General features: G+C 49.8%; 1 protein-coding gene and 1 pseudogene across 1 annotated transcript; one reads left to right on the top strand and one right to left on the bottom strand.

Annotated features, from left to right (window-relative positions):
• The first annotated feature begins 31,879 nt into the window (after positions 1–31,879).
• On the top strand, positions 31,880–134,603 carry GNMT (glycine N-methyltransferase). The gene is made up of 6 exons (XM_063918745.1): positions 31,880–32,167; positions 105,764–105,891; positions 106,529–106,642; positions 117,778–117,920; positions 117,990–118,108; positions 134,009–134,603. The coding sequence occupies exons 1-6, from the start codon at positions 31,962–31,964 to the stop codon at positions 134,178–134,180; spliced, it is 882 nt and encodes a 293-aa protein (XP_063774815.1). The 5' UTR covers positions 31,880–31,961; the 3' UTR covers positions 134,181–134,603.
• On the bottom strand, positions 111,636–111,756 carry LOC134912067 (5S ribosomal RNA; annotated as a pseudogene).
• Positions 134,604–144,179: the final 9,576 nt, after the last annotated feature.

Raw genomic sequence — 144,179 nt, 5'->3', positions numbered from 1 at the left:
GTGGAGACCAGGTCCGAGAGACCTTCCCCAAACAACTCCTCACCCTTGTAAGGTAAAACCTCCATGTGCCTTTTTGAGTCGGCATCGCCTGTCCATTGCCGAGTCCACAGGACCCTTCTGGCAGAAATCGACATTGCATTTATTCTAGAGCCCAGAAGGCTAATGTCTCTTGGAGCATCTCTCATATATAGGACAGCGTCTTTTATATGCCCCAGGGTAATTAATATAGTATCCTTGTCCAAGGTATCAAGTTCCTCAGATAAGGTATCCGTCCATGCTGCTACAGCACTACACACCCAGGTTGACGCAATTGCCGGCCTTAGTAAGGTACCTGAATGTATATAAATGGACTTCAGGGTACCCTCTTGCTTTCTATCCGCAGCATCTTTTAGGGTGGCCGTATCCTGTGACGGCAGGGTTACCCTTTTGGATAAGCGTGTGAGAGCTTTGTCCACCCTAGGGGAGGATTCTCAGCGTAACCTGTCCGTAGGCGGGAAAGGATACGCCATAAGCATCCGTTTGGAAATCTGCAGTTTTTTATCTGGAGATTCCCAAGCCTTTTCACATAACTCATTTAGCTCATGTGAAGGGGGAAAGGTCACCACCTGCCTTTTTTCCCCATACATATGAACCCTCTTGTCAGGGACTGGGGTTTCCTCTGTGATGTGCAACACATCCTTTATTGCTATAATCATATAACGGACGGCTTTAGCCAATTTAGGCTGTAACTTTGCATCATCGCCATCGACACTGGAGTCAGAATCCGTGTCGATATCTGTGTCAACAATTTGGGATAGTGGGCGCTTCTGAGACCCTGACGGCCTCTGCGACATAGGATCAGGCATGGGCTGAGACCCCGACTGTCCTAAGGTTTCAGCTTTATCCAACCTTTTATGCAAGGAATTAACATTATCATTTAAAACCTTCCACATATCCATTCAATCAGGTGTCGGCACCGTCGGCGGCGACCCCACATTCATTTGCTCCCGCTCTGCTTCCACATAGCCTTCCTCGTCAAACATGTCGACACAAGCGTACCGACACACCACACACACACAGGGGATGCTCTTTTTGAAGACAGTTCCCCCACAAGGCCTTTTGGAGAGACAGAGGGGTAAATTTACTAACATTCGTAATTTTCCGTTTGAGGTCAAAGTTCAATCACGAATGACATCGAAAGTGTAAATATGCAACTTTTTGAATTTATTACGACTAATTTACTAAGCTGCCGTATTCTGCATTTTCGGTTTTTCCGATGTCGATGTCATTCGTTTTTTTAGGCAGTGTTTTACGTGAGTGACTTGTAAAACACTGCCGACTTTAATACAATGAATCTCGGCCGGATCTGAGAGATCCGTGCTGGGCTTCATTGTGCACCTTGTAAAAAAAAAAAAAAAATGTTTAAACTTAAAAAAAAAATTGCGTGGGGTCCCCCCTCCTAAGCCAAACCAGCCTCGGGCGCTTTGAGACGGTCCTGGTTGCAAAAATATGGGAAAAAAATTGACAGGGGTTCCCCCATATTTAAACAACCAGCACCGGGCTCTGCGCCTGGTCCTGGTTCCAAAAATACGGGGACAAAAAGCGTAGGGGTCCCCCGTACTTTTGAAACCAGCACGGGCTCCACTAGCTGGACAGATAATGCCACAGTCGGGGGTCACTTTTATACAGTGCCCTGCGGCCGTGGCATTAAATACCCAACTAGTCACCCCTGGCCGGGGTACCCTGGAGGAGTGGAAACCCCTTCAATCAAGGGGTCCCCCCCCTCCAGCCACCCAAGGGCCAGGGGTGAAGCCCGAGGCTGTCCCCCCCATCCATGGGCTGCGGATGGGAGGCTGATAGCCTTTGTTGAAAGTGTTGAATATTGTTTTTAATAGCAGTACTACAAGTCCCAGCAAGCCTCCCCCGCAAGCTGGTACTTGGAGAACCACAAGTACCAGCATGCGGCGGAAAACCGGGCCCGCTGGTACCTGTAGTACTACTACTAAAAAAATACCCCAATAAAAACATAAGACACACACCTTGAAAGTATAACTTTAATACATACATCCACACCACCATATACACATACTTACCTTATGTTCACACGAGGGTCGGTCCTCTTCTCCATGTAGAATCCATGGTGTACCTGTTGAAAAAATTCAACTCACCAAATCCAGTGTAGAGGGCTCCTCGGGTAATCCATTTGTAATCCACGTACTTGTAAAAATAAAAAAACGGACACCCGACCACGAACTGAAAGGGGCCCCATGTTTTCACATGGGACTCCTTTCCCCGAATGCCAGAAACCCCTCTGACTTATGTCTAAGAGGGTTTCCTCAGCCAATCAGGGAGCGCCACGTTGTGGCACCCTCCTGATCGGCTGTGTGCTCCTGTACTGTATGACAGGCGGCACACGGCAGTGTTACAATGTAGCGCCTATGCGCTCCATTGTAACCAATGGTGGGAACTTTGTGGTCAGCGGGTGACCGGAAGTAACCTCACCGCTGACCACAAAGTTCCCACCATTGGTTACAATGGAGCGCATAGGCGCTACATTGTAACACTGCCGTGTGCCGCCTGTCAGACAGTACAGGAGCACACAGCCGATCAGGAGGGTGCCACAACGTGGCGCTCCCTGATTGGCTGAAGAAATCCACTTAGACATAAGTCAGAGAGGGTTTCTGGCATTCGGGGAAAGGGGTCCCATGTGAAAACATGGGACCCCTTTCAGTTCGTGGTCGGGTGTCCGTTTTTTTATTTTTACAAGTACGTGGATTACAAATGGATTACCCGAGGAGCCCTCTACACTGGATTTGGTGAGTTGAATTTTTTCAACAGGTACACCATGGATTCTACATGGAGAAGAGGACCGACCCTCGTGTGAACATAAGGTAAGTATGTGTATATGGTGGTGTGGATGTATGTATTAAAGTTATACTTTCAAGATGTGTGTCTTATGTTTTTATTGGGGTATTTTTTTAGTAGTAGTACTACAGGTACCAGTGGGCCCGGTTTTCCGCCGCATGCTGGTACTTGTGGTTCTCCAAGTACCAGCTTGCGGGGGAGGCTTGCTGGGACTTGTAGTACTGCTACTAAAAACAATATTCAACACTTTCAACAAAGGCTATCAGCCTCCCATCCGCAGCCCATGGATGGGGGGGACAGCCTCGGGCTTCACCCCTGGCCCTTGGGTGGCTGGAGGGGGAGGACCCCTTGATTGAAGGGGTTCCCACTCCTCCAGGGTACCCCGGCCAGGGGTGACTAGTTGGGTATTTAATGCCACGGCCGCAGGGCGCTGTATAAAAGTGACCCCCGGCTTTGGCATTATCTGGCCAGCTAGTGGAGCCCGGTGCTGGTTTCAAAAATACGGGGGACCCCTACGCTTTTTGTCCCCCGTATTTTTGGAACCAGGACCAGGCGCAGAGCCCGGTGCTGGTTGTTTAAATATGGGGGAACCCCTGTCAATTTTCCCCCCCATATTTTTGCAACCAGGACCGGCTCAAAGAGCCCGAGGCTGGTTTTGCTTAGGAGGGGGGACCCCACGCAATTTTTTATCTAAAAATAAACACTTTCCCATCCCCTTCCCACTGATAAACATGCACGGATCTCATGGATCCCTGCATGCCTATCCAAACACGGGATAAAAAAGCAGGTCTGTTTTTTTTTAGCACTTTTTTACGAATTGTATTTCTGCACGGCAGTGTTTGGCTATTGTCGGCAGTGTTTGTGATTTGCACTTTTTAGTAAATTCCCGATTTCTACCAAATTGCAGGCGTATTTGACCGATGGTGTATTGATTCGTGATTTTTTCCTAGGACTTCCAAAATATTACGAATGCCCTCATCACTGCCGTGATTTTTGCTTAGTAAATTATCGAGATGACACTTTGAAGAAAAAACGGCATCTCGGTCAAAATCGGGACCTTAGTAAATATACCCCAGAGAGAGAGTATGCCAGCACACACCCCAGCGCTATATGTCCCAGGAATCACACAGTAACTTAGTGTTAACCCAGTAGCTGCTGTATATAATGTTTTTGCGCCTAATTTATGTGCCCCCCCTCTCTTTTTACCCTCTTCTACCGTGTTTCTGCAGGGGAGAGCCTGGGGAGCTTCCTCTCAGCGGAGCTGTGGAGAGAAAATGGCGCTGGTGAGTGCTGAGGAAGAAGCCCCGCCCCCTCAGATGCGGGCTTCTGTCCCGCGTTTCTACGTAAAATTATGGCGGGGGCTCATGCATATATACAGTGCCCAACTGTATATATGCCCAACTTTTGCCAAGAGGTCCTAATTGCTGCCCAGGGCGCCCCCCCCCCCCCCCCTGCGCCCTGCGCCCTGCACCCTACAGTGACCGGAGTATGTGGGTTTAATGTGGGAGCAATGGCGCACAGCTGCAGTGCTGTGCGCTACCTCAGTTTGAAGACTTGAGTCTTCTGCCGCCGATTTTGAAGTCTTCTTGCTTCTTTCACCGGCTTCTGTCTTCCGGCTCTGCGAGGGGGACGGCAGCGCGGCTCCGGGATCGGACGACAAAGGGTGAGATCCTGTGTACAATCCCTCTGGAGCTAATGGTGTCCAGTAGCCTAAGAAGCAGGACCTATCTTCAGTGAGTAGGGCTGCTTCTCTCCCCTCACTCCCACGCTGCAGAGAGTCTGTTGCCAGCAGATCTCTCTGAAAATAAAAAAACCTAATAAAATACTTTCTTATAGCAAGCTCAGGAGAGCTCACTAAGTAGCACCCAGCTCGTCCGGGCACAGATTCAAACTGAGGTCTGGAGGAGGGACATAGAGGGAGGAGCCAGAGCACACCAGTATCCAAATTCTTTCTTAAAGTGCCCTGTCTCCTGCGGAGCCCGTCTATTCCACTGGTCCTTATGGAGTCCCCAGCATCCACTAGGACGTTAGAGAAAACTGGATAGCAAAACCATCGCCTGAACCTATGTTCTTCTTATGTTTATCACCTTCTGAAAAATTTAAATTGGAGAGGCCACATAGACCGACTAAAAACACCCACGGTGTCACGAGGGTGTCCCTTGCCTGAGGCCTCTCGTTGAAGCGAGACACCAACATGACCCATTGCGACCCTCCACAAAAGTTGTCACGTCTGTGAAAACTTCTCGACGATGACTGAATTTTTCCCCGGATGGAGATCGCGTCAGCAGAGGAAATCTATTTCTCCTTCGCCAACCACCGGAACGAATACTACCAGACTTTTTGCCCCACGGCAAAACTGTGCATCTTCTGCCATTGTCGCTTTGCCTTGTTCCGTCATAGCGGCTTACTCACGCCAGTGCTGATAATTGGTCCGGCAGAACTAACATGGGCCGAACACGAAGAGTACGTTCGTCGAAAATATCTTTTAAATCAAGAAAGCTTATTGCAGACAAGCTTTCCAACTTAACCTTAACCTCTGGAAATACGTCCCTTGCAAGGCCTGCTCTCCAGCCTCAGAGATCGTTATTCATTTCACGGATACCAGGATCTAACCTTGGATCCCGAACCTTCATCCCTCTAGAAGGAGAGAACCGAGCAGACACCACAGGAGTGATGTCCTGGCCTTTAGGATTATATTCCGGTGCATGCGCAGGTGAAACGCGGACCACGAATTCAACTGGCCCCTTGAAAGTCACTCTGGCAGTAGACGTGCTCACCAAAACAGGCCTCGTAGGCCGCACCCATCTGTTTTAGTAACAGAACATATTGATGGAGTGTCCCAGCAAAGCTGATCCAACTATGTATCCTCAGATCTCTTTCCACAGGAAAAAAGCCCCGAACATTAACCGGGCAGTATCTACTCTGAAACCCCCCTCCGACAACTGTGTCGGTGGGAACAACAGCCAATCCCTGTGTCGAAGAACAGTCAGAGAGAAACAACAATTTGCACCTTTATACAGGGTCAACCGGACAATGTCCTGAACCTGACGCACCTCTGTATGACGTAGCGTACTACCTCCCCAACCAGAGAGGAACGGCAAGATCCATTAGAAAAAACAGTAAGGGGAACAACCGTAACTCAGAAAGCTCCCCCCTTTTGATTCTATAATAACTCACAAGTCTTAGTCCATTCCTGGACTAACTGAAATTCTTAGACCTCCGCTCACCGGAGTGGGAACTAGCCAGATAGACTCAGCGCCAAGTGGGGGATGTGTTGGAAACAGAAACGACATCCACTTCTGCGAACCTACCAAGGCTGCAGAACTCTTACCTTCCAACCTTCCACTGTCTGCACAGAAAAGGAAAAAAAGAACGGTATCGAACCGGTTAAAACGACTACATCCCACAAAAGAATGCGTCACCAACCGTTGTGAAGGAGGCTAACTCCCGATGGTAGACTTACCAGGTGTATCCGCCGAGAGTGACTGAACAGAGGGCTCACCAACCAGCTGTATACCTCCCCCGAGTATCTCTCGGAGACAACCTCAGCATTTTCCCGGCTACACCTCCTGCTGTCACGCGGCAGCCTGCTGCAAAGTTATAAGTAGAATCAACATAAGCAAGCTTACCCACTCTGGGTAGGGTAATTCTATCGGATGCCTACCCGAATACAACCCTCCCTCATGTGCATGCAATGCAAATAAGGCCAAAGTATAGAAATAAAATATCACTTAGCTTCCTGTGTATGATCCCTTGCGACCTGGCTCTGCGTCGACCAGGAGTTGACTGCCGTAATGTTCTCTCCGCGTTGTGAAGAGAATAATATTCGGACTCCTTGAGAGGATCGAAAACCAACTCGTCACGGCCAATCTAGAGCTTAATCAACAGAGCGATCAGCACATGAGAAGAATACCATTATTTCAGCATTCATGGATATACATAATGTAATACACAATAAAACACACATATCCTAACCATGCATATATAAATATATATCTACATATATATACATATAGATATAACCTATACGCAAGTGGATTGTCCAGACCCGTCAGGTCCCAGCAATGTGTTGTGAATGTGTAAGAGGAGGGGGCGGTGCGTGTGGTGGTGCCTGCTGCCGTGCAGGTGTAGTTTCGGTACTCACCAGGCGCCGCTCTCTCTCACCTTCAGGTACCGGAACCCTCAACGGACCTGGCAATCTTCAGTCGGATCCGGACACGGCGATTCCCTCTCGGAGCTGACGGACGAACGAGCTGAGGAAAAAATAGTCTACCTTAAGGGGGGTGTCAACCCTTCTTCCACTGGAAGAGGGGATACCCCAGGGGTGACGGCGACCTTCACCGGTTGGGTGAAAGGTCATCACTGGCACAAAGCCTCAGCCACCCAGATTTCACACACTCGCACTCTCGCGCGTAGTGTGATGATGGGTATTCTCACGTCCGTGAGCAATCCCTATTCCGGCGCTCGGGGACAGACACGGGACAAACGTACACAGATGCTACTCACCGTTACAAGTCTTGCACTCCGATCTTCTCCACTTACAGGTCCCTGTAAGGAGGTAAAGAGAAAACAGCCGTGCAGGGCCAAGAACTACCCTAGTGTGCGTCCGCTACACTAGCTACATAAACAGAGCCCTCAAACTAGCTCATGTGGGTGGTGCAACACAACTATGCACAAACTTAAAACAAACAGACACTTTGCCCTGCACGGTAACAACATACATCAAAATATCGGATTACAAGATCCCACGGTGCTGTCCCTTTAAATCCCTACCTACCGCTGGGGCGCCACACAGCCTGCCCACCTAAACACCTCAGGGTGGCCCGGGCTTAGTGCCCAGTGCCACCTTTATTCACCTTGGGGGGGGGGGGGCACTTATTCACTGGGCCTAGCGCCCCTAATTGCCCACAAGCCAGAAGCCTGACAACACCCACGGGCCTAGCGCCCGCCTAACTTGTCACCCGTTGGGTGACCTGGGCCTAGTGCCCAGGGTCACCTTATTATATCCTAGCGGCCGCCAAACTGAACTAGGGCCTAATGCCCTCTAATGCCCCCACAGGCCTATTGCCTGGATTGCCCACGGGCCTAGTGCCCGCCTAACTTGCGCAGGTTAGGTGGCTTGGGCCTAACGCCCAAACCACCAAATCTAATGGTGACCCCCAAATTCCTATCTGCGCCACAGGCCTAGTGCCTGAACTGTGCCCCCGGGCCTAATGCCCGTCCCTGATGGTCTAGGGAGGAAATGGGGAGGGAGTGAGAGTAGCCTCACTGAGGCCTAACCTGATCCGGGGGTCTCCGGCACCCTCTTCTGCCGCTGACCCGTCCTGGCCAGCGGCGCCGCCGTCTCTTCTCCGCGTCCAGCCAACGCTGGACATCTTCTTCCCGGAGCCTGGAGTCTTCTGGCCTCTTCCGCGGCCACCGGAGCTCTTCAGCGCTCTTCCGCGCGCCCTCCGTCCTCGGCTCCCGCCCGGCGTCTCCTTTCGCACTCCTCCGCACGCCCGACCTCTTCTTAGGCTCCCGCCCGGCATCTGACGTCAGACGCCGGGGGCAGGGCTCATGACGTGGCGAGCGCCGATTGGCTCGCCGCGCCCGCCTCCGATTGGCCGGCGCCCCGCGAGCCGCGATTGGCTCGCGGACGGCGCCGGGTTTGAAAAGACGCCGGTGGCGCTTCTCATTGGCGGCCCAAGTGGCGCCAAGTTTAAAGCGCCGCCGCGCCGCTACCCGCCGCCGCCGACAGCCTGGTGCAGGGAAACATCCGATCCCTGCACCAGACACCCGCCGCACACCCAGCGCTGGGGACAGACAAGCTGCCCCAGCGCTGTCCACCTTCGTGCTCTGCAGGGGACACAGATCCCCTGCACACTGTTGTGGTGATGTGCCCTGGGACACAGGGCACATCTCCACATTCCCCCCCCCCCCCCTTTTTCCTTTGTTGTCCCTACAAAGGTCTCCACGACGTCCATTGTCCGCGGGTCAGGGAATTCCGAGGTCCCTCCGGGGAGGGTGTGTTCGAGGGCCCAGCCCGGACAGATCGTGACCCCACATCCTTCTTCCTCCAGCTCCGGGTTCCTCTTCTTACCTCCTGACCTCCATCGGCGGATCCTCTGGGGGAGTGGCATCTCCTCACGGTCGCTCGACGTTGGCCACCAAGGGGAATCTTCCTCCACGGGGACAACAGTCACCCACTCTTGACCTCCCCTATCGTCTGGGGCATCGTCCCTGTCTTCCGGGTGTGGTACCGACCACCACCCAACAGCGGAATCCTCCGGGGCATCCGTTTCCTCCCGGGCAACGATCACCATCTGTCGCATCTCCTCGTGGGGCATCTCCAAAGGTCCCATGTCTTCCTCTGGAACGGGTCCTCCCACGGCATCACGATCCTCTCCCCGTACGTCCGTCCATTTCGGCACTTCCGGCAGGTATTCTTGCTCCAGGACTATCTCCTCCTCTCCACGGAGGGCAATCAACTGGGAGCACGACTCCACCCGATCCTGCCAGTCACTCTCGTCGGCGCTTCCGATGCCAGAGTCGTCCTCCATCTGTTCTTGGAGGGATTCGGCGGCGGACAGCTCACCGTAGTCCGAGTCCTCCTCCACCGATACCTGGACTAGGGGATTATTTTCCTCCTCAGCGTATTTGGTCCCTTCCGCTGGCATCTTTACTTCCTCAGCGTACTCCTTTGCATCCGCTGGCATCTTTACATTTTCAGCGTACTCCTTCGCTTCCGCTGGCATCTCTAGGTACCCAGGACACACCTGTTCCGCACGTCCTGGTCGTGGATGGTCCCAACGCGGGGAGATTCCGGACATCCTCGTCACTGGGTCTTCACGCCTTTCTTCACAACGTGGTTTCTTCTCCTCCCAGTCGTCCACCTCCGCCTGATGCGGGAAAGGATCCTTCGTTACTGGGGTCGCTTTCTTGGGACAGAGTAGGTCCGCGGCATCTTCCCAGGGGCACTCACTGACCGCATGTCCTGGCCGCCGACACTTCCAACAAGGGAGGGCCACTGCCACCTTCTCCAAGACGGGTTCCTTGGCCACCTTCTTCACTGGGGAATCTTCACCCGTTGGTTCCGGCTCAGAGGAAATGGGCACCTGCGAACTAACGTCAAGCAGGGTCTTCCGCTCCATTTCCCTGGTTTACTCCTCCCATCTCTGGGCACGACCATCCGCAATCATCCGGTCTTCATTCCATGGACAATCGGGAAGCGCATGTCCTCTCGCCTCGCAGAGCGCACACACGGGCTCTGCAGCCACCCGGTTCCGAAGTTGCTGACGAGACTCCGTCAGCTGATTCACTGTGGCCTTGTAGTCCGTCCTGTCTTCAGTCCATGGACACTCCGGGAGTCTATGTCGGGGATCTCCACAGCTTTCACACTGGAAATCAACCTCGTCTTGGCTCCACTCTTCATCCCAGGGACAACGGTTATGCTCATGCCCGTAGTTTCCGCAGAGCAAACACCAGGACTCCTTCTTCGCTTGGCCCTTCTGACGTCTTTGGTCCGCTTCCTGGACCACCTTCTTTGGGGACGTCTCTCGCCAAGTACACTCGTCGGCAAAGTGCCCCGTTTGCCGACATTTCTTGCAGGGTGTCACAGCGGCCTTCTTGCGCCCCTTCTCCCGGCGCTCTTCCTTTTCACGCTGGACCGACCGCTGCACCATCTTCAGGAGGTCTGCCCCAGACACCGTCACCCAGTCGCTCTGGTCCGCACACGTCCGGGGGTGAGTCTGTTCCGGAGCCGTCCGCAGGGAGGTCTTCTTGGTGGCGTTCCACATCGTGTCCGTGATCCTGTATCCTTGATCCTGCCGACTACGCCAAAATGTAAGAGGAGGGGGCGGTGCGTGTGGTGGTGCCTACTGCCATGCAGGTGTAGTTTCGGTACTCACCAGGCGCCGCTCTCTCTCACCTTCAGGTACCGGAACCCTCAACGGACCTGGCAATCTTCAGTCGGATCCGGACACGGCGATTCCCTCTCGGAGCTGACGGACGGACGAACTGAGGAGAAAATAGTCTACCTTAAGGGGGGTGTCAACCCTTCTTCCACTGGAAGAGGGGATACCCCAGGGGTGACGGCGACCATCACCGGTTGGGTGAAAGGTCATCACTGGCACAAAGCCTCAGCCACCCAGATTTCACACACTCGCACTCTCGCGCGTAGTGTGATGAAGGGGATTCTCACGTCCGTGAGCAATCCCTATTCAGGCGCTCGAGGACAGACACGGGACAAACGTACACAGATGCTACTCACCGTTACAAGTCTTGCACTCCGATCTTCTCCACTTACAGGTCCCTGTAAGGAGGTAAAGAGAAAACAGCCGTGCATGGCCAAGAACTACCCTAGTGTGCGTCCGCTACACTAGCTACATAAACAGAGCCCTCAAACTAGCTCGTGTGGGTGGTGCAACACAACTATGCACAAACTTAAAACAAACAGACACTTTGCCCTGCACGGTAACAACATACATCAAAATATCGGATTACAAGATCCCACGGTGCTGTCCCTTTAAATCCCTACCTACCGCTGGGGCGCCACACAGCCTGCCCACCTAAACACCTCAGGGTGGCCCGGACCTAGTGCCCAGTGCCACCTTTATTTACCTTGGGGGGGGGGCACTTATTCACTGGGCCTAGCGCCCCTAATTGCCCACAGGCCAAAAGCGTGACAACACCCACGGGCCTAGCGCCGCCTAACTTGTCACCCGTTGGGTGACCTGGGCCTAGTGCCCAGGGTCACCTTATTATATCCTAGCGGCCGCCAAACTGAACTAGGGCCTAATGCCCTCTAATGCCCCCACAGGCCTATTGCCTGGATTGCCCACGGGCCTAGTGCCCGCCTAACTTGCGCAGGTTAGGTGGCTTGGGCCTAACGCCCAAACCACCAAATCTAATGGTGACCCCCAAATTCCTATCTGCGCCACAGGCCTAGTGCCTGAACTGTGCCCCCGGGCCTAATGCCCGTCCCTGATGGTCTAGGGAGGAAAAGGGGAGGGGGTGAGAGTAGCCTCACTGAGGCCTAACCTGATCCGGGGGTCTCCGGCACCCTCTTCTGCCGCTGACTCGCCCTGGCCAGCGGCGCCGCCATCTCTTCTCCGCGTCCAGCCGCCGCTGGACATCTTCTTCCCGGAGCCTGGAGTCTTCTGGCCTCTTCTGCGGCCACCGGAGCTCTTCAGCGCTCTTCCGCGCGCCCTCCGTCCTCGGCTCCCGCCCGGCGTCTCCTTTCGCGCTCCTCCGCGCGCCCGACCTCTTCTTAGGCTCCCGCCCGGCGTCTGACGTCAGAGGCCGGGGGCGGGGCCCATGACGCGGCGAGCGCCGATTGGCTCGCCGCACCCGCCTCCGATTGGCCGGCGCCCCGCGAGCCGCGATTGGCTCGCGGACGGCGCAGGGTTTGAAAAGACGCCGGCGGCGCTTCTCATTGGCAGCCCAAGTGGCGCCAAGTTTAAAGCGCCGCCGCGCCGCTACCCACCGCCGCCGACAGCCTGGTGCAGGGAAACATCCGATCCCTGCACCAGACACCCGCCGCACACCCAGCGCTGGGGACAGACAAGCTGCCCCAGCGCTGTCCACCCTCGCGCTCTGCAGGGGACACAGATCCCCTGCACACTGTTGTGGTGATATGCCCTGGGACACAGGGCACATCTCCACAAATGTGTATGACCATGTACTGACGTGCCCCCGATGTTGATCTACCAGGAAGGTTATGGTCGACAGAAACTGAGTAAATGTCGACAGCAAGGAGTAGTAAGCGGGCAAAAAATAATAATAATCTTAGAACCCCGAGGGGTCTGAGGGAAGTATACATATACAATTTCAATAACACTCCCCCCACATATACCTATAAATATATACATATATATATACATACCAATACAGGTACAAGGCAATAACAGCCTGTTAATTTTTCTACCCCGGAAAAACCGTTGATGCCGACAGGGCATCCACCAACAACTGTGTCTCCCCCAGCGCGTTGACTTGTTTTCAAGCACACAAAACCAACCTGCTAATACTTAATTTTTTTTATTTATTTTTTTGAATCAAGTACCGCCAAGCGTCGGCGAAGCCGACAGTTATCCCCACAGCAGCTTGTGACAAAGCCCTAACACCTGTCGACATATGTCGACTAACCGATAGTGGGTCAAACACAGGGAAACAGTGAGTTTATGTATCACAACAAGGATTATGCGTCCATTATTAAACATATTGCTATATGACACCCATATAGCTTTAAACACTCTGTGCCCCCCCCCCCCCCTCCTTACTATACAGTTTATCCTGGTGGGGACCTGAGGAAAATGGCGCTGACTCCTCTGTGAGGGCTAAGCTCCGCCCCCTCCCGGCGCGCTTAAGCCCGCTCAATTAAATATAAATATATATAAATATATAACCCCCTAAAAACCAGCTAGGGACCCTATATACAGGGGGTAACCCCCTGTATACTTACTTTTTGTCCCAACGCAGCCCAGGGCGCCCCTCCTGCGCCCTGCACCCACGGAAGCCATTGGTGTGTGGGAGCTATGGACCGCTATGTTCCCCCGCCCGGGATCCTTTTCTCAATGCCGGTCAGAGCGCTCCCCCCCAGCGCCCTGCACCCTGGAGGCCGACGGGGAGCGGGAGCAGAGAGCGCAGCGCTACCGCTGCCTCTCCCTCCCGTACGCGGCGCACTGGCGGGGCGGGCGCCGAAGCATGTCCCCCCCCGTCAGTGATTACACTTAATAAATGTTACCCCAGGGCGCTCCCCCCCAGCGCCCTGCACCCTGCAGGCCCGTTGGAGTGCGGGAGCGCAGCGCTACCGCTGCTGCTCCCTCCCGTTCACGGCGCACTGGCAGGGTGGGCACCGAAGTATGTCCCCACGCCAGTGATATTACTGATTTTAATATATGCTGCCCAGGGCGCTCCCCACCCAGCGCCCTGCACCCTGCAGGTAATGGAAAGCGCGGGAGCCGGGAGCGCAGCGCTACCGCTGTCTCTCCCCCCTGCGACACGCTGGCGGGGTGAACATATGCTGTGCCCAGGCACCGTAATATGTCCCCCGCCAGCATTATAGACCGTCAGCAACATGCCCCCAGGGCGCTCCCCCCCAGCGCCCTGCACCCTGCCAGAGACGTTGGTGTGTGGGAGCATGGAGCGCAGCACTACCGCTGTGCTTACCTCCGTTACTGAAGTCTTCTGTCGTCACTGAAGTCTTCTTTTCTTCCAATACTTTTTTTTTTGGCAAATAGATTTTATTGAAGTTTCGAAATGAGCAAAAACAGGAAGTTGCAGAAACATTACAATAGCTTCTAGTACCATCAGAGATACATCCTCTGGAGATACTCAATACCATGTATAATAGAAAGACCCGTGAAGGGGGATATCTCTCCTCCACATATGCATCACATCTTCAGAGAAAGAAATATAAACAAGGCATAAAGGAGTATGATCTTATACATTTCATGGATTACAACTTCTTGAAGCAAAAGAGAGAGAGTAGAAGTAGGAGAGGAAAGAGGGGTAGCGAGAAGCAGGGAGAAAGAGAAAGGGATTAGTAGTAGTGTTACTCTCAATGTAGAGAAGTAAAAGGAAAGATAGCGTAGAGAGACAAGGTTTGGGGAGGGGGGGGGGGGTTCTCATCCTATCCTAAGGGGCTTTAACCGTGAATTATATCATATAACTACTGGAGGCATGAAGGAGGGGTTTCTCTTAAAGAGAGGATTTGTGATGGGTTGTGGCTTTGTATTCCAGCCATGGGCTCCAAGTAGCTATGAAGGAAGTGTTTCTCATTTCCAAAGATAGAATAAGGTCTTCCATTGCCATATAGTGATCTAAGCGGGCCGTCCATTCTCTCATAGTGGAGGACACTGTTGATTTCCAGTGAACTGGGATCACTGCCTTAGAGGCACTCAAAATATGGCGAAGTAGTGATTTCTTGAGATGATGTCTAGGTGTACGCGTGTGATTTAATAACCAAAAACCCGGGCAAAAGGGTAAGTCTTCCCCGAGGATAATGCTAGCTGTCTCCACCACCTTGCGCCAAAACGGCTGCAAAAGAGAGCATTCCCACCATATATGTAGCGGGGTACCTAATGCAGTCCCGCATCTCCAGCACGTGTTGGGTACTCCAGGATAAATTTTTGCAAGGATATTTGGGCATCTATACCACCTTGTAAGTACCTTGTAGTGAGTTTCCAAGACGAGCACATTAGTAGTTAATGAGAAGGTATTTTTATAAATACCCTCCCAATCATCTGTGGTCACCAAACCCCCTAGGTCTAACTCCCAATCCCTGACAAATTTCGGTTGGGAAGAAAATCTATGGTTCAAGATCCATTTGTAGAACGTGGAGAGAGTGTGTCTAGGGTATGTGTGGGAGAGGCACATCTGTTCAAATAGAGTCAGTGCTCGTATACCCTTTCCAGAAGAGCAAAAAGTCTGTAGATAATGTTTAATTTGGAGATATCTCCAGATTTCTTTGTTGGGTAGATTCCATTTATTTTGCAGTTCGGGAAAAGGTATTATACCAGATGAGTCCAGCAGTTGATTAGTTCTCAAGATGCCCCTCTCCTGCCATAAATAAAACGACAGGGAGTGGCACCCTGGGGGGAACTCTGGATTCCCAAACAACGGTGAGAGTGGGGAGGGGTGTGCTGAAACATGCGGGAGGGAGCGTAAGAGACGCCAGCACGAAAAGATGGGGCCAGCTAATGGGTGCAATACCTGGGGGACCTTAGAAAGCCAGGGGGAGTTCGGGCTAAGAGAGGGAAGAGAGGCCAGTTCAATGTCTACCCATTGTTTCCTGTGGAGTTCACTACTCCACTCCATGACCCTCGTAAGGAGTACTGCATGGTAGTAGGATAGAAAGTGGGGAAGCTGAAGGCCTCCTTGATGTTTTCTTCTAAAGAGGATCTCATGCTTAAATCGGGGTTTGCGCCCCGCCCAAATGTAGTCTCTGATCTTTCGTTGTAGTAAGAGGAACCATGGTCGGGGGATAGTGACAGGCAGAGTTTGTAGTAGGTAAAGAATTCTGGGTAAAATATTCATTTTGATTACCGCTATTCTCCCTATCCATGAGATTTTTTTCCCACCCCATTTGGAGAGGTCAGATTGAAGTTTTGATAGTAGTGGGGGGAAATTCAATTGGTAAATCTGGGAAAGATCCCTGTGTAGGATTACTCCTAAATATTTTAATTGTGTTGGATGCCATGCAAAGGGCGAGATAGATTGTAGTACTTGGAGGCTGGTCTGGTCTAGTGTTAAATTCATTGCTGTAGATTTTGACAAATTAATTTTAAAATTGGAGAGAGTTCCAAAACGCTTGAACTCTTTAAGAAGGTTGGGTATAGAGGTCAAAGGATTAGAAATCACTGCAAGGAGATCATCTGCAAACAGGGCAAGCTTGTACTCCTTCGTCCCCACCTGCAGCCCTGTGATGTCAACATTCTGGCGGATGGCCCTCGCCAGGGCCTCCATGCAAAGCACAAAAATAAGTGGTGACAGAGGACACCCCTGGCGAGTGCCATTCCGTATCTGGGCCCTCATTCCGAGTTGATCGGTCGCAAGGCGAATTTAGCAGAGTTACACACGCTAAGCCTACGCCTACTGGGAGTGAATCTTAGCTTCTTAAAATTGCGACCGATGTATTCGCAATATTGCGATTACTAACTACTTAGCAGTTTCTGAGTAGCTCCAGACTTACTCTGCCTGTGCGATCAGTTCAGTGCTTGTCGTTCCTGGTTGACGTCACAAACACACCCAGCGTTCGCCCAGGCACTCCCACCGTTTCTCCGGCCACTCCTGCGTTTTTTCCGGAAACGGTAGCGTTTTCAGCCACACGCCCCTGAAACGCCGTGTTTCCGCCCAGTAACACCCATTTCCTGTCAATCACATTACGATCGCCGGAGCGAAGAAAAAGCCGTGAGTAAAAATACTTTCTTCATAGTAAAGTTACTTGGCGCAGTCGCAGTGCGAACTTTGCGCATGCGTACTAAGCGGATTTTCACTGCGATGCGATGAAAAAGAACGAGCGAACAACTCGGAATGAGGGCCCTGGAACGGGTCCGATAGTTCACCATTGATACGAACGCGGGCAGCGGGACCAGAGTACAGGGCCCTAATTCTCTGGAGGCCTACCATGCCCATGCCCATGTGCTCCAACACCCCCATCAGGAAATCCCAGTCCACTCTGTCAAACGCTTTTTCTGCGTCTGTTGAGAGGAGGATGGAGGGGGATTTACAAGTTGATGCGTAATAAATTAAATCCAGCACCTTCGTGGTGTTGTCCCTGGCCTCGCGGCCCGGAACGAAACCCACCTGGTCCGAGTGTATTAGTTTTGGGAGGAAGAGTTTTAAGCGATTCGCCATTAATTTGGCGAAGAGCTTCAAGTCCACATTTAGCAGGGAAATGGGTCTATAACTGGAACAGTGTGACGGGTCTTTGCCCTCCTTATGGATCACTGTGATATGTGCTAGCATAGACTGGGGAGAGAAGAGGGACTGGTCTGAAACCTGATTAAAGGCTCTAAGCATCAGAGGTAGCAAAACATCCCCAAATGTCTTATAATATGCTAAAGAGAAGCCGTCCGGGCCCGGACTCCTGCCATTTGGGGTGGCTTTGACAGCCTCTTCAAGCTCTGCCAGAGTGTAGGGGTTCTCAAGTGACTCGACTTCTTCAGGTGTAAGAGTGGGGAAATTAATTTCACGTAAAAACTCTGCAATGGAGGCCTTTCGGGAGAGGTCGGATTCTGCCTCCGTGGGGCCTCTTAGATTGTATAACTGGGAGTAATAGTGTCGGAAGGCTGCTGCTATCTCTGTCGTGGTGTGTTGTGTTGTTCCCGTATGCGATTTTACTTTAGATATAAAAGATGCCGCGCGCTGGACCTGGAGAGCCCGCGCCAGCATCTTCCCAGGCTTATTCCCCCATAGAAAATAACGACTACGGCATTTCCTAGCTTCTAACTTCAATCTGTGGGACATAAGCGAGTCTAATTCCTTCCGAGCCATTAGTAATGATTGGAGGTTATCATCAGACATGGTGGATTTATGGAGAAGTTCTAAGGCTTGAATTTTTTGTAACAAGGCCTCCCGTGCCGCCATATGTTGTTTTTTCCTATGGGCGCCCAGTTGAATGAGTTTTCCCCTTATTATACATTTATGGGCCTCCCAGACCACCACTTTAGAGATTCCCTCTGTGTCGTTAACTTCGATATAGTTGGCTATAGCCTCTCTGATCTGCTGCTGGCAGCCGGGATCCTGGATGATCATCTCGTTTAGTCTCCACGTGTATGAATTCGGGCGAGCAGGGGACAGGCGAATCCCCAGCGAGACAGGAGCATGGTCTGTCCAGGACATGCCGCCCACAGCAGATGCCTCAGCCAGGTGCAAAAATCTATGCGGGATAAATAAGTAGTCAATCCTAGTGTAAGTGTTGTGAGGGTGTGAATAAAAGGTAAAGTCCCGAGTGGAGGGGTGTTGTATCCTCCAGACGTCAATGAGTTGAAAGTTATGTAGAATCCTCCGGACCCTACGGTGCAGTTTGTCCGAATACCTAGGGGAGGGGTTGGAGGAGTCTAGTCGGGGTTCCAAGGACCAGTTTAAATCCCCGCCAAAGAGCAAAACCCCATTAATGTGGGGTTGGGCTTGTGTGAGAACTCTTTCCAAAAAGCCTGGCTGTACCTTGTTGGGGGCATAAACATTAAGAAAAGTAAGAGCTCTATTGGCGATAGTGCAGTTTATAAGCAGAGCCCTGCCGGGGACAAGTTTATGACAAACAACATCTGCAAGGGCAACATGTTTGGCAAACAGAATCGCTACCCCCAGAGTCTTACCCTCCACGTTGTTGGAGAAATACCCTGTAGGGAAGTCTCGATTCCTGAGAGAGGGTGCCACCCCCTCTTTAAAGTGGGTTTCTTGCACAAAGGCAACGTCTGCTTTTTCGGCTTTCAATTCTCGTAAGGCCCTTGACCTCCTCTCAGGAATGTTGAGTCCCCGGGCATTAATAGAAACCACTTTTAGTAATGCCATTTACCTGTTCCAAAAAGAAATAGTGAGTCTGGTCTGACAAAGGTCCTATCGGCATAGGGTAGGGTTTGGGCGTTGGTGTGTCTAGGTAGTTTTGGAAGGGAAGAGAGAACCTGAAGAAGAGAAGGGGAGAAAGAAGCGGACAAAGGAAGAACAACAGAATAGAAAAGCATAACAAAATAGAACATTTGAACAAATGAAGGCATCACACCGCTCCTGGTGGTACGAACAACGGGGACAGTGTTCCCGCTGATCGTTCCAGGACCAAACATTGCGGTGTAAGTGGGGTAACAAGGGAGGGACGGATCAGCCCTCCAACACGAACTATATCAATGGAACATATTTAACGACCACAATAATATGAACATTGCATGTCACAACAATAAGGACAGTACTGTATCCGAACTATGGTAATGCAGTAGAGACCGTGACAAAGTTGCTTCAATCTCACTCTATTCGGGAAACTGAAATGACTAGGTCCCTCGGGCATGATGGGACTATCAAACATAGAGACGGTGATCCGAGAGGCATCGCGTCCCTTAACCTCATGGTGCCTCATGGGAGGAAGACTTCCTGTAGGAGCCGTGGCCCCTCCTGCAGTGACTCGACAAAATGAAGCAGTCCTCTTTATTCCAATCTATCGTGAGTAGTGAGAAAAAGATGCCACCCCAAAGGTGGGGTGATTAGGTCTTCGCAGCCGAGTAGGATGATGAAGATGAAGGGGACGGAAGGGAGCGATTCCGTTTCTGTGCTGCTGAGGGAGATCCCACTGTTTGAAAAGGCATTTCCGCCCGGGGAGGTTGGGGGGGCGAATCCTCAAGCCTACGGATTGCCATTCGGGGACCTGTACTGGGTCAATAGATAGGGTGGAGCAGAAGGGGGCAACATCCTCAGGGGTCCTAATCGTTGCAGACCGGCCATCATTGGTTGCTGTAATGCTGAAAGGAAATCCCCATCTGTATTTGATGTTGTTTTTGCGGAGGGCATCTGTTAGGGGTTTTAATTGGCGTCTAGACTGTAGGGTGTGGCGAGAAAGATCCTGGAAGACCTGGATAGGTGAGCCGTTGAAGTCTAGGTCTCCGGTGTTCTGGAGTTTCCTGATTATCTCTTCTTTTTGGCTGTAGTAGTGAAGACGGCAAATAATGTCTCTTGGGCGGTCGGACTGCAAGCCTCTGGGGCGCAGTGCTCTGTGTGCCCTGTCAAAGACAATGGGGTCGTTCGGGTCGGTTTCCAGGACTGCACCAAAGATCTTGTTGAGGGCATCTGGGATGCTTTGCTGTGGGATGTCTTCAGGGATGCCCCTCACCCGCAGGTTGTTCCTACGTCCCCTGTTGTCTATATCATCAAGATGGTCGTGCAAGTTCCGAATCTCCTCTGCTTGAAGTCTGATAGTATCAGCCAATGCGTGTTGGAAAGCGTTGGAGTCATCTCCCCTGGTCTCCAATATTTCAATACGAGAGCCCAGCTGAGTTAGTTCAGACCGAAGTGAGGACACCTCAGAGTGGACCACATCCCGAAGTTTACTCTCCAAAGATGTGAAGTCCGCTTTAGTGGGCAGGGTCTGTAGGAGGGTGAGGACCTTCTGCATGTCTTGCTGTCCAGCGGAGCTCCTGTCTGGTGTAATCACCCTGGTTTCGCCTTGCGTCTCCGACCTCTCAGCATGTGCCGGAGAGGAAGGCGTCGATGGAGTCGCCATATCTGTATCTTTCCGGAGATTGAGAAACCGCCTTAGGTCTGAGCGGGGGGTGACGTCAGATTGGCGAATAGAGGTTTTCACTCCCCTACGTTTCCTGCGACTCATGGGTGATAGGAAGGGGATTTGAGCGTCGGAACCTGCACGGCCAGCCCTGGAGCAGGGGTGTCGGGCGACCCAGTACCACAGGTCACACCTTGATCACTCCCCCGGTCCCGTGTCCCAAAGCTTGGGGCTGATATTCACAAATCCCTATGTCGCCACCTTGTAGAAGAGATTGTCATGTGCAGTGATGAGTGCGCTCGGTAAGTCGCTTAATTACAGACATGCCTGTGTGGATGCGTTATCGTGTCGGACCTAGCGAGAGACTGCATGACAGATCTGTGGTCGTTTGGATGATATAACGTGTCAGAAGGAGTCAGCCATCATCCCTCGAGACGGCCCTACATGGCTGCAGGAGGAGGCATCTATTTTCTCTTGGGTGGAGACATGATGATCACACTGCGGTGAATATTCGTAGGCAAGGTGATTTGTTATAATACAGACAAGTATAACAGTAGGAGAGGTGAGATGTAATAGGGATCCACAAGGGGGAGCCTCACTTCTCTATGTCGGGCTGAGAATGTGCAGTCAGGGTTAGGCTGGAGTTCTGTGTCGACAGCCCCCTTCACCGACACCTTAGTTGGCCGCAGGGCTAGAAATCACCCCAGTTCAGCCTCTCTTATTGTGGGTGCTTTTCCACAATCTTCTATTCCTGGTTATCAGAAGTGTCTGCCAGGGTCCAAGATGGCGCCGCCAGGTCACCAGCTTCAGGTGCCTGTTATATGCCCCATATAGACCCTTCCTGCGGGGGGTATTCAGTGGTGGCAGTGGCTGGGGTCTCCGGAGCTCAGGTGGGGTCTCAGGGGACACACAGTGATCGCTGGTTGTAGCGGCGGCAGCGTTCGGCCCCGGGAGCGGCACCACGTGACCGGCGTCTCGATCACTCGCACTGCGGAGCTAACCGCCGGGTACACGGGGGATCGCCGCACAGAGCGAGTAGGCCAGGGAGAGACTCACCCAGACTGGATGCGGAGTGGTGAGTGGTGTGGAGGCTCCAGGGGTAATGGGGACAGCTCCGTCTCGGCCCTCCGCCGCAGGGCACCGAACTTCCGGTCCGGGGCTGCTCCGAGCGCGAGGTCCCGGCTCCAGCTGGCAGGGTAGGCCGCAACCCGCACGGGTCCAGGGGGCACCCGCCGGCTCCGCAACCGCCCTGATCAATACTTGGGGGGCCCGAGTATATAGATGTAGGGTTATAATTCCCCGATTAGAGGTGCAATTGAGCAGTTAAAACTGCTACTGTCTCAGGAGCTCGTGTGCTGCACAACCTCCTGCATCCACAGCCAGGCCACGCCCTTCTTCCAATACTTAACCGGCTTCTTTCTTCTGGCTTTCGTGAGGGGATTGACGGCGTGGCTCCGGGAACAAGCAGCTAGGTGAACCAAGTGATCTAACCCTCTGGAGCTAATGGTGTCCAGTAGCCGAGAAGCAGAGCCTTTAAACTAAGAAGAAGTGGGTCCTGCTTCTCTCCCCTCACTCCCACGATGCAGGGAGCCTGTAGCCAGCAGGTCTGCCTGAAAAAAAAAAACCTAACATAAAGTCTTTCAGAGAAACTCAGGAGAGCTCCCCTAGTGTGTGACCCATCACTCCTGGGCACAAAGTCTAACTGAGGTCTGGAGGAGGGGCATAGAGGGAGGAGCCAGTTCACACCCAGTTTAAGTCTTTATAGTGTGCCCAGGCTCCTGCGGATCCATCTATACCCCATGGTCCTTTTGGAGTCCCCAGCATCCTCTAGGACGTATGAGAAAACAATATTCTTATTTTTACACATGGCTATCAGCCCCCCATCCGCAGCCCTTGGATGGGGGGGGACAGCCTCGGGCTTCACCCCTGGCCCTTGGGTGGCTGGAGGGGGGACCCCTTGATTTAAGGGGTCCCCACTCCTCCAGGGTACCCCGGCCAGGGGTGACTAGTTAGTGATTTAATGCCAGGGCTACGCTTTTTGTCCCCCGTATTTTTGGCACCAGGACCAGGCGCAGAGCCCGGTGCTGGTTGTTAAAATATGGGGGAACCCCTGTCAATTTTTTTCCCATATTTTTGCAACCAGGACCGGCTCAAAGAGCCCGAGGCTGGTTTTGCTTAGGAGGGAGGACCCCACGCAATTTTTTTTTTAAAGTTTTTACACTAAACGACCCTTTCCCATAGATAACCATGCACAGATCTTACTGATCCGTGCATGATTATCCAAACTCGCCAGGAAAAAGCAGGTCTATTTTTTGCTGCTTTTTTTAACGAATCGCAAAAAAAAACACCCGCACTTGAGCAGTCAGAGACTAACACCCAAATACGAATTAATAGTGAATACCCGTGTTGTATGAAATAACAGCCGCATTTGACCGATGGTCTATTCATTTGTATTTCTGAACTTAGCCTTGAAAACCATTACGAATAGCCCAAACATTGCCGAGATTTGTGCTTAGTGAATTCCCGTGTTGGGACTTAGAAAAAAAAACACAAATCGGTCAAACTCGGATTATTAGTAAATATAGGCCATGGTTTTGCCCAACTGTTAAAAAATATCCTATTTTTGAGATGAGTGGAAGAGGAGGGAACACATAGACCGACTGAAACACCCACGGTGTCACCAGGGAGTCCACTGCTACTGCCTGAGGGTCCCTTGACCTGGCACAATACCTCCGAAGTTTCTTGTTGAGGCGTGACGCCATCATGTCTATTTGAGGAAGTCCCCAATGACTAGTTATCTCTGCAAAAACTTCTTGATGAAGTCCCCACTCTCCTGGATGGAGATCGTGTCTGCTGAGGAAGTCTGCTTCCCAGTTGTCCACTCCTGGAATGAAGACTGCTGTCAAAGTGCTTACATGATTTTCCGCCCAGCGAAGAATCCTAGTGGCTTCCGCCATCGCCACTCTGCTTCTTGTTCCGCCTTGGCGGTTTACATGAGCCACGGCTGTGATGTTGTCTGACTGAATCAGAACCGGTAGGTCGCGAAGAAGATTCTCCGCCTGACGCAGGCCGTTGTATATGGCCCTCAATTCCAGTACGTTGATGTGCAGACAAGCCTCCTGGCTTGACCATAGTCCCTGGAAGTTTCTTCCTTGTGTGACTGCTCCCCATCCTCGGAGGCTCGCATCCGTGGTCACCAGAACCCAGTCCTGAATGCCGAACCTGTGACCCTCTAGAAGGTGAGCACTCTGCAGCCACCACAGGAGAGACACCCTGGCCCTGGGGGACAGGCTGATTTTTTGATGAATGTGTAGATGGGACCCGGACCACTTGTGCAGAAGGTCCCACTGAAAAGTCCTCGCATGAAGCCTGCCGAAGGGAATGGCCTCGTAGGACGCCACCATTTTCCCCAATACTCGAGTGCATTGATGGACAGACACACTTTTCGGTTTCAACAGGTCTCTCACCAAGTTCTGGAGTTCCTGGGCTTTTTCCATCGGGAGAAAAACCCTCTTTTGTTCCGTGTCCAGAATCATGCCCAAGAAAGTCAACCGGGTCGTTGGAACCAACTGTGACTTTGGTAGATTGAGAATCCAGCCATGTTGCTGCAGCACTCTTAGGGAGAGCGACACGCTTTGCAGCAACTGTTCTCTCGATCTCGCTTTTATCAGGAGATCGTCCAAGTACGGGATAACTGTGACTCCCTGCCTGCGCAGGAGCACCATCATTTCCACCATTATCTTGGTGAAAATCCTCGGGGCCGTGGATAGCCCAAACGGCAACGTCTGAAACTGGTAATGACAGTCCTGTACCGCGAATCTCAGGTACGCCTGATGAGGAGTCTATATGGGGACATGAAGGTATGCATCCTTTATGTCTAGTGACACCATAAAATCCCCCCCTTCCAGGCTGGCGATAACTGCCCTGAGCGATTCCATCTTGAATTTGAACCTTTTCAAGTACAGGTTTAGGGATTTTAAATTCAGAATGGGTCTGACCGAGCCTTCCGGCTTCGGGACCACAAACAGGGTTGAATAGTACCCCTTCCCCTGTTGAAGTAGAGGAACCTTGACAACCACTTGTTGATGACACAGGTTTTGAATTGCAGCTAAAACTATATCTCCCTTTCTGGGGAGGAAGCTGGTAAGGCCGATTTGAAAAACCGGCGAGGAGGCACGTCTTCGAATTCCAGCTTGTAACCCTGGGATACAATTTCCATTGCCCAGGGATCCACCTCTGATTGAACCCAGATGTGGCTGAAGAGTCGAAGACGTGACCCCACCGGGGCGGACTCCCTCAGCGGAGCCCCAGCGTCATGCGGTGGATTTAGTAGAAGCCGGGGAGGACTTCTGCTCCTGGGAACTAGCCGTGGCCGGCAGTTTTTTCCCTCTACCCTTACGTCTGGCAAGGAAGGAAGAGCCCCGACCTCTTCTGGACTTATGCGACCGAAAGGACTGCATCTGATATTGTGGCGTTTTCTTTTGCTGTGAGGAAACATAAGGTAAAAAAGTAGATTTACCTGCAGTAGCTGTGGAAACCAGGTCCGTGAGACCTTCCCCAAATAAGTCCTCACCTTTGTAAGGCAAAACCTCCATATGCCTCTTTGAGTCGGCATCACCCGTCCAGTGGCGGGTCCACAGGGCTCGCCTAGCAGAAATCGCCATGGCGATATATAGGACTGCGTCTTTAATGTGACCCAAGGTCAATAAAATGGTATCCCTATCCAGGGTATCAATGTCAGCTGACAAGGTACCATTCCAAGCTGCCACAGCGCTACAAACCCAAGCCGACGCTATTGTCGGTCTGAGCAAGGCACCCGTATGTGTATAAATTGACTTCAAGGTAGTTTCCTGCCTGTGATCAGCAGGATCCCTGAGGGCTGCCGTATCTAGAGACGGCAGCGCCACCTTTTTGGACAAGCGCGTTAACGCCTTGTCCACCCTGGGCGAGGATTCCCACCGTACCCTGTTCTTTGCCGGGAAAGGATACGCCATAAGAATTCTCTTGGGAATCTGCAGTTTCTTGTCTGGAGTTTCCCAAGCTTTTTCAAATAACTCATTCAGCTCATGAGATGGGGGAAAAGTTACCTCAGGTTTCTTTTCCTTAAACATGTGTACCCTTGTGTCAGGGACAGAGGGGTCATCTGTGATATGCAAAACATCTTTTATTGCAATAATCATGTAATGAATACTTTTGGCCACCCTTGGGTGTAACCTCGCATCATCGTAGTCGACCCTGGAGTCAAAATCCGTGTCGGTATCAGTGTCTGCTACTTGGGACAGTGGGCGTTTCTGAGACCCAGAAGGTCCCTGTGACACAGTTAAAGCCATGGATTGACTCCCTGCTTTATCCCTGGACTCTGCTTTGTCCAATCTCTTATGTAATAAAGCCACATTTGCATTTAAAACATTACACATATCCAACCAGTCAGGTGTCGGCGTTGCCGACGGAGACACCACAATCATCTGCTCCAACTCCTCCCTAGAAGAGCCTTCCGCTTCAGACATGCCGACACACACGTACCGACACCCCCACACACTCAGGGAAATAACTATATGGAGACAGTTCCCCAATAAGGCCCTTTGGAGAGACAGAGAGAGAGTATGCCAGCACACACCCAGCGCCACCAGACCCTGGAATAAAATCCCAGTTAGGACAGCGCTTTTATATAAAAATATATATAATAACACTCACTGCGCCAATTACATGTGCCCTCCCCCCCTCTTTTTTGCCCTCTGTGAGCGTGTTCAGCAGGGGATCCAGCTTCTCTGCATGTGCTGTGGAGAAAATAGCACTGGTTAGTGCTGGAGTATCAAGCCCCGCCCACTCAGCGGCGGGCTTCGGTCCCGCTCAAATAATCAAAAAACTGGCGGGGGTTAAAAATATACTGCCTCCGCAGTATCTGTACATCTGCCAGTGTCCCTTGAGGCTATTAATTGCTGCCCAGGGCGCCCCCCCTGCGCCCTGCACCCTTACAGTGCCCGCTGTTGTGTGTGTGTGTGGGAGCAATGGAGCGCAGCGTTACCACTGCGCGTTACCTCACTGAAGAACTGAAGTCTTCTGCCGCCTTTGAAGTCTTCTTTCTTCTTCTACTCACCCGGCTTCTATCTTCCGGCTCTGTGAGGAGGACGGCGGCGCGGCTCCGGGACGAACGGCGAGGGTGAGACCTGCGTTCCGACCCTCTGGAGCTAATGGTGTCCAGTAGCCTAAGAAGCAGAGCCTATCACTTAAGTAGGTCTGCTTCTCTCCCCTCAGTCCCACGATGCAGGGAGCCTGTTGCCAACAGAGCTCCCTGAAAATAAAAAACCTAACAAAATTATTTTTCAGAGAAACTCAGGAGAGCTCCCCTGTAATGCACCCAGTCTCCTCTTGGCACAGGATCTAACTGAGGTCTGGAGGAGGGGCATAGAGGGAGGAGCCAGTGCACACCCATTCTAAAGTTCTTTATAGTGCCCATGTCTCCTGCGGAGCCCGTCTATACCCCATGGTCCTTACGGAGTCCCCAGTATCCTCTAGAACGTAAGAGAAATAAAGTTTATTGTACAGCGAGGCATGACGTCACTTCACGTCAGTGCTTCAGACAGTTCGGTAAATGTATGAACTGTCGATATGGAAGGGTGGGGACCGGTATCAGCGCATGTTATGTGCACTATACCACTTCCCCCCGTGTATGATAGCCGCAGTGATTGTCCAGTGACAGGGACACTATGCTCCCCTTTCCATATCGCCGCTGCTATCTATGCAGACCATTCCGACACCTGCAGCGTGAGTAGCAAGATTCCGCGCATGCACAGGGGAGCCGGCCCGGGAAGGAGACACAGGGCATCAGCACTTAGCTGATGCACTGTGTGCTCAGGGGGGGCATCGCCGGGTGGGGTGGGGTGGGGGAGTTTTGCTCTGTTCTTACATCTTGTTGATGTCCCTTCCTGCTTCGCCTTGGTAATGAGGTGAAGCAGGAAGTGTTATAGCGGCATTATGTGAGCCGCTATAATACATTTACCGCAGTATTCCATATAGAATACTATTGAAAATGTCCCTTCCAAAGTGGCCGCAGCCTAAGACCATACTTACCTACTCTCCCGGAAGCTGCGGGAGGCTCCCGTTTTTTAGGGTAGCCCCCCGCACTAAAAATGGAGGTTTAGGGTAGGCACTAAGTAAGCAGGGGGGGGAGGGGGGGGAAGGGTTAGGCTGTGGGGGGGGGGGGGGGGAGGGTGTTAGGCTGTGGGTAGGGGGGGGGGGGTTAGATGGGTAGAGGGGGAGGATTATTATTCCTAGCAGGTGTCGGGATTCTGCACGTCGGGATGCCGCTGACGGTCTTCTGACTGCCGGCATCCCAAGTGCCGGGATTCCGATACTATCCCCTTTTCAAGGCTTGCTCGTGTATTGTGTTTCCATAGAACTGGCCACGGGAAATCTTATTTAAAAATGCGTGTAGCCATAGGGATAATTGTGCCTAATAATAACCAATGCAGGGAAATGACATTGATGATCCTTTTGAATGTATATAGCTCTGATTTCTACAGTACAATGCAGACATATCAAACTCTTATAATGCAGCTAGTATGAAACTAGATATTCCTGCCAGCATCACCTCCATATCATGGAGCCAGTATTAACTCAATGAATGCAGTATTATGCTGCTAGCATTAAATCCACATAGTGCTACCATGATCAGGGATCCGTGTATTTAGAACTTTGAGGACCCCATAGCACTAACAGGCATTAGGGGTTTATATATAGGACACCCCTATACTTGCTGATTGCTGGCACATAAAATAAATCTACTTTTTGTTATGAGGTGAAAAACAAAACATATTGCCTTAGTTGAGTGCCAATACAATAGCTGACGCATAGCTATTGTAATTGTATTGTTAGTGACTGAGAATTGTGATCTTTTATCTTTTGGATGTTTATGATAACTCAGCAGAGCAAATGAATACACTTCCTGAGCTCATTCAAGAGGGTAATCCAGAGCCCCAAGTCTGGGTCATCAGCAGAAAGCAGCCTCTTTCCCACCAACAGCAGTTCAGCTAACAGAGGACATTTTTCTGCATAGTACAACTTCACTTGTCAACTTGACTGAAGTTATGCAACCAAATTTATCTGAAATAGAGAGAATTCTCTTCAAATCAGGGCTGTAACTAGGGGTGGGTGAGCAGGTCAGTCGGCTAAGGCGCAGGGTCTGGAGACCTGCACTGTTGCTGCCCCTTGGCACTTGTATTTGGCTTGCAGTGTGCCTGGAGTGGCATCTCGTAGAGTTGCCCAGAACATCATTGGGACGTACTGGGCACTCTTCTTACTAGTTCCGCCCCCACCACAAACACCTCTCCCAACATGGGGTCAGACATCCTATATTCAGGGGGCAGGGCCGGCACAGGGTAGAAAATCATCCTGCTATGTCACTGCTTCAAGTTTTACTGCCTGTCTAAGGGGCATAGTTATTGAAATGGCAAAGCAAGGACATCCACCAACATGGCCATTCTCTGAGCAGAGATCACTACAGTGTTGAGCCTGATGTATCGACCTCTGTGTTGGTCAAACAGGCCCTCCTGCCTGAGTGAAATGGATTCAGATGATGGTTCAGTGTGAGAAACTTGACCATAGCCCTAACAGTGGGTTCCAGATCAGGAAAAAAAATGTATTGATGGTCGTCTGTACAGAATCCCCCTTTTGGTCTGTATAGCACACTCTACTTCATTGGAATAATCAGTTACACAAAAATTGTTGAAACAACAGTTTATAAAATAAAATAGATTGCACATTAAGCACTGTTTTTCTTAATGAAAAAAATTATATTCAGCACGTATTGCCTGAACGTGTGGCCTCAGGCATATGTGTCCTGGTCAGCTCTTCTTCCTGTCAACCCCTGAATCACCAGCCGGCTCCCCACCATGGCTCCCAGCTTCTAATGAGTTTGCTGTGGAAGGCCACACATACAGTAATCATTTTACATACATTTGCTGTATACATTACAGCTCCACCAGATCAGTCTAGGCATCAGAAACACACCTTAAGCAGGCCAAAGGCACAATCAGTGACCAGACTGGTGGCTGTATGCATGCCATTGTATGCAGATTCTTCCTCTGTACGTGGTTGGGATACAGAAGTCACAATCTCCTGAATGATGAAATTCATAGTTGAAAAATCACATCTGGTAATTGTATTATATCAGCAAGATAGGTCAATCTTTCTATTGATCTATCAATATGGCAGTACGTATGGTGTAGTGGTTAGCATTACTGCCTCACAGCACTAAGGTCATGGGTTCAATTCCCACCATGGCCCTAACTGTGTGGAGTTTGTATATTCTCCCCGTACTTGCGTGGGTTTCCTCCCACAATCCAAAAATATACTGGTAGGTTAATTGGCTCCCACACTAACCCTAGTGTGAATGTGTCTGTGTGTACATGTGATAGGGAATATAGAAGCTCCACTGGGGCAGGGACTGATGTGAATGGGCTTCGGAATATGTGTGCGCTATATAAATAACTGGTAATAATAATAATCAATTTATCTATACACACACGTACATGCACAGACATACAGTATGTGTGTGTATTTATAGATAGATCGATATATAGAGAGATCAATAGATAGAAAGATCGATCCATTGTGGGACTGGGGTATGTAGAGCCCACCGGGGGAATGCAGTGGTAGGGGCCCATGTTTAGGGGTGTGGCCAGTCTCTAGAGTTTATTGGTTTACCTAACCATTTTGCAAGTGTTGGTCCCCTAGATAAATATATACAGTAAATACTGTAGTGTATGCATGATAATGTATTAGATTAGTAACAGCACAGTCTGGAACATGTTCCCTAGAGGAGGGGGGTGGGGCCCCAGGCAGTAGGGCCCACCGGTGGTTTCCCCTGTAACCCTGTAGGCCAGTCCAAGCCTGGATCGATCTATCGATCAGCACGGCACAATATTCAAGATGCACAAAGCAGGGTCAGATAGACGGTGGGACGGATGGGACTTAAGGACCTCTACAAAAAAATAATCCCATCACCATAAGAGTAGGATGATCACCAGTCGTGCATTTGGCAACACTGACATAAATCAGTATTAAAGATGTGTTTTTTTAAATCAGGAATTAGGCATTTTTTACTTTTATGTGTTCAGGAGCATATTAGACTGAAATTTAGGGAAATCTCCTGAAAACACCTATTTTAGGGGGATCTCTAGAAAATCTAAGGACCCCTAGGATTTAAGTTGGAGAGGACGAAAGCAGCTCCATTTCCAACCGCAAATCATCCTCCATAAGTTTCTACGGCGGCTGCCATGCTCAAATTTATCCCACTTTCACAGCGCAATGCCGGGTCCCACCGGGAATTGGAAACGGGTCCTTCCTGGGTGGGACCCAGCATTGGACCCTTTCACATTGTTTCCCGACCCAGCAATATGCTGGGTCGGGTTGCCATAGTGGGCGGCGGGTGTCGCCAGCATCGGGGGCGGAGGCGGTGCTGGGAGATTACATCATCTCCGCACCGCTTCTCACTATGCTGTGAACGGGTCCCAGGTCGCATCAACCCGTTCACACTGCACCTGACCTGGTATTCAACCCAGGAATAACCCTTTTTTATTCCCAGGTTCAATTACCGAGTCAGGCGACTTAGGAATTTATCACTCACCCCTTTCACACCGCACAGCAACCTGTGTCAATGCGGCAATATACCGGGTCGATACCGGGTTATTTGTGCGGTGTGAAAGGGGTATTACTAAGCTCTGGAATGTCAGGAGCTAATTCCATCAGGTGTGATGCCAAATTGCATTTTCCGGCACCATGTTTGTGCTGATGGGTAGTGTAAATCACGTACATACGGTGGGCTTAATATGTGTATTTTAATATGCACCGCTATGGGGCTTCAAATGTGAGCGCACAATGTAGGGCCACACTGTATAGGGGATTTAGGGGCGACATAGGGTAACATCACTATAGAATATCTCCTAAATGAGTGAACACCAAACTGTCTAGCTATAGCAGCAACTATAATTATAATTATTGGGACCTCAGAGATTTTTCAAACTTTCTTAAAAAAGATAAGTGGAGGTGTTGTTGCCCATAACAACCAATCAGATCATGTTATAAATTGTGCTAGGTGAATGACAGCTAGACTCTGATTGGTTGCTATAACAACACCCCCACCTGTGTCCTGCAGAAGGTTTGATAGCTGTGTGTAATGCAGGGTTCTGCTCAGCTCACCATGCTGGCACTGCGCGGTGACCTGTCATTGGCCGGCCGGTGGGTGTGTGCCTGTGTACAATGCGGGAACTCCCGCAGCTGCTGCTGTTGTGATTGGTCAGGGGTAGTGGGGGCGTGTGGGGGAGCGGTGCGGTCATTGGCCCGGGCAGCGTGTAGTGTGTGAGCAGCCGGGCGCAGTGTGTACAGTGGGCGCTGTTGCTGATGCTGACTCAGTGCTCGGCTTCAAGGGACCATGGTGGACAGTGTGTACCGGACCCGCTCGCTGGGGGTGGCGGCGGAGGGGCTCCCCGATCAGTACGCAGATGGACGAGCGGCTCGAGTCTGGCATTACTACATCGGAGACAAGCGGAGTCGCACCGATGAATATCGCTCCTGGATCCTGTCCCTGCTGCAGAAGCATGGCTGCCAGAGCGTGCTGGACGTCGCCTGCGGCACAGGGTGAGCTCAGTCAGGGCGAAGGGGTTAAGTGTGGCTTGTACCCGGGGGAGAGGACGGCTTCCCTGTCACTGCTGCACTGATATAGCCGGTCCCATCTGCAGACACACAGCTGTCACAATATCAATGATCGTCATCACAATGGTAGAGTGAACCATACGGTAACATATTGAGCTGTCACATATTTGTCTTCACAGCCAACAACACACTGATCACTGCTAATCTGCTACTGTCACTAACACATCACGTCATTGCCCTGTGCTATCACTAACACACCACCCCATCCCCCTGCACTGCCACTATTACACCCCTCCGTCACCCTGCGCTGTCACTAGCACACCACTCCATCGCCCTGCGCTGTGACTAACGCACCGCTCCATCACCCTGTGCTGTCACTAACACACCACTCCATCACCCTGCACTGTCACTAACACACCGCCCCAACCCCCTGCACTGCCACTAACACACCACTTCATTGCCCTGCGCTGTCACTAACACACCACTCCATCACCCTGCACTGTCACTAACACACCGCCCCAACCCCCTGCACTGCCACTATTACACCCCTCCGTCACCCTGTGCTGTCACTAGCACACCACTCCATCGCCCTGTGCTGTCACTAACACTCTACTCCATCGCCCTGTGCTGTCACTAACACTCTACTCCATCGCCCTGTGCTGTCACTAACACTCTACTCCATCGCCCTGTGCTGTCACTAACACTCTACTCCATCGCCCTGTGCTGTCACTAACACTCTACTCCATCGCCCTGTGCTGTCACTAACACTCTACTCCATCGCCCTGTGCTGTCACTAACACTCTACTCCATCGCCCTGCGCTGTCACTAACACTCTACTCCATCGCCCTGCGCTGTCACTAACACTCTACTCCATCGCCCTGCGCTGTCACTAACACTCTACTCCATCGCCCTGCTCTGTCACTAACACTCTACTCCATCGCCCTGCGCTGTCACTAACACTCTACTCCATCGCCCTGCGCTGTCACTAACACTCTACTCCATCGCCCTGCGCTGTCACTAACACTCTACTCCATCGCCCTGCGCTGTCACTAACACTCTACTCCATCGCCCTGCGCTGTCACTAACACTCTACTCCATCGCCCTGCGCTGTCACTAACACACCGCTCCATCGCCCTGCGCTGTCACTAACACACCGCTCCATCGCCCTGCGCTGTCACTAACACACCACTCCATCACCCTGCACTGTCACTAACACACCGCCCCAACCCCCTGCGCTGCCACTATTACACCCCTCCGTCACCCTGTGCTGTCACTAGCACACCACTCCATCGCCCTGTGCTGTCACTAACACTCTACTCCATCGCCCTGTGCTGTCACTAACACTCTACTCCATCGCCCTGCGCTGTCACTAACACTCTACTCCATCGCCCTGCGCTGTCACTAACACTCTACTCCATCGCCCTGCGCTGTCACTAACACTCTACTCCATCGCCCTGCGCTGTCACTAACACTCTACTCCATCGCCCTGCGCTGTCACTAACACTCTACTCCATCGCCCTGCGCTGTCACTAACACTCTACTCCATCGCCCTGCGCTGTCACTAACACTCTACTCCATCGCCCTGCGCTGTCACTAACACACCGCTCCATCGCCCTGCGCTGTCACTAACACACCGCTCCATCGCCCTGCGCTGTCACTAACACACCGCTCCATCGCCCTGCGCTGTCACTAACACACCGCTCCATCGCCCTGCGCTGTCACTAACACACCGCTCCATCGCCCTGCGCTGTCACTAACACACCGCTCCATCGCCCTGCGCTGTCACTAACACACCGCTCCATCGCCCTGCGCTGTCACTAACACACCGCTCCATCGCCCTGCGCTGTCACTAACACACCGCTCCATCGCCCTGCGCTCCCACTAACACACCGCTCCATCGCCCTGCGCTCCCACTAACACACCGCTCCATCACACTGCGCTGTCACTAACACACCACCCCATCCCCGTGCGCTGTCACTATTATACCTCTCTGTCACCCTGAGCTGTCACTAACGGGATCCGGATTGAAAGTCGACAGTAACTAGGTCGACATTGTCTAGGTCGACCACTATTGGTCGACAGTAACTAGGTCGACAGGGTGTCTAGGTCGACATGTTCTAGGTCGACAGGTCAAAAGGTCGACATGAGTTTTTCACAAATTTTTTCTTTTTTTTGAACCTTTTCATACTTAACGATCCACGTGGACTACGATTGGAACGGTAATCTGTGCCGAGCGAAGCTGTAGCGGAGCGAAGGCACCATGCCCGAAGCATGACGAGCGAAGCGGTGCACTAATTGGGTTTCCCGGTCACTCTACGAAGAAAACTACACCAAAATAACATTAAAAACTCATGTCGACCTTTTGACCTGTCGACCTAGAACATGTCGACCTAAATATCCTGTCGACTTAGACACCCTGTCGACCTAGTTACTGTCGACCAATAGTGGTCGACCTAGACATTGTCGACCTAGTTACTGTCGACTTTCAATACCACACCCGTCACTAACACACCGCAACATCACCATGCGCTGTCACTAACACACCGCTCCATCTCCCTGCGCTGTCACTAACACACCACTCCATCACCCTGCACTGTCACTAACACACCGCTCCATCACTCTGCGCTGTCACTAACACACCGCAACATCACCCTGCTCTGTCACTATTACACCCCTCAGTCACCCTGCGCTGTCACTAACACACCACATCACCCTGCGCTGTCACCAACACACCGCTCCATCGCCCTGCGCTGTCACCAACACACTGCTCCATCACCCTGCACTGTCACTAACACACCGCTCCATCACCGTACGCTGTCACTAACACACAGCTCCATCGTCTTGCACCATCACTATTACACCCTTCCATCACCCTGCAATGTCACAATTACACTGTTCCATCACCCTGCACTGTCACTAACACACCGCTCCATCGCCCTACACTGTCAATAACACACTGCTCCATCACCCTGTGCTATCACTAACACACTGCAACCTCACCCTGCGCTGTCACTAACACACCGCTCCATCACCCTGTGCTGTCACTAACACACCACTGCATTACACTATGCGCTGTCACTAACACACCACTCCATCACACTGCGCTGTCACTAACACACCACCCCATCCCCGTGCACTGTCACTATTATACCTCGCTGTCGCTAACACACCGCTCCAGTACCCTGCGCTGTCACTAACACACCACTGCATCACACTATGCGCTGTCACTAACACACCACCCCATCCATGTGCACTGTCACTATTACACGTCTCCATCACCCTGAGCTGTCACTAACACACCACTCCATTGCCCTGGGCTGTCACTAACACACCGCTCCATCGCCCTACATTGTCACTAATACACTGCTCTATCACCCTGCACTGTCCCTATTACACCGCAACATCACCCTGCGCTGTCACTAACACACCGCAACATCACCCTGCACTGTCACTAACACACCGCTCCATCACCATGCGCTGTCACTATTACACCCCTCCATCACCCTGCACTGTCACTATTACACCCCTTAGTCACCCTGCGCTGTCACTAACACACCACAACATCACCCTGCGCTGTCACTAACACACCACAACATCACCCTGCGCTGTCACTAACACACCGCTCCATCACCCTGCGCTGTCACTAACACACCGCTCCATCACCCTCGGCTGTCACTAACACGCCGCTCCATCGTCGTGCGCTGTCACTAACACACCGCTCCATCGTCGTGCGCTGTCACTAACAAACCGCTCCATCGTCGTGCGCTGACACTAACACCCCGCAACATCACCCTGCGCTGTCACTAATACACCGCTCCATCACTGTGCACTGCCACCAAAACACGCTTCATCACCCTCGGCTGTCACTAACACGCCGCTCCATCGCCCTGCGCTGTCACTAATACACTGCTCTGTCACCCTGCACTGTCCCTATTACACCCCTCCGTCACCCTGCGCTGTCACTAACACACCGCTCCATCACCCTGCGCTGTCACTATTACACCCCTCCATCACCCTGCAATGTCACAATTACACCCCTGAGTCGCCCTGCGCTGTCACTAACACACCGCTCCATCACCCTGCGCTGTCACTAACACACCGCTCCATCACCCTGCGCTGTCACTAACACAACGCTCCATCACCCTGCGCTGTCACTAACACAACGCTCCATCACCCTGCGCTGTCACTAACACAACGCTCCATCACCCTGCGCTGTCACTAACACACCGCTCCATCACCCTGCGCTGTCACTATTACACCCCTCAGTCACCCTGCACTGTCACTAACACACCGCTCCATCACTGTGCACTGCCACCAAAACACGCTCCATCACCCTCGGCTGTCACTAACACGCCGCTCCATCGCCCTGCGCTGTCACTAATACACTGCTCTGTCACCCTGCACTGTCCCTATTACACCCCTCCGTCACCCTGCGCTGTCACTAACACACCGCTCCATCACCCTGCGCTGTCACTATTACACCCCTCCATCACCCTGCAATGTCACTATTACACCCCTGAGTCGCCCTGCGCTGTCACTAACACACCGCTCCATCACCCTGCGCTGTCACTAACACACCGCTCCATCACCCTGCGCTGTCACTAACACACCGCTCCATCACCCTGCGCTGTCACTAACACACCGCTCCATCACCCTGCGCTGTCACTAACACACCGCTCCATCGTTGAGCACGGTCACTAACACACCGCTCCATCATCCTGCGCTGTCACTATTACACCCCTCAGTCACCCTGCACTGTCACTAACACACCACAACATCACCCTGCGCTGTCACTAACACACCGCTCCATCACCATGCGCTGTCACTAACACACAGCTCCATCGTCATGCACTCACTAACACACCGCTCCATCCTCCTGCGCCGTCACTAACACACCCTTCCGTCACCTTGCAGTGTCACTATTACACCTTCCCGTCACCCCGCGCTGTCACTAACACACCACTGCATCACACTATGCGCTGTCACTAACATACCACCCCATCCCCGTGCACTGTCACTATTACACCTCTCCATCACCCTGAGCTGTCACTAACACACCACTCCATCGCCCTGGGCTGTCAAGAACACACCACTCCATTGCCCTGTGCTGCCACTAACATACCGCTCCATCGCCCTGCGCTGCCACTAACACACCGCTCCATCACTGTGCGCTGCCACCAAAACGCGCTCCATCACCCTGGGCTGTCACTAACACGCCGCTCCATCGCCCTGCGCTGTCACTAATACACTGCTCTATCACCCTGCACTGTCACTATTACACCCCTCCGTCACCCTGCGATGTCACTAACACACCGCAACATCACCCTGCGCTGTCACTAACACACCGCTCCATCACCCTGCGCTGTCACTAACACACACAGCTCCATCGTCGTGCACTGTCACTAACATGCCGCTCCATCCCCCTGCGCCGTCACTATCACACCCTTCCGTCACCCTGCAGTGTCATTATTACATCCTTCTGTCACCCCGCGCTGTCACTAACACACCGCAACATCACCCCGCGCTGTCACTAACACACCGCAACATCACCCCGCGCTGTCACTAACACACCGCAACATCACCCCGCGCTGTCACTAACACACCGCAACATCACCCTGCGCTGTCACTAACACACCGCTCTATCATCGTGTGCTGTCACTAATACACCACTTCACCACCCTGCGCTGTCACTAACACTCACCCTGCCATGTCACTATTACACCCCTCCCTCACCCTGCACTGTCACTAACACACCGCTCCATCACCCTGCGCTGTCACTAACACGCCGCTCCATCGCCGTGCGCTGTCACTAACACACCACTCCATTGCCCTGTGCTGTCACTATTACACCGCTTCATCACACTGCACTGTCACTAGCACACTGCTCTATCACCCTGTGCTGCCAAGACACCGCTCTGTCTCCCTGCGCTGCCACTAAAACACCACTCTGGCACCCTGCGCTGCCACTAATACACCGCCCTGGGCTGCCAGTAACACACCGCCCCGTCGCCCTGGGCTGCCACTAACACGTCGCCCCGGGCTGCCACTAACACACCGCTCCGTCGCCCTGCGCTGTCACTAACACACCGCTTCATCGCCCATCGCTGCCACTAACACACCACTCCATCGCCCTGCACTGCTCTGTTACTAATCCACTGCTCTGTCGCCCTGTAATACTGTCATAGATGCACAGCTACATCACCCTCTACTATCACTAATCCATTGCTGCATTATCTTGTACTGTTACTAATCTACTACTCCATCACCTTTTGCTGTCACTAATACATTGCTCCATCACTCTGTGCTGTCACTAATCCATCATCCTGTACTGATACTAATACACTGCTTCATCACCTTGTACTATCACTAATACACTGCTCCATTACCCTTTACTGTCAGTATCACACTGCTCCATCACCTTGTATTATCACTAATACACTGCTCCATTACCCTTTACTGTCAGTATCACACTGCTCCATCACCTTGTATTATCACTAATACACTGCTCCATCACCTTGTATGATCACTAATACACTGCTCCATCACCCTGTACTGTCAGTAATACACTGCTCCATCACCCTGTACTGTCAGTAATACACTGCTCCATCACCCTGTACTGTCAGTAATACACTGCTCCATCACCCTTGTACTTTCACTAATACACTGCTCCATCACCCTGTACTGTCAGTAATACACTGCTCCATCACCCTTGTACTATCACTAATACACTGCTCCATCACGCTGCACTATTACTAATACACTGCTCCATCACCCTGTACTGTCAGTAATACACTGCTCCATCACCTTGTACTATCACTAATACACTGCTCCATCACCCTGTATTGTCAGTAATACACTGCTCCATCACCCTTTACTGTCACTAATACACTGCCCCATCACCCTTGTACTATCACTAAACCACGGCTCCATCACCCTGTACTGTCAGTAATACACTGCTCCATCACCCTTGTACTGTCACTAATACACTGCTCCATCACCCTCGTACTGTCACTAATACACTGCTCCATCACCTTGTACTATCACTAATACACTGCTCCATCACCCTTGTACTGTCACTAATACACTGCTCCATTACCCTTTACTGTCAGGATTACACTGCTCCATCACCCTTGTACTGTCACTAATACACTGCTCCATCACCCTTGTACTGTCACTAATACACTGCTCCATCACCCTTGTACTAACACTAATACACTGCTCCATCACCCTTTACTGTCAGGATTACACTGCTCCATCACCTTGTACTGTCACTAATACACTGCTCCATCACCTTGCACTATCACTAATACACTGCTCCATCACCTTGTACTATCACTAATACACTGCTCCATCACCCTGTACTGTCAGTAATACATTGCTCCGTCACCTTGTACTGTCACTAATACACTGCTCCATCACCTTGTACTGTCACTAATACACTGCTCCATCACCTTGTACTGTCACTAATACACTGCTCCATCACCTTGTACTGTCACTAATACACTGCTCCATCACCTTGTACTGTCACTAATACACTGCTCCATCACCTTGTACTGTCACTAATACACTGCTCCATCACCTTGTACTGTCACTAATACACTGCTCCATCACCTTGTACTGTCACTAATACACTGCTCCATCACCTTGTACTGTCACTAATACACTGCTCCATCACCCTGTACTGTCAGTAATACACTGCTCCATCACCTTGTACTATCACTAATACACTGCTCCATCACCCTGTACTGTCAGTAATACATTGCTCCGTCACCTTGTACTATCACTAATACACTGCTCCATCACCTTGTACTGTCACTAATACACTGCTCCATCACCCTTTACTGTCAGTAATCCACTGCTCCGTCACCTTGTACTATCACTAATACACTGCTCCATCACCCTTTACTGTCAGTAATCCACTGCTCCGTCATAAGTATTGTTACTAATAATACACTGCTCCATCACCCTGTACTGTTAATAATCCACTACTCCATCACCCAATACTGTCTCTAATCTACTGCTCCACCACCCAGAAGTTCAAATAATCTACTGCTCCCTAACGTTGTAGTTTACCCTGTGGTGTCACTAATCCACTGCTCCATCACCCTGTACTGCCACTAATCCCCTGTCCTCTCTCTAATGAGCATATTATAATTATTTTTACTAAAATAATGTGAAAAGGTTGTTTTCTGTTTTCACACCCTTTTCACATTATTTTAGTTTCACTGAAATGTATTAAAGGGCTTTTGGACAGGTTTTTTTTGTGTGAAAAACTACTCTAAACCCTTTAATTAACCATTTTTAGTAATCAGATCGCATTTCCCATAATTGTAATGGGAAATGTGATCTGACCGAATTTACCAGTCATCTCAGTTCCAGAGGCGTAACTAGGGTTTTTGGAGCCCAGGGCAAGATCAATAATGCCCCCCCCCCTCCCCCCACGCGCGCTCCGGAAAAGGGAGCGTGGCCACTCAAAAGGGGGGGGGGGGGGTCCTTCAGTGTAGTAGGACCCCTTATACTATCTAGTACTGGTTATACTAGTACTAGACCTTATACTATCCCTTATACTATTTAGTACTAGACCTTTCACATTTTAGCACACGGTATGAGCCAAAATTCACATTATAGCACACGGTATGTGCGGAAATTCACATTATAGCACACTGAATGAGCCGAAATTCACATTATAGCACACTGAATGAGCCGAAATTCACATTATAGCACACTGAATGAGCCGAAATTCACATTATAGCACACTGAATGAGCCGAAATTCACATTCTAGCACACCGAATGAGCCGAAATTCCAATTATAGCACACAGAATGAGCTGAAATTCACATTCTAGCACACAGAATGAGCTGAAATTCACATTGTAGCACACTGAATGAGCCGAAATTCACATTATAGCACACAGAATGAGCTGAAATTCACATTATAGCACACTGAATGAGCCGAAATTCACATTATAGCACACGGTACGAGCCGAAATTCACATTATAGCACACTGAATGAGCCGAAATTCACATTATTGCACACTGAATGAGCTGAAATTCACATTGTAGCACACTGAATGAGCCGAAATTCACATTATAGCACACAGAATGAGCTGAAATTCACATTATAGCACACTGAATGAGCCGAAATTCACATTATAGCACACGGTACGAGCCGAAATTCACATTATAGCACACTGAATGAGCCGAAATTCACATTATTGCACACTGAATGAGCCGAAATTCACATTATAGCACACGGTACGAGCCGAAATTCACATTGTAGCACACTGAATGAGCCGAAATTCACATTACAGCACACGGTATGTGCCGAAATTCACATTATAGCACAGTGTCATGACAGTAACAGTTATCAGTTATAACAGTGTCATGCAGTAACAGATACAGAATAGTGTATGCATATGACAGTGTAACTACATGCAGTTATAGATACAGAATAGGGCATGCATATAGCTCTGTGACATGCAGGGATAGATACAATGACACTCTGCGGTTACAGCACCTGTGCAATTACAACAGACCCAATATAACGTGGGCAGCAGATTGCACAGAGCAGCATGCCATGGAGGTGTGAGTGGTAATGACAGCATCATTGGTACAATGGTAAACAATAATAATTCTCAGTAATAATGACCCATTATCACGTTTCACCTGTAACTGGTGCAGCCGGGCCAGACCTCCCCTGCAGGAGATGTCAGCCAGGAAGCAGAGGGTCCCGGAACATCTATCAGTTTCGCAGTCATCCTCCACCGCCCCCGCCGCCCCCCCCCCCTCCCCTTCTTCCACCACCTCACCTCTCAGCGACGGTGAGGGTTGGCGGCAGGCAGAAGCTCAGGGAGCGTGACCGCGATGCCAGCGTCACGCTCCCTGAGCTTCTGCCTGCCGCCAGGCAGGAGGGACAGGAGGCTAGGAGCTGATTAAGTAATGCCGCCGAGCACCACAGCGGGACTTGCTCGGCGATGCCGGCGAAATGTGCAGGCAGTGGCGGCGGCTGCGGGCCATCAGGCGGCTGTGGGTGCGTGGGCGGGAGCGATGTCCTGGACGGCGGCACGGGCGCCCCCCTTGGCTGTGCCCGCCACGGCGCCCAGGGCACGTGCCCTGCTCGCCCTACCCAAGTTACGCCTCTGCTCAGTTCACAGTAGACATCAGATGACGGGTCACAGAGCTGGAAGCCAGAGATCAGATGACCGGTGCTGGAGGCGTGCAACGGGACAATGATCACGGGGTAACTGCAGCCTGGGTTGGGGGTTACCCGACAGGGGTGGTGTGGTGGCGGCACATGCGCAGCGCATACTTGGGGTATTTTTTGCGGAGTGCATTTGCAGGAACAGAGCTTTGTTGCAAACTCTATCCCTGCATGCAATAATTGATACATCCTTGCAATGTATTCAAAAATCGTGTTGCGGATTGAGACAATTTTATCACATCACATCTGAGATGTGGGTTGTGATAAATATGCCCCTAATACACTGATCCAACTCCCTGTCCTCTGTCACTAACACACTGATCCAACACCCTGTCCTCTGTCACTAATACACTGATCCAACGACCTGTCCTCTGTCACTAATACACTGATCCAATGCCCTGTCCTATTTCACTAATACACTGATCCAAACTCCCTGTCCTCTGTCACTAACACATGGATCCAGCTCCCTGTCCCCTGTCACTAACACACTGATCCAGCTCCCTCTCCTCTGTCACTACTAACACACTGATCCAGCTCCCTGTCCTAAGTCACTAACACACTGATTAAACTAACTGTACTCTGTCACTAACACACTGATCCAACACCCTGTCCTCTGTCACTAACACACTGATCCAACACCCTGTCTTCTGTCACTAATACACTGATCCAACGCCCTGTCCTCTGTCACTAATACACTGATCCAATGCCCTGTCCTATTTCACTAATACACTGATCCAACTCCCTGTCCTCTGTCACTAACACATGGATCCAACTCCCTGTCCTCTGTCACTAACACTGAAACAACTTCCTGTCCTCTGTCACTAATACAGTGATCCAACACCCTGTCTTCTGTCAAACACACTGATCCAGCTCCCTCTCCGCTGTCACAACTAACACACTGATCCAGCTCCCTGTCCTAAGTCACTAACACACTGATTCAACTAACTGTACTCTGTCACTAACTCACTGATCCAGCTCCCTGTCCTTTGTCACTAACACACTGATCCAGCTCCCTGTCCTCTGTCACTAACACGCAGATCCAACTTCCTGTCCTCTGTCACTAACACACTGATCCAACTCCCTGTCTTCTGTCACTAACACACTGATCCAGCTCCCTGTCCTCTGTCACTAACACACTGATCCAACTTCCTGTCCTCTGTCACTAACACACTGATTTAACTCCCTGTCTTCTGTCACTAACACACTGATTTAACTCCCTGTCCTCTGTCACTAACACACTGATCCAACTCCCTGTCCTCTGTCACTAACACACTGATCCAACTCCCTGTCCTAAGTCACTAATACACTGATCCAGCTCCCTGTCCTCTGTCACTAACACACTGATCCAACTCCCTGTCCTCTGTCACTAACACACTGATCCAACTCCCTGTCCTCTGTCGCTAACACACTGATCCAGCTCCCTGCCCTCTGTCACTAATACACTGATCCAACTCCCTGCACTCTGTCACTACCAACACACTGATCCAGCTCCCTGTACTCTTGTCACTAACAAACTGATCCAACTCCCTATACCCTGTCACTACTAACACACTGATCCAACTCCCTGTCCTCTGTCACTACTAACACACTGATCCAACTCCCTGTCCTCTGTCACTACTAACACACTGATCCAACTCCCTGTCCTCTGTCACTACTAACACACTGATCCAGCTCCCTGACTCTGTCACTAACACACTGATCCAACTCCCTGTCCTCTGTCACTAACACACTGATCCAACTCCCTGTCCTCTGTCACTAACACACTGATCCAACTCCCTGTCCTCTGTCGCTAACACACTGATCCAGCTCCCTGCCCTCTGTCACTAATACACTGATCCAACTCCCTGACTCTGTCACTAACACACTGATCCAACTCCCTGTCCTCTGTCACTACTAACACACTGATCCCGCTCCCTGTCCTCTGTCACTAACACACTGATCCAACTCCCTGACTCTGTCACTAACACACTGATCCAACTCCCTGACTCTGTCACTAACACACTGATCCAACTCCCTGTCCTCTGTCACTAACACACTGATCCAGCTCCCTGTCCGAAGTCACTAATACACTGATCCAACTAACTGTCCTCTATCACTAACACTGAAACAACTCCCTGTCCTCTGTCACTAATACCCCTTTTCCACTAGCTTTTTTAAACACTGGTAAATGCGCGGGGGCGCGCATTTACCTGTGTTTTTCTCTAGTGGAAAAGGGTTCCCCGGCAAATTCCCGGATCAAGTGATCCGGGAATCCTACCCGGGTAGCTAGCCGGGTTGAACACGTGTTCAGGCGACACGGCTGCGACCCGTGCTACACTAGTGAAAAGGGGTATTACACACTGATCCAACTCCCTGACTCTGTCACTACTAGTACACTGCTCTAACTACGCTTTCCTTTTTTGGTCATAAATGTAGATGCCCTAAAACAGAGGTTAATGAAAGTTTTCAAGTCACAAAGACCCCTTGGGCTGTTAGATTATACATATTTACAGTTGATGGTACATGTAAAACAATAGAGTTCTCTTGTCACTGAATAATGCATCCTATTGTCTTTCTAGTAACCAGCATTCCAAAGTATATTATTGCTTAATTATCAGTGTAGTAAGTACAGAAGTTTGGTGATTGGCCCCTCCCTGTGTAACCCTATGTGTTGGCAAGTAAATTATAGAATAACATTGAGACCCCCTGCCCCCGCCCCACACACACATACGTCACAAACTCCTGTAATATAATAGGATGTGCTGTAAGTATCTTGTCTGTATTTTTGCTTCACAATCTCTGGCATCCCACTTGAGGTGTGGGAGGGGTGGTCTGTATGAGCACTGTGCAGTGCCTCTGGGTTTCATAGGTTGATGCACCCTGACAGAGGCATCTTTATTGACTCAGGGGTTATGTAATCATCAGATTACTGTGCCCAGGAACCAGTTTCCAGCATTTCCTATTATGCTCGGGACTGACTCCCAGTGTACTGAACCCTTCGGCTTTGACCCTGACTCATGTTTGTAAGTTAGTAAAAAAAAGCCTGTAACTTTGTGTCTGGAACAAACCATGTTGCCATGCAAGGGGGGCAAAAACATATTTTCTCTAACGTCCTAGTGGATGCTGGGGACTCCGTCAGGACCATGGGGAATAGCGGCTCCGCAGGAGACAGGGCACATCTAAAAAAGCTTTTAGGTCACATGGTGTGTACTGGCTCCTCCCCCCATGACCCTCCTCCAAGCCTCAGTTAGGTTTTTGTGCCCGTCCGAGAGGGTGCAATCTAGGTGGCTCTCTTAAAGAGCTGTTTAGAAAAGTTTTTTTTTTTAGGTTTCTAATCAGTGATTCCTGCTGGCGACAGGATCACTGCAACGAGGGACTTAGGGGAGAGACTTGCAACTCACCTGCGTGCAGGAGGATTGAAGTTTTAGGCTACTGGACACTGAGCTCCAGAGGGAGTCGGAACACAGGTCAGCCTGGGGTTCGTCCCGGAGCCGCGCCGCCGATCCCCCTTACAGACGCTGAAGAACGGCAGAACGGAGGTCCGGAAACAGGCGGCAGAAGACTCCTCAGTCTTCATGAAGGTAGCGCACAGCACTGCAGCTGTGCGCCATTGTTGCTACACGGCTCACTGATCTCGGTCACGGAGGGTGCAGGGCGCTGCTGGGGGCGCCCTGGGCAGCAATATAGATTACCTTAGAGGCAAATAAATACATCACATATAGCCATTAAGGGTATATGTATGTATTTAACCCAGGCCAGTTTTCCTAATAACCGGGAGAAAAACCCGCCGAGAAAGGGGCGGAGCTTATTCTCCTCAGCACTCAGCGCCATTTTCCTGACCAGCTCCGCTGGTGAGGAAGGCTCCCACTCTCCCCTGCACTACAGAAACAGGGTTAAAGAGAAGGGGGGCATAAATTGGCGATATAATTATATATTAAGAGCGCATATATATATAGAAACAACACCTTCTAGGGTTGTTATATACATTATGGCGCTTTTGGTGTGTGCTGGCAAACTCTCCCTCTGTCTCCCCAAAGGGCTAGTGGGTCCTGTCCTCTATCAGAGCATTCCCTGTGTATGTGCAGTAGGTCGGTACGTGTGTGTCGACATGTATGAGGAAAATGTTGGTGAGGAGACGGAGAAGATTGCCTGTAATGGTGATGTCACTCTCTAGGGAGTCGACACCGGAATGGATGGCTTATTTAGGGAATTACGTGATCATGTCAACACGCTGCAAGCCGGTTGACGACATGAGACAGCCGGCGGACAAATTAGTATCGGTCCAGGCGTCTCAGACACCGTCAGGGGCTTGTAAAAACGCCCATTTACCTCAGTCGGTCGACAGACACTGACACGGACACTGACCCCAGTGTCGACGGTGAAGAAACAAACGTATTTTTCCTTTAGGGCCACAAGTTACATGTTAAGGGCAATGAAGGAGGTGTTACATATTTCTGATACCACAAGTACCACAAATAAGGGTATTTTGTAGGGTGGGAATAAACTACTTGTAGTTTTGCCTGAATCAGATAAATTAAATGAAGTGTGTGATGATACGTGGGGTTCCTCCGATAGAAAGTTATGGGCGGTATACCCTTTTCCCGCCAGAAGTAAGGGCGAGTTGGAAAACACACCTTAGGGTGGATAAGGCGCTCACACGCTTATAAAAAACATGGCGTTACCGTTTCCAGATACGGCCACCCTCAAGGAGCCAGCTGATAGGAAGCTGGAAAATATTCATAACAGTATATACACACATACTGGTGTTATACTACGACCAGCAATCGCCTCAGCCTGGATGTGCAGCGCTGAGGGGGCTTGGTCGGATTTCCAGACTGAAAATTTTGATACCCTTGACAGGGACAGGATTTTATTGTCTATAGAGCATTTTAAGGATGCATTTCTATATATGCGTGATGCGCAGAGGCATATTTGCATTCTGGCATCAAGAGTAAATGTGATGTACATATCTGCCAGACGAAGACACGACAGTGGTCAGGTGAGGCAGATTCCAGACGGCATATGGAAGTATTGCCGTATAAAGGGGCGGTCCATTGGATCTGGTGGCCATGGCAACAGCTGAAAAATCCACCTTTTGTTACCCCGAGTCACATATTGGCAGAAAAGGACACAGTCTTTCAGTCTCAGTCCTTTCGTCCTCATACGGGCAGGCGGGCAAAGGCCAGTCATATCTGCCCAGGGGTAGAGGAAAGGGAAGAAGACTGCAGCAAGCAGCTCATTCCCAGGAACAGAAGCTCCTCACGGCTTCTGCCAAGTCCGCAGCATAACGCTGGGGCCGTACAAGCGGACTCAGGTGCGGTAGGGGGTCATCTCAAGAGTTTCAGCAACACTCGCAAGGGAACTCCGGGATCCTACATGTAATATCCCAGGTGTACATTGGAAATTCGAGACGTCTCCCCCTCACACAATTCACAGGCTGTATTCCCAGCAGGTGATAATCAAAGTACCCTTCTTACAACAAGGAAGGGGGTAGTATTCCACACTATATTGTGGTACTGAAGCCAACCGGCTCGGTGAGATCTGAAATATTTGAACACTTACATACAAGCGTTCAAATCAAGATGGAGTCACTCGGAGCAGTGATAGCGAACCAGGAAGTAGGGGACGATATGGTGTCACTGGATATCAGGGACGCTTACCTACAGGTCCAAATTTGCCCTTCTCACCAAGGGTACTTCAGGTTCCTGGTACAGAACTGTCACTATCAGTTCAGACGCGGCCGTTTGGATTGTCCACGGCGCCCCGGGTCTTTACCAAGGTAATGACCGGAATGATGATTTTTCTTAAAAGAAACATGGACGCTTTCCTGATAAGGGCAAGGTCCAGAGAACAGTTGGAGGTCGGAGTAGCACTATCTTAAGTAGTTCTACGACAGCACGAGGGGATTCTAAATATTCCAAAATCGCAGCTTTTTCCGACGACACGTCTACTGTTCCTAGGGATGATTCTGGACACAGTCCAGAAAAACGTGTTTCTCCCAGTGGAGAAAGCCAGGGAGTTATCCGAGCTAATCGGGATCCTCCTAAAACCAGGAAAAGTGTCAGTGCATCATTGCACAAGAGTCCTGGTAAAAATGGTGGCTTATTACGAAGCAATTCCATTCGGCAGATTTCCCGCAAGAACTCTTCAGTGGGATCTGCTGGACAAATGGTCCGGATCGCATCCTCAGATGCATCAGCGGATAACCCTATATCCAAGGACAAGGGTGTCTCTCCTGTGGTGATTACAGAGTGCTCATCTTCTAGAGGGCCGCAAATTCGGCATTCAGGATTGGATGCCGGTGACCACGGAGGCCAGCCTGAGAGGCTGGGGAACAGTCACACAGGGAAAAAATTTCCAGGGAAGTGTGATTAAGTCTGGAGAATTCTCTCCGCATAAATAAGCTTAGAGCAAATTTATAATGTTCTAAACTTAGCTAGACCTCTGCTTCAAGGTCAGCCGGTATTGATCCAGTGGGATAACATCACGGCAGTCGCCCACGTAAACAGAAAGGGCGGCACAAGAAGCAGGAGGGCAGTGACAAAACTGCAAGGATTTTTCGCTAGGCGGAAAATCATGTGATAGCACTGTCAGCAGTGTTCTTTCCGGGAGTGGACGACTGGGAAGCAGACTTCCTCAGCAGGCATGACCTCCACCCGGGAGAGTGGAAACTTCATAGGGAAGTTTTTCAACATGATTGTGGACCGTTGGCAAAGACCAAAGGTGGACATGATGGCGTCCCGCCCGAACAAAAAACGGGACAGGTATTCCGCCAGGTCATGAGACCTTCAGGCGATAGCTGTGGATGTTCTGGTAACACCGTGGGTGTACCAGTCAGTGTATGTGTTCCCTCCTCTGTTTCTCATAACCAAGGTATTGAGAATTATAAGACATAGAGGAGTATGAACTATACTAGTGGCTCCGGATTGGCCAAGAGGGACTTGGTACCCGGAACTTCAAGAAATGCTCACAGAGGACTAAGGGCCTGGGGAGCTAAGAAGGGACTTGCTTCAGCAAGTACCATGTCTATTCCAAGACTTACCGCGGCTGCGTTTGACGGCATGGCGGTTGAATGCCGGATCCTGAAGGGAAAAGGCATTCCATAAGAGGTCATACCTACCCTGGTCAAAGCCAGGAAGGAGGTGACCGCACAACGTCATCACCACATGTGGTGAAAATATGTTGCGTGGGTGAGGCCAGGAAGGCTCCACGACGGAAATTCAACTAGGTCGATTTCTACACTTCCTGAAAACAGGAGTGTTTTGGGCCTCAAATTGGGGTTCATTAACATTTAAATTTCGGCCCTGTAGATTTTCTTCCAGAAAGAATTGACTTCAGTTCCTGAAGTCCAGATTGTAAAGGGTGTATTGCATATACAGCTTTTTTGTGCCTCTAGGGGCACCGTGAGGTTTCAACATAGTGTTGGGATTTCTTAAAATCATATTGGTTTGAACAGCTCAAATCTGTGGATTTGAAATATCTCACATGGAAAGTGACCATGCTGTTGACCAATATCTCACATGGGAAGTGACCATGTGTTAGCCCTGGCCTCGGGCCAGGCGATTGTCAGAATGGGCGGCTTTGTCTTACAAAAGCCCATATTAAAATTTTCCATTTGAACAGGGCAGAACTGGGACTCGTCTCCAGTTTCTTCCTAAAGGGGTGTCAGCGTTTTCACCTGAAACAACCTGTTGTGGTGCCTGCGGCTACTAGGGACTTGGAGGACTCCAAGTTACTAGACGTTGTCAGGGCCCTAAAAATATATATATATATATATATATATATATATATATATATATATATATATATATATATAGTTAGGACGGCTGGAGTCAGAAAGTCTGACTTGCTGTTTATATTGTATGCACCCAACAAGCTGGGTGCTCCTGCTTCTAAGCAGTCTATTGCACGCTGGATTTGTAGTACAATGCAGCTTGCACATTCTGTGGCAGTCCTGCCACAGCCGAAATATGTAGATGCCCATTCCACAAGGAAGGGGGCTCATCCTGGGCGGCTGCCCGAGGAGTCTCGGCATTACAACTTTGCCGAGCAGCTACGTGGTCAGGGGAGAACACGTTTGTAAAATTTTACAAATTTGATACTCTGGCTAAGGAGGACCTGGAGTTCTCTCATTCGGTGCTGCAGAGTCATCCGCACTCTCCCGCCCGTTTGGGAGCTTTGGTATAATCCCCATGGTCCTGACGGAGTCCCCAGCATCCACTAGGACGTTAGAGAAAATAAGAATTTACTTACCGATAATTCTATTTCTCGTAGTCCGTAGTGGATGCTGGGCGCCCATCCCAAGTGCGGATTGTCTGCAATGCTTGTACATAGTTATTGTTACAAAAATCGGGTTATTACTATTGTTGTGAGCCATCTTTTCAGAGGCTACTTCATTTTGTTATCATACTGTTAACTGGGTTCAGATCACAAGTTGTACGGTGTGATTGGTGTGGCTGGTATGAGTCTTACCCGGGATTCAAGATCCTTCCTTATTGTGTACGCTCGTCCGGGCACAGTACCTAACTGAGGCTTGGAGGAGGGTCATGGGGGGAGGAGCCAGTACACACCATGTGACCTAAAAGCTTTTTTAGATGTGCCCTGTCTCCTGCGGAGCCGCTATTCCCCATGGTCCTGACGGAGTCCCCAGCATCCACTACGGACTACGAGAAATAGAATTATCGGTAAGTAAATTCTTATTCTTTCTGTGTTGTGTAAATTCTGGCTGCTTTTGCACGTAGCCCCCAAATGTAAGAAACAAATAAAAAAAATCTAAGAACTAAGAGAGCGCTTAGTTGGATTGTGTGTCAGTTTTTTTGCACCTATTACTTCAGATTACCTCACCCTTCAATATGGACTGCAGCTTTCAGATTTGAGGTGCTGACCCTCAATAGTTAAGTATACCGAAAAAGGAGAATTGAAAGCGCTGTCCCAACGCTTTCAATCCTCCTTTCTCTGACGTCCTAGTGGATGCTGGGAACTCCGTAAGGACCATGGGGAATAGACGGGCTCCGCAGGAGACTGGGCACTCTAAGAAAGAATTAGGGCTACTGGTGTGCACTGGCTCCTCCCTCTATGCCCCTCCTCCAGACCTCAGTTAGAATCTGTGCCCGGCTCGAGCTGGTTGCACACTAGGGGCTCTCCTGAGCTCTTAGTAAAGAAAGTATTTATTAGGTTTTTTATTTTCAGTGAGATCTGCTGGCAACAGACTCACTGCTACGAGGGACTTAGGGGAGAGAAGCGAACCTACCTGCTTGCAGCTAGCTTGGGCTTCTAGGCTACTGGACACCATTAGCTCCAGAGGGATCGACCACAGGCCCAGCCTCGGTCGTCCGGTCCCGGAGCCACGCCGCCGTCCCCCTTGCAGAGCCAGAAGCAAGAAGAACGTCCTGGAAATCGGCGGCTGAAGACTCCGGTCTTCATTAAGGTAGCGCACAGCACTGCAGCTGTGCGCCATTGCTCCCCATGCACACCACATACTCCGGTCACTGATGGGTGCAGGGCGCTGGGGGGGGGCGCCCTGGGCTGCAATTAGATTACCTTAAAAATGGCAAAAAAAACATAATATAGTCTAATAAACTATATATGTGTAAAAATCCCCTGCCATTATATTAATATAAAGAGCGGGAGAAGCCCGCCGAAAAAGGGGCGGGGCTATCTCCCTCAGCACACTGGCGCCATTTCCTCTTCACAGCTCCGCTGGAAGGACGCTCCCCAGGCTCTCCCCTGCAGTTTCCAGGCTCAATAGGGTAAAAAAGAGAGGGGGGGCACTAAATTTAGGCGCAATACTGTGTATTATAGCTGCTATAGGGAAAATCACTTTGTGTAGTGTAAATCCCTGTTTATATAGCGCTGTGGTGTGTGCTGGCATACTCTCTCTCTGTCTCCCCAAAGGACTTTGTGGGGTCCTGTCCTCAGTCAGAGCATTCCCTGTGTGTGTGCGGTGTGTCGGTACGGCTGTGTCGACATGTTTGATGAGGAGGCTTATGTGGAGGCGGAGCAGGTGCCGATAAATGTGATGTCACCCCCTGCGGGGTCGACACCAGAGTGGATGGATATGTGGAAGGTATTAACCGACAGTGTCAACTCCTTACATAAAAGGCTGGATGACGTAACAGCCGTGGGACAGCCGGCTTCTCAGCCCATGCCTGCCCAGGCGTCACAAAGGCCATCAGGGGCTCAAAAACGCCCGCTACCTCAGATGGCAGACACAGATGTCGACACGGAGTCTGACTCCAGTGTCGACGACAACGAGACTAATGTACATTCCACTAGGGCTATCCGTTGCATGATTACGGCAATGAAAAATGTGTTGCACATTTCTGACATTAACCCAAGTACCACTAAAAAGGGTATTATGTTTGGGGAGAAAAAGCAACCAGTGGTTTTTCCCCCTTCAGATGAGTTAAATGAAGTGTGTGAAGAAGCGTGGGCTTCCCCTGATAAAAAACCTAGTGATTTCTAAAAAGTTACTAATGGCGTACCCTTTCCCGCCAGAGGACAGGGTACGTTGGGAGACATCCCAGAGGGTGGATAAAGCGCTCACACGCTTGTCAAAAAAGGTGGCACTACCGTCTCAGGATACGGCCGCCTTAAAGGAGCCTGCGGATAGAAAGCAGGAGGCTATCCTGAAGTCTGTATATACACACTCAGATACTATACTGAGACCTGCTATTGCTTCAGCATGGATGTGCAGTGCTGCAGCAGCGTGGTCTGATTCCCTATCTGATAATATTGATTCCCTTGACAGGGACACTATGGCCCTCATTCCGAGTTGTTCGCTCGGTATTTTTCATCGCATCGCAGTGAAAATCCGCTTAGTACGCATGCGCAATGTTCGCACTGCGACTGCGCCAAGTAACTTTACTATGAAGAAAGTATTTTTACTCACGGCTTTTTCTTCGCTCCGGCGAACGTAATGTGATTGACAGGAAATGGGTGTTACTGGGCGGAAACACGGCGTTTCAGGGGCGTGTGGCTGAAAACGCTACCGTTTCCGGAAAAAACGCAGGAGTGGCCGGAGAAACGGTGGGAGTGCCTGGGCGAACGCTGGGTGTGTTTGTGACGTCAACCAGGAACGACAAGCACTGAAATGATCGCACAGGCAGAGTAAGTCTGGAGCTACTCTGAAACTGCTAAGTAGTTAGTAATCGCATTATTGCGAATACATCGGTCGCAATTTTAAGAAGCTAAGATTCACTCCCAGTAGGCGTAGGCTTAGCGTGTGTAACTCTGCTAAATTCGCCTTGCGACCGATCAACTCGGAATGAGGGCCTATATTGCTAACCATAGAGCATATTAAAGACGTAGTCTTATACATGAGAGATGCACAGAGGGATATTTGCCGGCTGGCATCTAGAATAAATGCAATGTCCATTTCTGCCAGGAGAGTATTATGGACTCGTCAGTGGACAGGTGATGCGGATTCTAAAAGGCACATGGAGGTTTTGCCTTACAAGGGTGAGGAATTGTTTGGGGATGGTCTCTCGGACCTCGTTTCCACAGCGACAGCTGGGAAGTCGACATTTTTACCCCAGGTTCCCTCACAGCCAAAGAAAGCACCGTATTATCAGGTACAGTCCTTTCGGCCCCAGAAAGGCAAGCGGGTTAAAGGCGCGTCCTTTCTGCCCAGAGGCAGGGGTAGAGGGAAAAAGCTGCACCATACAGCCAGTTCCCAAGAACAGGAATCCTCCCCTGCTTCCACTAAATCCACCGCATGACGCTGGGGCTCCACTGGTGGAGCCAGGTGCGGTGGGGGCCCGTCTCCGGAACTTCAGCGACCGGTGGGTTCGCACACAGGTGGATCCCTGGGTTCTACAAGTGGTATCTCAGGGATACAAGCTGGAATTCGAGACGTCTCCCACTCGCCGTTACCTCAAATCAGCCTTGCCAGCTACTTCCCCGGACAGGGAGGTAGTGCTGGCGGCAATTCACAAGCTGTTCCTCCAGCAGGTGATAATAAAAGTTCCCCTCCTTCAACAGGGACGGGGTTACTATTCCACAATGTTTGTGGTACCGAAACCAGACGGTTCGGTCAGACCCATTCTAAATTTAAAATCTTTGAACACTAATATAAGAAGGTTCAAGTTCAAAATGGAATCGCTCAGGGCGGTTATTGCAAGCCTGGAAGAAGGGGATTACATGGTATCACTGGACATCAAGGATGCGTACCTGCATGTCCCCATTTACCCACTTCACCAGGTGTACCTCCATTTTGTGGTACAAGACTGCCATTACCAATTCCAGACGTTGCCGTTTGGTCTGTCCACGGCACCGAGGGTATTTACCAAGGTAATGGCCGAAATGATGATACTCCTTCGAAAGAAGGGAGTTATAATTATCCCATACTTGGACGATCTCCTTATAAAGGCGAGGTCCAGGGAGCAGTTGTTGGTCGGAGTAGCACTATCTCAGGAAGTGCTACAACAGCACGGCTGGATTCTGAATATTCCAAAGTCGCAGCTGGTTCCTACGACACGTCTGCTGTTCCTGGGTATGATTCTGGACACAGAACAGAAGAAGGTGTTTCTCCCGGAGTAGAAGGCCAAGGAGTTGTCATCTCTGGTCAGAGACCTCCTGAAACCAAAACAGGTGTCGGTGCATCACTGCACGCGAGTCCTGGGAAAGATGGTAGCTTCTTACGAAGCAATTCCATTCGGCAGGTTCCATGCAAGGATCTTTCAGTGGGATCTGTTAGACAAGTGGTCCGGATCGCATCTTCAGATGCATCGGCTGATCACCCTGTCCCCGAGGGCCAGGGTGTCTCTGCTGTGGTGGCTGCAGAGTGCTCATCTTCTAGAGGGCCGCAGATTCGGCATACAGGACTGGGTCCTGGTGACCACGGATGCAAGCCTCCGAGGTTGGGGGGCAGTCACGCAGGGAAGAAACTTCCAAGGACAATGGTCGAGTCAGGAGGCTTCCCTACACATAAATATTCTGGAACTAAGGGCCATTTACAATGCCCTAAGTCAGGCAAGACCCCTGCTTCAAAACCAGCCGGTGCTGGTTCAGTCAGACAACATCACGGCGGTCGCCCATGTAAACCGACAGGGCGGCACAAGAAGCAGGATGGCAATGGCAGAAGCCACAAGGATTCTCCGATGGGCGGAAAATCACGTGATAGCACTGTCAGCAGTGTTCATTCCGGGAGTGGACAACTGGGAAGCAGACTTCCTCAGCAGGCACGACCTCCACCCGGGAGAGTGGGGACTTCATCCAGAAGTCTTCCAACTGATTGTAAACCGTTGGGAAAGGCCACAGGTGGACATGATGGCGTCCCGCCTAAACAAAAAGCTAAAAAGATATTGCGCCAGGTCAAGGGACCCTCAGGCGATAGCTGTGGACGCACTAGTGACACCGTGGGTGTACCAGTCAGTTTATGTGTTCCCTCCTCTTCCTCTCATACCAAAGGTGCTGAGGATAATTAGAAAGAGAGGAGTAAGAACTATACTCATCGTTCCGGATTGGCCAAGAAGGACTTGGTACCCGGAACTACAAGAAATGATCTCAGAGGACCCTTGGCCTCTGCCTCTCAGACTGGACCTGCTGCAGCAGGGGCCCTGTCTGTTCCAAGACTTACCGCGGCTGCGTTTGACGGCATGGCGGTTGAACGCCGGATCCTGATGGGAAAAGGGCTTTCCGGTTAAAGTCATTCCTACGCTGATAAAAGCTAGGAAAGATGTGACAGCAAAGCATTATCACCGCATATGGCGAAAATATGTTGCTTGGTGTGAGGCTATGAAGGCCCCCACGGAAGAATTTCAGCTGGGTCGATTTCTGCACTTCCTACAGTCAGGAGTGACTATGGGCCTAAAATTGGGATCCATTAAAGTCCAGATTTCGGCCCTATTTTCTTTCAAAAAGAACTGGCTTCACTGCCTGAAGTTCAGACGTTTGTTAAGGGAGTGCTTCATATTCAGCCCCCTTTTGTGCCCCCAGTGGCACCTTTGGGATCTCAACGTTGTGTTGGATTTCCTAAAATCACATTGGTTTGAGCCATTTCAGACCATGGAATTAAAATATCTCACGTGGAAAGTGGTCATGCTTTTGGCCTTGGCTTCGGCTAGGCGGGTGTCAGAATTGGCGGCTTTGTCCTGTAAAAGCCCCTATCTGATCTTCCATATGGATAGAGCAGAATTGAGGACGCGTCCCCAATTCCTCCCTAAGGTGGTATCAGCGTTTCATTTGAACCAACCTATTGTGGTGCCTGCGGCTACTCGGGACTTGGAGGCCTCCAAGTTGCTGGACGTAGTCCGGGCCCTGAAAATCTATGTTTCCAGGACGGCTAGAGTCAGAAAGACTGACTCGCTGTTTATCCTGCTTGCACCCAACAAGCTGGGTGCTCCTGCTTCTAAGCAGACTATTGCTCGCTGGATCTGCTCCACGATTCAACTTGCACATTCTGCGGCTGGACTGCCGCATCCTAAATCAGTCAAAGCCCATTCGGCTGCCCGAGGGGTCTCGGCTTTACAACGTTGCCGAGCTGCTACCTGGTCGGGATCAAACACGTTTGCAAAATTCTACAAGTTTGATACCCTGGCCGAGGAGGACCTTGAGTTTGCTCATTCGGTGCTGCAGAGTCATCCGCACTCTCCCGCCCGTTTGGGAGCTTTGGTATAATCCCCATGGTCCTTACGGAGTTCCCAGCATCCACTAGGACGTCAGAGAAAATAAGAATTTACTCACCGGTAATTCTATTTCTCGTAGTCCGTAGTGGATGCTGGGCGCCCATCCCAAGTGCAGATTGTCTGCAATACTTGTATATAGTTATTGCCTAGCTAAAAAGGGTTATTGTTATGAGCCATCTGTTAGTGAGGCTCAGTTGTTATTCATACTGTTAACTGGGTATAGTATCACGAGTTGTACGGTGTGATTGGTGTGGCTGGTATGAGTCTTACCCGGGATTCCAAATCCTTTCCTTATTGTGTCAGCTCTTCCGGGCACAGTTTCCCTAACTGAGGTCTGGAGGAGGGGCATAGAGGGAGGAGCCAGTGCACACCAGTAGTCCTAATTCTTAGAGTGCCCAGTCTCCTGCAGAGCCCGTCTATTCCCCATGGTCCTTACGGAGTTCCCAGCATCCACTACGGACTACGAGAAATAGAATTACCAGTGAGTAAATTCTTATTTTTTCCACGAATGTTAGACAGCTTTATTTTTATACTGCAGTTTAGATACAACCCACCCACATCTAAATCTCTCTGCACATATTACATTTGCCCCACCTGCAGTGCAGCATGGTTTTGCCCAGTTGCTTGCTTTATTGCTTTGTGTACAAATATGAATCCGATCCATTGTTCTCTGATAATTCCCTGGATTCCAAGTATACAGAACATACTAAACCAGACCCTAGTGCTCTTACTCTGGTATGGGTTATTCCATACTACAGCCAGAAGGTCAGCACAGTATCTCTGATCTGTCTCTGATACTCCTGTAGCTTCCAGCTACCTGGGTCCATTCAGGAGTATAAGAATGCCACAATCCAGTAGTAAAATATATCGCACACAGGGGTCCACACATCCCAATTGAAGGGTATGTTTACTATGATATAAATCACCCAAGGCGGTGATAACGGATTGTCAGAAGGGGTACTGAAGACTAATCATTGATTTCTCATGGGGTGTCTTGGGAACCATCCCATGCTTATGCATGTTGAGGGTGTGGTCCTGCAACATGGGGCATGCAAACACCTTCCCCACCCCGAGGGGCAAGCTAATCACTTACATTGTATTTGGCCCTCCAGAGCTCCCTTCCCCTATAATGACACCTTGAGTTGCTGCATGGCACCTTTGCACCATCCCTCCCAGTATTCCCAGTACTTACGGCGAAGGTGCTCACTGACATGATGGAGAGAAAACTCCTTCAAACTTTTCTCTGCCTCTTTTGACTCCATCGATCCCCCTTTTCTTCTGCTCACCACTCCATTGGCCTTCATAACCCGGTTCTTTCCCAGTTCCTTTTCTACCTATGGAACGCTAACAACACCCACCTCTGCCTCTCCTCTCATGCCCTTTCCCCTTCCTACTATCTGGTGTAACCAACTGGCTCACTATTCTTTCTGAAACTGGATGGGCTTCTTTGCCTCCTGTCATATACCAGAGCGACTGAAAGGGCTTTCTCCACCACCGGGGGCACCTGCCGCAGGCTATAGGGGTTTCTCCTCTCTATGAATAGCCAACTGTTACTGACCTCTACTGCACTGTAAGAGGCTAAGGACCTGATTCACAAGTGGATGCAGTCCGGATCAGTGCTGGGTCATCGGTCCCAGCAGATCTGAGAAGTTAATACCTCATGAGGAGTCTTATCTACAGAGACGTCCACCTGCAGCGTCTCAGATCAGCTGCTTGCGTCCGAAGACGCGGTATGGGATCACCGCCTGACCATGGGCAATCAGACATCTGTTCAACCGTAAGGTTTTTCATAAAATCCAGCTGTCAAGGTCAATGACGTTGCATCCAACAACGCAGCACTGCGGCTCTGGCACAGGTGCAGTAGAAACACATCGGACAACTGCTACTGAATCGGTCCAGTGTCCAACCCGGAATTAGACCCTAAGTCGCTGCCACCTCCAGACCCCTGCTCTAGCACCTAGAACCACTGACTTCTTTGTGTACCTGTGGTAACGTTGCTACAGCACCTCTTTGATGGTATCTGCTAATTCTCACTGATTACTTACTCTAAGGGGGGTAATTCTGAGTTGATCGCAGCAGGAATTTTGTTAGCAGTTGGGCAAAACCATGTGCACTGCAGGAGAGGCAGATATAACATGTGCAGAGAGAGGTAGATTTGGGTGGGTTATTTTGTTTTTGTGCAGGGTAAATACTGACTGCTTTATTTTTACACTGCAGTTTAGATTGCAGATTGAACACACCACACCCAAATCTAACGCTCTCTGCACATGTTATATCTGCCCCCCCTGCAGTGCACATGGTTTTGGCCAACTGCTAACAAAATTCCTGCTGCGATCAACTCAGAATTACCCCCTAAATCGGGTCTGTTGCAGTGGGTGTGGTATGGAAGGTAGATAGTAATTAGGTCGACAGTGTCTAGGTCGACCACTGTTGGTCAACAGTAACTAGGTCGACACGGTCTAGGTTGACAGGTCAAAAGGTCGACATGAGTTTTTCAATGTTTTTTTTGGTGTTTTCTTCGCAGAGTGAACGGGAACGCCAATTAGTGCACCGTGTCCCCACGCATGGCTCGCGCTTCGAGCAAGGTGCCGCACTTCGCTTGGCACAGATTACCGTTCCAATCGTAGTCCACGTGTGTCATTAAGCATGAAAAGGTTCAAAAAAAGTAAAAAAAAAATCTTGAAAGACTCATGTCGACCTTTTGACCTGTCAACATATAAACCCTGTCGACCTATAAACCCTGTCGACCAATAGTGGTCGACCTAGAGACTGAATCCCGTTGCAGTAGCCAGCGGAGGGCGAGCTTTGAAGACACTGAGCTCAAACTCCGCAGGGCCTGAGAATGGATAGGCGTTTGTGCCTGTGGTGGGCAGGCACAGGATATAGATTAGATGCAGGTGTCTTGGAAGCAGCTAAAAGTTTATTAAATACAATAAAATGTCCTAAAAACCACAGTATTCTCATTTTAAAGATATTTGGAAGCAGAGGCGGATTGGTCATAGGGTTTACAGGGAAGATTCCCGGTGGGCCGACGCACCCGTGTGGCCTGTTTTGTTTGAGGACATGTGCTCATTTTTATAGACATAATGAATAAGATGCAAAATAATTTGCATATATGAAAATGACTTTGCCACTTAGCCTGTGATTGCAGATGATCTAGTGTATGCTCTGTCTGCCTGCTTGGCTGACATATAAGATTGAGTGAATAGTGATTGGGATACGGTTGGTGTAATAAGCAAGAAAATATATTTCTCTGACGTCCTAAGTGGATGCTGGGACTCCGTAAGGACCATAGGGATTAGCGGCTCCGCAGGAGACTGGGCACAACTAAAGAAAGCTTTAGGACTACCTGGTGTGCACTGGCTCCTCCCACTAAGACCCTCCTCCAGACCTCAGTTAGATTCTTGTGCCCGGCTGAGCTGGATGCACACTAGGCGCTCTCCTGAGCTCCTAGAAAGAAAGTATATTTAGGTTTTTTATTTTACAGTGAGATCTGCTGGCAACAGACTCACTGCAGCGAGGGACTAAGGGGAGAAGAAGCGAACCTACCTAACAGGTGGTAGTTTGGGCTTCTGAGGCTACTGGACACCATTAGCTCCAGAGAGGGATCGACCGCAGGACCCGACCTTGGTGTTCGTTCCCGAAGCCGCGCCGCCGTCCCCCTTACAGAGCCAGAAGCATGAAGAGTCCGGAAAATCGGCGGCAGAAGACTTCGGTCTTCACGAAGGTAGCGCACAGCACTGCAGCTGTGCGCCATTGCTCCTCATGTACACCTCACACTCCGGTCACTGATGGGTGCAGGGCGCTGGGGGGGGGGCGCCCTGAGGGCAATATAAGACACCTTGGCTGGCAAATCATCACAATATATAGTCCCAGGGCTATATATGTGATAAATTACCCCTGCCAGAATTCATAAAAAAGCGGGAGAAAAGTCAGCCGAAAAAGGGGCGGGGCTTCTCCCTCAGCACACTGGCGCCATTTTTTCTTCACAGTGCAGCTGGAAGACAGCTCCCCAGGCTCTCCCCTGTAGTTTTCAGGCTCAAAGGGTTAAAAAGAGATGGGGGGCACTAAATTTAGGCGCAATATATGTATACAAGCAGCTATTGGGGGAAAAATCACTCAGTTATAGTGTTAATCCCTGCATTATATAGCGCTCTGGTGTGTGCTGGCATACTCTCTCTCTGTCTCCCCAAAGGACTTTGTGGGGTCCTGTCCTCAGTCAGAGCATTCCCTGTGTGTGTGCGGTGTGTCGGTACGGCTGTGTCGACATGTTGGATGAGGAAGGTTACGTGGAGGCGGATCAGAGGCCGATAAATGGGATGTCGCCCCCTGTGGGGCCAACACCAGAGTGGATGGATAGGTGGAAGGTATTAACCGACAATGTCAACTCCTTTCATAAAGGCTGGATGACGTAACAGCTGTGGGACAGCCGGCTTCTCAGCCCGCGCCTGCCCAGGCGTCTCAAAGGCCATCAGGGGCTCAAAAAACGCCCGTTACCTCAGATGGCAGACACAGATGTCGACACGGAGTCTGACTCCAGTGTCAACGAGGTTGAGACATATACACATCCACTAGGAACATCCGTTACATGATCTCGGCAATGAAAAATGTGTTACGCATTTCTGACATGAACCCAAGTACCACATAAAAGGGGTTTTATTTTTGAGGAGAAAAAGCAGCCAGTGTTTTGTTCCCCCATCAGATGAATGAATGAAGTGTGTAAAGAAGCGTGGGTTCCCCCGATAAGAAACTGGTAATTTCTAAAAAGTTACTGATGGCGTACCCTTTCCCGCCAGAGGATAGGTCACGTTGGGAGATATCCCTTAGGGTGGATAAGGCGCTCACACGTTTGTCAAAAAAGGTGGCACTGCCGTCTTAGGATATGGCCACCTTGAAGGAGCCTGCTGATAAAAAGCAGGAGGCTATCCTGAAGTCTGTATATACACACTCAGGTTATATACTGAGACCTGCAATTGCCTCAGCATAAATAGTGCTGCTGCAGCGTGGTCTGATACCCTGTCAGATAATATTAATACTCTAAGACAGGGATAATATTTTGCTAACATAGAGCATATTAAAGACGTCGTCTTATATATAAAGGATGCACAGAGGGATATTTGCCGGCTGGCATCCAGAATTAATGCAATGTCCATTCTGCCAGGAGGGTATTAGAAACCCGGCAGTGGACAGGTGATGCTGCCTGTAAAAGGCACATGGAGATTCTGCCTTATAAGGGTGAGGAATTGTTTGGGGATGGTCTCTGGGACCTCGTATCCACAGCAACAGCTGTGAAGAAAATTTTTTACCTCAGGTTTCCTCACAGCCTAAGAAAGTACCGTATTTTCAGGTACAGTCCTTTCGGCTTCAGAAAAGCAAGCGGGTCAAAGGCGCTTCCTTTCTGCACAGAGACAAGGGAAGAAGGAAAAAGCTGCACCAGCAGCCAGTTCCCAGGATCAAAAATCTTCCCCCGCTTCCTCTGAGTCCACCGCATGACGCTGGGGCTCCACAGGTGGAGACAGGTGCGGTAGGGGCGCGTCTCGGGAACTTCAGGGACCAGTGGGCTTGCCCACAGGTGGATCCCTAGGTTCTGCAAATAGTATCACAGGGATACAGGCTGGAGTTTGAGGCGACTCCCCCTCGCCGTTACCTCACATCAGCCTTGCCTGCTGCCCTCGGAGAAAGGTAGTACTGGCGGCAATTCACAAGCTGTACTTCCAGCAGGTGAAATCAAGGTACCCCTCCTTCAACAAGGCCGGGGTTACTATTCCAAAATGTTGTGGTACCGAAACCAGACGGTTCGGTGAGACCCATTCTAAAATTGAAAGCCTTGAACACTTTTATATACGAAGGTTCAAGTTCAAAATGGAATCGCTCAGGGCGATTATTGCAAGCCTGGAGAATTTCATGGTATCACTGGACATCAAGGATGCTTACCTGCATGTCCCTATTTACCCTCTTCACCAGGAGTACCTCAAAATTGTGGTACAGGATTGTCATTACCAATTCCAGACGTTGCCGTTGGTCTGTCCCCGGCACCGAGGTATTTACCAAGGTAATGGCCGAAATAATTATCCCGTACTTGGACGATCTCCTTATAAAGGCGAGGTCCAGGGAGCAGTTGTTCGTCGGAGTAGCACTATCTCGGGAAGTGCTACAACAGCACGGCTGGATTCTGAATATTCCAAAGTCGCAGCTGGTTCCTACGACGCGTCTACTGTTCCTGGGTATGGTTCTGGACACAGAACAGGATAAAAAGGGTTTCTCCCGGAGGAGAAGTCCAAGGAGTTGTCGTCTTTAGACAGAGACCTCCTAATACGTATACAGGTGTCGGTGCATCAATGCACGCGAGCCCTGGGAAAGATGGTAGCTTCTTACGAAGAAATTCCATTCGCCAGGTCCCATGCAAGGATTTTCCAGTGGGATCTGTTGGACAAGTGGTCCGGGTCGCATCTTCAGATGCATCAGCGGATAACTCTGTCTCCAAGGGCCAGGGTGTCGCTGTTGTGGTGGCTGCAGAGTGCTCATCTTCTAGGGGGCCGCAGATTCGGCATACAGGACTGGGTCCTGGTGACCACAGATGCCAGCCTTCAAGGCTGGGGGGCAGTCACACAGGGAAGAAACTTCCAAGGCAATGGAAAATTCAGGAGACTTCCCTACACATAAATATTCTGGAACTAAGGGCCATTTACAATGCCCTAAGTCAGGCTAGACCCCTGCTTCAACACCGGCCGGTGCTGATCCAGACAGACAACATCACGGCGGTCGCTCATGTAAACCGACAGGGCGGCACAAGAAGCAGGATGGCGATGGCAGAAGCCACAAGGATTCTCCGATGGGCGGAAAATCATGTGTTAGCACTGTCAGCAGTGTTCATTCCCGGAGTGGACAACTGAGAAGCAGACTTTCTCAGCAGACACGACCTCCACCCGGGAGAGTGGGGACTTCATCCAGAAGTCTTCCAAATGATTGTACACCGTTGGGAAAGGCCACAGGTGGACATGATGGCGTCCCGCCTCAACTAAAAGTTACAAAGATATTGCGCCAGGTCAAGGACCCTCATGCGATAGCTGTGGACGCTCTGGTAACACCGTGGGTGTACCAGTCGGTGTATGTGTTCCCTTCTCTGCCTCTCTTACCCAGGGTAATGAGAATAATAAGAAGGAGAGGAGTAAGAACTATACTCATTGTTCCGGGTTGGCCAAGAAGAGCTTGGTAACCAGAACTCCAAGAAATGATCTCAGAGGACCCATGGCCTCTGCCGCTCAGACAGGACCTGCTGCAGCAGGGGGCCTGTCTGTTCCAAGACGTACCGCGGCTGCGTTTGACGGCATGGCGGTTGAACGCCGGATCCTGAAGGAAAAGGGAATTCCGGAGGAAGTTATCCCTACGCTGTTTAAAGCTAGGAAAGAAGTGAACGCAAACCATTATCACCGCATATGGCGGAAATATGTTGCGTACTGTGAGGCCAGGAAGGCCCCAAAGGAGAAATTTCAGCTAGGTCGATTTCTGCACTTCCTACAGTCAGGGGTGACTATGGGCCTAAAATTGGGTTCCATTAAGGTCCAGATTTAGGCTCTATCGATTTTCTTCCAAAATTGAACTGGCTTCACTGCCTGAAGTTCAGACTTTTGTTAAGGGAGTGCTGCATAGTCAGCCCCCGTTTGTGCCTCCAGTGGCACCGTGGGATCTCAACGTGGTGTTGGATTTACTGAAGTCGCATTGGGTTGAGCCACTTAAATCCGTGGAGCTATAATACCTCACGTGGAAAGTGGTCATTCTGTGGGCCTTGGCGTCGGCCAGGCGTGTATCAGAATTGGCGGCTTTGTCATACAAAAGCCCTTATCTGTATTTTATATGGATAAGGCGGAATTGAGGACTCGTCCCAATTCCTTCCTAAGGTGGTATCAGTTTTTCATGTGAACCAACCTATTGTGGTGCCTGCGGCTACTTGGGACTTGGAGGATTCCAAGTTACTGGACGTAGTCAGGGCCGTGAAAAGTATATGTTTCCAGGACGGCTGGAGTCAGGAAAACTGACTCGCTATTTCTCCTGTATGCACCCAACAAGCTGGGTGCTCCTGCTTCTAAGCAGACGATTGCTCGCTGGATCTGTAGCACGATTCAACTTGCACATTCTGCGGCTGGACTGCCGCACCCTAAATCTGTAAAAGCCCATTCCACGAGGAAAGTGGGCTCTTCTTGGGCGGCTGCCCGAGGGGTCTCGGCTTTACAACTTTGCCGAGCTGTTACTTGGTCGGGTTAAAACATTTTTGTAAGAGTCTACAAGTTTGATACCCTGGCTGAGGAGGACCTAGAGTTTGCTCATTCGGTGCTGCAGAGTCATCCGCACTCTCCCGCCCGTTTGGGAGCTTTGGTATAATCCCCATGGTCCTTACGGAGTCCCAGCATCCACTTAGGACGTCAGAGAAAATAAGATTTTACTCACCGGTAAATCTATTTGTCGTAGTGGATGCTGGGCGCCCATCCCAAGTGCGGATTGTGTGCAATACTTGTATATAGTTATTGCCTAACTAAAGGGTTATTGTTGAGCCATCTGTTGAGAGGCTCAGTTATATTTCATACTGTTAACTGGGTATAGTATCACGAGTTATACGGTGTGATTGGTGTGGCTGGTATGAGTCTTACCCGGGATTCAAAATCCTTCCTTATTGTGTCAGCTCTTCCGGGCACAGTATCCTAACTGAGATCTGGAGGAGGGTCTTAGTGGGAGGAGCCAGTGCACACCAGGTAGTCCTAAAGCTTTCTTTAGTTGTGCCCAGTCTCCTGCGGGGCCGCTAATCCCCATGGACCTTACGGAGTCCCAGCATCCACTACGGACTACGAGAAATAGATTTACCGGTGAGTAAAATCTTATTTTTTCTAAAGAATTTTATATAGTTTCCTAAATTCTGAAGGTGTATCATATAATGTGCTCATAATATTTAATTTTATTTCTTTTTAACCTCCCCCTTGATGCTGGACATGCCCACTATCTGGAAAGTCTTGGGGGGAGGGTGCTGCTGCCATGGCCCATGGCTAGACCTTACACCTCTGGTGCTGCCCATGTGGGGCCACTAGTACAAATTCTTCCAGGGCCGCTTTTTGTTTCCAATCCGCCCCTGTTTGGAATACACAGCATGCAGACTCTGCAGAAGCTCAAATATTATTCACATGGGTTATCTGAGCTTCTTTCGACACACATTTTTAAAGCTGGTAATCCAGCCCCCTGCTTCTCTAAACTAATATTTAACACACAGTGGTTTATTTACTAAGATTTGTTTCTAAAACGCAGAGCTTCCGATCATGTTTGTTTTGCACGAAATGTAAAAGGCAATGATTTTATTAGCTAAACACGGCTAGTAAAAGCATTACCCTTTTAAATTTTGGCCATAAACACTATGGCGAGGCATTTAATCGTGGTGTATTTAAACACCAGCAACGTCAGCCCAATTAGCGCACTCGGCCTGGCCCGTTTCGCCCTAAATGTGCTCGCTACCCTATGGGGTAGCGAACATTTTTAAGTGAGGTCCCACTGATGTAAAGTGCGGCGGGTGTTGCAAGATTTTGGCCAAGGAGATCATCGACGGCAATTAAATTACCCCCAATGTTCCTGATTCTGTTTTGCAAGTAAAAAATAAATAAATAAAGGAAGTAACTTTGTATCTGGAACAAACCATGTTGCCATAGAAGGGGAGCAAATATTTTTTCTGTGCATGGTAAATACTGGCTGCTTTTGCATGTAGCCCACAAATGTTAGACAACTTTATTTTTACACTGAAATTTAATATTTCAGTTTGTACACCCCCACCGAAGTCTTTATCTCTCTGCACTTGTTACATCTGTCATCTGCCATTTTTGTCAGTTTTTCAGTGTTTGGAAGCAAATGGTCAATTATCATTTGCTCCCATACATTATCAGATTTTCATTCCAACCAGCCAGATTGGACAATAAATCCTTAGGTGTATGGCCAGCGTAATACGTACCATACATACCGTACTCACACTTGTACTACTCACACTGGCACACCCACACACCTACCCTACTCCCACCTGTACTGCTCAAACTAGTACACCCTCACACCTACCCTACTCCCGCCTATACTACTTACACTGGTACACCCTCACACCTACCCTCCTCCCACCTGTACTACTCACACTAGTACACCCTCACACCTACCCTACTCCCACTTGTCCTACTCACACTGGCACACTCTCACACCTACCCTACTCCCACCTATACTACTTACACTGGTACACCCTCACACCTACCCTACTCCCACCTGTACTACTCACACTGGTACACCCTCACACCTACCCTACTCCCACCTGTACTACTCACACTAGTACACCCTCACACCTATCCTCCTCCCACCTGTATTACTCACACTGGTACACCCTCACACCTACCCTACTCCTACCTGTACTACTCACACTGGTACACCCTCACACCTACACTACTCCCACCTGTATTACTCACACTGGTACACCCTCACACCTACCCTACTCCCACCTGTACTACTCACACTAGTACATCCTCACACCTATCCTACTCCCACCTATACTACTTACACTGGTACACCCTCACACCTACACTACTCCCACCTGTATTACTCACACTGGTACACCCTCACACCTACCCTACTCCCACCTGTACTACTCACACTAGTACATCCTCACACCTATCCTACTCCCACCTATACTACTTACACTGGTACACCCTCACACCTACACTACTCGCACTGGTACACCCTCACACCTACCCTACTCCCACCTGTATTACTCACAGTGGCACACCCTCACACCTACCCTACTCCCACCTGACCTACTCTCACCGGTACACCCTCACACCTCCCCTACTCACACCTCCCCTACTCACACCTACCCTACTCCCACCTGACCTACTCTCACCGGTACAACCTCACACCTAGCCTACTCCCACCTATACTACTCACACTAGTACACCCTCACACCTACCCTACTCCCACCTGTACTACTCACACACTAGTACACCCTCACACCTACCCTACTCCCACCTGTACTACTCACACTGATACACCCTAACACCTACCCTACTGCCACCTATACTACTCACACTAGTACATCCTCACACCTACTCTACTACTCACACTGGTACACCCTCACACCTACCCTACTCCCCCACCTATACTACTCACACTGGTACACCATCACAGCTTCTCTACTCCCACCTATACTACCCACACTGGTACACCCTCACACCTACCCTACTCTCACCTATACTACCCACACTGGTACACCCTCACACCTACCCTACTCCCACCTGTACTACTCGCCCTTATACATACTCACACCTACCCTACTCCCACCTATACTACTCATGCTAGTACACCTCACACCTGTACTACTCACACTGGTACACCCTCACACCTACCCTACTCCCACCTATACTACTCACACTGGTACACCTCACACCTACCCTACTCCCACCTATACTACTCACGCTGGTGCACCCTCACACTTAGGCTAGGGCCACACACAGCGGCCAAGCGGGTCCCGTTTAGCGGAATCCCCTTGGCCGAAAGGAGACTGCACATGGGCGCCTATGCATGCTGCGGTTGGTCCGGATGACAGGAAGGCGGGATTTCAATGTGAACACATACATTTCAATGTATGGCCCTTGCCTAATCAGAATCAGCTTTATTTGCCAGGAATACTTGCGTATACTAGGAATTTGCTTCCGGCTTACATTGCAGCAGCTGAGTAACAACATGAGGGGGTGGGGGCGGGCATATCATCATACAGCATATCATATAACACACAACATACATAATTTCGTGGGCACAGTGTAGTGTTACTTTATCAATATACTTGTTTGGGCATGCTAGTCTTTGTTCAGCTGGTGGACCACTTCGGGAAAGAAGCTTTTTGAGCGCCTAGTAGACTTGGCCGGGATGGTCCTGTAGCTCCTGCCCGACGGTAGCAGTTTGAACAGGTCATGTCCTGGATGCAGCTGGTCACCCGCAATGTTCTCTGCACGTTTTTTGAGCCTGGATTGGTACAGGTCCTGGACAGAGGGTAGGTCATTTCCGATTATCTTCTCCGCCATCCTCACCTCCCTTTGGAGCCTGCGTCTGTCTTTTTAGCTGATGGAGTGTACCAGACTATGATTGAGGAGCTTAGTACTGACTCGACTATTGGAGAGTAGAAGAGGAACAGCATTTTCTCTGGGACGTTGAATTTCCTGAGTTGCCTCAGGAAGAACAGCCTCTGGTGCACCTTTCCTGCAATGATATCGGTGTTGGATCCCCAATTTAGGTCTCGGGAGATCTTAGAGCTTAGGAACTTGAAGGAGTCCACCAATGGGACTGCGCTGTCGGTGATCACGAGCAGGGGCATGACAGTTGGTTTCCTTCTAAAGTCCACCACCATCTCTACTGTTTTAAGCGGGTTCAAGTCAAGGTTGTTGTTGCCGCACCAAACGGCCAGCCGGTCCTCCTGCCGTCGGTAGGCAGACTCCTCCCCATCCCTGATTAGACCAATGACGGTGGTGTCATCAGCAAACTTGAGGATTTTTACAGATTGCTCCTCCGAGGAGCAGTCATTGGTGTACAGGGAGAAGAGCAGGGGGGAGAGTTCACATCCCTGGGGGGGTCCCGGTGCTGATCATGCGCACATTTGACAAGAATTTCCCAGCTTTAACCACCTGGCTTCTGTCTGACAGGAAGTCCATTATCCAGTTGCTGGTAGGTTCTGGGATCCCTAGTCGGATTAGTTTGGAGAGCAGGATGCTGGGAACAATTGTGTTGAACGCTGAGCTGAAGTCAACGAACAGGACTCTTGCGTAGGTGCCCGGTAGGTCCAGGTGCTGCAGAATAAAGTGCAGCCCCATGTTGACTGCATCTTCGACGCACCTGTTCGCTCAGTAGGCAAACTGTAGGGGGTCCAGGTGAGGGCCGGACACTTCTTTCAGGTTGTTCAGCACCAGTCGCTCAAATGCTTTCATGACCACAGATGTCAATGCGATCGTCCTGTTCAGATCTTTGGCGCTGGAGTTATTAGGGCCTGGGATGATTATGGAACGTTTGAGACAGGAGGGGACTTTGCACGACTCCAGTGAGGTGTTGAGGATCTTGGTAAGTATGGGGGCAAGTTGGGCAGCGCAGATGGCGACACGCCGTCCGGTCCAGGAGCTTTCCTGGGCTTGGCCCTCTTGAACCTCGCCTCTACCTCCCCTTGCTCCACCCGTAGTACCTGAGAGTGATTGCCAGGGTAAGGGGGGGTTAATTGGCCTGCCTGGGTCGAGGCTAGTGCTATGGCAGGGAGCCTCCTTTTTGAAACTGCAGTAGAAGTTGTTCAGCAGTTCCTGGGGTATGACAGGAACTCAGTTTGCTGAGAGGTTATGTGTCAGCTTGTCAGTGAACCGCTTTTATGCCAGCCCGATTTCTCTTGTCAGAGTGTTCCTAGTCTGCTTGTACCGGGCCCTGTCCACGCAGCGGTAAGCCTCCTCCTTGGCCCGTCGGAGCTGTCTGAGCTGAGCGCTGAACCATGGCTTGTTGTTGTTGAGGGTGCGGAAAGTTTTAGATGGCACGCACGTGTCCTCGCAGAAGCTGATGTAGGAGGTCACAACGTCGGCTAGTTCGTCCAGGTCAGTGGCTGTGGCCTCAAAGACCCCCCAGTCCATGCACTCAAAGCAGGCCTGTAGCTTCAGCTTAGCCTCATTGGTCCATCTTTTAACAGTCTTGACCGTGGGCTTGGCTGACCTCAGCTTCTGTGTATAGGTCGGTAGGAGATGGACTAGACAGTGGTCCGAGAGACCTAGAGCAGCTCGCGAAATGGACCGATAGGTAGCCTTGATAGTGGTGTATCAGTGGTCCAAGGTGTGCCAATCCCTAGTGGGGCACTCCACCTGTTGCTTGTACGTGGGCAGCTCACGGGTCAGGCTAGCACTGTTGAAGTCACCAAGTATGTTGAACACGGAGTCTGGATGTTTGAGCTCAGTGTCCGTGATGCTGGCGGCCAAGTTTTGTTGGGCTTCATTCGCACTGGCTTGGGGGGGATGTACATCCCGATCACGATCACTGAGGCAAATTCCCGGGGGGAGTAGAATGGAATACAGTTGATGGTAAGCGTCTCCAAGTGCGGGCTGCATGACTTACTTAGGATTGTGATGTTGGCGCACCACCGGTCGTTGATGTAGAAGCAGATTCCACCCCAATTGGACTTGCCTGTAAGTTCCTTGGTGCGGTCGGCCCTGTATAGACTGTAGCCTGGCAGGGACACCGAGGGGTCAGCAATGCGATCATCCAGCCATGTCTCTGTAAAGCATAGAACAGACGAGCCAGCTATGCCCGACTTCGCACTGCCCAGAGACGAGACTGGGACAGCTCGTCCAGCTTGTTCGCCAGTGATCATATGTTGGACAATAAGACGGCCAGAAGCGCCGACCTGTGTTCTCTCCGCCTCCACCTGACTAGGGCACCCGAGCGGGTGCCCCTATTGCATTTCCTGAATCTCACTCTGGTGCTGGGTTGGGACTCCGGGGGTCTCGGGCATCCTTCCCCCTTTCCCTTTGGCGGTGGGGCTCCTGCGGATATCCAGACCGCCGTTTTTGCGGCCTGGTCTCTCATAAGCCGGGACAGTGGCCACGTCGCTGCTCCTGGGTGCCGCGGTCAGGTAGATGGTAGGCCGGGCCTTGCCGCCGTCGGTGCTACATGGGGCCGGCAGCGCCACGCTGTTGGTCTGGCCACCACCACCGCTGTTGTTGGGCCTAGACCCGCTGACACTGCCGTCGCTGCTACTGGGGTCCGGCAGCACCGCGCTGCTGAACAGTCCGCCCCCACCGCTGTTTTTGGGCCGGGACCTGCAGATACTAGGGGTAGCCTTACTTTCCCTGGGGCTGCTGCTGCTGGGGCTTCTGGGGGACAGATCACCTGGCTGGAGGCCGCTGCCGGATCCCTCGCTGCCGCTGCTTCCGGGGTCCGCTGCCAGACTGATGTTAGGCTGGGACCCACCGGCACGCCTGGGAGCCGTCTCCGCTTCCACGGCTGCCGTGTGTCCTCCGTGGGGCCATTGGCGCGTTGCCATTTCCGCCCGCCCCGCCACCTCCATCTCTCAGCCGGGCCGCGAGGACAGTAAGGACCGACGATCTGCCTGCAAGTAGCTCCAGCACTCTCGGGAAGGTGAGCGCACCAATGTTTATAAGCTCCTCTCTGCTATACTGTATCACCACAGTCACAGGGTCTACGGTCAGTGACAAAAACAAAAATATAAACAGGGATAAAGACGGGGACGGGAGTGTTACTTGGCAGAGCAGCACCGAGGCAGCCATGTGCGGCGCCATCTTGCTCTTCCTCTTGATGTGTGGCCACTTGATGTCTTACGAGTATTATCCTGTCCCATGCCAAATGGTTATTAAAACAAAAAAATACAGACACACTCCAAATAAAGCCACCGACTGTTCTAAGGACGGGTCACTCATGTGCTTATACTCCTCTTACTTAAACCATCTTTGACAGCACCAAAACCGGTAAATGGGCAAAATGTGGACCACATAAGAAATACTATTTGCAGAATTGGCAACAGATCCCGGTCTCTGTTTCATTGGCTACAAATAATTTGATCTCTTACATTTTTCTCTGCAATTATAATCATCAAAGCTGAGTTTATGGGGGTGATTCAGACCTGATCGCTAACAGGCTATTTTTTGCAGTGCTGCGATCAGGTAGTCGCCGCCTACAGGGGAGGGGGTAATCGCTGTGCAGAGATACGAATGCTTGTGCAGAGAGCTACACAGTCTCTGCACAGCTCAGGACTTACTCAGCCGCTGCGATGATCCTGGAGGGAGCTGACGTCAGGAACCCTCCCTGGAAACGGCCGGGCACGCCTAGGTTTTCCTGGACACTCCCTGAAAACCGGTGAGTTGCCGCCCACGAATGCCTCCTTCCTGTCAATCTTCTTGCGATCGCCGTTGCGATGGGTTTTTTTTTTTATAGAATCCGTAGCTGTCCGGCGACACCCCCCCCCCCCCCCCCTGCGCATTGCGGCCCGCATGCATGCGCTGTTCAGACCCGATCGCACGGCTGGAAAAAAAGGCAGCGTGCAATCAGGTCTGAATGACCCCCCCCATGTCTGTACAAAGTCCTGGCTGTGAGGTAACATCTGTATTTTATTTGTCATATTTGTACTGTATTATATTGGTGCAAATAAACCAATAAACCCCATATAAGTTGTACATTGTTGTTGTTCCAAGAGGGTTCCCACTGAAAGTGTACGGCAAAAGGCGAAAGGAAAGTGAATTTGCAGCCAATCAGAAATGCTGTTAATATTACATAGATACGTTGGAGGAACCAGCTCTCACATCATGTGACGTTTAATGCTGCTACTGCACCAAACACCCACCCAATCGTTTCAGAAATACAAACACTGCCCCTAAAAACAGAACTAATAACATAATTACCTGTTTGACTGAAGGCATACCTCCCAACTGTCCCACATTGAGCGGGACAGTCCCATTTACCTGGGACTGTCTCACCCACGGCCGGCAGTGTCCCGCAGCGGAGTAGAATAGATGCCGTTACATACCGTAACCAGTCCTGTGACTGATGCAGAGTCCGTGCACCATATACAGATCTGCTAATCCTCCTGGTTAAAAACTTTCCCCATGAATTAGTGACACTTGGTGATTGGTCGTTTCATATGTCTGCGCTATTCGCTGTATTCTGTAGTATACAAGCATTGTTACGGATGTTTTTAATGTTTAGATTGGTTTATCCACTTTGATATGAGAGTTCTGCAGCACTCTTCCCATTGTAGCTATACACTAGTGATGGTTACTCAGATGTCCAGTATTTACACAAGGGATCTGATGCTGCCTCTTCTGACGCAGCAGCAGATCACGCAAGCAGGCAGGTGCCGTTTATTTACTCAAGACGCCTGCTGCTACTCTTGCTTCATTTTGTAGTGCAGTTACGTCCAAAGACGCAGGGGCTGTACAAACTGCATCTATCTCTACATCAGGCCTATTGTCCTGCATCAAACTTATGGGGTAATTCAGACCTGATCGTAGCAGCAAATTTGTTAGCAGTTGGGCAAAACCATGGGCCTATTTCACACCTGTTCGCTCGCTAGGTTTTTTTTGCAGTCCTGCGTTTGCATAGTCGCTGCCCATAGGGGATTGTCTTTTCGCTTTGCAAGTGTGCGAACGCATGTGTAGCAGATCTGTAAAAACAGATCTTGTGCAGTCTCTGAGTAGCCCAGGACTTACTCAGCCGCTGCGATCACTTCAGCCTGTCCGGGACCGGAATTGACGTCTGGAACCCTCCCTGGACACACCTCCGTTTTTCCAACCACTCCCAGAAAACGGTCAGTTGACACCCACGAACGGCTTCTTCCTGTCAATCTCCTTGCGAACGCCCATGCGAATGGATTTTTCGCACAAATCCATCGCTGAGCGGCGATCCGCTTAGGACCCATGCAACGCGCCTGCGCATTGTGGTGCATACACATGCGCAGTTTAGACCTCGTCGCCCGCTGTACGTAAACGCAGCCTAGCGATCAGGTCTGAATGAGGCCCATTGTCCTGCATCAAACTTGGCTTTTTTCACATGGTGCCAGTGCTGGTTCTCTTGGATATGTGGGTGGAGCTTGTGTGGCTCTGACTCACCTTTGCCCCACTTTGTTCAGACTCCGAGTACAAGTCCGGGCGAGCAGCCAGACCCAGGACACACAAGAACATGTGATAAGGTTGGTGCCCCATGAACTTAGAGATCTGCAAGAGGTCATAGACAGTAACACAAACATTCAGGGATGTGATAACACCTTGTCCTAAAAATCGTAATGGACTTTTGGGGAGGCTGCAGGGAGATTAGGGGGGTCTATTCATGAAGCAGTGAAAAGAGTGGAGAAGTGAGCCTGTGGAGAAGTTGCCCATGGCAACCAATAAGCTGCTCTGTATGATTTTATAGTATGCAAATTATAGATGTTACTTCAATGCTGATTGGTTCTTCTCCACTGGCTCACTTCTCCACAGTTTTCACTGCTTCATGAATAGACCCCTAGGTAACATGCTGGGGGCACTAAAATATAGGAGGCTGAGGATTATAGTAGTCGACGATCGCCAGGGTCTGATCTGCACAGTGGCATATCTGTAATGGGCGCAGGGTGTACATGGTCCCTGGTATCCAGGGGGCTCACACCACACACCCTCTATATGTTATACTCCTAGTACGGTCTCGCGTCTGCACTGCACAAGTCACTGGAAAATGGCACAGCGGCCATTTTCCCAGAGACCTGCGCATGTGCAGCAGATTCTGGCACAGAGGGAGTCCGTACAGAGACTGCACTTGGGCCATACTTGCCTACCTGACCCTCTCCATGAGGGAGAAAATGCTCTGTTCCTGGAATTTCCCGGTAATGTATGATTGCCATCACTGTGGTGAGCTAGTTCATTGATAAGAAAGGTGTTTCACCACAGGTGATGGCAATCATACATTACCAGGAAAGTCCAGGAACAGAGCATTTTCTCCCTCATGGAGAGGGTCAGGTAGGCAAGTATGACTTGGGCCCTCTCTTGTCTTACGCTGCCCCTGGATCTGCAGCCACTAATCTCCAGTGGTACGGTAGAGAGAGTGAGCACTTATAAACTGCTCAGTGGGCCTAATTCACTATGGATCACTACTGAGGTTGAGAGAGTGATTTTCACAAACCTGCTACTGCTAAAAATTTCCATGTGAAGAGCCGGCCAGAAAGGGTAAAAGTCGCTCACCCATGCATTCGCAAATCTGCGTAGCATTAGCAGGATCGCAATGCATACGCAAAAAAATCAGCACCATCAACAATTGCGGCTGACCCCAGCATACTCAAATCAGAGAGAGTGCAACCGCACCGGGCGTCATGTTTTTAAAGGCAGCGTTAGCAGATGGTGTCGGATACATGCCCCGAAAGTGTCCATGACACGCCTGCATTTTCCCAACCACTCCCCACGAACGCCATGTTACCACCCACAAATGGTCACTTCCTGTCAAAATGCGTTCTCTTTACAAATAGGCTGCATACGCAGAGCGATCACATTTTGCGCATCCACTATGCGTTCGTGGCACATGTGCAGTCTGCCGATAATCGCTCATCATGAATATTTCCTTTATGGTAGAGGCATAACCGCGCCTATATCTCCTTAGGACACTGCTGGCAGATAATCTGTCTATGAGGAATCTGGTGAGTTCCTATCGCTGAGTTATAGGAACCGTTTTTACTAAGGGGCTGATTTATCAACAGGTTTTTTATACGCAACAATCAGCTCCCAACTGTCATTTTTCAAACACATGACAGGAACTGATTGGCCGGAACACTATTTATTATACACGACACGTTTTAAAACTCATTGTGTATGATCTCACAGACAGAGCCCTCTTTTTCCATGCTCATCCCTAGCACTATCTTAAGGGCCCCATACACTACTGCGACATCTCCATCTGACATGTCACAGGCGATCGCTGGCGATCACCCTGGCAGCCTCCCGGGCGGCAGGATCGCCCAAGATACAGCGTATGCTGTCTTTTTGCATACAATGTATCTTGTGCGATCCTGGACGATCCCAGCCACGGACCAGATTGAATGTGCAGCACATTCAATCTGGAAGATCCGATCCGAAGCTCACGGGGACGCGCATCGGATCGGATACACAAACAAAATGCCCGATTTCACACAATACATCTGGTCGAATGCCCGAATTGGGCTGAAATCGGGCATAATCGTTCTAGTGTATGGGGCCATTAAGTTCCAGTTCTCCTTGTCTCCTAGTTCCTCTCAGCAACCCTGACTCTGTTCTCGCACTTCTTGCGGTCATACTTGTTATAAGAGAAGTACTCTTCTGCGCTGACCCCAGTCTTTCTATCCTCCAGGGAAGCTTCAGGACGTATCTTAAGTTGGGTGCAGAGATCACTACTGAGCATGTGCAGGGGCCGTCTTGTCTTTACTGTGTAAAGTGACATGGTGGGAGACAGAGGTCTCCTGCTCAGGTTCTATGAAATACCTGATTATTACAGGTTATAAAGCTGTTCCAGCATCTCTGCACCGCTACTCACTTGCAGTACACACTTACCGGCTGGTGAGCTGCATGAAACTCCACTCGCTCAAGCTCTGCTCCATCACCAGTGTACATGTAACAGTGAGTACGGCTTTCAATAATCCAACAACACTGGTTAGGTAACTGGGCTGTTCATAGTTTGTCATCTGGTAGTGTGTACCTATATAACTGTGCAATATCAACACCTGCGCACACTTCATTTCCACCAGGTTATGGGTCCAGACACACAACTATTAGGATACTCACAGCAGCAGGGCCGTAACTACATGTGTGCCTGGCACACAGCGCAGTTGCCCTGAGGGCGCAACGGCCAGCGGCATGTAATGAGTCAAATTGACTCATTACATGCCGCCTCTGCTGTGTGTCGTGCGCCACGCTGTGTAGGAGAGCAGCAGCCGCGCCGGGCAGCGGACAAGAAGGAGGAGGGAGGGGGACTGGAGCCGCAGCAGCGCTATGTCATTGGTAGTAAGCGCCGCTGCAGCTGTCCCCTCTCCTTCCATATAGGCTGCCCGGCGCTGCTGTGAATGCTGGGATGCGGTTCCTCCATCCCAGCATTCACAGCGGCGCCGGGCAGCCTATACGGAAGGAGAGGGGACTGCTGCAGCGGCGCTTACTACCAATGAAATAGCGCTGCTGCGGCTCCAGTCCCCCTCCCTCCTCCTCCTTGTCCGATGCCTGCACAGAGTGAGCTGCCAGCACGAGGAGCCTGACTGTCAGTGGGGAAATGCTAAGTATATCTCTTTCTCTCTCTCTCTCTCCTCTCTCTCTCTCTCTCTCTCTCTCTCTCTCGGGGACACCGTCTGCCGTAATGTGTAAAAAGGGGGACTGGCTGCCACAATGTATAAAAAGGGGGACACCGTCTGCCGTAATGTGTAAAAAGGGGGACTGGCTGCCACAATGTATAAAAAGGGGGACACCGTCTGCCGTAATGTGTAAAAAGGGGGACTGGCTGCCGCAATGTGTAAAAAGAGGGACACCGTCTGCCGTAATGTGTAAAAAGGGGGACTGGCTGCCGTACTGTGTAAAAACGGGGACGCTGTCTGCTGTAATGTGTAAAAATGGGACGCTGTCTGCCGTACTGTGTAAAAACGGGGACGCTGTCTGCTGTAATGTGTAAAAATGGGACGCTGTCTGCCTTAATGTGTAAAAAGGGGGATGATGTCTGCTGTACTGTGTAAAAATGGGGACGCTGTCTGCCGTACTGTGTAAAAACGGGGACACTGTCTGCCGTAATGTGTAAAAAGGGGACGCTGTCTACCGTGATGTGTAAAAAGGGGACGCTGTCTGCCGTAATGTGTAAAAAAGGGGACGCTGTCTGCCGTAATGTGTAAAAAAGGGGGACGCTGTCTGCTGTAATGTATAAAAAAGGGGACGCTGTCTGCCGTAATGTGTAAAAAAAGGGGACGCTGTCTGCCGTAATGTGTAAAAAAAAAAAAGGGGACGCTGTCTGCCGTAATGTGTAAAAAAGGGGATGCTGTCTGCCGTAATGTGTAAAAAGGGGACGCTGTCTCCTGTAATGTGTAAAAAAGGAAGGCGCTGTCTGCCGTAATGTGTAAAAAAAAATTTTTAAAAAGGGGACGCTGTCTGCCGTAATGTGTAAAAAGGGGATGCTGTCTGCTGTAATGTGTAATAAGGGGGACTGTCTGCTGTAATGTGTAAAAAGGGGGACTGTCTGCTGTAATGTATAAAAGGGGCTCTACCTGGTGTAGTGGCGCTACTGTGCAGCGTAATTTGAATAATGGAGACTACTGTGCACCGTAGTATGAATTGCTATTATTTTGTGGCCACGCCCCTTCCCCATGAAGCCATGCCCCTATATATTTTACGCGCGCCTACAGCGCGCAATGCCCCTAACTTGCATGGGGGGGCACCAATGCCGTTTCTTGCACACAGCGCTAAAATGCCTAGTTACGGCACTGCACAGCAGCATACAGACGCCATCCTAAGCACGTGTGTAGTGTAGACTGTTACAGAGCACTGGGGTTGATGTATTAAGCAGTGAAAAGAGTGGAGATATTGTCCATAGCAAGCTGTCGGCAGCTACCTATCCTTTTATAGAATGTATTTGATAAATGCTTCCTCAAAGCTAATTGGTTGCCATGGGCACAGTAATGCTCCTTACATCATATTATGTCCTGCAGTACCATATTATGGAGTTATGCCTCACACAGTAATGCCCTTTTATTTTTTTCGTAAAAAACACCCCGATGGCCTGCTGCGCATGCGCCGCCGCCCGTCGCTACCGCGCCGCCAGGACCCTCCCCCCCCCCCTGTTGCTACTACCCCCATACCATATTAAGAAATCCTCTCCCCGATCTTTTTTTTTTTTTTTTTTCCTAGTAAATTCGTCCACCTCGCATTTCCCATTAGAAGTACGGGGAATGTGATGTGGCTTACTAAAAAATGACAATTAAAGGGTTTGGAGCAGTTTTTCATGAAAACTGCTCCAAATGCCCTTTAATACATTCAGGTGATACTAAAAATAAGAATTTACTTACCGATAATTCTATTTCTCGTAGTCCGTAGTGGATGCTGGGGACTCCGTAAGGACCATGGGGAATAGCGGCTCCGCAGGAGACAGGGCACAAAATTAAAAGCTTTAGGATCAGGTGGTGTGCACTGGCTCCTCCCCCTATGACCCTCCTCCAAGCCTCAGTTAGGATACTGTGCCCGGACGAGCGTACACAATAAGGAAGGATTTTGAATCCCGGGTAAGACTCATACCAGCCACACCAATCACACTGTACAACCTGTGATCTGAACCCAGTTAACAGCATGATAACAGCGGAGCCTCTGAAAAGATGGCTCACAACAATAATAACCCGATTTTTGTAACAATAACTATGTACAAGTATTGCAGACAATCCGCACTTGGGATGGGCGCCCAGCATCCACTACGGACTACGAGAAATAGAATTATCGGTAAGTAAATTCTTATTTTCTCTGACGTCCTAAGTGGATGCTGGGGACTCCGTAAGGACCATGGGGATTATACCAAAGCTCCCAAACGGGCGGGAGAGTGCGGATGACTCTGCAGCACCGAATGAGAGAACTCCAGGTCCTCCTCAGCCAGGGTATCAAATTTGTAGAATTTTGCAAACGTGTTTGCCTCTGACCAAGTAGCAGCTCGGCAAAGTTGTAAAGCCGAGACCCCTCGGGCAGCCGCCCAAGATGAGCCCACCTTTCTTGTGGAATGGGCATTTACATATTTTGGCTGTGGCAGGCCTGTCACAGAATGTGCAAGCTGAATTGTACTACACATCCAACTAGCAATCGTCTGCTTAGAAGCAAGAGCACCCAGTTTGTTGGGTGTATACAGGATAACAGCAAGTCAGTTTTCCTGACTCCAGCCGTCCTGGAAACCTATATTTTCAGGGCCCTGACAACATCTAGCAACTTGGAGTCCTCCAAGTCCCTAGTAGCCGCAGGTACCACAATAAGCTGGTTCAGTTGAAACGCTGACACCACCTTAGGGAGAAACTGGGGACGAGTCCGCAGCTCTGCCCTGTCCGAATGGACAATCAGATATGGGCTTTTGTGAGACAAAGCCGCCAATTCTGACACTCGCCTGGCCGAGGCCAGGGCCAACAGCATGGTCACTTTCCATGTGAGATATTTCAAATCCACAGATTTGAGCGGTTTAAACCAATGTTATTTGAGGAATCCCAGAACTACGTTGAGATCCCACAGTGCCACTGGAGGCACAAAAGGGGGTTGTATATGCAGTACTCCCTTGACAAACTTCTGGACTTCAGGAACTGAAGCCAATTCTTTCTGGAAGAAAATCGACAGGGCCGAAATTTGAACCTTAATGGACCCCAATTTGAGGCCCATAGACACTCCTGTTTGTAGGAAATGCAGGAATCGACCGAGTTGAAATTCCTCCGTGGGGGCCTTCTTGGCCTCACACCATGCAACATATTTTCGCCAAATGCGGTGATAATGTTGTGCGGTCACCTCCTTCCTGGCTCTGACCAGGGTAGGGATGACCTCTTCCGGAATGCCTTTTTCCCTTAGGATCCGGCGTTCAACCGCCATGCCGTCAAACGCAGCCGCGGTAAGTCTTGGAACAGACATGATCCTTGCTGAAGCAAGTCCCTTCTTAGTATCTCTTGAAGTTCCGGGTACCAAGTCCTTCTTGGCCAATCCGGAGCCACGAGTATAGTTCTTACTCCTCTCCGTCTTATAATTCTCAGTACCTTGGGTATGAGAGGCAGAGGAGGGAACACATACACCGACTGGTACACCCACGGTGTTACCAGAGCGTCCCAGCTATTGCCTGAGGGTCTCTTGACCTGGCGCAATACCTGTCCAGTTTTTGTTCAGACGGGACGCCATCATGTCCACCTTTGGTCTTTCCCAACGGTTCACAATCATGTGGAAGACTTCCAGATGAAGTCCCCACTCTCCCGGGTGGAGGTCGTGCCTGCTGAGGAAGTCTGCTTCCCAGTTGTCCACTCCCGGAATGAACACCGCTGACAGTGTTATCACATGATTTTTCGCCCCGCGAAGAATCCTTGCTGCCATTTCCCTCCTGCTTCTTGTGCCGCCCTGTCCGTTTACGTGGGCGACTGCCGTGATGTTGTCCGACTGGATCAGCACCGGTTGACTTTGAAGCAGAGGTCTTCCTAGGCTCAGAGCATTGTAAATTGCCCTTAGCTCCAGTATATTTATGTGGAGAGAAGACTCCAGACTTGACCACACTCCTTGGAAATTTCTTCCCTGTGTGACTGCTCCCCAGCCTCTCAGGCTGGCATCCGTGGTCACCAGGACCCAGTCCTGAATGCCGAATCTGCTGCCCTCTAGTAGATGAGCACTCTGCAGCCACCACAGAAGAGACACCCTTGTCCTTGGAGACAGGATTATCCGCTGATGCATCTGAAGATGCGATCCGGACCATTCGTCCAGCAGATCCCACTGAAAAATTCTTGCGTGAAATCTGCCGAATGGAATCGCTTCGTAAGAAGCCACCATTTTTCCCAGGACTCTTGTGCATTGATGCACTGACACTTGGCCTGGTTTTAGGAGGTTTCTGACTAGCTCGGATAACTCCCTGGCTTTCTCCTCCGGGAGAAACACCTTTTTCTGGACTGTGTCCAGAATCATCCCTAGGAACAGCAGACGTGTCGTCGGAATCAGCTGCGATTTTGGAATATTTAGAATCCACCCGTGCTGTCGTAGAACTACTTGAGATAGTGCTACTCCGACCTCCAACTGTTCTCTGGACCTTGCCCTTATCAGGAGATCGTCCAAGTAAGGGATAATTAAGACGCCTTTTCTTTGAAGAAGAATCATCATTTCGGCCATTACCTTGGTAAAGACCCGGGGTGCCGTGGACAATCCAAACGGCAGCGTCTGAAACTGATAGTGACAGTTCTGTACCACGAACCTGAGGTACCCTTGGTGAGAAGGGCAAATTGGGACATGGAGGTAAGCATCCTTGATGTCCAGGGACACCATATAGTCCCCTTCTTCCTGGTTCGCTATCACTGATCTGAGTGACTCCATCTTGATTTGAACCTTTGTATGTAAGTGTTCAAAGATTTCAGATTTAGAATAGGTCTCACCGAGCCGTCTGGCTTCAGTACCACAAATAGTGTGGAATAATACCCCTTTCCTTGTTGTAGGAGGGGTACTTTGATTATCACCTGCTGGGAATACAGCTTGTGAATTGTTTCCAATACTGCCTCCCTGTCGGAGGGAGACGTTGGTAAAGCAGACTTCAGGAACCTGCGAGGGGGAGACGTCTCGAATTTCCAATCTGTACCCCTGGGATACTACTTGTAGGATCCAGGGGTCCACTTGCGAGTGAGCCCACTGCGTGCTGAAACTCTTGAGACGACCCCCCACCGCACCTGAGTCCGCTTGTACGGCCCCAGCGTCATGCTGAGGACTTGGCAGAAGCGGTGGAGGGCTTCTGTTCCTGGGAAGGGGCTGCCTGCTGCAGTCTTCTTCCCTTTCCTCTACCCCTGGGCAGATATGACTGGCCTTTTGCCCGCTTGCCCTTATGGGGACGAAAGGACTGAGGCTGAAAAGACGGTGTCTTTTTCTGCTGAGATGTGACTTGGGGTAAAAAAGGTGGATTTTCCAGCTGTTGCCGTGGCCACCAGGTCCGATGGACCGACCCCAAATAACTCCTCCCCTTTATACGGCAATACTTCCATGTGCCGTTTGGAATCTGCATCACCTGACCACTGTCGTGTCCATAAACATCTTCTGGCAGACATGGACATCGCACTTACTCTTGATGCCAGAGTGCAAATATCCCTCTGTGCATCTCGCATATATAGAAATGCATCCTTTAAATGCTCTATAGTCAATAAAATACTGTCCCTATCAAGGGTATCAATATTTTCAGTCAGGGAATCCGACCAAGCCACCCCAGCGCTGCACATCCAGGCTGAGGCGATCGCTGGTCGCAGTATAACACCAGTATGTGTGTATATACTTTTTTGGATATTTTCCAGCCTCCTATCAGCTGGCTCCTTGAGGGCGGCCGTATCTGGAGACGGTAACGCCACTTGTTTTGATAAGCGTGTGAGCGCCTTATCCACCCTAGGGGGTGTTTCCCAACGCGCCCTAACTTCTGGCGGGAAAGGGTATAACGCCAATAATTTTCTATCGGGGGAAACCCACGCATCATCACACACTTCATTTAATTTATCTGATTCAGGAAAAACTACAGGTAGTTTTTTCACACCCCACATAATACCCTTTTTTGTGGTACTTGTAGTATCAGAAATATGTAACACCTCCTTCATTGCCCTTAACATGTAATGTGTGGCCCTAATGGAAAATAAGAATTTACTTACCGATAATTCTATTTCTCATAGTCCGTAGTGGATGCTGGGACTCCGTCAGGACCATGGGGAATAGCGGGCTCCGCAGGAGACAGGGCACATCTAAATAAAGCTTTTAGGATCACATGGTGCGTACTGGCTCCTCCCCCTATGACCCTCCTCCAAGCCTCAGTTAGGTACTGTGCCCGGACGAGCGTACACAATAAGGAAGGATCTTGAATCCCGGGTAAGACTCATACCAGCCACACCAATCACGCCGTACAACTTGTGATCTGAACCCAGTTAACAGTATGATAACAAAAAACGAAGTAGCCTCTGAAAAGATGGCTCACAACAATAGTAATAACCCGATCTTTGTAACAATAACTATGTACAAGTATTGCAGACAATCCGCACTTGGGATGGGCGCCCAGCATCCACTACGGACTATGAGAAATAGAATTATCGGTAAGTAAATTCTTATTTTCTCTAACGTCCTAGTGGATGCTGGGACTCCGTCAGGACCATGGGGATTATACCAAAGCTCCCAAACGGGCGGGAGAGTGCGGATGACTCTGCAGCACCGAATGAGAGAACTCCAGGTCCTCCTTAGCCAGAGTATCAAATTTGTAAAATTTTACAAACGTGTTCTCCCCTGACCACGTAGCTGCTCGGCAAAGTTGTAATGCCGAGACCCCTCGGGCAGCCGCCCAAGATGAGCCCACTTTCCTTGTGGAGTGGGCCTTTACAGATTTAGGCTGTGGCAGGCCTGCCACAGAATGTGCAAGTTGGATTGTGCTACAGATCCAACGTGCAATCGTCTGTTTAGACGCAGGAGCACCCATCTTGTTGGGTGCATACAATATAAACAACGAGTCAGATTTTCTGACTCCAGCTGTCCTTGAAATATATATTTTTAATGCTCTGACAACGTCCAGTAACTTGGAGTCCTCCAAGTCGCTAGTAGCCGCAGGCACCACAATAGGCTGGTTCAAGTGAAAAGCCGAAACCACCTTAGGGAGAAAATGAGGACGTGTCCGCAGTTCTGCCCTGTCCGAATGGAAAATCAGATATGGGCTTTTGTATGATAAAGCCGCCAACTCTGAAACTCTCCTGGCTGAAGCCAGGGCCAATAGCATGGTTACCTTCCATGTAAGGTATTTTAAATCTACCGATTTTAGAGGCTCAAACCAATGAGATTTGAGAAAATTCAAAACTACGTTCAAATCCCACGGTGCCACTGGAGGCACTATTGGGGGTTGTATATGTAGTACACCTTTGACAAAAGTTTGTACTTCAGGCACTGATGCCAATTCCTTCTGGAAGAAGATTGATAAGGCCGAAATTTGAACTTTAATGGACCCCAATTTTAGGCCCATAGACAATCCTGCTTGCAGGAAATGTAAGAATCGACCCAATTGAAATTCTTCCGTTGGAGCCTTCTTGGCCTCACACCACGCAACATATTTTCGCCAAATGCGGTGATAATGTTGTACAGTCACTTCCTTTCTAGCCTTAATCAAGGTAGGAATAACTTCCTCTGGAATGCCCTTTTCTTTTAGAATCCGGCGTTCAACCGCCATGCCGTCAAACGCAGACGCGGTAAGTCTTGGAACATACAAGGTCCCTGCTGAAGCAGATCCCTTCTTAGAGGTAGAGGCCATGGATCCTCCGTGAGCATCTCTTGAAGTTCCGGATACCAAGTTCTTCTTGGCCAGTCCGGAGCCACCAGTATTGTTCTTACTCCTCTTTTCCGTATAATTCTCAGTACCTTTGGTATGAGAGGCAGAGGAGGGAACACATACACTGACTGGTACACCCACGGTGTTACCAGAGCGTCCACAGCTATTGCCTGAGGGTCTCTTGACCTGGCGCAATATCTGTCCAATTTTTTGTTGAGGCGAGACGCCATCATGTCCACCTTTGGTCTTTCCCAACGGTTCACAATCATGTGGAAGACTTCTGGATGAAGTCCCCACTCTCCCGGGTGAAGGTCGTGTCTGCTGAGGAAGTCTGCTTCCCAGTTGTCCACTCCCGGGATGAACACTGCTGACAGTGCTATGACATGATTCTCCGCCCAGCGCAGAATCCTTGCAGCTTCTGTCATTGCTCTTCTGCTTCTCGTGCCGCCTTGTCGGTTTACGTGGGCGACTGCCGTGATGTTGTCCGACTGGATCAACACCGGCTGACCCTGAAGCAGCGATTTTGCCAGGCTTAGAGCATTGTAGATCGCTCTTAGCTCCAGTATATTTATGTGAAGGGACGTCTCCAGGTTTGACCACACGCCCTGGAAGTTTCTTCCCTGTGTGACTGCTCCCCAGCCTCGTAGGCTGGCATCCGTAGTCACCAGGACCCAGTCCTGTATGCCGAATCTGCGGCCCTCTAACAGATGGGCACTCTGCAACCACCACAGGAGAGACAACCTTGTTCTTGGTGACAGTGTTATCCGCTGATGCATGTGCAGATGCGATCCGGACCATTTGTCCAGCAGATCCCACTGAAATGTCCGTGCATGGAATCTGCCGAATGGAATCGCTTCGTAAGAAGCCACCATCTTTCCCAGGACTCTTGTGCATTGATGTACTGACACAGTTCCTGGTTTTAGGAGGTTCCTGACAAGTTCGGATAACTCCCTTGCTTTCTCCTCCGGGAGAAACACCTTTTTCTGAACCGTGTCCAGAATCATTCCCAGGAACAGCAGACGAGTTGTCGGGGTCAATTGAGATTTTGGAAGATTCAGAATCCACCCGTGTTGCTGAAGCACCACCTGGGTTAGTGCTACACCGACTTCCAGCTGTTCTCTGGACTTTGCCCTTATCAGGAGATCGTCCAAGTAAGGGATAATTAATACGCCTTTTCTTCGTAGAAGAACCATCATTTCGGTCATTACCTTGGTAAAGACCCGAGGGGCCGTGGACAAACCAAACGGCAGCGTTTGAAACTGATAATGACAGTCTTGTATCACGAACCTGAGATACCCTTGGTGTGAGGGGTAAATTGGGACATGCAGATAAGCATCTTTTATGTCCAGGGACACCATGAAGTCCCCTTCTTCCAGATTCGCTATCACTGCTCTGAGTGACTCCATCTTGAACTTGAATTTCTGTATGTACAGGTTCAAGGATTTCAGGTTTAGAATAGGTCTTACCGAACCGTCCGGCTTCGGTACCACAAATAGTGTGGAATAATATCCCTTTCCCTGTTGTAGGAGGGGTACCTTGACTATCACCTGCTGAGAATACAGCTTGTGAATGGCTTCCAAAACCGACGTCCTTTCTGAGGGAGACGTTGGTAAAGCAGACTTTAGGAACCGGCGAGGGGGAGACCTTTCGAACTCCAACATGTAACCCTGAGATATTATCTGCAGGATCCACGGGTCCACTTGTGAGCGAGCCCACTGATTGCTGAAAATCTTGAGTCGACCCCCCACCGCTCCTGAGTCCGCTTGTAAAGCCCCAGCGTCATGCTGATGGCTTTGTAGAACCCGGGGCGGGCTTCTGGTCCTGGGCAGGGGCTGCTTGCTGCCCTCTCTTACCCTTTCCTCTGCCTCGCGGCAGAGAAGACTGTCCTTTTGGTCGCTTGTTTTTATAGGAGCGAAAGGACTGCGGCTGAAAAGACGGTGTCTTTTTCTGTTGGGAGGGGGTCTGAGGTAAAAAAGTGGATTTGCCGGCAGTTGCCGTGGCCACCAGGTCCGAAAGACCGACCCCAAATAATTCCTCTCCTTTATATGGCAATACTTCCATATGCCTTTTGGAATCCGCATCACCTGACCACTGTCGCGTCCATAAACTTCTTCTGGCAGATATGGACATCGCGCTTACTCTTGATGCTAGAGTACAAATATCCCTCTGAGCATCTCGCATATAAAGAAAAGCATCCTTTAATTGCTCTAGAGTCAATAAAATACTGTCCCTATCCAGGGTATCAATATTTTCAGTCAGAGAATCCAACCACACTACCCCAGCACTGCACATCCAGGCTGAGGCTACTGCCGGTCGCAGTATAACACCAGTATGTGTGTATATACTCTTCAGTGTAGTTTCCAGCCTCCTATCTGCTGGATCCTTGAGGGCGGCCGTATCAGGAGACGGCAACGCCACTTGCTTTGATAAACGTGTGAGCGCCTTATCCACCCTAGGGGGTGTTTCCCAGCGCGCCCTAACCTCTGGTGGGAAAGGGTATAATGCCAATAACTTCTTGGAAATTAGCAGTTTTCTATCTGGGTTAACCCACGCTTCGTCACACACGTCATTCAATTCCTCTGATTCTGGAAAAGCTACAGGTAGTTTTTTCACCCCCCACATAATACCCCTTTTTGAGGTACCAGCAGTATCAGAGATCTGCAAAGCCTCCTTCATTGCCGTGATCATATAACGTGTGGCCCTATTGGAAAATACGTTTGTTTCTTCACCGTCGACACTAGATTCATCTGTGTCGGTACCCGTGTCGACTGACTGAGGTAAGGGACGTTTTACAGCCCCTGACGGTGTCTGAGACGCCTGAGCCGGTACTAACTGGTTTTCCGGCCGTCTCATTTCGTCAACTGACTTTTGTAATGTGCTAACATTATCACGTAATTCCATAACTAAAGCCATCCATTCCGGTGTCGACTCCCTAGGGGGTGACATCACCATTACCGGCAATTGCTCTGCCTCCACACCAACATCGTCCTCATACATGTCGACACACACGTACCGACACACAGCAGCCACACAGGGAATGCTCTAATCGAAGACAGGACCCTCTTAGCCCTTTGGGGAGACAGAGGGAGAGTTTGCCAGCACACACCAAAAGCGCTATAAATGTATATAAACAACCCTAGAAGGTGTTGTTTTTGATATAAGCGCTTTTAATATATCAATATCGCCAAATTATGCCCCCCTTCTCTTTGTTACCCTGTTTCTGTAGTGCAGTGCAGGGGAGAGTCCTGGGAGCCTTCCTCACCAGCGGAGCTGAGCAGGAAAATGGCGCTGAGTGCTGAGGAGAATAAGCTCCGCCCCTTTTTCGGCGGGCTTTTCTCCCGGGTTTTAAGAAAACTGGCCTGGGTTAAATACATACATATAGCCTTAATGGCTATATGTGATGTATTTATTTTGCCACTAAAGGTATTTAATATTGCTGCCCAGGGCGCCCCCAGCAGCGCCCTGCACCCTCCGTGACTGAATCAGTGAGACGTGTAGCAACAATGGCGCACAGCTGCAGTGCTGTGCGCTACCTTCATGAAGACTGAGGAGTCTTCTGCCGCCTGCTTTCCGGACCTCCGTCTTCAGCGTCTGTAAGGGGGATCGGCGGCGCGGCTCCGGGACGAACCCCAGGAGGACCTGTGTTCCGACTCCCTCTGGAGCTAAGTGTCCAGTAGCCTAAGACTCCAATCCATCCTGCACGCAGGTGAGTTGGAAATCTCTCCCCTAAGTCCCTCGATGCAGTGATCCTGTTGCCAGCAGGATTCACTGAGATTTAAACCTAAAAAAACTTTTTCTAAGCAGCTCTTTAGGAGAGCCACCTAGATTGCACCCTTCTCGGACGGGCACAAAAACCTAACTGAGGCTTGGAGGAGGGTCATAGGGGGAGGAGCCAGTACGCACCATGTGATCCTAAAAGCTTTATTTAGATGTGCCCTGTCTCCTGCGGAGCCCGCTATTCCCCATGGTCCTGACGGAGTCCCAGCATCCACTAGGACGTTAGAGAAAATACGTTTGTTTCTTCACCGTCGACACTGGAGTCAGTGTCCGTGTCTGTGTCTGTGTCGACCGACTGAGGTAATGAGCGTTTTAAAGCCCCTGACGGTGTTTGAGACGCCTGGACAGGTACTAATTGGTTTGCCGGCCGTCTCATGTCGTCAGCCGACCTTGCAGCGTGTTGACATTATCACGTAATTCCCTAAATAAGCCATCCATTCCGGTGTCGACTCCCTAGAGAGTGACATCACCATTACAGGCAATTGCTCCGCCTCCTCACCAACATCGTCCTCATACATGTCGACACACACGTACCGACACACAGCACACACACAGGGAATGCTCTGATAGAAGACAGGACCCCACTAGCCCTTTGGGGAGACAGAGGGAGAGTTTGCCAGCACACACCAAAACGCTATAATTATACAGGGACAACCTTATATAAGTGTTTTCCCTTATAGCATCTTAATATATAATAATATCGCCACATAAATTGTCCCCTCTCTCTGTTTTAACCCTGTTTCTGTAGTGCAGTGCAGGGGAGAGCCTGGGAGCCTTCCTAGCAGCGGAGCTGTGTAGGAAAATGGCGCTGTGTGCTGAGGAGAATAGGCCCCGCCCCCTTTTCGGCGGGCTTCTTCTCCCGTTTTTCTGACAACCTGGCAGGGGTTAAATACATCCATATAGCCCCAGAGGCTATATGTGATGTATTTTTAGCCAGAATAGGTACTTTCATTGCTGCCCAGGGCGCCCCCCCCAGCGCCCTGCACCCTCAGTGACCGTTGGTGTGAAGTGTGCTGAGAGCAATGGCGCACAGCTGCAGTGCTGTGCGCTACCTCATGAAGACTGAGAAGTCTTCAGCCGCCGGTTTCTGGACCTCTTCTCTCTTCGGCATCTGCAAGGGGGTCGGCGGCGCGGCTCCGGTGACCCATCCAGGCTGTACCTGTGATCGTCCCTCTGGAGCTAGTGTCCAGTAGCCTAAGAAGCCAATCCATCCTGCACGCAGGTGAGTTCACTTCTTCTCCCCTAAGTCCCTCGTTGCAGTGAGCCTGTTGCCAGCAGGACTCACTGAAAATAAAAAACCTAACAAAACTTTTACTCTAAGCAGCTCTTTAGGAGAGCCACCTAGATTGCACCCTTCTCGGCCGGGCACAAAAACCTAACTGAGGCTTGGAGGAGGGTCATAGGGGGAGGAGCCAGTGCACACCACCTGATCCTAAAGCTTTTACTTTTGTGCCCTGTCTCCTGCGGAGCCGCTATTCCCCATGGTCCTTACGGAGTCCCCAGCATCCACTTAGGACGTCAGAGAAATAATGTTAATAAATAGGCCTTTAATTGTTTTATGTTAGTATGAAGGAGCTCATGGAAAGGGCTACCAATGCTTCTTATCTACTAGTCCCTTTCAGGGACTCCAGTCTTCCTGTCCTTCAGAGAGGCTTCATGCCCTATATCAGGGGTGGGGAACGTTTGGCCCTCCAGCTGTTGTTGAGCTACACATACCAGCATTCCTTGCTACAGTGTTGTGATTTGGCTATGCTAAAACTGTTGCAGGGCATGCTTGGATGTGTAGTTCAACAACAGCTGGAGGACCGCAGGTTCCCCACCTCTGCCCTATACCAAGATGGCCACAGAAATCACTACTGAATATTTGCAGGGGCTAACTTGTCTTACTGTGTAGAGTGACATGGTGGGAGTCAGATGTCTTCTTATTACCTGCTATAAAGCTGTCCCAGCATTCCTGCACCGCTGCCTGTTTGCAGCATATGCTCTCCAGCTATTGGGCTATATGAAACCCTACTCCACTTAAGCTCTGCTCCATCACCAGTGTACATGTAACAGTGAGTACAGCTGAACCTGATATCTATCCGTAAACCACCACTGGCTAAGTAACTGGGCTGTTCATAGCTTGAGTCATCCTCTTGTGTGTCTATATATAGTAACTATTCAATTTCTACACCTGCATGCACTTCATTTCCAACAATACTTACCTACTTTTTTTTTGGGGGGGGGGGGGGTCCCACAGTTTCCCAGAAGAGTAGGTGGTTTTCCCACATCCCACCCACACCCACTCTCTAGTGAATTGGGCAGGATAGTCAGAGTAATGCCCAGAATAGTGGCCCATGTTGAGGGGCTGGGCCAATACATAGTTGCCTACCCTCCCTCATTCTGCAGGAGACTCCCTGAAATAGCAGCAATCTCCCTCACTCCCTGAAAAGTCCAGCAATCTCCCTGATTGCACCTTAACCCCATTATGCAGCTATTACATTCTTAGGGGAAAAATAAATCAGAGATACATACATTCAAATGGGATAATTAGTGCCATTTCCCCGCATTGGTTATAAGGCACAATTATCCCTATGGTCACTTACAGTATATGGAACCTCTTATAAAACACAATACACGAACAAATTCTGCAAAATATCAGTGTCTTTTCTTCAACAAAGAGATCTTACTAACTTTGGGGCTCATTTACATTTGGATGTAAGTAGAGATGAGCGCCGGAAATTTTTCGGGTTTTGTGTTTTGGTTTTGGGTTCGGTTCCGCGGCCGTGTTTTGGGTTCGACCGCGTTTTGGCAAAACCTAACCGAATTTTTTTTGTCGGATTCGGGTGTTTTTTTCCAAAAAACCTAAAAAACAGCTTAAATCATAGAATTTGGGGGTCATTTTGATCCCAAAGTATTATTAACCTCAAAAACCATCATTTCCACTCATTTTCAGTCTATTCTGAATACCTCACACCTCACAATATTATTTTTAGTCCTAAAATTTGCACCGAGGTCGCTGGATGACTAAGCTAAGCGACCCTAGTGGCCGACACAAACACCTGGCCCATCTAGGAGTGGCACTGCAGTGTCACGCAGGATGTCCCTTCCAAAAAACCCTCCCCAAACAGCACATGACGCAAAGAAAAAAAGAGGCGCAATGAGGTAGCTGTGTGAGTAAGATTAGCGACCCTAGTGGCCGACACAAACACCGGGCCCATCTAGGAGTGTCACTGCAGTGTCACGCAGGATGTCCCTTCCAAAAAACCCTCCCCAAACAGCACATGACGCAAAGAAAAAAAGAGGCGCAATGAGGTAGCTGTGTGAGTAAGATAAGCGACCCTAGTGGCCGACACAAACACCGGGCCCATCTAGGAGTGGCACTGCAGTGTCACGCAGGATGTCCCTTCCAAAAAACCCTCCCCAAACAGCACATGACGCAAAGAAAAAAAGAGGCGCAATGAGGTAGCTGTGTGAGTAAGATAAGCGACCCTAGTGGCCGACACAAACACCGGGCCCATCTAGGAGTGGCACTGCAGTGTCACGCAGGATGTCCCTTCCAAAAAACCCTCCCCAAACAGCACATGACGCAAAGAAAAAAAGAGGCGCAATGAGGTAGCTGTGTGAGTAAGATAAGCGACCCTAGTGGCCGACACAAACACCGGGCCCATCTAGGAGTGGCACTGCAGTGTCACGCAGGATGTCCCTTCCAAAAAAACCTCCCCAAACAGCACATGACGCAAAGAAAAATTAAAGAAAAAAGAGGTGCAAGATGGAATTGTCCTTGGGCCCTCCCACCCACCCTTATGTTGTATAAACAGGACATGCACACTTTAACCAACCCATCATTTCAGTGACAGGGTCTGCCACACGACTGTGACTGATATGACGGGTTGGTTTGGACCCCCACCAAAAAAGAAGCAATTAATCTCTCCTTGCACAAACTGGCTCTACAGAGGCAAGATGTCCACCTCATCATCATCCTCCGATATATCACCGTGTACATCCCCCTCCTCACAGATTATCAATTCGTCCCCACTGGAATCCACCATCTCAGCTCCCTGTGTACTTTGTGGAGGCAATTGCTGCTGGTCAATGTCTCCGCGGAGGAATTGATTATAATTCATTTTAATGAACATCATCTTCTCCACATTTTCTGGATGTAACCTCGTACGCCGATTGCTGACAAGGTGAGCGGCGGCACTAAACACTCTTTCGGAGTACACACTTGTGGGAGGGCAACTTAGGTAGAATAAAGCCAGTTTGTGCAAGGGCCTCCAAATTGCCTCTTTTTCCTGCCAGTATAAGTACGGACTGTGTGACGTGCCTACTTGGATGCGGTCACTCATATAATCCTCCACCATTCTTTCAATGTTGAGAGAATCATATGCAGTGACAGTAGACGACATGTCCGTAATCGTTGTCAGGTCCTTCAGTCCGGACCAGATGTCAGCATCAGCAGTCGCTCCAGACTGCCCTGCATCACCGCCAGCGGGTGGGCTCGGAATTCTGAGCCTTTTCCTCGCACCCCCAGTTGCGGGAGAATGTGAAGGAGGAGATGTTGACAGGTCGCGTTCCGCTTGACTTGACAATTTTCTCACCAGCAGGTCTTTCAACCCCAGCAGACTTGTGTCTGCCGGAAAGAGAGATCCAAGGTAGGCTTTAAATCTAGGATCGAGCACGGTGGCCAAAATGTAGTGCTCTGATTTCAACAGATTGACCACCCGTGAATCCTTGTTAAGCGAATTAAGGGCTCCATCCACAAGTCCCACATGCCTAGCGGAATCGCTCCGTGTTAGCTCCTCCTTCAATGTCTCCAGCTTCTTCTGCAAAAGCCTGATGAGTGGAATGACCTGACTCAGCCTGGCAGTGTCTGAACTGACTTCACGTGTGGCAAGTTCAAAGGGCATCAGAACCTTGCACAACGTTGAAATCATTCTCCACTGCGCTTGAGACAGGTGCATTCCACCTCCTATATCGTGCTCAATTGTATAGGCTTGAATGGCCTTTTGCTGCTCCTCCAACCTCTGAAGCATATAGAGGGTTGAATTCCACCTCGTTACCACTTCTTGCTTCAGATGATGGCAGGGCAGGTTCAGTAGTTTTTGGTGGTGCTCCAGTCTTCTGTACGTGGTGCCTGTACGCCGAAAGTGTCCCGCAATTCTTCTGGCCACCGACAGCATCTCTTGCACGCCCCTGTCGTTTTTTAAAAAATTCTGCACCACCAAATTCAAGGTATGTGCAAAACATGGGACGTGCTGGAATTTGCCCATATTTAATGCACACACAATATTGCTGGCGTTGTCCGATGCCACAAATCCACAGGAGAGTCCAATTGGGGTAAGCCATTCCGCGATGATCTTCCTCAGTTGCCGTAAGAGGTTTTCAGCTGTGTGCGTATTCTGGAAAGCGGTGATACAAAGCGTAGCCTGCCTAGGAAAGAGTTGGCGTTTGCGAGATGCTGCTACTGGTGCCGCCGCTGCTGTTCTTGCGGCGGGAGTCCATACATCTACCCAGTGGGCTGTCACAGTCATATAGTCCTGACCCTGCCCTGCTCCACTTGTCCACATGTCCGTGGTTAAGTGGACATTGGGTACAACTGCATTTTTTAGGACACTGGTGAGTCTTTTTCTGACGTCCGTGTACATTCTCGGTATCGCCTGCCTAGAGAAGTGGAACCTAGATGGTATTTGGTAACGGGGGCACACTGCCTCAATAAATTGTCTAGTTCCCTGTGAACTAACGGCGGATACCGGACGCACGTCTAACACCAACATAGTTGTCAAGGCCTCAGTTATCCGCTTTGCAGCAGGATGACTGCTGTGATATTTCATCTTCCTCGCAAAGGACTGTTGAACAGTCAATTGCTTACTGGAAGTAGTACAAGTGGGCTTACGACTTCCCCTCTGGGATGACCATCGACTCCCAGCAGCAACAACAGCAGCGCCAGCAGCAGTAGGCGTTACACGCAAGGATGCATCGGAGGTATCCCAGGCAGGAGAGGACTCGTCAGAATTGCCAGTGACATGGCCTGCAGGACTATTGGCATTCCTGGGGAAGGAGGAAATTGACACTGAGGGAGTTGGTGGGGTGGTTTGCGTGAGCTTGGTTACAAGAGGAAGGGATTTACTGGTCAGTGGACTGCTTCCGCTGTCGCCCAAAGTTTTTGAACTTGTCACTGACTTATTATGAATGCGCTGCAGGTGACGTATAAGGGAGGATGTTCCGAGGTGGTTAACGTCCTTACCCCTACTTATTACAGCTTGACAAAGGCAACACACGGCTTGACAAATGTCCGCATTTCTGTTGAAATACTTCCACACCGAAGAGCTGATTTTTTTGGTATTTTCACCAGGCATGTCAGTGGCCATATTCCTCCCACGGACAACAGGTGTCTCCCCGGGTGCCTGACTTAAACAAACCACCTCACCATCAGAATCCTCCTGGTCAATTTCCTCCCCAGCGCCAGCAACACCCATATCCTCCTCATCCTGGTGTACTTCAACACTGACATCTTCAATCTGACTATCAGGAACTGGACTGCGGGTGCTCCTTCCAGCACTTGCAGGGGGCGTGCAAATGGTGGAAGGCGCATGCTCTTCACGTCCAGTGTTGGGAAGGTCAGGCATCGCAACCGACACAATTGGACTCTCCTTGTGGATTTGGGATTTCGAAGAACGCACAGTTCTTTGCGGTGCTTTTGCCAGCTTGAGTCTTTTCAGTTTTCTAGCGAGAGGCTGAGTGCTTCCATCCTCATGTGAAGCTGAACCACTAGCCATGAACATAGGCCAGGGCCTCAGCCGTTCCCTGCCACTCCGTGTGGTAAATGGCATATTGGCAAGTTTACGCTTCTCCTCCGACAATTTTATTTTAGGTTTTGGAGTCCTTTTTTTACTGATATTTGGTGTTTTGGATTTGACATGCTCTGTACTATGACATTGGGCATCGGCCTTGGCAGACGACGTTGCTGGCATTTCATCGTCTCGGCCATGACTAGTGGCAGCAGCTTCAGCACGAGGTGGAAGTGGATCTTGATCTTTCCCTAATTTTGGAACCTCAACATTTTTGTTCTCCATATTTTAATAGGCACAACTAAAAGGCACCTCAGGTAAACAATGGAGATGGATGGATACTAGTATACAATTATGGATGGACTGCCGAGTGCCGACACAGAGGTAGCTACAGCCGTGGACTACCGTACTGTACTGTGTCTGCTGCTAATATAGACTGGTTGATAATGAGATGTAGTATGTATAAAGAAGAAAGAAAAAAAAAAACCACGGGTAGGTGGTATACAATTATGGATGGACTGCCGAGTGCCGACACAGAGGTAGCTACAGCCGTGGACTACCGTACTGTACTGTGTCTGCTGCTAATATAGACTGGTTGATAATGAGATGTAGTATGTATAAAGAAGAAAGAAAAAAAAAAACCACGGGTAGGTGGTATACAATTATGGATGGACTGCCGAGTGCCGACACAGAGGTAGCTACAGCCGTGGACTACCGTACTGTACTGTGTCTGCTGCTAATATAGACTGGATGATAATGAGATGTAGTATGTATAAAGAAGAAAGAAAAAAAAAACCACGGGTAGGTGGTATACAATTATGGATGGACTGCCGAGTGCCGACACAGAGATAGCTACAGCCGTGGACTACCGTACTGTACTGTGTCTGCTGCTAATATAGACTGGATGATAATGAGATGTAGTATGTATAAAGAAGAAAGAAAAAAAAAACCACGGGTAGGTGGTATACAATTATGGATGGACTGCCGAGTGCCGACACAGAGGTAGCTACAGCCGTGGACTACCGTACTGTACTGTGTCTGCTGCTAATATAGACTGGATGATAATGAGATGTAGTATGTATAAAGAAGAAAGAAAAAAAAAAAACCACGGGTAGGTGGTATACAATTATGGATGGACTGCCGAGTGCCGACACAGAGGTAGCTACATCCGTGGATTACCGTACTGTACTGTGTCTGCTGCTAATATAGACTGGATGATAATGAGATGTAGTATGTATAAAGAAGAAAGAAAAAAAAAACCACGGGTAGGTGGTATACAATTATGGATGGACTGCCGAGTGCCAACACAGAGGTAGCTACAGCCGTGAACTACCGTACTGTGTCTGCTGCTAATATAGACTGGTTGATAATGAGATGTAGTATGTATAAAGAAGAAAGAAAAAAAAAACCACGGGTAGGTGGTATACAATTATGGATGGACTGCCGAGTGCCGACACAGAGGTAGCTACAGCCGTGGACTTCCGTACTGTACTGTGTCTGCTGCTAATATAGACTGGTTGATAATGAGATGTAGTATGTATAAAGAAGAAAGAAAAAAAAAACCACGGGTAGGTGGTATACAATTATGGATGGACTGCCGAGTGCCGACACAGAGGTAGCTACAGCCGTGGACTACCGTACTGTACTGTGTCTGCTGCTAATATAGACTGGATGATAATGAGATGTAGTATGTATAAAGAAGAAAGAAAAAAAAAACCACGGGTAGGTGGTATACAATTATGGATGGACTGCCGAGTCCAGTGACAGAGGTAGCTACAGCCGTGGACTACCGTACTGTACTGTGTCTGCTGCTAATATAGACTGGATGATAATGAGATGTAGTATGTATAAAGAAGAAAGAAAAAAAAAACCACGGGTAGGTGGTATACAATTATGGATGGACTGCCGAGTGCCGACACAGAGGTAGCTACAGCCGTGAACTACCGTACTGTGTCTGCTGCTAGTATAGACTGGATGATAAATAATGATATAAAAAATATATATTTATCACTACTGCAGCCGGACAGGTATATATTATATAATGACGGACCTGCTGGACACTGTCTGTCAGCAGAATGAGTTTTTTAATTTTTATAGAATTAAAAAACACCACACAAGTCACACGACGAGTGTACTTTTTCAGGCAGACATTCAATCACAATATACTATACTGGTGGTCAGTGTGGTCAGGTCACTGGTCACAGTGGTCAGTGGTCAGTCACACTGGCAGTGGCACTCTGGCAGCAAAAGTGTGCACTGTTTAATATGTACTCCTGGCTCCTGCTATAACCTATAACTGCTCCCCAGTCTCCCCCACAATTAAGCTGTGTGAGCACAGTCAGATATTATACATAGATGATGCAGCACACTGGGCTGAGCACAGATATGGTATGTGAGTGTGACTGAGTCACTGTGTATCGTTTTTTTCAGGCAGAGAACAAGAACAGAACGGATTATTAAATAATAATAAATTATAAAACTGCACTGGTGGTCAGGTCACTGGTCATCAGTCACTAGTATAACTCCTCCTAAGCTCCAGTAAGTAAATGAAGTGTCTCACTCTCACTCTCCTATCTATTTTAATTTCTAAACGGAGAGGACGCCAGCCACGTCCTCTCCCTATCAATCTCAATGCACGTGTGAAAATGGCCGCGACGCGCGGCTCCTTATATAGAATCCGAGTCTCGCGATAGAATCCGAGCCTCGCGATAGAATCCGAGCCTCGCGAGAATCCGACAGCGTGATGATGACGTTCGGGCGCGCTCGGGTTAACCGAGCAAGGCGGGAAGATCCGAGTCGCTCGGACCCGTGTAAAAAAACATGAAGTTCGGGCGGGTTCGGATTCAGAGAAACCGAACCCGCTCATCTCTAGATGTAAGTCATTTTCATGACACGCTTCTCCGATGTAGCAGTACACGTCCGCGCTGATAGGTGTTACTTTCACAATCTTCCTGAAACATTTTCAAAAGTAGGCAAATTTGGGCCAATATGATGTGATTCTCTGATAATTGCATAATTTTGGCCCTGCCCCCTCTTCATAGAACCGCAATATTCATCCTCACCCACAGAGGGGATTCAGAAATCGGTAATTATGTGTAGGGTACAAGCTTGCCTTTCAGGATACAGTGAGTTACCCAATCATTGTCCCTTCCAGAGGTGTTACTAGGGGAGTGCAGACTGCGTCGGGTGACACTAAGGGGTAGATTTACTAAGCAGTGAAAAAAGTGAAGTTGCCCAAGGCAACCAATCAGCATTGACGTAACATTTATAATTTGCATACTATAAAAGTATACAGAGCAGCTGATTGGTTGCCATGGGCACTCTCCACTGGCTCACTTCTCCACTTTTATCACTGCTTAGGACATGTCCCCCTAAGCTGGCTGTGAGCATTGCTTGATAATGTTACAGTGCAGCACCCAGCTCCCGGACACTGAGGAGAGTGCTGGCCACGCCCCATGGCAACCAATCAGCTGTTCTGTACAATTTTATAGTATGCATATTATAAATGTTACTTCAGTGCTGATTGGTTGCCTATTATTGGCATTATACTGAAGGGGGCGAAGCTATGATGACGCGATTCGACAAGAATCGCATCATCGACTGCCTGGACCGCCCACTTTACTTGCTAGGTGGGCGGCCGGGCAGGGGGGACCCCAGAAATCGGAAGACTTGCCTGCTCTTCCTGGGGGTCTTGGAGTCTCCTGGCCATTCCGGGAGAGTAGGCAAGTATGGTGTGTATATATCAGGTGCATGTTACAGTGTATCTATAATATAACTACCCAGTGTGTAAAGAAATGGCATCAATGCAGCTTCCTTCTATAGGGCACTGTGTATACTGATTTAGGAGAAGGTGCTGTTTATGGACTCTGGGGCCTCATTTAGAGTTGAGCAAAGTTGCATTTCCTTGTCTGCATTTTGAGTTGCCAGCATCTGACGATACATCCAGCCTCACACCTGGCATATTAATGCCTCCAGGCCATGGTGCGTCAGTAATCCTCATGTCACAATATTACTAACGCATTTCAGGATCCGTGTAACTCAAAATAAACATCTCAAACAGGTTTGTTACCTCCCATCTGCAAGGAGGGGATTAGTGGTGCGATCACTTCATTCAGTTTGTAGGGATTAAGATTGCAAATGCTGGCTAGAATTCTGGATGGTTTTGTAAAGGGGGATTAGTGTTATACTGTGTTAGATTGTGAGTTTTGAGTTTATGGATGGGGTGATGGTTGGCATTTCTGCCTCACAGCACAGGCCATGGGTTTGATTCCCAACATGGGCCTAACTGTGTCGTGTGGAGTTTGTATGTTCTCCCCACGCTTGCGTTGGTTTTATCCGGGTACTCCGGTTATCTCCCACAATCCAAAAATACTCATGGGTTAATTGGCTGCCAACAAAAATTTACCCTAGTGTGTGCATGTACCTGGGGCAGACTAGATGGGCCCAGTGGTTCTATGGAATCTGTATAAACTCTCTTTCATAGAGGTCAGCGTTATCTACTATAAATAATGGAGATTCCTTTATTCTCTGTGTGAAGGATTTTTTTGAGAAAAGTTAGATATTTTAAAATATATTTTTCATGCTTAAAATATAGTCTATCTATTTTATACAGTGATTGTGTTATTAACTCCTGTCTGAAGCCCAAATCTGCCATTCGCACACTGCGGAGCCCGGCGGAGCAGTAAATAAACTCTTTCGGTAGTGCGCCACTGCTTATAGGGAGCGCAGTATCACTTTGCTGTCTTGGTAAGGAAAAAAAAATGTTTCGCTGCAAAAGGAAATGATTTCAAAATATACATTTGCCTCTGCAATTGACGTTCTACTGATGGGGCTAATTTATATGTAGTTGGAGTTGCTATCACTGCAGTGATAGCGCTGTATGGTGATGCAGCAGGAGGTGTCTATTGCAAGGAGACGCCTCCTGCTGCAGTAGTGATCCACCCTGCTTCCTAGGATGCAGGGCGGATCACTGAAACACCATTGGGTGGCTTGCGACACTCATGGGGACGCGCAAACCGCCCCTAGCAGAGACCAGGAAATCTCCGTCCTACCACAGAGATCCAGGTCTCTTCCCTCCCTCTAAACAGTGGCGACACACCTCCGTTTTCACAACCGTAGCCCATCGCTGCCCCCTCCCTGCCTCAAAACGGCATCAGACTATCACTAATGTGTCCTTTGACCACGACATAGTATTTTTCTTCTTCCGAGTTTATAATTGTACATAGCTTAATGTGGCCTTACAATATGGGGCCTAATTCAGACCTGACCGTAGCAGCAAATTTGTTAGCAGATGGGCAAAACCATGTGCACTGCTGCTACAATCAGGTCTGAATTAGGCCCCTAGATGCAATTCTCTGCAGGCCGTCTACAATGTAATTAGAATAATGTGAAGCTAATCCTGAATTTCTGTGAGTTACTAGCCTTCTTCTCTGGTAGATGCAGCTACAGTGTTGGACCCTTCATATTATTCTCACCTCACTGTCTTACTGTGGATGCAGAGGCCAGAAATCACATTGGCGGAGTCGGAGGACCCATGACTTACAGGTCATGGGTCCTATATGCACTGCACAAGCTGCACCCACTGTAGCTAAGCCGCTGAATGAGTCCCATTGTGCTTTGTGGATTTTCTATTTTGATTATGAATTGAATTTTCATGTATGTACTTACCGACGCAGGCTCCCCCAGCCGGGTTCCTGTCGCTGCTGATTTTGCTAGGTACACACATTGTCTAGTGCAGTGGTTCTCAAACTCTGTCCTCAGGACCCCACACAGTTCATGTTTTCCATGTCACCCAGCAGCTGCACTGTGTATCACCAACTGCCACATTTTAAAATTCTACAGGTGGCCTGGAAAACATGGACCGTGTGGGGTCCCGAGGACCGAGTTTGGGAAACTGTGGTCTAGTGTGTACCCAGCTTTAGGGTGTCATTCTTAGCGTGAATACAACCTTACAGCATACTTGCCTACTCTCCCGGAAGCTGCAGGAGGCTCCCGTTTTTTGGGGTAGCCCCCCCCCCCCCTGCACCCCTGGAAGAGGAGACAGGTCTCCCGCATCCTGCTTGCACCCTAGTGATGTGGGCAGGATGGAGATAATCTCCTGTATTCGCGGGTCCGTAGGGTGGGGAAGGGGTTAAAATGACGCAAATTGTGTCCTTTTAGCCCCGCCCCCTTCCCCGCAGACCCGCGAATCACAGTGTTTCGCGATTTGGGGGTGGGGCTTGATGTCACAACCTGGCCCCGCCCCATAAAGTCTTCTGCAGCGTTTCCTTTCCGGGCTTCTCCCGGAGAGGAGAAATGTAGAAATGTCAAGTAGGTAAGTATACCTTACAGAAAATCCAATTATGGGCCCAACCACCACTGAATAACTATGGCTCTTCTCTCCCCTCTTCTCTGAGACTCTGCCTTTCTCCATGCAGTGCCCAAGGGACAGGGACAGATACAAAAGTAAAGTTGCCCATACACTTGTGCGATTTTGCCCAATTTCATCCGATTCCGACGTTTTGGGCCGATAAATCAGATGAAAACTGGCAAATAGCATGTGTTTTACCTCCAATCCCATCCGATGCGTGGTCCCGTGAGCATTGGATCGGAGCCCCTAGATCAGAAGAACTGCACTATAGATATGTTGCACTGGCAGCCTTGGCTGGGGTCGCATACGATACATCGTATGCAAAAGGACTGCATACGATTTATTGTATGCGATCCTCAGAGCCGGCCCTAGCCAATTTGATGCCCTAGGCAAAATTTTGTCTGGTGCCCCCTAGCTCCGTCGCTAGTTCTGCATCTGTACCTGCAACGCTCAGGTAGTGGGGCCCACCGGGGGGTTACCCTGTGGGCCAGTTCAACTCTGCACAATGCCACACAGTAATGACCATAATACATATAATTCCACACAGTAAAGGAACCTTACACATATGCCCCACATTAGTAATGCCCATAATACACATAATGCCACACAGTAATGCACCCTACACATATGCCCCACATTAGTAATGCCCATAATACACATATACTGCCACAGATACTGCCACACTTGCTGGTTATACAAAAAGATCAGTATCAAACATGTAGAAACTGTCCATTCTCTTCACTATTCAGTGTGTTTGCTGGTGTCTGTTACTCCCGTTAACTGCATGCCCTTTACTTTATACTGTGGGAGCTAAATGCTCTGCCCTCCAGTCTGATGTGTCCAAAAGTCACGCTGCACTGATGTTTCATATAGAAAATAGCACAACGCAACTTACTGACCACGTTACAGTGCTAGATGGCAGGGGAATTTTACGGTATGGACTGACTAGGAAATAAAGTGTGGGGAGAACACTGCCCATGTTATGTCCCTGCAGACACCTGGGGTTTGCACAGGGATAAGGGACACACACAGGATGGCAGGGTCCCCCTCCCCCATGTGCACAAGCAGTATAGGTGATGTCAGGTTTCTGTGAAGCAGTCTTTCCAAAATACACATGTGTTATCATAAGAAGCCATCCAGTAATAACCTTATATAGTCAGTAAAAATGTCACAGGTCCAGGAATTGCATTTACTGGGCTTCTGCTGTCTGTCTGAGGTCTCACAAGTCAGGGGCATTCAAGCATGTCAGAGGAAGTTTAAGGCACAGTGTGCATTTTTTTTGCCAAATGTAAACAGCAGTGTATACAAGTACTGATTGAATACATTTGGAAAGGAACAGTTAGTTTGCGGACTGTCCCTCTCACATACCTCCCAACTTTTGTCCTCTGTAAAGAGGGACACATGCGCGGCGAAGCCGCGCGCGTTCCCGAAAAGGGGGTGTGGCCTATGGAAAGGGGGTGTGTCTTAGCGGGAGGACCCGCGATCGCGAGCCACGCCCCCGTTTTCGTCACTGAAGGGGCATGCCCAGCGCTCTGTGAGCCGCTGGCATGCCCCCTCTCCCTCTCCCTCCAATGAATAGACGCTGTGCGCATGCGCACAGCGTCTATTCTCCGCTGCTCTGCTAAGCAGGGCAGCGAGAGACAGAAACTCCCAACTGCCCCCCCCCCCCCCCACCCCCACCGCGGCCCGCGGGTGGGACAGCGGGACAGTCCCCAAAAAACTGGACTGTCCCGCGAAAATCGGGACAGTTGGGAGGTATGCTCTCAGCATGAGATGCTGCAGGGACATGCTTGGATGCCCCTAGACATGCTTAAATGCCCTATAGCTAAGGCCGGCTCTGGCGATCCTGCCGTCGGGAAGCTGCCGGGCGGTTCAGGGGTGATTGTATGTGACTTCTCCCCTCCGAGAAGTCGCATAAGTGTATGGCCAGCTTTACTGTCACACGTAATCACCTAGTAAAACAACACAGAAGTAAAGTTACATAAACAAAAAAGAAAACCTGCTACATTATCACCCACTAACATGTTTGTTGGTTTCTGTCCTGATCTGCAAGTTACAATGATAACTCCTAGGCTTATAAAATGGGTTCTTCATCATTTATACATTAACTGTCAGCAATAAACATCCTGCTTATTGGAGATCCGGCCAGGATCCTGATGGTCGGGATCCCGGCAGTTGAAATACCGTTACCGGAATCCTGGCACTGCTCGGAATGCTGGCGCCGGCATCCCCAATGAGGTCATAATCCTGGCGCCGGGGTCCAGAACGAGCGACTGCCGGCCCGCCGGAGAGGTAAGCCATGGGGGTTAGGTTTTGGCTGTGGGTTAGGGTTAGGCTACGGGAAGGGGGGGTAAGGGTTAGGCTGTGTGTGAGTGGAGGGGGTATTAAGTTTAGGCTGCGGGAAGTGGGGGTTAGGTTTTGGCTGTGGGGAAAGCGTTAGGGTTAGGCTACGGGAAGGGGGGGGTTAGGGTTAGGTTGTGTGTGTGGGGAGGGGGGGTATTAGCTTTAGGCTGCGGGAAGTGGGGGTTAGGTTTTGGCTGTGGGGAAAGGGTTAGGCAACGGGAAGGGGGGATTAGGGTTAGGCTGTGTGTGTGTGGGGAGGGGGGTATTAGGTTTAGGCTGCGGGAAGTGGGGGTTAGGTTTTGGCTGTGGGGAAAGGGTTAGGCAACGGGAAGGGGGGGTTAGGGTTAGGCTGTGTGTGTGGGGAGGGGGGGTATTAGGTTTAGGCTGCAGGAAGTGGGGGTTAGATTTAGGCACCACTGGGGAGTGTTGGTGTTAGGCTGTGTGTGGTGGTGGGGTTTAGGGTTAGGCTGTGCGGAGGGGGAGGGTTAGGTTTAGGCTGCGGTAAGGGAGGGTTTGGGGGGAAGGTTAGCACACTTATCAGACCCCTGTCGGAATTCTAACCACCGGCATTTCAGCCCCAACCCGTTTATTGCTGTCCCCATTATATTAAAGTTCAGACAGATCCCCCAGAAATCTGTGCATATGCCCCAGAATGCACCATGCATAGGGAAACAGGTGCAATTTGAAAGTGCAGACAGATTGATCCATCCGTTGATGGATTACTCTTCCCGTAAAGTGGGCAACCGTACGAGACTGGTAGGAGTGACTGCTGTGGGGCCGTAGGCCGACTTCGGTGCGTGGTTGCAAGCCGGAATACTAATTCTGATGGCTGCAGCTGCAGACAGGAAAACAGGCGGTGTCCCTGCCTTCTGCATGAATTGTATTAATAAGAAACTGGATGGAGTGATCGGTGTTCCTCAGCCTTGCTATCTGTTTGTGTAACTCGCCCCAGCTGTGTGCTCACTACTAACAACAGAGCAGAAGTGTCACTCATTGCCCCTGTACTGTCCCTCAGGGTGGACTCAGAGATGTTGGTGGAGGAGGGATTCTCCGTGGTCAGTGTCGATGCCAGTGATAAGATGTTGAAATATGCTCTGAAAACACGATGGAACCGGAGAAAGGAACCAGCATTTGACAAATGGGGTGAGAGAATAGACAGGGTGTGGTGAGGCAATGGAGGAGCTGGGATGTACTTTATAATGGTGGTCATTCCGAGTTGTTCGCTCGCTAGCTGCTTTTAGCAGCATTGCACACGCTAAGCCGCCGCCCTCTGGGAGTGTATCTTAGTTTAGCAGAATAGCGAACGAAAGGTTAGCAGAACTGCTAATAAATAATTCCTTGCAGTTTCTGAGTAGCTCCAGACCTACTCCTAGATTGCGATCACCTCGGTCTGTTTAGTTCCTGGTTTGACGTCACAAACACGCCCTGCGTTCGGCCAGCCACTCCCCCGTTTCTCCAGCCACTCCTGCGTTTTTTCCTGGCACACCTGCGTTTTTAGCACACTCCCGGAAAACTCCAAGTTGCCGCCCCGAAACACCCACTTCCTGTCAATCACACTACGATCACTCGAGCGTTGAAAAAGCGTCGCTCGAGCTTGTGTAAATCTCCAAAGTTTTGTGTTAAATTGCTAAGCGCATGTGCGCTGCGTACCATGCGCATGCGCATTTTCCACCTAAACGCTGCGTTGCGAAAAACGGCAACGAGCGAGCAACTCTGAATGACCACCCATGTCTCTATAGATAGATTGGGATGTATCTCTCTAACATTCTGTATATCCCAGTCATAGAGGAAGGGAACTGGCTGTCTCTGGATCAGGATATCTCACGACCTGGGAAGGGATTTGATGCTGTGATATGTCTAGGGAATTCATTCGCTCATCTTCCTGACTTCAAAGGTAACATCTGTATACCAAACTCCCTAATACAAAAGTAACACCATCCTCACACACTGCTGATAAATGGTACGAACATGGCTGATAACTGAAACAAACACACTGCTGGTCTGTGATACAAACATACTGCTGATAAATGACACAGACTGCTGATACATGATACAAGCACACTGCTGATACATGACACAAACACACTGCTGATGCATGATAATGATACAAGCACACTGCTGATAAATGATGCAAATGCACTACTGATACATGACCAACACACTGCTGATAAAAACACACTGCTGCTTAATGATGCAAACACGGCTGATACACAATGCAAACACATTGCTGATACATGACACAAACACACTGCTGATACAAGCACACTGCCAATACATGACACAAACACACTGCTGATACATGGTGCAAACACACTGCTGATACATGATGCAAACACACTGCTGATACATGATGCAAACACACTGCTGATACATGATGCAAACACACTGCTGATACATGACACAAACACTGCTGATACACGATAATGATACAAGCACACTGCTGATAAAAACACACTGCTGCTAAATGATGCAAACACGGCTGATACACAATGCAAACACATTGCTGATACATGATGCAAACACACTGCTGATAAATGATGCAAACATATTGCTGATACATGACGCATACACATTGCTGATACCTGATGCAAACACACGGATGATTAGTGATGCAAACACGGCTGATAAAATGATGCAGATGCACTGCTGATACATGATGCTAGCACTCTTCTCATAAATCATACAAACATACTGCTGATACATGATACAAACACTGCTGATACATGATGCAAACATACTACTCATAGATGATACAAACATACTACTGATACATGATAGACACACACTGATGATACATGATGCAAACATACTGCTCATAGATGATACAAACACACTACTGATACATGATAGACACACACTGATGATACATGATGCAAACAGACTGCTAATACATGATACAAACACTACTGACAAATTATGCAAAAACGGTTGACAAATGATGCAAACACACTGCTGATAAATGATGAAAACACATTGATGCCTAAAGGAGAGAGAAGAAAAGTAGGTAAGTATAGGGAAAATAAGAATTTACTTACCGATAATTCTATTTCTCGTAGTCCGTAGTGGATGCTGGGGACTCCGTCAGGACCATGGGGAATAGCGGCTCCGCAGGAGACAGGGCACAAAATTAAAAGTTTGACCACTAGGTGGTGTGCACTGGCTCCTCCCCCTATGACCCTCCTCCAAGCCTCAGTTAGGATACTGTGCCCGGACGAGCGTACACAATAAGGAAGGATTTTGAATCCCGGGTAAGACTCATACCAGCCACACCAATCACACTGTACAACTTGAGATCTGAACCCAGTTAACAGCATGATAACAGAGGAGCCTCTGAAAAGATGGCTTCCAACAATAATAACCCGATTTTTGTAACAATAACTATGTACAAGTATTGCAGACAATCCGCACTTGGGATGGCCGCCCAGCATCCACTACGGACTACGAGAAATAGAATTATCGGTAAGTAAATTCTTATTTTCTCTGACGTCCTAAGTGGATGCTGGGGACTCCGTCAGGACCATGGGGATTATACCAAAGCTCCCAAACGGGCGGGAGAGTGCGGATGACTCTGCAGCACCGAATGAGAGAACTCCAGGTCCTCCTTAGCCAGGGTATCAAATTTGTAGAATTTTACAAACGTGTTCTCCCCTGACCACGTAGCTGCTCGGCAGCGTTGTAATGCCGAGACCCCTCGGGCAGCCGCCCAAGGTGAGCCCACCTTCCTTGTGGAGTGGGCATTTACAGATTTTGGCTGTGGCAGGCCTGCCACAGAATGCGCAAGTTGAATTGTGCTACAAATCCAACGAGCAATCGTCTGCTTAGACGCAGGAACACCCAGCTTGTTGGGTGCATACAGTATAAACAGCGAGTCAGACTTTCTGACTCCAGCCGTCCTTGAAATATATATATATATTTTTAAGGCTCTGACAACGTCGAACAACTTGGAGTCCTCCAAGTCGCTAGAAGCCGCAGGCACCACAATAGGTTGGTTCAGGTGAAACGCTGATACCACCTTAGGGAGAAACTGAGGACGCGTCCGCAGTTCTGCCCTGTCCCAATGGAAAATCAGATATGGCTTTTGTACGAAAAAGCCGCCAATTCTGACACTCTCCTGGCCGAAGCCAGGGCCAGTAGCATGGTCACTTTCCATGTAAGATATTTCAAATCCACCGATTTGAGTGGCTCAAACCAATGGGATTTGAGGAATCCCAAAACTACATTGAGATCCCACAGTGCCACTGGAGGCACAACCGGGGCTGTATATGTAGTACTCCTTTGACAAAAGCTTGGACTTCAGGAACTGAAGCCAATTCTTTCTGGAAGAAAATCGACAGGGCCGAAATTTGAACCTTAATGGACCCCAATTTGAGGCCCATAGACAATCCTGTTTGCAGGAAATGTAGGAATCGACCCAGTTGAAATTCCTCCGTCGGAGCCCTCTCCTTCAGGATCCGGCGTTCAACCGCCATGCCGTCAAACGCAGCCGCGGTAAGTCTAGAGGTAGAGTGCACGGATCCTCCGTGCGCATCTCTTGAAGTTCCGAGTACCAAGTCTTTCTTGGCAAATCCGGAGCCACGAGTATCGTTCTTACTCCCCTTCGCCTTATAATTCTCAGTACCTTGGGTATGAGAGGCAGAGGGGGGAACACATACATTGACTGGTACACCCATGGTGTTACCAACGCGTCCACAGCTATTGCCTGAGGGTCTCTTGACCTGGCGCAATACCTGTCCAGTTTTTTGTTGAGGCGGGACGCCATCATGTCCACCTTTGGTTTTTCCCAACGGTTCACAATCATGTGGAAGACTTCTGGATGAAGTCCCCACTCTCCCGGGTGGTGATCGTGTCTGCTGAGGAAGTCTGCTTCCCAGTTGTCCACTCCCGGAATGAACACTGCTGACAGTGCTATCACATGATTTTCTGCCCAGTGAAAAATCCTTGCAGCTTCTGCCATTGCCCTCCTGCTTCTTGTGTCGCCCTGTCTGTTTACGTGGGCGACTGCCGTGGTGTTGCCCTACTGGATCAACACCGGCTGACCCTGAAGCAGAGGTCTTGCCAGGCTTAGAGCATTGTAAATTGCCCTTAGCTCCAGTATATTTATGTGAAGTGAAGTCTCCAGGCTTGACCACACTCCCTGGAAATTTCTTCCCTGTGTGACTGCTCCCCAGCCTCTCAGGCTGGCATTCGTGGTCACCAGGACCCAGTCCTGAATGCCGAATCTGCGGCCCTCCAAAAAGGTGAGCACTCTGCAACCACCACAGAAGAGACCCCCTTGTCCTTGGAGACGGGGCTATCCGCTGATGCATCTGAAGATGCGATCCGGACCATTTGTCCAGCAGATTCCACTGAAAGGTTCTTGCGTGGAATCTGCCGAATGGAATCGCTTCGTAAGAAGCCACCATTTACCCAGGACTCTTGTGCATTGATGCACTGACACTTTTCCTGGTTTTAGGAGGTTCCTGACTAGCTCGGATAACTCCCTGGCTTTCTCCTCCGGGAGAAAAACCTTTTTCTGAACTGTGTCCAGAATCATCCCTAGGATCAGCAGACGTGTCGTCGGGCTCAGCTGGGATTTTGGAAAATTTAGAATCCACCCGTGCTGTTGCAGCACTACTTGGGTTAGTGCTACACCGGCCTCTAACTGTTCTCTGGATCTTGCCCTTATCAGGAGATCGTCCAAGTAAGGGATAATTAATACGCCTTTTCTTCGAAGAAGAATCATCATTTCGTCCATTACCTTGGTAAAGACCCGGGGTGCCGTGGACAATCCAAACGGCAACGTCTGAAACTGATAGTGACAGTTTTGTACCACGAACCTGAGGTACCCTTGGTTTGAAGGGCAAATTGGGACATGGAGGTAAGCATCCTTGATGTCCAAGGACACCATAAAGTCCCCTTCTTCCAGATTCGCTATCACTGCTCTGAGTGATTTCATCTTGAACTTGAACCTTTGTATGTAAGTGTTCAAAAGATTTCAGACTTAGAATAGGTCTCACCGAGCCGTCCGGCTTCGGTACCACAAACAGCGTGGAATAATACCCCTTTCCTTGTTGTAGTAGGGGTACCTTGACTATTACTTGCTGGGAATACAGCTTGTGAATAGCTTCCAACACCGTCTCCCTGTCGGAGGGAGATGTTGGTAAAGCAGACTTCAGGAATCTGCGAGGAAGAGACGTCTCGAATTCCAATCTGTACCCCTGTGATACTACCTGCAGGATCCAGGGGTCGACTTGCGAGTGAGCCCACTGCGCGCTGAAATTCTTGAGACGACCCCCCCACCGGACCTGAGTCCGCTTGTAAGGCCCCAGCGACATGCTGAAGACTTTTTAGAAGCGGGGGAGTGCTTCTGCTCCTGGGAAAGAGCTGCTTGCTGCAGTCTCTTACCCTTTCCTTTGCCTCAGGCAGATATGAATGGCCTTTTGCCCGCTTGTTCTTATGAGAACGAAAGGACATGAAAAAAAGAAGAAAGAAGACTCTTGTTGGGAAGCACTCAATATACAGATAACGTTGTACGACTAAATGTCACAAAAACTAACTAAAATACAATATTTTATTAATTCTCTTTAAAATTAATTATTGAGGAGTTCAATGGGTGCCGATGTTTATTAAATGGTGACATTGCGAAAATATAAAGAGAAATATATAAATTGTAAGGTTCAAATACCTAATTCAGGCCGAAGTGGGTATGTCTATAGTGTTGTTAGTAATCACACTCCAACTGTAGGACAACCTGTGATAATAAATTGCTCACTTATTGAAAATATGACCATCATTTATAAGCTGCTATATATCCCAAATGGGAATTTTAATCCTAGCAGATAGTTGAATCATAGGTCATAACCGAGGTGTAATACAATGCTCTGTATTGGTGACAGATGGGTGGCAAATATTTGCAGTACCAGGGTGTTCCTTGGTAGTCTCCTATCCAAGTACTTAACCCGGCCCTCCACTGCTTGGCTTCCAAGATCAGATGAGATTGGGCATCTCCAGCGGGGTATGACCGCAGACCTTATGCTCACCCTTGTCACACTGTGTCCACAATTGGGCACAGACAGGAGCCAATTTACGTTGTTATATGAGCCACAGGTATCGATACAGCTGATTTGATAAAGAAATCAAAAATTTTTATCATAAATGATAAGGTATAACAAAAGATTAAGTACCCATCTGGATTTTCACGGCTTAGTTAGTCGCAGTATCAGTAGGAATAAAACCTCTCAGCTGCACAGTTTATCATATATATGAAAATAAATAAAACATTAGATCAAAATAATGGTATTTTTAACTGTGCAGGAAAGGGAAACCTCCAAATTTGGTCTCCAAAACAGTAATGGAAGTATGATATTACACTTTGAATTATCAAAGAAGCAGGGAAACACAAACAGTGAAATCTTCAGCTCTCAGAAATGATTCTCAAGTAATAGAAAAATAATGATAAATTGACACAGAGTGTTTTCTATATGATATGTGTCTTCAGGAAATACTGGGATAATTATGGGTTTCTGTCATGTAAAAGAGAGAGAGAGAAGGCGTTTATGTGCTGGATAAGGTCAAAAAAATGGCAGACGTATCCACATCCGCTTTTTTGGTAGAAATATAGACCTCAAAAGGGTTGTATTAATTCCCTTGCTGGCGATAACTGACTGTCAATAGTATAGTCTATGCACCATGTGGGTAAGGTATTTGTAAATGCCGGTCCGTGCAATGACAATGCACTGGTGCACAGAGACACATGTATTGAAAATGCACTGGTGCACAGAGACACATGTATAAACCAAACCTGGTGTATGTTCATAAAGTTCTAGTCCTACTTGATATACTGGGGGAGATCCTGGTATGAGGAAGGTGCCGGCCGCGTCTGCCCGCGTCCTGTCTGCTGCCGAGCTCCGGCCGCACTGTACTTCCTGTTTGGCTGGTTCCCTTGGCGACGGACTTTGCCGAGAACGGCTCGTTGCGGTCACGTGTGCGCACCACGTGACCGTGAGGATGCAGTCTCCTTCCTGACGTACGTTTCGCAATTTGCTTGGTCACGAAACGAAAGGACTGAGGTTGAAAAGACGGTGTCTTTTTCTGTTGGGAGGTGACCTGAGGTAAAAAAGGTGGATTTTCCGGCTGTTGCCGTGGCCACCAAGTCCGATAGACCGACCCCAAATAATTCCTCCCCTTTATACGGCAAACTTCCATATGCCGCTTGGAATCCGCATCACCTGACCACTGTCGCGTCCATAAACTTCTTCTGGCAGAAATGGACAGCGCACTTACCCTTGATGCCAGAGTGCAAATATCCCTCTGTGCATCTCGCATATAAAGAAAATGCATCCTTTAAATGCTCTATAGTCAATAAAATATTGTCGCTATTCAGGGTATCAATATTTCCAGTCAGAGATTCCGACCAAACCCCCCCAGCACTGCACATCCATGCTGGGGCGATTGCTGGTCGCAGTATAACATCAGTATGTGTGTATATACTTTTTAGAGTATTTTCCAGCCTCCTATCAGCTGGATCTTTGAGGGCGGCCGTATCAGGAGACGGTAACGCCACTTGTTTTGATAAGCGTGTGAGCGCCTTATCTACCCTAGAGGGTGTTTCCCAGCGCGCCCTAACCTCTGGCGGGAAAGGGTATAATGCCAATAACTTCTCTGAAATTAGCAACTTCCTATCGGGGGTAACCCACGCTTCATCACACTCTTCAATCAATTCATCTGATTCAGGAAAAACTACAGGTAGTTTTTTCACACCCCACATAATACCCATTTTTGTGGTACTTGTAGTATCAGAAATATGTAACGCCTCCTTCATTGCCGTGATTATGTAACGTGTGGCCCTACTGGAAAATACGTTTGTTTCTTCACCGTCGACACTGGAGTCAGTGTCCGTGTCTGTGTCTGTCGACCGACTGAGGTAATGGGCGTTTTAAAGCCCCTGACGGTGTTTGAGACGCCTGGACAGGTACTAATTGGTTTGCCGGCCGTCTCATATCGTCAACCGACCTTGTAGCGTGTTGACACTATCACGTAATTCCATAAATAAAGCCATCCATTCCGGTGTCGACTCCCTAGGGGGTGACATCCCATTACAGGCAATTGCTCCGCCTCCACACCAACATCGTCCTCATACCTGTCGACACACACGTACCGACACACAGCACACACACAGGGAATGCTCTGATAGAGGACAGGACCCCACTAGCCCTTTGGGGAGACAGAGGGAGAGTTTGCCAGCACACACCAAAGCGCTATAATTATACAGGGACAACCTTATAGTAAGTGTTTTCCCTTATAGCAGCTTAATATATAATAATATCGCCAAAAAATGCCCCCCCTCTCTGTTTTAACCCTGTTTCTGTAGTGCAGTGCAGGGGAGAGCCTGGGAGCCTTCCCACCAGCGGATCTGTGTGGGAAAAATGGCGCTGTGTGCTGAGGAGATAGGCCCCGCCCCCTTCACGGCGGGCTCTTCTCCCGGTTTTTTCTGTAATCCTGGCAGGGGTTAAATACATCCATATAGCCCAGGGGCTATATGTGATGTATTTTTAGCCAGTAAAGGTAATTACATTGCTGCCCAGGGCGCCCCCCCCCAGCGCCCTGCACCCTCAGTGACTGCAGTCTGAAGTGTGCTGAGAGCAATGGCGCACAGCTGCAGTGCTGTGCGCTACCTTAAGAAGACTGGGAAGTCTTCAGCCGCCGATTTCTGGACCTCTTCTCTCTTCAGCATCTGTAAGGGGGCCGGCGGCGCGGCTCCGGTGACCCATCCAGGCTGTACCTGTGATCGTCCCTCTGGAGCTAGTGTCCAGTAGCCTAAGAAGCCAATCCATCCTGCACGCAGGTGAGTTCGCTTCTTCTCCCCTTAGTCCCGCGTTGCAGTGAGCCTGTTGCCAGCAGGACTCACTGAAAATAAAAAACCTAACAAACTTTTATTCTAAGCAGCTCTTTAGGAGAGCCACCTAGATTGCACCCTTCTCGGCCGGGCACAAAAACCTAACTGAGGCTTGGAGGAGGGTCATAGGGGGAGGAGCCAGTGCACACCACCTAGTGGTCAAACTTTTAATTTTGTGCCCTGTCTCCTGCGGAGCCGCTATTCCCCATGGTCCTGACGGAGTCCCCAGCATCCACTTAGGACGTCAGAGAAATGTATTAAACCTTCTGAACAGTGGAGAAGTTGCCCATAGTAACCAATCAGTTTCTAGCTAGATTTTATTATGTACATTCTATAACATGATAGGTAGAAGCTGATTAATTGCTATGGGCATTTTCTTTACTTGTCTATTTCTCCACTCCTTAGAAGTTGGGATAAATCTCTACAATGACATTAAGTTCCACATTCAGGGCAGGGCTTGATTTAGAACCGCAGGTAATGCCGATGTTCATTAAGTTGAGCGATTTTTTTTGTACTACTGTTCATGTTCAAAAATCCCTATAAACTTGTATTGTGTATGTGTTACACATTATGTACGCACAAGGGCGCAGTTGTGATTGAGATGCACGGTATCAGAGATATTTGTGTTTTTGTACACAGTCACTCAATCATTCACAGTGGACACCATACTCAGATGGGAAATCTGCACCTGCCATAAAGCTGGAACAAGTTTCAATGGTGCGACCGATGGTGGTGTCTAATGATGCACCAGACGGAATTACAAAGCCTGCAGACACTGAAAGTAGGCATCTCAGTCTTTACACTGCTGCATAAGGGGGGGGGGGGGGGGGGGGGCTGCCAGTACTGCAGTCCCGGGCCCAGACAGAGAAGGGGGCCCGGGTAGCAGCAGTGTGGATTTGGCACTAGCCCCCAAGCTTCAGGCCTGCGAGCTCCGATTGGCCCACAAAATGCCACGAGTGCTGTCTCTTCAGGTCTTCCTGTCGGTCCGCCTGCTAAAACCAGCTAGAGGCCTGGCGCCAGATCCACCCCTGCAGGTGGGATACAAGGAAAGATGAGGGGCTGCTGGATGGACAGAGTAAGATGAGGATGCTGGATGAACAGAGGCAGGTGAGATGCTGCTGGAGATAAGAGGCTGCTGGAGCGAGTGGGACACGGGGAGGTGAGAGAATGCTGGAGGCACATGGGGAGTTGAGAGGATGCTGTAGAGACACAGGAGGAGGTGAGATGCTGATGGAGGTGGGACATTCGGGAGGTGAGAGTTTGCTGGGGGGGGCTGCCAGTACTGCAGTCCCGGGCCGAGACAGAGAAGGGGGTACGGGTAGCAGCAGTGTGGATTTGGCACTGGCCCCCAAGCTTCAGGCCTGCGAGCTCCGATTGGCCCACAAAATGCCACGAGTGCTGTCTCTTCAGGGGAGTTGAGAGGATGCTGGAAGGACGTGGGGAGGTGAGAGGCTGCTGAAGGCACATGGGGAGTTGAGAGGATGCTGGAAGGACGTGGGGAGGTAAGAGGCTGCTGGAGGCACATGGAGAGTTGAGAGGCTATTGGAAGGACGTGGGGAGGTGAGAGGCTGCTGGAGGCACATGGGGAGTTGAGAGGCTACTGGAAGGACGTGGGGAGGTGAGAGGCTGCTGGAGGCACATGGGGCTGCTGGAAGGACGTGGGGAGGTGAGAGGCTGCTGGAGGCACATGGGGAGTTGAGAGGCTATTGGAAGGACGTGGGGAGGTGAGAGGCTGCTGGAAGGACACATGAGGAGGTGAGAGGCTGCTGGTGGCAGGTTGCAGCCTATTTTCTCAGTCCCGGCACCGCAACTTCTGATGGCAGCTCTACACGGCTGTACACCAGGAAAGGGCTTTATAGCAGCATTTGCATAAAGTCGCAGATGGGTGGACACCAAAATAGGTAGGTGGTGCCGCATCTTCCTTCAACTCTGAATCAGGCCCTTGGCTCTAATTAAAGATGCATTTTTTACTTCAGTTTACTCCACACGTTTTCCTGCTTCTGCTGTAATGACGTCTTGAGAGCAACACTGGGCAAACTACAGGGCCCATTGTCAGGAGAGAGGATGAAGACATCCTGACTGGGCAAAAAAAACATTGTGGATTGGAACGTAGCAGGAATGAGTGTTTCTAGGAGGGTTTGACCTGTAACCTACGGCGTGGTACCCCGATTTCACTATACCACCCCGGAGTGGCGAGGTACAAAGAGTCTTGACAATCTTGCAAGTAAGCAGTGAGCATAGTGAGGGGGGAGGGAATGCCAAGAAAAGGAAGGGAATAAGAAGGGCAAGAGTCCCTATTGAGGAATAACCTGAAAATTGATGTGAATAAATATAAATATTTTGCAGCCACGCATTAGTAGCACCCTCTGCAGAGAAGCGCGTCAGCTGAATGATAACTCAGAGTCTTTGCACCTGATAGCTCTCATGCAGCTTGTTAGGCTACTTGTGTTACCGGCTTCCGACCACCCCCTGCACATACGGAGGTGATGTAACAGGTCTTCATTTACTGGAGCCTGGCTCCTGTCTTGTCTCTCCACCACTCAGAAGACCTGGATCAAATATCCTGATGACTTACCTCACCAGCGCATTTCGCACAGCTGCTGTTTATGGCACATTGATCATATCGGGTCAGTGCTAGGATTTGGATTTTCTGTGGCAAGCTAACACTATTTAAGTGGTTTGCATAAAGACGCATTAGGTGACCACCAATAGACACTGCTGCATGCAATGCAGAATCAGGCCCATTGTATCTTCTAATGAAATTGACTCTAAAGGTGTTACTTAGGTAATATGAATTATGACCAGTTTGGAGGGTAAGCAAGTATAATAAGAGATCTGGATTGGAGAGAGGCTTCAACATTAGATGTGGCCAAAGTAGTGTGAATCCAGCTCTGAGATGTAATAACCCAGGAGTAACATTCTATTGTCCCATTCAACATTAGATGTGGCCAACTCTGAGATGTAATAACCCAGAGTAACATTCTATTGTCCCATTCAACATTAGATGTGGCCAAAGTAGTGTGAATCCAGCTCTGAGATGTAATAACCCAGAGTAACATTCTATTGTCCCATTCATACAGTGTGGTGGAGACAGTGGCCAAACGTAACTAGTGTCCATCTTCCATCTCTTTGTCCATTGTGTCCTTTACCATTAGGAGACCAGAGTGACCAACGTCTGGCACTCCATAACATTGCTGGGATGGTGCGACCTGGGGGAATCTTCATCATTGATCACAGAAACTATGACTACATCCTGAACACAGGCTGCGCACCGCAAGGGAAGAACATTTACTACAAGGTGAGGGCTGGTCCTCAGAGCTGTGCTTCTTACATTGTGACAGTGCCTAATCTCTTTCTGTTCTCACAGAGTGACCTGACGCAGGACATCAGCACCTCTGTCTTGTGGGTGGATAACAAGCCACATATGGTGACCCTGGATTACACAGTCCAGTTGCCGGCCTCAGGGGAGTCACAGCCTGAGCTGAGGTATTGATTGTAATCTTTGGCGCTGTAGTGTCGCCATTCCAGGAGTGCAACAGTCTTTCATAGCATCATTGTGTTGCAGATACGCTGCAAGGGATGGGGGGGGGGGGAGCAAGTCTTCCAGACAAATGTCAAGTAATGTTGTATGAGGTTTTATTTTCTCTGGAGAATTCCCCAAAAGGATGAGGCAGTTAGACTGTACGAAGCAGAATATAGCTTGTAAATACGTACAGGGCTTCCAAAAATCTATATAGTCAAATAAAGAAACACACTGATAGAAGCAGTGCTTAAAGTGGTCCTAGAGAGGTGGTGGAACTCCCCCCGGCGCCCATGCAATAAAGTTATTGCCCCCAAAAAGGGCGTGGATTCAAAAAGAAAGAGGCGTGGTTTCAAAAAAGAAAGAGGCGTGGTCACACAATAGTATTGCCAATTAAAATTATGCCACAAAGTAGCACAATCTTATTCACATTACACCACTTAGTAGTGTCCCTCATTCATGTTATGACACACATTAGTGTCCCTTATACACAAAGCCCGCAGTAGTAGCACCCCTAATACACATAATGTCCACAGTAGTAGCACCCTGTAATACACATAATGCCCACAGCAGTAGCGCCCCTTATACAATGCCCACTATTGTAGTGCCCCTTATGCAATGTCCACTGTACTAGAAGTGCCCCTTATATAGAGCCCATAGTAGTAGTGCCCCTTATGCAATGTCCCCAGTAGTAGTGCCCCATATGTCCCCAGGAGTGGTGCCTCTTATGAAGTGCCCCCTTTACAATGCTCTTATTAGTAGTGCCCCCACTATTAATGCCCTTTTCTCTAACGTCCTAGTGGATGCTGGGAACTCCGTAAGGACCATGGGGAATAGCGGGCTCCGAAGGAGGCTGGGCACTCTAGAAAGATTTAGGACTACCTGGTGTGCACTGGCTCCTCCCACTATGACCCTCCTCCAAGCCTCAGTTAGATTTCGTGCCCGGCCGAGGTTGGATGCACACTAGGGGCTCTCCTGAGCCCTTAGAAAGAAAGAATAATTTTAGTTTTTTTATTTTCAGTGAGATCTGCTGGCAACAGGCTCACTGCAGCGAGGGACTAAGGGGAGAAGAAGCGAACTCGCCGGATTGGGCTTCTTAGGCTACTGGACACCATTAGCTCCAGAGGGATCGACCGCAGGCCCAGTCCTTGGTGTTCGGTCCCGGAGCCGCGCCGCCGTCCCCCTTACAGAGCCAGAAGCAAGAAGAGGTCCGGAAAATCGGCGGCAGAAGACATCAGTCTTCACCAAGGTAGCGCACAGCACTGCAGCTGTGCGCCATTGCTCCTCATGCACACTTCACACTCCGGTCACTGAGGGTGCAGGGCGCTTGGGGGGGGGGGCGCCCTGAGCTGCAATAAAAACACCTTGGCTGGCAAAAATACCACAATATATAGCCCTAGAGGCTATATATGTGGTAAATTCCCCTGCCAGAATCCAGAAAAAAGCGGGAGAATAGGCCGCGGAAAAGGGGCGGAGCTATCTCCCTCAGACACACTGGCGCCATTTCTCCTTCACAGATCCGCTGGAAGGAAGCTCCCTGGCTCTCCCCTGCAGTCTACACTTCAGAACAGGGTAAAAACAGAGAGGGGGGGCACTAAATTTGGGCGCAATACATATATAATATAAAAAGCAGCTATAGGGGACATAACTTAGTTAGTCCCTGCATTATATAGCGCTCTGGTGTGTGCTGGCATACTCTCACTCTGTCCCCCCAAAGGGCTTTTGTGGGTCCTGTCCTCATTCGGAGCATTCCTTGTGTGTGTGCGGTGTGTCGGTACGGCTGTGTCGACATGTTTGATGAGGATAATGATGTGGAGGCGGAGCAGATGCCTTTAGAAGGGATGTCACCCCCTGCGGGGCAGACACCTGAGTGGATGGGCTTATGGAAAGTAATGAGTGCACGTATAGACTCCTTATATAAGAAAATCGACGACATGCCAAATATGGGACAGCCGACTTCTCAGCTCGTGCCTGCCCAGGCGTCGCATGGGTCGTCAGGGGCTCTAAAACGCCCGCTACCTCAAGCAGACCCAGATGTCGACACGGATACTGACACCAGTGTCGACGACGATGAGTCAAACCTGATGCCCACTAAGGCCATTCACTGTATGATTGAGGCAATGAAAGAGGTGTTAAACATTTCTGATATAACTACTGGTACCACTAAAAAGGGTATTATGTTTGGAGAGAAAAAACTACCCGTAGTTTTTCCCCCATCAGATGAATTAAATGAAGTGTGTGAAGAAGCGTGGGCTTTCCCTGATAAAAAATTGGTAATTCCTAAGAAGGTACTAATGGCGTTCCCTTTCCCGCCAGAGGATAGGTCACGTTGGGAAACACCCCCTAGAGTGGATAAAGCGCTCACACGTTTGTCTAAAAAGGTGGCACTACCGTCTCCGGATACGGCCGCCCTCAAGGAACCTGCTGATAGAAAGCAGGAGGCGATCCTGAAGTCTGTATATACACACACAGGCATTATACTTAGGCCAGCTATTGCGTCAGCTTGGATGTGCAGTGCTGCCGCTGCGTGGTCAGATAAACTGTCAGAAAATATTGACACATTAGACAGAGACACGATCCTGTTAACCATAGACCATATAAAAGACTCAGTCTTATATATGAGAGATGCACAAAGGGAAATCTGCCGATTGGCATCTAAAGTAAGTGCATTGTCCATTTCTGCTAGGAGAGGCTTATGGACTCGCCAGTGGACAGGAGATGCAGATTCAAAAAAGCACATGGAAGTGTTACCATATAAGGGTGAGGAATTATTTGGGGATGGTCTCTCGGACCTAGTTTCCACAGCAACGTCTGGGAAGTCAGCATTTTTACCCCATGTCCCCTCACAGCCTAAGAAGGCGCCGTTTTATCAGGTTCAGTCCTTTCGGACCCAGAAAAACAGGCGTGGAAAAGGCGGGTCTTTTCTGTCCAGAGGCAGAGGTAGGGGAAAAAGACTGCAACAAACAGCAGGTTCCCAGGAGCAAAAGTCCTCCCCCGCTTCTTCTTCCAAGTCCGCCGCATGACGGTGGGGCTCCACAGGCGGAGCCAGGTACGGTGGGGGGCCGCCTCAAGAATTTCAGCGATCAGTGGGCTCGCTCACAGGTGGATCCCTGGATCCTTCAAATAGTATCTCAGGGGTACAAACTGGAATTCGAGGCGTCTCCACCCCACCGGTTCCTAAAATCTGCCTTGCCGATTGCTCCCTCAGACAGGGAGGCGGTGCTAGCGGCAATTCACAAGCTGTATTCCCAGCAGGTGATAATCAAGGTACCCCTACTTCAACAAGGCCGGGGTTACTATTCCACACTATTTGTGGTACCGAAACCGGACGGTTCGGTGAGACCCATTTTAAATTTTAAATCCTTGAACACATACATAAAAAAATTCAAGTTCAAGATGGAATCGCTCAGGGCGGTTATTGCGAGCCTGGACGAGGGGGATTACATGGTATCCCTGGACATCAAGGATGCTTACTTGCATGTCCCCATTTACCATCCTCACCAGGAGTACCTCAGATTTGTGGTACAGGATTGCCATTACCAATTCCAGACGCTGCCGTTTGGACTGTCTACGGCACCGAGGGTATTTACCAAGGTGATGGCGGAAATGATGATACTCCTTCGAAAAAAGGGAGTTTAAATTATCCCGTACTTGGACGATCTCCTAATAAAAGCGAGGTCCAAGGAACAGTTGTTGGTGGGAGTAGCACTATCTCAGGAGGTGCTGCACCAGCACGGCTGGATTCTGAATATCCCAAAGTCACAGCTGGTTCCGACGACACGACTACTGTTCCTGGGTATGATTCTGGATACAGTCCAGAAAAAAGTGTTTCTCCCGGAGGAGAAAGCCAGGGAGTTGTCATCTCTAGTCAGAGACCTCCTGAAACCAAAACAGGTATCAGTGCATCGCTGCACGCGGGTCCTGGGAAAGACGGTGGCTTCTTACGAAGCAATTCCCTTCGGCAGGTTCCATGCCAGAATCTTTCAGTGGGACCTGTTGGACCAGTGGTCCGGATCGCATCTTCAGATGCATCGCTTGATAACCCTGTCTCCAAGAACCAGGGTGTCGCTACTGTGGTGGCTGCAGAGTGCCCATCTTCTAGAGGGCCGCAGGTTCGGCATACAGGACTGGGTCCTGGTGACCACGGATGCCAGCCTTCGAGGCTGGGGGGCAGTCACACAGGGAAGAAACTTCCAAGGACTATGGTCGAGTCAGGAGACTTCCCTTCACATAAATATTCTGGAACTAAGGCCCATCTACAATGCCCTAAGTCAAGCAAAATCCCTGCTCCTACACCAGCCGGTGCTGATCCAGTCAGACAACATCACGGCAGTCGCCCATGTAAATCGACAGGGCGGCACAAGAAGCAGGATGGCGATGGCGGAAGCCACAAGAATTCTCCGATGGGCGGAGAATCATGTACTAGCACTGTCAGCAGTGTTCATTCCGGGAGTGGACAACTGGGAAGCAGACTTCCTCAGCAGACACGACCTCCACCCGGGAGAGTGGGGACTTCATCCAGAAGTCTTCCAGATGCTGGTAAACCGTTGGGAAAAACCACAGGTGGACATGATGGCGTCCCGCCTCAACAAAAAGTTAAAAAGATATTGCGCCAGGTCAAGGGACCCTCGGGCGATAGCTGTGGACGCTCTAGTGACACCGTGGGTGTACTAGTCGGTTTATGTGTTCCCTCCTCTGCCTCTCATACCAAAGGTATTGACAATAATAAGAAAGCGAGGAGTAAACACCATTCTCGTGGTTCCGGATTGGCCAAGACGAGCGTGGTACCCGGAACTTCAAGAGATGCTCTCAGAGGACCCGTGGCCTCTACCGCTCAGACAGGACCTGCTACAACAGGGGCCCTGTCTGTTCCAAGACTTACCGCGGCTGCGTTTGACGGCATGGCGGTTGAACACCGGATCCTAAAGGAAAAGGGTATTCCGGAAGAAGTCATTCCTACGCTTATTAAGGCCGGGAAAGATGTTACGGCAAAGCATTATCACCGCATATGGCGGAAATATGTTGCATGGTGCGAGGCCAAAAAGGCCCCAACAGAGGAATTTCAACTAGGTCGATTTCTGCATTTCCTGCAAGCAGGAGTGAATATGGGCCTAAAACTAGGCTCCATTAAAGTACAGATCTCGGCTCTGTCGATTTTCTTTCAAAAAGAACTAGCTTCAGTACCTGAAGTTCAGACATTTGTGAAAGGAGTGCTGCATATTCAGCCCCCATTTCTCTAACGTCCTAAGTGGATGCTGGGGACTCCGTCAGGACCATGGGGAATAGCGGCTCCGCAGGAGACAGGGCACAAAAATAAAGCTTTAGGATTAGGTGGTGTGTACTGGCTCCTCCCCCTATGACCCTCCTCCAAGCCTCAGTTAGGTTTTTGTGCCCGTCCGAGCAGGGTGCAATCTAGGTGGCTCTCCTAAAGAGCTGCTTAGAAAAAGTTTTTAGGTTTTTTATTTTCAGTGAGTCCTGCTGGCAACAGGATCACTGCATCGAGGGACTTAGGGGAGAGAATTTCAACTCACTTGCGTGCAGGATGGATTGGATTCTTAGGCTACTGGACACCATTAGCTCCAGAGGGAGTCGGAACACAGGTCTCACCCTGGGGTTCGTCCCGGAGCCGCGCCGCCGACCCCCCTTACAGATGCTGAAGATTGAAGGTCCGGAAACAGGCGGCAGAAGGCTCTTCAGTCTTCATGAAGGTAGCGCACAGCACTGCAGCTGTGCGCCATTGTTGTCACACACTTCACACCAAGCGGTCACGGAGGGTGCAGGGCGCTGCTGGGGGCGCCCTGGGCAGCAATATTTAATACCTTTATGGCAAAAGAATACATCACATATAGCCATTGAGGCTATATGTATGTATTTAACCCATGCCAGATATCTAAAACTCCGGGAGAAAAGCCCGCCGAAATAGGGGGCGGGGCTTATTCTCCTCAGCACACAGCGCCATTTTCCTGCTCAGCTCCGCTGTGAGGAAGGCTCCCAGGACTCTCCCCTGCACTGCACTACAGAAACAGGGTAAAACAGAGAGGGGGGGCATTTTTTGGCGATATTTTGATATATTTAAGCTGCTATAAGGAACAACACTTATATAAGGTTGTTCCCATATATATTATAGCGCTTGGGTGTGTGCTGGCAAACTCTCCCTCTGTCTCCCCAAAGGGCTAGTGGGTCCTGTCTTCGATAAGAGCATTCCCTGTGTGTCTGCTGTGTGTCGGTACGTGTGTGTCGACATGTATGAGGACGATGTTGGTGTGGAGGCAGAGCAATTGCCGATAATGGTGATGTCACCCCCCAGGGAGTCGACACCGGAATGGATGGCTTTGTTTATGGAATTACGTGATAATGTCAGCACATTACAAAAATCAGCATGAGACGGCCGGCAAACCAGTTAGTACCTGCCCAGGCGTCTCAGACACCGTCAGGGGCTGTAAAGCGCCCTTTACCTCAGTCGGTCGACACAGACCCAGACACAGACACTGAATCTAGTGTCGACGGTGATGAAACAAACGTATTTTCAAGTAGGGCCACACGTTATATGATCACGGCAATGAAGGAGGCTTTGCATATCTCTGATACTGCAAGTACCACAAAAAGGGGTATTATGTGGGGGGTGAAAAAACTACCTGTAGTTTTTCCTGAATCAGAGGAATTAAATGATGTATGTGATGAAGCGTGGGTTAACCCAGATAGAAAAGTGCTAATTTCAAAAAAGTTATTAGCATTATACCCTTTCCCGCCAGAGGTTAGGGCGCGCTGGGAAACACCCCCTAGGGTGGATAAGGCGCTCACACGCTTATCAAAACAAGTGGCGTTACCGTCTCCTGATACGGCCGCCCTCAGGGATCCAGCTGATAGGAGACTGGAAACTACCCTAAAAAGTATATACACACATACTGGTGTTATACTGCGACCAGCCATCGCCTCAGCCTGGATGTGCAGTGCTGGGGTCGTCTGGTTGGATTCCCTGACTGAAAATATTGATACCCTGGATAGGGACAGTATTTTATTGACTATAGAGCAATTAAAGGATGCTTTCCTTTATATGCGAGATGCGCAGAGAGATATTTGCACTCTGGCATCGAGAGTAAATGCGATGTCCATATCTGCCAGAAGGAGTTTATGGACGCGACAGTGGTCAGGTGATGCGGATTCCAAACGACATATGGAAGTATTGCCGTATAAAGGGGAGGAATTATTTGGCGTCGGTCTATCGGATCTGGTGGCCACGGCAACTGCCGGAAAATCCACCTTTTTACCTCAGACCCCCTCCCAACAGAAAAAGACACCGTCTTTTCAGCCGCAGTCCTTTCGGTCTTATAAGAACAAGCGGACAAAAGGACAGTCATATCTGCCTCGGGGCAGAGGAAGGGGTAAGAGAGGGCAGCAAGCAGCCCCTGCCCAGGAACAGAAGCCCTCTCAGGGTTCTGCAAAGCCCTCAGCATGACGCTGGGGCCTTACAAGCGGACTCAGGAGCGGTGGGGGGTCGACTCAAGAATTTCAGCGCACAGTGGGCTTGCTCACAGGTGGACCCCTGGATCCTGCAGGTGGTATCTCAGGGTTACAGGTTGGAATTCGAGAAGTCTCCCCCTCGCAGGTTCCTAAAGTCTGCTTTGCCAACGTTTCCCTCAGACAGGGCGACGGTATTGGAAGCCATTCACAAGCTGTTTTCTCAGCAGGTGATAGTCAAGGTACCCCTCCTACAACAGGGAAAGGGGTATTACTCCACGCTATTTGTGGTACCGAAGCCGGACGGCTCGGTAAGACCTATTCTAAATCTGAAATCTTTGAACCTGTACATACAAAAATTCAAGTTCAAGATGGAGTCACTCAGAGCAGTGATAGCGAATCTGGAAGAAGGGGACTTTATGGTGTCCCTGGACATAAAGGATGCTTACCTGCATGTCCCAATTTGCCCTTCACATCAAGGGTACCTCAGGTTCGTGGTGCAAAACTGTCATTATCAGTTTCAGACGCTGCCGTTTGGATTGTCCACGGCACCTCGGGTCTTTACCAAGGTAATGGCCGAAATGATGATTCTTCTGCGAAGAAGAGGCGTATTAATTATCCCTTACTTGGACGATCTCCTGATAAGGGCAAGGTCCAGAGAACAGCTGGAGGACGGAGTAGCACTAACCCGACTAGTGCTGCAACAACACGGGTGGATTCTGAATTTTCCAAAATCTCAGTTGACCCCGACGACACGTCTGCTGTTCCTGGGAATGATTCTGGACACGGTTCAGAAAAAGGTGTTTCTTCCGGAGGAGAAAGCCAGGGAGTTATCCGAACTTGTCAGGAACCTCCTAAAACCAGGGAAACTGTCTGTGCATCAATGCGCAAGAGTCCTGGGAAAGATGGTGGCTTCTTACGAAGCGATTCCATACGGCAGATTCCACGCACGAACTTTTCAGTGGGATCTGCTGGACAAATGGTCCGGATCACATCTGCAGATGCATCAGCGGATAACCTTATCGCCACGGACAAGGGTGTCTCTTCTGTGGTGGTTGCAGAGTGCTCATCTGTTAGAGGGCCGCAGATTCGGCATACAGGACTGGGTCCTGGTGACCACGGATGCCAGTCTGAGAGGCTGGGGAGCGGTCACAGAGGGAAGAAACTTCCAGGGAGTATGGTCAAGCCTGGAGATGTTTCTTCACATAAATATACTGGAGCTAAGAGCGATTTACAATGCTCTAAGTCTGGCAAAACCCCTGCTTCAGGGTCAGCCGGTGTTGATCCAGTCGGACAACATCACGGCAGTCGCCCACGTAAACAGACAGGGCGGCACAAGAAGCAGGACAGCAATGGCAGAAGCTGCAAGGATTCTTCGCTGGGCGGAAGATCATGTGATAGCACTGTCAGCAGTATTCATTCCGGGAGTGGACAACTGGGAAGCAGACTTCCTCAGCAGACACGATCTACACCCGGGAGAGTGGGGACTTCATCCAGAAGTCTTCCACATGATTGTGAACCGTTGGGAAAAACCAATGGTGGATATGATGGCGTCCCGCCTCAACAAAAAACTGGACAGGTATTGCGCCAGGTCAAGAGACCCTCAGGCAATAGCTGTGGACGCTCTGGTAACACCGTGGGTGTTCCAGTCAGTGTATGTGTTCCCTCCTCTGCCTCTCATACCAAAAGTACTGAGAATTATACGGCAAAAGGGAGTAAGAACGATACTAGTGGCTCCGGATTGGCCAAGAAGAACTTGGTACCCGGAACTTCAAGAGATGCTCACGGAGGATCCGTGGCCTCTACCTCTAAGACGGGACCTGCTTCAGCAGGGACCGTGTCTATTCCAAGACTTACCGCGGCTGCGTTTGACGGCATGGCGGTTGAACGCCGAATTCTAAGGGAAAAAGGCATTCCGGAAGAGGTCATTCCTACACTGGTAAAAGCCAGGAAGGAGGTGACTGCACAACATTATCACCGCATTTGGAGGAAATATGTTGCGTGGTGTGAGGCCAGGAAGGCCCCCACGGAGGAATTTCAACTGGGTCGATTCCTACATTTCCTGCAAACAGGATTGTCTATGGGCCTCAAATTGGGGTCCATTAAGGTTCAAATTTCGGCCCTGTCGATTTTCTTCCAGAAAGAATTGGCTTCAGTTCCTGAAGTCCAGACTTTTGTAAAAGGAGTACTACATATACAGCCCCCGGTTGTGCCCCCAGTGGCACCGTGGGATCTTAATGTAGTCTTGGATTTTCTCAAATCCCATTGGTTTGAGCCGCTCAAATCGGTGGAGTTGAAGTATCTTACATGGAAAGTAACCATGCTACTGGCCCTGGCTTCAGCCAGGAGAGTATCAGAATTGGCGGCTTTATCATATAAGAGCCCATATCTGATTTTCCATACGGACAGGGCAGAACTGCGGACGCGTCCTCATTTTCTGCCTAAGGTGGTGTCAGCGTTTCACCTGAACCAGCCTATTGTGGTGCCTGCGGCTACTAACGATTTGGAGGATTCCAAGTTGTTGGACGTGGTCCGGGCATTGAAAATATATATTTCAAGAACGGCGGGAGTCAGAAAGTCTGACTCACTGTTTATATTGTATGCACCCAACAAGATGGGTGCTCCTGCTTCTAAGCAGACGATTGCTCGTTGGATTTGTAGCGCAATTCAACTTGCACATTCTGTGGCAGGCTTGCCACAACCTAAATCTGTCAAGGCCCATTCCACAAGGAAAGTGGGCTCATCCTGGGCGGCTGCCCGGGGGGTCTCGGCATTACAACTCTGCCGAGCTGCTACTTGGTCAGGGGCAAACACGTTTGCAAAATTCTACAAATTTGATACCCTGGCTGAGGAGGACCTTGATTTCTCTCATTCGGTGCTGCAGAGTCATCCGCACTCTCCCGCCCGTTTGGGAGCTTTGGTATAATCCCCATGGTCCTGACGGAGTCCCCAGCATCCACTTAGGACGTTAGAGAAAATAAGAATTTACTTACCGATAATTCTATTTCTCGTAGTCCGTAGTGGATGCTGGGCGCCCATCCCAAGTGCGGATTGTCTGCAATACTTGTACATAGTTATTGTTACAAACAAATTCGGGTTGTTATTGTTGTGAGCCGTCTGTTCAGAGGCTCCTACGTTTGTCATACTGTTAACTGGGTTCAGATCACAAGTTATACGGTGTGATTGGTGTGGCTGGTATGAGTCTTACCCGGGATTCAATATCCTTCCTTATTGTGTACGCTCGTCCGGGCACAGTATCCTAACTGAGGCTTGGAGGAGGGTCATAGGGGGAGGAGCCAGTACACACCACCTAATCCTAAAGCTTTATTTTTGTGCCCTGTCTCCTGCGGAGCCGCTATTCCCCATGGTCCTGACGGAGTCCCCAGCATCCACTACGGACTACGAGAAATAGAATTATCGGTAAGTAAATTCTTATTTTGTGCCTCCTGTGGCACCTTGGGATCTCAACGTGATGTTGAGTTTCTTAAAATCACATTGGTTTAAGCCACTAAAAACCGTGGATCTGAAATATCTCACGTGGAAAGTGGTCATGTTATTGGCCTTGGCTTCAGCCAGGCGAGTGTCAGAATTGGCGGCTTTATCATGTAAAAGCCCTTATCTGATTTTCCATATGGATAGGGCAGAATTGAGGACTCGTCCCCAGTTTCTCCCTAAGGTGGTGTCAGCGTTTCACCTGAACCAGCCTATTGTGGTGCCTGCGGCTACTAAGGATTTGGAGGACTCCAAGTTGCTAGACGTTGTCAGGGCCCTGAAAATATATGTTTCCAGGACGGCTGGAGTCAGAAAATCTGACTCGCTGTTTATCCTGTATGCACCCAACAAGCTGGGTGCTCCTGCTTCTAAGCAGTCTATTGCTCGCTGGATTTGTAGTACAATTCAGCTTGCACATTCTGTGGCAGGCATGCCACAGCCAAAATCTGTAAATGCCCATTCCACAAGGAAGGTGGGCTCATCTTGGGCGGCTGCCCGAGGCATCTCGGCTTTACAACTTTGCCGAGCAGCTACTTGGTCAGGGGCAAACACATTTGCAAAATTCTACAAATTTGATACCCTGGCTGAGGAGGACCTGGAGTTCTCTCATTCGGTGCTACAGAGTCATCTGCACTCTCCCGCCCGTTTGGGAGCTTTGGTATAATCCCCATGGTCCTTACGGAGTTCCCAGCATCCACTAGGACGTTAGAGAAAATAAGAATTTACTCACCGGTAATTCTATTTCTCGTAGTCCGTAGTGGATGCTGGGCGCCCATCCCAAGTGCGGATTGTCTGCAATACTTGTAAATAGTTATTGTTAAATAAAGGGTTATTGTTGAGCCATCTGTTGAGCGGCTCAGTTGTTTTTCATACTGTCAAACTGGATATAGTATCACGAGTTGTACGGTGTGATTGGTGTGGCTGGTAAGAGTCTTACCCGGGATTCTAAATCCTTCCTTATTATGTCTGCTCGTCCGGGCACGGTGTCCTAACTGAGGCTTGGAGGAGGGTCATAGTGGGAGGAGCCAGTGCACACCAGGTAGTCCTAAATCTTTCTAGAGTGCCCAGCCTCCTTCGGAGCCCGCTATTCCCCATGGTCCTTACGGAGTTCCCAGCATCCACTACGGACTACGAGAAATAGAATTACCGGTGAGTAAATTCTTATTAATGATAATGCCCCCAGTCATTTAACCCCCTGTAGTTATGCCCCCAGTGGTAGTGCCCTGCGGTTATGACATCATGACGTCTCTCCTATAGCGCACACTGAAAGAGCCGGTAGCCAGAGCTCAGGAGTGAGCTCCTGCCGCCGGCTTTCGCTGTGGAGAGAGAGCTGGGCGCCCGCTGGTAACTCAATCTCAGTGGGCGCCCGGCATCTCACTGTGCAGCCGGGCATACATCGAGGTAGGTGAGCTGGAGAAGGCGGAACTGATTTCCGTCTCCAAGTGGAACTGATGGAACGCAGTTCCGCCCTGTTCCGGCTCACTTTAACCCCTGGATATAAGCTAATGTGGAGAAACAGGGTGGAATGTTTCCTAATAAAAAGTTTCAGATGCAACAAAAAATGTTACAAACAGACATGGACTCTCCAGAGTGTACTCAATGGCGCAGCTCCAGAGTATGTTCCAGGGAATGCATCAGCGTAAGTTCCAGAGCAAACTCCAGAGTAGGTTCCAGGGCAAGTTCCAGAGTAGGTTCCAGGGCAAGTTCCAGAGTAGGTTCCAGGGCAAGTTCCAGAGTAGGTTCCAGGGCAAGTTCCAGAGTAGGTTCCAGGGCAAGTTCCAGAGTAGGTTCCAGGGCAAGTTCCGGAGTAGGTTCCAGGGCAAGCTCCGGAGTATATTCCAGAGTAAGCTCTAGAGTGTGTTCCAGGGCGCACTCCAGAGTAGGTTCCAGGAGCAGGACGTACTCCAGACTATGGGGGTAATTCAGACTGGATCGATGCCCGCTGCAGCGGTCGCAGTCTGAATTACTATGTGCAGTGCAGCCAGTGAGATGCTATCAGCCTCTGTCTGATTGACAGACAGAGGTGGTCGCGGGGCAGGAGGGGGCGTGTGGCTGGGTACGGTCCGGACAACGGAGGCGTATCTGGACCGTTGGGGGGAGCTGGCCGTGGTGGCTGTGTGACATCAAACGCAGCCGCTGCGACCCAAGATGCGGCGAGTGATGCTTTTGTACCTGTGTCGGGGGGGGGAGGGGGGCAGGGACTGACATGCGGGGCGGACTAGCCCTGTGCTGGGCATACCCCCGCATGTCTGAGAAACTGATCGCAGATGTGCTAAATTTAGCACATCTACGATCAGCTCTGAATTACCCCCTATGTTCCAGGGCGCACTCCAGAGCATGTTCCAGGGCGCACTCCAGAGCATGTTCCAGGGCGCACTCCAGAGCATGTTCCAGGGCGCACTCCAGAGCATGTTCCAGGGCGCACTCCAGAGCATGTTCCAGGGCGCACTCCAGAGCATGTTCCAGGGCACACCATGTTCCAGGGCGCACTCCAGAGCATGTTCCAGGGCGCACTCCAGAGCATGTTCCAGGGCGCACTCCAGAGCATGTTCCAGGGCGCACTCCAGAGCATGTTCCAGGGCGCACTCCAGAGCATGTTCCAGGGCGCACTCCAGAGCATGTTCCAGGGCGCACTCCAGAGCATGTTCCAGGGCGCACTCCAGAGCATGTTCCAGGGCGCACTCCAGAGCATGTTCCAGGGCGCACTCCAGAGCATGTACCAGGGCGCACTCCAGAGCATGTACCAGGGCGCACTCCAGAGCATGTTCCAGGGCGCACTCCAGAGCATGTTCCAGGGCGCACTCCAGAGCATGTTCCAGGGCACACTCCAGAGCATGTTCCAGGGCACACTCCAAGGGCACTTTTCGGGTCCCTTATTCTGGGCACACTACAGAGTATACCAGGACAGACTGTCTGATAATCATCAGAAGAAAACTAATGTCCATATAACGAAAGAAGCTGCCAAAGGGCTGAGGAATACGGGTAACCGGGGCGGATGTGGATGTGCACAGTATTGAGTATTTGTTCTGTTCTGTTATACGCTACTTGCTCAATATGTGGGATTTGTCCAAGCACAGGGAAGCCAGGCATCACAGGAACAGGACCTCTTTACACATAGTGACGCGGTGTCTGAATGCCGACTGTGAACATGTTGACATTCACAGTGACAACATGGGCATTATGTCGACATTACAGGTCTAGGCTCAGGCTGCAGTTAGGGATAGACTGTGGTTAGGGCTACGACAGTGTTAAAGCTCCAACAGTAGAAACACATTACATTGACATGCTGGCTGTCGGCATGCACAGTGTTGACAATACGACCATGTCCACATGTCACATGCTCACTTAACATCCAAGCCGACATTCTGGTGTTGATATTCTGAATGTCACAGTTGTGTAGCAAGCTCTGTCAATACTCCCAGAGCAGCATAGGAGCATTGTGTGCACAGTGGTTAGCAAGGCGAGAGGGGGGAATGAGCATGAGAGGCAATGCCTTTATATACATAGCAGGAGGATCTAGTGATGGCCGCATTGCACCAATCTTATTAGAAAAAAACACACCAAAATCACAAAATAAAGCCATTCGTACCTTCTCTCCGGTTCCTAATGAATCCTAAGTGCCAACAGCATCCGTGCCAAATGGTTGGATAACATAAAGGTACCATACAAAAAGTAGCCGCATTTCAGTTTTCATGGAGTTATACAGATAGAACCATCTTTATCTTGGCCTTTAATAGGATTAAGTGAGCCAGGGCAGTCGGACTTAGGTGGTCATTCCAAGTTGTTCGCTCGCTAGCAGTTTTTAGCAGCCGTGCAAACGCTATGCCGCCTCCCACTGGGAGTGTATTTTAGCATAGCAGAAGTCAGAGCCGGCCCTAACCAATATGATGCCCTAGCCAAGATTTTGGCTGGTGCCCCTCTAGCACCGCCGCTAGTTCTGCAGGAGATGCCTGGCATGAGTCAGCTGGCAGCTCTGCTGAAGTCGGGCGCCTTTTGTTTATGAAAATGCATCTTATTTGCATTACTATGTGGCTAGGATGCACAAGCAGCTTCTGCTGATTAAAATGATATGCAGCATGCCTATATTCTGTGTGCGACTGCACCTGTATCTGCATACGAAATGCTACATTACAGTGACTTCCAGGAATACACTGCAACGTAGCATTTTGTATGCAGATACAGCCGCAGTCACACACAGAATATAGGCATGCCGCATATCATTTTAATCAGCAGAAGCTGCTGGTGCCCCTGAGCATACCAACTGCCCTAGGCATTTGCCTAGTTTTCCTATGCCTAAGGCCGGCTCTGGCAGAAGTGCGAACGAAAGGATCGCGGAGCGGCTACAAAGAAAGTTGTTTTTTTGTGTGCAGTTTTAGAGTAGCTCAATACCTACTCAGCGCTTGCGATCACTTCAGACTGTTCAGTTCCTGTTTTGACGTCACAAACACGCCCTGCATTCGCCCCACCACGCCTGCGTTTTTCCTGGCACGCCTGCGTTTTTTTCAACACTCCCTGAAAATGGTCAGATGACACCCAGAAACGCCCACTTCATGTCAATCACTCCGCGGCAACCAGTGCGACTGAAAAGCTTCGCTAGACCTTGAGTGAAACGACATCGTTCGTTGTAATAGTATGTCGCGCATGCGCATTGCGCCTCATACGCATGCGCAGAAGTGCCGATTTTTTGCCTCATTGCTGCACAGCGAACAACTCGGAATGACCACCTTAATTCCCTGCTGTATTGTTCTCTCTTATTGTATTGCAGCTGAGAACAATAGATGAAAGGCTTATGCTAATAAACCATGGTGCACCTAGGCGCAGCATAGAAGCCAAGATAATCGTGGCTCCGTCTGTATGTATGTAAGGATGTGTTGTCCTGCTCAGAGCCGTCATACATGATTTTTTTATTTCCCCAGTAAATTCCGCCTGTCGTACTACCCTCACCGCCTGGCGTCCTTCACTGCGCTCCTGCAGGAGGCCTTTGGGGGTCATTGCGAGCACAGGGTTTATGGGGATTTTAAGCCATATACCCCCGGCCAGGACAATGAACCCTGTTACTTCATACATGTGACAAGGAGGACAGCCTGAGACGTTGCCGAGACATCTGCATAATCGCGGCCGAAAACTCTCTGGATTGGATCTGAAGCAACGTTTTAATAACCTGTAATTGCTGGAGGAGGCGTCTGGCTTCTGCTAGGCTTGAGGCGCTTAGTGTATAAATAAATCCGCTGCTACACTGTTTAGTGTCACCTCGTGTCACACACCGTTCTTTCATTGCATTCTACAACTAACGTTATCTGTTACGTCATCAGTACATTTTTTTTTACGCCTTTAATTTACCAGTTTTGATGTTTATTGTTACATTTATTCTGTCATACAACTTGCAAATTTGCAACCGCATCAGCTATGACACCAATTGTTAAAATACTCAATCATTGCAGACTTCACATGAATTTCAGGTGTAAAACTACTCGAAAAATGTGCCATTTTAAAATATTTTGTATGTTTGTCCCTGTGTGTCATGTCTTTCTTTATCTTTTTGGAGAATAATGTTCTCAGTACTTTAAGACCGTACTTGCTGACATTCTGGATGCCCCCTCCTTGGGGGGGGATGGGGAGAATGTGCGGCATGGGAGGGGGCACGTGGCTGGTAAATGTGATGCTAAACAGGGGGTGGTACTGTGGGTATGTCTGCACCACCTCGTTATCGTGACCCCCACCCCTGCTACACAATACAGAAATTAACGTCATTGTGAGGCAGGGGGCGTTGACTCGGTTCAAATGACAGTGCAAATCACGTCATCGGACCGCCCACTTGTGGTCAACTGTAGGTGAGCCGGGGTTGGGGTTTAGAGGTGGCATCCAGCTGGGAGACTTGCACACTCTTCCTGGGGACTGGAAGTTAGGTAACACTGGTGTCCTGTCACCCAGTCAGCAGCATTCTGCGTGTGCGGGAAGCCGCCATATTCCCATGTACAGGTATAAACAGGTATATAAGAGGAAGAGGAAGCACAGCAACACTGTAAACCACCTTTACTGTGATAAACCATTAATATACTGAGTAAACTTTTGCACCCGCCAAGTAGCTCCCTGCCTGCGCAACCTAGCGGCACTGGCAGGCGCCTACCCGCCACGTTCTGGTTCGATCAGGACACGCCTGCGTAGCTGGACCGTGCCCCCCCCCCCCCCCCAACAGTACGCCCCCTCTCGCCCCGCGACCGCCTCTCACTGGGTGCGCACTAACAGTGCGGCTGCTGCACGAGCGCACTAGACATAGGGCATCGGGCTGCGATCGGGTCTGAATTAGGCCCTAAATGTTACTATGGCCAGCCTACGCATACACTATATATATATATATAATTATATATATATATATATATATATATATATATATATATATATATATATATATATATATATACAGCTACCTGACTCTTGTGACTGTAACATCTTATCCTGAGACCTAGCAATTCTGAGAAGGTCAGTTTTTGTATTTAAACAAATAATCTTGTTATCAGTGAAAGTTCCGTCTTGTTTTTGACCTTGTCTATATATAGACAATTTGTAACTATCTAATGTCCTTGTTTTCTTTAAAGAACATATTTTAGAAATCTTCAGTTTAACTATTTCTATCAGCTGAATGATTGGCGCAATTCCCAAAGATCAGAGAATTTAGGAAGGAGGAAATTGGTGTGAAGATAGAGAAATGTTGGCCTTATAGAGGGTGGTTGTATACAGTACGTCAAATCACGGAGTAGCTCATTTTTTAATCATTCTCTTTGAATTAGGTGGCAAAATTACCTGGCCACTTACAGGAGGGAGGATGAGAACGGTTATACTCCTTTCACACTGCACAAATAACCCGGTATCAACCTGGCCTATTGACAGGTTGACACGGGTCAGTGTGCGGTGTGAAAGCGCCATGTCGGATTTCCCGGGTCGCCTGACCCGGTAATTCAACCCGGGTATAAGCAGTATTATTCCCGGGTTGAATACCGGGTCAGTGGCTCTGTAAACAGATTCCCGGGTCGAGACGATCCGGGACCCGTTTACAAGTTAGGGAGAGGTGGCGCAGAGATGCTCATCTCCCAGCGCCACCTCCACCCCCCGCTGACGGCTCCACCTCCCGCCGCTATGGCAACCGACCCGGCAATATGCCAGGTCTGGAAGCCAGCAGAAGAGGTAGGAGAGTCTCCAATGTCGGATCCCATTTGGTAAGGACCCGTTTCTAATTCCCGGATGGGATCCGGCATTGGAGATGTGAAAGGGGTACAAGAAGGATGTCTGGGATGGGGGGGGACACAGACATGATAACATTGTTTAGCACTACAGCAGCGGTCACGAGCGACAGGTAGCTTGCAGCCGCAATCCGGTTCGCTTGACCCGTGCTGGCTGCTGCCGATGCACAACTTCGGGGGGAGTCCGCAATTGACTCCTCCGTAGCGCTCCTCCGTTGTGGAGGAGACAGATGCTAGAGGTCATACTTGATTTATTTATAGCTACTCCACTGGACACGAGTCCAGTCTTCACACTGAGAGAGCGCCAGCAAGCATTCAAGTACAGCATTTAGAAGAAGAAAAAAACTTTAGCAGCTCCTCAGGATGTTTAATTTTCTTGAGATCACACCCCAATTAAGGTTGGATACCACTTCTCTAGAGAGATCATCCCTAAAGCTTTCTAAGGCCGGTTTGTTTTGTAAGAATCCAACCGCAGAATTATTTTTCCTCCAACATTATTCTGTCACCCATGGTCATTAGAGTGCGGCAGAGATGGGCCGGAGCAGCTGTAAAGGGACAGCCATGACTTGCCTGACCGTGTACTCTTAGGGCTAAAACACACTACCCGGCTTTTGCCGGCCGGGAAAAAGCCGGACGGCTTTTTCCCGTGCCGGCATTGTAGTTAACAGTGTGAGGGCTAGGGTCCCTTCACACTGCACCACTGGATTGCCGGGTTGCAGCCGGGTCCCACCACTGGAAGGTCCGGCGGCCGGGCGGCAGCCGGGCCGTCTTTGCAGCCAGTGAACCGTGTGTGTGAAGGGGAGCTTTCACACACAACGGTTTTTTCGGAAGCCGTGTCTGATGCTGCGCATGTGCACAGCATCACACACGGCTCAAAGCTGTCCTGTGTGCGAGACTCTGCCGGTTTCTCCCGGATGGCAAAAAGCCGGACAAAGTTTGTCCGGCTTTTTGCCATCCGGGAGAAACCGCCCAGTGTGTCACAGCCCTTAGGGCTAAAACACACTACCCGGCCGGGAAAAAGCCGGACGGCTTTTTCCCGTGCCGGCATTGTAGTTAACAGTGTGAGGGCTAGGGTCCCTTCACACTGCACGGCCCCGGCCCGGCTGCCGGGTTGCAGCCGGGTTTCACCACTGGAAGGTCCGGCTGCCGGGCGGGCGCCGGGCCGTCTTTGCAGCCAATGAACCGTGTGTGTGAAGGGGAGCTTTCACACACAACGGGTTTTTTTCCAAGCCGTGTCTGATGCTGCGCATGCGCACAGCATCACACACGGCTCAAAGCCGTCCTGTGTGACAGACTCTGCCGGTTTCTCCCGGATGGCAAAAAGCCGGACAAAGTTTGTCCGGCTTTTTGCCATGCGGGAGAAACCGGCCAGTGTGTTACAGCCCTTAAGGTGGGTACACACTTAGCGATAGTGTATAACTATATAGCTCATTTTCCCCCTCCTGGGCGATAGTTTACTATATAGTCCAGTGTGTCTGCTGCCGCCACTGAGCAATGCGGGGACCCGCGGGTCGTTAAGGACCCTTGGTCCCAGCCGTGCATGCAGCTCAATTTGGACTCATCGTCCAAAACTGCATGCTCCCTCCAGCCACGGCGTGACGTCACTGTGCGATGTAATTAGTGATATCGCACAGTGTGTATGCCCGTCGTCTGGTGGCCCAGGAAGGGAAACACTATGCGATGTCGCTCACCGAGCACATCACCTAGTGTGTAACCCACCTTTACATCAGCATTCAACCACAACTAGAAGAACCTCCACATGAATCTTTTTCCCAATACAGACGGCTCGCCTCTATTTCCCCAATGGAATCAATTTAAGGGAAGACTCTACAGACCATTCTTGATACCAACATCTCACCCTGAGGGTAATAGTAAAAGCATTCAGGACATATTGCATTAACTAATCCAAGAAATCGGAGCACAGATGAAGAGCTTTTGGGGGTCATTCCGAGTTGATCGCTCGCTAGCAGTTTTTAGCAGTCATGCAAACGCTAAGCCGCCGCCCTCTGGGAGTGTATTTTAGCTTAGCAGAAGTGCGAACGAAAGGATCGCAGAGCGACTACAAAAAAAAATTGTGCAGTTTCAGAGTAGCTCCAGACCTACTCCTAGCTTGCGATGACTTCAGACTATTCAGTTCCGAATTTGACGTCACAAACATGCCCTTTATTCTCCCAACCATGCCTGCATTTTTCTTGGCACGCCTGCGTTTTTTCAAACACTCCCTGAAAACGGTCAGTTGACACCCAGAAACGCCCACTTCATGTCAATCACTCTGCGGCCAGCAGTGTGACTGAAAAGCTTCGCTAGACCTTGTGTAAAAATAGTTTGGCCGTTGTGAAAGTACGTCACGCGTGCGCAGTGCGCCGCATGCGCAGAAGTGCCGTTTTTTTGCTTCATCGCTGCTCAGCGAACATTTTCAGCTAGCGATCAACTCGGAATTACCCCCTTTATTCCGTACTAATGGATTGTCAGATTGCCCTGTACTAACCTGCCACATCTATCCAATGTAACTTGTAGTTGTGTTACTAGTGCACTGCTCATCTGAAACGCTACTGGCCCTCATTCCGAGTTGTTCGCTCGGTAATTTTCTTCGCATCGCAGCGATTTTCTGCTAATTGCGCATGCGCAATGTTCGCACTGCGACTGCGCCAAGTAAATTTGCTAAGAAGTTTGGTATTTTACTCACGACATTACGAGTTTTTTTCTTCGTTCTGGTGATCGGAGTGAGATTGACAGGAAGTGGGTGTTTCTGGGCGGAAACTGGCCGTTTTATGGGAGTGTGTGAAAAAACGCTGCCGTTTCTGGGAAAAACACGGGAGTGGCTGGAGAAACGGGGGAGTGGCTGGGCGAACGCTGGGTGTGTTTGTGACGTCAAACCAGGAACGACAAGCACTGAATTGATCGCACTGGAAGAGTAAGTCTCGAGCTACTCAGAAACTGCACAGAAAAATCTTTTTGCAATATTGCGAATACTTCGTTCGCAAATTCTGCTAAGCTAAGATTCACACCCAGAGGGCGGCGGCTTAGCGTGTGCAATGCTGCGAAAAGCGGCTAGCGAGCGAACAACTCGGAATGAGGGCCCCTGTTCCATCTGCACACCATTCAGTGCGGCTTCTGTGATGTCCCCAAGTACTAGTAGGATAGTGGTCTGTGGCTGCCACCCTGGATTTACATTCAGAGAGGGAATGCGGCTGAATCCAACCAGAAGGAGAGCTCAATGAGCTGGATTCTGTTACAGGACTGACTTTTACTATGGAGGGTAAGGGGTCAGCATTTGGAAATTGCTGGTGTAAAAACAGGGCATATTATAATTAAATAGCAACACCTGCACACACATCATTCACAACAATTTAAGCAAGGGCGTAGCTACCATAGGTGCAGGCAGTGCAGCTGCTATGGGGCCCAGAGCTGAGAGGGGCCCACCTTCCCTGTCGAAGATAAATGTGATCTATACATTTTCTACCATTGGAGTAAGTGCCATTATGTACCATAGTGGCACTTACAAACATTTTCCTTGGGGTCTACAAATATCTAATTCTGGCCCCTGGACCTTCTCTGTGCAATGTGGTTTAAAATTAACTGGAGGGCACTATATGTCATAATGTGAATTGGGGGTACTGTGTGGCATATTGTGAACTGGCTGTACTACAATGTGACATAATGTGAATTAGGGCACTACTATGGCTCAGAATATGAACTAGGGTATTATTATGGGGCATAAAATTGACACCTGCTGTGGAGAGGTGTCCCTCTAAAAGCATTGGGACAGGGGCCCGTTCAAAATGTTGCTAAGAGGCCCACAAAGTTCTGGCTACGCCCTTGAATTTAGGCATCATGCTAACATTGGCAACGGCCTAGGACGGTGTATAAAAAACACAAAGAACAGTGACCGCACACGTGAATAATAAAGAAGTAGACTATTTTACTTATATTTCAAAAACATCTAGGTTAAAAAGTAATTAGCATGTAACCACTTTTTCATGTGTCGACCTTTTCCATGTCAAACTTTTATCATGTTGACCTTTTTCAGGTGTCGACATTGTGTCTGTCGACCTTTTGGGGTCGACATAGACACTGTCAACCTGTTCTGGCTGACTTAGACAGCCATACCCATATAATATATAGTGTGTTGATAATAATGGATTGCGGTATTAGTTATGAATAGACATTGTATTACTGTAATAGTGCGCACTTTTTGAGGTCCATCCTGATTCCTGAAAAGCAAAATAAAGATCCAATTTCAAGATGCTGCTACACAAAGCTGCAGAGTGTGAGATACTGAAGAGTGCTAGAAGTTTAGATGAGATGTCAGAGCCGGTGTCATCAACAAAGCTGTTCCATATTAAATAGCAAGAGGAGGATTACAGCGGTACTTGTAAGTGGTAAGTTCCACCCAACAATCCCTGGCTGACATCGTAAGAGCATCCCGATCCCTGTCCATATAGAAATAGAAGCTATTAAACCATTCCTCCAGCGAGTAGAGGCCTCTGTTTTTGTTGCGACTGATCTTGCGCTGTTTCACACCCACTGCACCACTCTGTGAACCCTGTCCCAGCTCTCTATTCCCTTCAAGATACTTAACCTCAGCTTCAAAGCCCTCATCAACTCCATGCCTTAAAAATATCTAACCTCACTATGAGATACTTGCACTATCACCTAGTGTGATCTGCCCTCTGACCTACGCCTCACATTTCACCTGGTGTGATCTTCCCTCTGACCTACGCCTCACATTTCCCCTGGTGTGATCTTCCCTCTGACCTACGCCTCACATTTCACCTGGTGTGATCTGCCCTCTGACCTACGCCTCACATTTCACCTAGTGTGATCTGTCCTCTGACCTACGCCTCACATTTCACCTAGTGTGATCTGCCCTCTGACCTACGCCTCACATTTCACCTAGTGTGTTCTGCCCTCTGACCTATATTTCACATCTCACTCCCAGCTTCTCTGATGCTGCCCTGCACGAGCACCTGACCTTAATATGCACCTGAGCAGAAACTTCCTCAGCCTTCATCTTTCAGCAGCTTTCTCAGCGCTGACCATCGGGATTGTGAGGGTGCGGGATGTAAAGGGAGGTATTGTGACTGTCACATAACTACATCCCTTCTCAATACCCATCTCTTCACTACAGACTATTCTACCCCCACCTGTAACTGCTCCCTCCACAGGTTCTACCAGCTCCAGTCCTATGGCCACTTCACGTGCCACTAGATCCTATTGTCTCAGCACTGCCTTCTCCTTCTAGACTGTTAGCTCACATGAATAGGTCCCTCTAAAAGAAAGAGAAGTGAGACCATGGGTAGGAAGTTCCTACCCATGGTCTCACTTCTCTTTCTTTTAGAGGAACGCACTCCGCACTGTCTCCCCTTTCAGAATCAGCTTTATTGGCCAGGTGTACTCACGTACACTAGGAATTCTTTGCAGTACAATGCATCGCCAAGCAGCAACATGAAGGGGGAATACATAGCATAAGAAGGGGGAAAAACGTAGCATACATTACAAACATTACACATGAGTTGATACTGCACATTGCAACTGTACAATAGACTAGACATATTATACATGTAAGACTAAAAACGAAGGCTGCTTGGCAGAGCAGCACCGAGGCAGCCATCCACGGTGCCAACTAGAACTCAAACAGTGCACATAATACAGAAGATTTAAGTATTACATCAAAAGATAAACCACACAGACAATAGAAAAAAAAAAAAGCACACAGAAACAATAATGCATGATCAGTGTAGGCATTTTGGATAATAACCTCCAGGGGCTGAGTATTCCACCCTCACAAGGTACCAGGTGCGGCAGCCATCTTAGGCACACTGCATAGGATTACCCAGGGTGGAATAGTCCACCCCTAGAAGAGAACACAAAATGGGGAGATTGCAGAGTCCTTAAGTTCAGAGTAGGGTTCCAATAAAACCATCAGGTCCATGTATTTTTCATCCCATCCACAAGTGCACCAGATAAGGCAGCCATGTTGGGCGCACTACGAAGGTTACACAGTGGGAGATGAGCCATAGAAGAGCCAAATGCATGTATGGGAAAACTGACACGTGTAGGAGTATGCTATGCATGGAAAGATCCAAATGAAGCAAACCCTGCCCACGGAGCAACCATCCGAGGCAGCCATGTGGGGCACACTGCGTAGGTTACTGCTGGCAGGGTGTGCAACTAATGGAGGTACACATTACAGGAATAGCACACAGTGTGGTGGAAGTACCCTGTAAGAAGAAAGAGAAGAGAAAAACACATTTGCAGGAAAACTGTACTAACATTATTTTGTGAAAATGATAAATGTCCTGGTCTCATGAGAGCTGTGTGGGTGGTTGTGAGAATGTGGGGTGCACACTAATGTCCAATGGAAATTACCCCGCAAAGTCTGGTCCTGATGCGCACGCCCCTCAGTTCCCTGCTCACCTTGAGGAGTAGTCCTGGGGGCAGTCATGATGTTCTTGGACAGAGGAGTAGTAGGCATTGGTCCTGGTGTTCTCATGGCAGAGGTGAGGAGAGGCCACATAATGTTGCAGTGTTTGGGGAACTAGTTTAATTAGAGATTTTAGCGTAGTCCAAATCCAGTTCAAACTCCGGTTCTAACTTCATTCTTAAAACACATTCTTAACAGATGCATTCTTCACAAATGCAAGCAGGCCAAGTCCTGACTGCAGGCCTTGATAATATTGCTCTTAAATGCTCCAACTATGGTGGTCATTCCGAGTTGTTCGCTCGCAAGCTGTTTTTAGCAGAGTTACACACGCTAAGCCGCCGCCTACTGGGAGTGAATCTTAGCATCTTAAAATTGCGAACGAAAGATTCGCAATATTGCGATAAGACATCTCTGTGCAGTTTCTGAGTAGCTCGACACTTACTCTGCCAGTGCGATCAGTTCAGTGCTTGTCGTTCCTGGTTTGACGTCACAAACACACCCAGCGTTCGCCCAGACACTCCTCCGTTTCTCCAGCCACTCCCGCGTTTTTCCCAGAAACGGTAGCGTTTTTTCCCACACGCCCCTAAAACGGCCTGTTTCCGCCCAGAAACACCCACTTCCTGTCAATCACATTACGATCAACAGAACGATTAAAAAAACGTGAGTAATATTCCTAACTGCATAGCAAATTTACTTGGCGCAGTCGCAGTGCGAACATTGCGCATGCGCATTAAGCAGAAAATCGCTGCAATGCTAAGAAAATTACAGAGCGAACAACTCGGAATGACCACCTATATCAGCTGGCAAAGGGGGAGGTGTGCGATCAGAAGTTCAGCTAATTAACAGAGGGGATTTTGCATTGAAGAAGGATCAGACATTTGCAGACAAACTTTCTTGGGGTGTGAAAAGTGTAGCCAGAGAGAGATGAGAGACTCAGATATACAAGCATGAAGATGGTGTTTTTACCTGTGACGAGAGGATCTGGCACTAGGGCCCCAAAGCGTCAGCGGCGCAACCTCCTATCCTGACCAAGTGTGGTACTGCGCTGCACGGTTCTCCACGTCTTCTCTCCTCTGTCCTGTACAGTGAAGAATGTGCTTCTGGTTGTATCCTACACAGAGACTGTACACTACGGCTGGGATGCAGTCAGAATCCCGGCTGTCGGTATCCCGGCAGTCAGAATACCGGAAGGGTACAGTATCCCGGGGCCTGAACACCAGCAGCCGGAATCCCGAACGATCATCCAGCAGGCCACAAGGCAGGTAGGCCGCGAGGGGGTGAAGAGGTTAGGTTTAGGCTGCGGGAGGGTTAGGGTTAGGCTGCAGGGAGGAGAGGTTAGGGTTAGGCACCCCCCGCGGAGGGTTAGGCTGCGGGGAGGGACGGTTAGGTTTAGGCTGCGGGAAAGGGGGGTTAGGGTTGGGC

The sequence above is a fragment of the Pseudophryne corroboree genome, chromosome 4 (assembly GCF_028390025.1).
Source record: "Pseudophryne corroboree isolate aPseCor3 chromosome 4, aPseCor3.hap2, whole genome shotgun sequence".
In the NCBI taxonomy this organism is placed as follows: Eukaryota; Metazoa; Chordata; class Amphibia; order Anura; family Myobatrachidae; genus Pseudophryne; species Pseudophryne corroboree.
This window is presented reverse-complemented; position numbering and strand designations above follow the sequence as displayed.

What these genes read in the sequence shown, in the direction of transcription:
- GNMT (XM_063918745.1), top strand. Translation starts at nt 31,962, where the DNA reads ATGGTGGACAGTGTGTACCGGACCCGCTCGCTGGGGGTGGCGGCGGAG. An exon ending in ACCAGCATTTGACAAATGGG is followed by an intron (nt 105,892 to 106,528) that starts GTGAGAGAATAG and finishes TGTATATCCCAG; the next exon opens with TCATAGAGGAAGGGAACTGG. An exon ending in GAGTCACAGCCTGAGCTGAG is followed by an intron (nt 118,109 to 134,008) that starts GTATTGATTGTA and finishes TTATTTCCCCAG; the next exon opens with TAAATTCCGCCTGTCGTACT.